The 144,179-nt window shown below is 44.3% G+C and overlaps 1 protein-coding gene across 4 annotated transcripts; it reads left to right on the forward strand.

Annotated features, from left to right (window-relative positions):
• The first annotated feature begins 7,747 nt into the window (after nucleotides 1-7,747).
• On the forward strand, nucleotides 7,748-69,963 carry LOC120997169. Of its 4 annotated transcripts, none has more exons than XM_040427141.1 (7): nucleotides 7,748-7,991; nucleotides 26,765-26,919; nucleotides 42,382-42,451; nucleotides 48,214-48,277; nucleotides 58,270-58,518; nucleotides 59,446-59,870; nucleotides 69,496-69,963. In XM_040427141.1, exons 2-7 carry the CDS (start codon nucleotides 26,786-26,788, stop codon nucleotides 69,532-69,534), a joined length of 981 nt encoding a protein of 326 aa, XP_040283075.1. In that variant the 5' UTR covers nucleotides 7,748-7,991; nucleotides 26,765-26,785; the 3' UTR covers nucleotides 69,535-69,963. The 4 variants fall into 4 exon arrangements, with proteins under 4 accessions (XP_040283075.1, XP_040283073.1, XP_040283074.1 ...); XM_040427139.1 differs by having other exon boundaries at nucleotides 7,749-7,991; nucleotides 59,353-59,870; XM_040427140.1 differs by having other exon boundaries at nucleotides 7,758-7,874; nucleotides 59,353-59,870.
• Nucleotides 69,964-144,179: the final 74,216 nt, after the last annotated feature.

Consider the following 144,179-nt stretch of genomic DNA (forward strand, 5'->3'; position numbering starts at 1 on the left):
GGAAAAATAGCAATACTGCCACTGCGTTTTTACATTATACATTTTTTGGCGTTCATTTTTCGGTACAAATAACATAATATCTTTATTCTCTGGGTCAGTACGATTACAGTGATACTAAATACTTATAATTTTGTTTACATTTTACTACTTTTTTTGCAATAAAACACCTTTTATTAACCCAAAAAATTATTTTGCATTGCCACTTCACAAGACCCATAACTTTTTTTTATTTTTTTATATGGAATTGTGTGAGGGCTTGATTTTTGAAAGACGACTTGTATTTTTCATGGGTATGATTTTGGAGTAAATGCCGCTTTTTGATCGCTTGTTATTACGTTTTTTTTCGGTGGAAACTAAGAATAAATTCGAAATGCTGTCTTTTTCTATTTTTTATGGCGTTCACCATAGGGGATAATTTATGTAATATTTATGTAGTCCCGGTCGTTACGGATGCGGCAATACCAAACATATGGGGGATATTTTCTTTTTGCAATTTTTTTCATTGAAAAGCGTATTTTCAATGGAAAAAAAGGCATATTTTTTTATTTTATGGAATTTTTTTTATTTAATAAATGTGTATTTTTTTCTATTTTTTTTACTACTTAATAGTCCCACAAGGGGACTATAATATACAGTATTTTGATTGCTTTTAAAATGTAATGCATTATCTCTATAATGCATTGCATTTCAATAGCAATGCTATTCGAACATTGACCAGCAGGCTGCGCCAGAGAGGCACAGCCTGCTGGAAGTAACTGAAGACAGGCTCGGGCCCTCATCGGAAGCAAGGTAAGCTTCCCAGCACATCAGCACCCCGCGATCGTATTTTCGGGGTGCTGATGGGAGACAGAGGGAGTCCGCTCCCTCTGTCACCACTTTACATGCAGCGGGCGCCATTGCGCCCGGCATGTAAAGGGTTAAACAGCCCGGATCGGCACTCCTGCCGTTCCGGGCTGTTAGAGCAGGGACCCGGCTCTCATGTGAGAGCCAGGTCCGCGCTCCCCGCTGCACGGGGGAGCCGCGCGGCGCTTAAACTGGGCCGCCGTAAAAACGCGGCGGCACAGCCTAAGGCCCCTTAGTGACCGCCGTAAAAACACGTATGGGTGGTCACTAAGGGGTTAATGGAGATGCGCAGTCATGGGCTTTTTCTCTGCCGACCGGAACGCAGTCTCTCCGGTTGGCAGATGAATTTTTTGAAACTTTGGGTCTTATCTATGATGATCCGGAACAGACCTCTCTAGCCTAAACCAAACTGCGCGACCTTCGTCAGGGTGATTGTTCCACTGATATTTATTGCCCTGAGTTTAGGAGGTGGGCTATGGCTACAGAGTGGAACGATCCTGCCCTCCGTAGCCAGTTTTGTCAAGGGTTATCAGAGCGGCTGAAGGACGCCTTGGCCTTTCATGGAACCCCAGTATTTTTGGAAGCTGCTATGTCTCTGGCTATACGCATGGATAGACGCCTGAGAGAGAGATCTAGGGGCCCCCACTCTCAGCACCTACTATCACATGATGTATCGTCCTCCTCTGATACTTTGGGTGAAGCTACTCCTGGATTTATGTCTGGGGACGAACCCATGCAATAAGTGGGAGCTACTCCTGGATCCGCTTCTAAGCATACTGGTAATAGGAAGGGAGTGTGTTTTTTCTGCGGACAGAAGGGACATTTTATCAGAGTATGTCCATGCATTCAACGGCAAAAAGAAAAAAGAGGGACATTAATTCCCATCAGACTCTTGGAGGGGTGAGAGGAGAGTCAGAAAATGTGCATTTGTCTTTGACTGGTAGTACCCGATTTCTCCTGGCTGCTGAGGTGGCGCTAGAGTCAACAACTGTGGGGATTGAGGTGTTTATCGACAGCGGGGCCGGGGTGAACCTGATTGATGCTCAGTTTGTCCGTATGCACAGGACGTCACTGAGTGCATTAGAAAAAAAAACATTTCCGTTTTTGCTACTGATGCTGCACCTCTAGCTCAGAAGTGTTTATCTCAAGTGGTGCATGATATCAGATTAAGAGTGGGTGACTTTCCTCAGGAATTTATCTTGTGTTTTGTGTTGGAGGGTCTCCCCGCTCCGCTGGTTCTGGGTTTACCGTGGTTAAGCAAGCACAATCCAACCATCGATTGGCAAGCTAGACAGATTCTGGATTGGGGTGATTACTGCATTGACAATTGTCTGAATACATATTTTTCGGTTTTAGCTACTGTGGCAGTCCGTTATTTAGCTCACCTTTCCAGAGGTGAAAAGGTAGGGGGATTAGTCAGATTATTTCGCAGAAGGAGACCTCAGGAGACAGAAGTGCATTTCAACTGGCGTCCTGCCAGCTTTATTTCATAGGTTGCATTAAAACACAAAAACATAAACGGAACACCTGGCCTTGTCCAGGCTCTAACTAAACAATAGGTCCCTCTCTAGGACGTGGATGAGCTATCCTCAGTCCACCCAAAATAAGCACGCTGTCTGAACAGCAACCTGTGATACTTGCAGTTTGCAGGCTCTGGACCTTCAGGGTCCCTCAGTGAGATGTGGCTTCTCTCACTCCCAGGAAGTTCTGAGCAAGTGTGTTGACAGCCCAGTTATCTAGCAACTCCCCAGGTGCAGCTCATCAGGACCCAGGCTTAGTTTTTTTTTAACCCTTTCCTAAATAACTTTCTTCAGCATATGCTAAGAACCTGGGAGACACATATATACCCTCAATTACTTCACCCTGTGAGACACCACACTACTAAGACATTACCCTCTTTTATATCTGATTTTGCCGACGTGTTTTCTGAGAGTGGATGCCAGGATTTACCTCCGCATCGGGAATATGATTGTCCTGTCAATCTTATTCCCGGAGCTAAATTGCCAAAATCTAGGTTGTATAACCTTTCTGAACCTGAAAGACTGGCCATGAGAGAGTATATTACCGAGAGTTTGGCTAAAGGACACATACGACCTTCCAAGTCTCCAGTGGCAGCCAGCGGGGCTCTTTTTTGTTAAAAAAAAGGACGAAGGTCTTCGGCCATGTCTGGATTTCTGTGAACTCAATCTGAATTCTGTGCGTGATCCTTACCCATGGGCATCCGCAGGGGGGGGCAAGGGGGTCAAGTGCCCCCCCCCCCCGGGGCCCTGGAAATCTGTGACTGAGTTCTGCCCCTGCTCTGCAGCACTGCAATTGCCCTCCGAGCTGCTCAGAAGTGTGTGTGGGGGGGGGGGGCGGCGAGGGGCACAGGTAGATGAGCGCTTCCATTGCGGAAGCGTTCATCTCCATAGTCATCTGTATCGCCGTCCTCGGGACAGCGATACAGATGACTGTGCTGAGGCAGGGGAGGGAGAGGCGTGTCCCTTTCCCTTCCTCTTATAGGCTGCAGGCACTAGGCCGGCAGCCTATCAGAGGCCGGCGCAGGCGGCGCGTTGACGTCATCGCGCCGCCTGAGCCGTACAGCGCGGGACACAGGCCGGAAGAGGCCTGCATCGCATCACTGCCAAGGAGGTAAGTATAAGTGTTTATTTTTTTTTGTGTACAATACTGGTGGCTACTGGCACATAATAGGGGTCTCTGGCTACTGGCACATAATGGGGGTTTCTGGCTACTGGCACATAATGGGGGTCTCTGGCTACTGGCACATAATGGGGGTCTCTCGCTACTGGCACATAATGGGGGTCTCTGGCTACTGGCACATAATGGGGGTCTCTGGTTACTGGCACATAATAGGGGGGCTGTCATTACTGGCACATAATGGGAGGGCTGTCATTACTGGCACATAATGGTGGGCTGTCATTATTGGCACATAATGGGGGGCTGTCATTACTGGCACATAATGGGGGGCTGTAATTACTGGCACATAATGAGGGCTGTCATTACTGGCACATGAAGGGGGGCTGTCATTACTGGCACATGAAGGGGGGCTGTCATTACTGGCACATGAAGGGGGTCTGTCATTACTGGCACATGATGGGGGGGCTGTTATTACTGGCACATGATGGGGGGGCTGTTATTACTGGCACATGATGGGGGGCTGTTATTACTGGCACATTAATGGGGGCACTATAGGGGCATCTACTGAGGCCACAAAGAAGAGGTGTTTTATATGGGGGGCTCTGTACAGTAGAATTTTATACTGGGACACATTATGGTGGGTACTATGAGGAAGGAGGGAGAGGAGTACTATGGGGTCATCTACGGGGGGCACTAAGAAGGGGTATTTTATACTTGCAAATTATGGGGGACACTGAGGGCATCTACTGGGGCATTTTATACTGGTACATTATGGGGGCACTAGGAGGAAGGGGGGAAAGGAGCACTATGGAGGCATTTACTGGGGGCACTATATAGGGGTATTTTATACTGGCACATTATGGGGGCACTATGGGGACATTAGCTCAACTGGGGGCATTACAAGGGGGTATTTTTTGCACTGTCACAATATAAGGAGAATTATTTATACTGGGGGGCATTATGGTGGGCTTTATTACTCCCCCATGGTATGACCCTCTAGTAGCAGCACCATCCTCTCCCTGCTCTGCTATTCCTCTGCCCCTTCTCCAAATCTTTCTCATTAGGATAAAGCACAACATCAGCTCCGCCGAGCCCCCGGCCAAAGTGTTGAAGTGGCGTCCGAGATCCCCAAGGGCCAAGCCAAGTAATTGTAACTTTTCATGTGAAATATGTTTATGTTATGCACATATAGCCTACACTGTGCCACACAATATACAGTATACCTCTACACAGTGTGGTCTGTTCTATAAGCACTATTGTTTTGTGGCGGCGGACAGAAAATAATCTGGAAGTGCCCCTCCCGAGACCAGGCTCTGGATCCGCCACTGCACAGCTCATGCGTTATTATACTTTGTGATAATGAATATGCCCCTCCCCTTCATTACATTCTCAGAAACAAGCAGAGAATGGATGTCAATAAAATTATGCCCCCCCTGGAAAAACTTCTGCGGACGCCCATGTCCTTACCCTCTTCCTTTGATTCCCGATTTGTTTAACCAGATTATTGTGCCAAGTTGGATTTAAGGGTGGCATATGGTTAGGATCAAGGAAGGGGATGACTGGAAGACGGCTTTTAATACTCCTGAGGGGCACTTTGAGAACCTAGGCATACCTTTTGGGTTGACCAATGCTCCTGAAGTTTTTCAGCATTTTGTGAATGACATTTTTCATCACCTTGTGGGGAGGTTTGTAGTCGTGTATTTGGATGACATTCTAATTTATTCTCCAGACGTGAAGACGCATCAGGATCACATTAGACAGGTGTTGCAGATCCTAAGAGATAATAAGTTGTATGCAAAATTAGTGAAGTGTGTTTTTGCTGTACACAAGGTGCAGTTTTTGGGCTACCTGCTGTCATCTTCAAGTTTTCGAATGGATCCAGAGAAAGTCTGTGCTGTATTGGACTGGGATCGGCCCGAAAATCTGAAGGCTCTTATGCGGTTTTTGGGGTTCACCAACTATTACCAAAAATGTATTCAGAATTATTCGACAATAGTATTATCACAACCTTTCATTGTTGAAGTGGACGCGTCCGAGGTGGGGGTAGGAGCAGTCTTATCGCAGGGCCCGTCACCTGGTAAATGGCGTCAATTTTCTCTAAAAAACTCTCTTCCGCAGAGAGAAATTATGATGTGGGTAACAGAGAGTTACTGGCAATTAAGTTGGCTTTTGAGGAATGGCGCCATTGGTTGGAAGGGGCGATTCATCCGATTACGGTGTTCACAAATCACAAAAACCTGGCTTACCTGGAGTCGGCTAAACGACTGACCCCGAGGCAGACCAGATGGTCGTTGTTTTTCACCAGATTTAATTTCAATGTCACCTATCATCCTGGGGTTAAGAACGTCAAGTAGTTTTGCCTTGTCACGTAGTTTTCCTGGAGGTGGGGATTTTGAAAATCTGAGTCCTATACTGTCGGAAGGGGTGGTGATACCCGCTCTTTATGCTGACCTAGAGGTGAAGGTGTTAGAGGCCCAGGGAGACGCACCGGATTCTTGCCCCTCTGGGAAACTGTTTGTGCCATCAGAATTGCGTCACAAGGTGTTCGAGGAACATCACTGTACGTTTCTTACCGGACACCCTGGTAGCAGATCCACTGCCGACCTCATCTCTCGTAGATTTTGGTGGCCGGGGTTGCATAAGTGTATTGAGGACTATGTGTCAGCCTGTAGTACCTGTGCACGCCTAAGGTGACACATACTCGGCCTTCCGGATCTCTACTTCCTTTGCCCATCCTGTCCAGACCATGGACTCACTTCTCCATGGATTTTATCACTGATGTACCTAATTCTTCAGGAAAGACAGTTATTCTGGTGGTAGTTGATCGCTTTAGTAAAATGGTGCACTTTATAGCATTGCCGGGCCTGCCTAATGCTAAAACACTTGCACAAGTGTTTGTTGACAACATTGTGAAACTCCACGGTATTCCCTCTGACGTGGTCTCGGATCGTGGGACTCAGTTTGTTTCCAGATTCTGGAAGGCTTTCTGTACTCGACTGGGGGTACAACTGTCCTTTTCTTCGGCTTTTCATCCTTAGTCGAACGGACAGACGGAAAGCACTAATCAAAGTCTGGAGACTTACTTGAGATGGCGGAAAATTCAAAATAACTTGATGAATATGGATAAAAAGTATAAACGTGTGTCTGACAGGAAACGTATGAATGGTCCGGACCTAAGAGTGGGTGATTCTGTGTGGCTGTCCACAAGAAACATTAAGTTGAAGGTTCCTTCTTGGAAGTTGGGTCCAAGATTTATTGGTCCATATAAGATCACTGCTTTTCGTCTTGAACGTCCTCAGGCCCTGAAAATTCATAATGCGTTTCACAAATTTTTGTTGAAGAGATATGTTGAACCTTTGGAGCCGTCTTCCTTGCCACCCGCTCCTGTCATGGTGGACGGTAGTTTGGAATTTCAGATCGCCAAGATAATTGACTCTCGAGTTCTCCGTAGATCTCTTCAGTATCTTGTTCATTGGAAGGGTTATGGACCAGAGGAGATGATGTGGGTACCGGCATCTGACGTGAATGCCAGTTGTTTGGTGAAAGCCTTTCACAGGTCTCACCCGGATAAGGTTGGTCCTGGGTGCCCGGAGGTCACCCGTAGAAGGGGGGGTACTGTCGCGGACGTTCACAGGTGGAAGGAGATCGGTGAGACTGGCAACACCTGGTTTGATCTCACAGGATTTCCAGGTGTTGCTAATGTGGTCATTTAACCTTCCTTATTTATTGTTGCTTCTCCCACGATGCTGTGCGGTTTATAGCTTCAGTTTCAGTTGTGGATAGCTAGTGTGTGGATCTCGGCGGAGTTTCTGGTGCTAACATAGCCCCTTTGAAGTTAAGTCTTTCCTTTCCCTTTTTGTATTTTGTTTGGGTTCTGTGTGTTGCATTTCTCTATTGTTTGTATTAGGCCTGAAGGAGACTCCTGTTCGTCCTTCCTTTTAGAGGAACAGGTAGTCTCGTCCCTGCCATTAGTACCAGGGTCCTATAGGGCTAGATAGGATAGGTATTCCTGCATGTGAACACACCTACCTCTGGGGCCCGTACATACTGGTAGTCAGTCAGGATTTTGGTTAGGGTTTTACTAGGAGGTGTCCATCTTACTTCCCTAGTTCTCAGGCCTGTTCCCCCCTTCCCTCTTATGCTCGGTGTGGTGTATCCCTCCTACACCGAAGCGTGACAGGTATTACGAGACTCAGGGGTGCATAGCCTTAAATGCCTCCATGATAACAGTGCCTGCCTTCTAAACAGTAATCCTCTGTACACAGAGCGCATTTCCTGTTGGCTCGGCCCTGTCCAGTGTGAGGCCCGGGTGTACAATAGTGCGGTAGGTGTTTATCTGTGACACGGAATGAGGAAGAAAAGGGAAAATCACGAGCAAAGGTTACCTGACACTGGTGAGCGTGGCAGCAGGAAGATGAGCTGACAACCCCAGGGATGTATGTGTGAGCCCTGCAGCCGCAGCCACCACCTGCCCGGACCGGGGCGCAGCTCCAGGCACCCCACCATTTCACGTGAGTGTTGGCCCTTTAAATTTGTTCACAACGATTTCTCCCTGCAATGTCCTGACCTGCAGCTTCTCCGGTGAAAGGTGCAGTCGATATCTGTACATCAGGGAGACGTCACTGGGGAATCCATGGGAGATGATTACAATAGGACGATCAAATGGGGAACGTTGCGAATCGGAGGTAATTATGTGAAAGGCTGTCAGGGAAGGGCAGAGATGGGCCGATAATAGGACCACAGCTATCTGCTTCATGAATAGAATACCAAAACTGCAGTGAAGTCTGACACACAGGCATAGCAGAAAGGAGACTGGCACTGGGGAGGATATGAAGAGGACTTTGGAGATTTCCAAAAACGCCAGTAAAAACCTACGTGGTAACCCGTCCCAAACCCTGCAGGTTTGTCCCAGTTGGTAAGATGACTGCTTGATGTCAGTGAATGGAAACATTCAGGAGGGACTTTATCATGAAGGGAATATTTGAAATTGTTTTTTCTTGAGTCCTTTTGATATGTCACAGATGGGACCCCCACTGATCTCTAGAACGAGGGGGGACAGGCCCGTGCGTATTGCGCTCTCTCTAAGCGCCCAGTCCCCCACCCATCTAAACTTTGGAAATGCATCTGTGACATATGAAAAGTTTTTTTGAAAAGCTAGTGACTGTTTAAAGGAGTATTCCGGATGTTACAAGTTATATGCTATCCACAGGATAGGGGATAACTACAGGTGGGACCCCCACCGATCACGAGAATAGAGACCCCTTACCCCTTGGAGCCCCTGAAATGAACAGAACAGCGGGTCCATTCATCTCTATGGGAGCTCCGGATTAGCCGAGTACAACGCTCCACTGTTTCCAGAATTCCCATAGAGATGAATGGAGCGGTGGGCATGCTTGACCCGCTACTCTGTTTATTACAGGGGGCTCTCTTGAATTATAGGGGTCCCACCTGTAGGACCCCTAATGATCTAATATTTTTCCACTATACTAATAACTCGGAGCATCCGGAATACCCCTTTAAACCTAACACGTTTACCTAGAAAGACTGCTCCAGTTTTTTGTTTTTTTTAATATTTTTTTATGCTGCCCCCTACTGGAGCGAGTTTGCAGATCTTTTTGGCGACTTAAAAAAAAAAAAGTCAGAGTCATGTCAAACTAATTCAATCAGTTTCTATGAGGAGGTAAGTTCTAGACTTGACAGCGGCGAATCAATGGAAGTCGTGTATCTGGACTTCTCCAAAGCATTTGACACTGTACCACATAAAAGGTTAGTATATAAAATGAGAATGCTCGGACTGGGAGAAAACATCTGTATGTGGGTAAGTAACTGGCTGAGGGATAGAAAACAGAGGGTGGTTATTAACGGTACACACTCAGATTGGGTCACTGTCACTAGTGGAGTACCTCAGGGGTCAGTATTGGGCCCTATTCTCTTCAATATATTTATTAATGATCTTGTAGAAGGCTTGCATAGTAAAGTATACATTTTCGCAGATGACACTAAACTGTGTAAAGTAATTAACACTGAAGCGGACAGTATACTACTACAGAGGGATCTGCATAGATTGGAGGCTTGGGCAGAGAAGTGGCAGATGAGGTTTAACACTGACAAATGTAAAGTTATGCACATGGGAAGGAATAATGCAAGTCACCCGTACATACTAAATGGTAAAACACTTGGTAACACTGACATGGAAAAGGATCTAGGAATTTTAATAAACAGCAAACTAAGCTGTAGAAACCAGTGTCAGGCAGCTGCTGCCAAGGCCAATAAGATAATGGGTTGCATCAGAAGGGGCATAGATGCCCGTGATAAGAACATAGTCCTACCACTTTACAAATCACTAGTGTTGAGCGCAAATATTCGAATCGCGAATTTTTATCGCGAAGATCGCCACTTTGAGAATTTGTGAATATTTAGAATATAGTGCTATATATTTGTATTCACGAATATTCTAATCGCGAATTTATTGCGAATTTATTGCGAATATCGGCACTTAGCAACATCCCTAGCAACCAACAGGAAAGTTGCCTATAGGAGAAGTGTTGATCGCAAATTTTCGTATCGCAAATTTTCCAATTGCCGATTTTCGCAATCAAGAAAATAATGACGAGATCGCGAATTCTCGAATTCGCGAATATATGACGAATATTCGCCCAAATATTCGCGAAATATCGCGAATTCGAATATTGCCCCTGCCTCTCATCACTGCAAATCACTAGTCAGACCACACATGGAGTACTGTGTACAGTTCTGGGCTCCTGTGAACAAGGCAGACATAGCAGAGCTGGAGAGGGTCCAGAGGAGGGCAACTAAAGTAATAACTGGATGGGGCAACTACAGTACCCTGAAAGATTATCAAAATTAGGGTTATTCACGTTAGAAAAAAGACGACTCAGGGGAGATCTAATTAATATGTATAAATATATCAGGGGTCAGTACAGAGATCTCTCCAATCATCTATTTATCCCCAGGACTGTGACTGAGACGAGGGGACATCCTCTGCGTCTGGAGGAAAGAAGGTTTGTACACAAACATAGAAGAGGATTCTTTATGGTAAGAGCAGTGAGACTATGGAGCTCTCTGCCTGAGGAGGTGGTGATGGTGAGTACAATAAAGGAATTCAAGAGGGGCCTGGATGTATTTCTGGAGCTTAATAATATTACAGGCTATAGCTACTAGAGAGGGGTCGTTGATCCAGGGAGTTATTCTGATGCCTGATTAGAGTCGGGAAGGAAGTTTATTCCCCTAAAGTGGGGAAAATTGGCTTCTACATCACAGTTTTTTTTTGCCTTCCTCTGGATCAGGCTGAGCTGGATGGACAGATGTCTTTTTTGGCCTTATAAACTATGTTACAGAGTCGTAAATCTGGAGCGAAACGTATTAACCTCTAGTGGTGTCAAGGCCACAGGAATTTTTTTGTTTTTGCACGGCCGCATTCTTAGACCCATAGATTTTTTAATTTTTCTCTTCACGTAGCCGTATGAGGGCTTGTTTTGTGCGGGAGGACGTGCAGTTCTGAAAGGCGCTATTTTTTGGGGGTAAATATAAGTTATTAATTAACGAATGTTTATTATAGTTGAATTCCAGCTCACCTGGTAATAATCATTAACCCCCAGTGCACGGAGCAAGTCAGGAAAGACCATAGGAAAAATAACCGTAGTTCCGTCACAAGTTGCCTTCTTCTTTATTATGGTGACCAACTTACAACTTGTAGAAAAATCCAAACACTCCAACACCAGTTAACGCGTTTCGGACAAACTGTCCTTAGTCATAACTGATAAAAATGCTTAAGGGCTCATGCACACGAACGTATTTTCTTTCTGTGTCCGTTCCGTTTTTTGTTTTTTTTGCGGACTGTATACGGAACCATTCATTTCAATGGGTCCGCAATAAAAACGGAAAGTACTCTTTGTGCATTCTGTTTCCGTGTGTCCGTATTTCCGCATATAATAAATTGCATTCAGTACATTCGATAGGAGTAATCTATTTGTCCGAAACGCGTTAACTGGTGTTACAGTGTTTGGATTTTTCTACACGTTGTAAATTGGTCACCATAATAAAGAAGAAGGCAACACAACGAAATGGAAGTGCTGGAACTACGTTTATTTTTCGAACTTATTAATGTTGTGCCGTTCATTGTGCGGTACTTTTAGTCTATGGGTCGGCACGATCACAGCGATGCCATGTATGTATACTTTTTTTTTATGCTTTACTACTTTTGTACCAGTGTAACACATCATGCCGTAGGACAGTATTTTATTTTTTGTGGGACGAATCAGAATTTTTAATAACTCCATGTAACTTATCAATTAACTTTTCTTAATTTTTTTGAAAAAACAAACAAACAGTCCTGCGATTGTTTTATGCAAGGGAGTCTGTCACCTCAAAAACCGGTTTCAAAGTAAGCATACCGCCACGCGGGGTATGTGCCCCCAAAACATAGCCGTACCATTCTTGTGAAAATCCAATCCACTAATCCTGAGAAATGCTTCTTTTTTTTTTTATGCAAAAAAAAAAAAAGGTTTTGGTGCACATTGGGCGGGGCCGGTCCATTGGGTGCACCATTGTGGCGCCACAACGCCACCCAGTATTTCCCTCCCCCTTAATTGATTGACAGTCCCTGAGATTGAATAGCTGGTAGCAATGACGTAGGGGAAGTCAGGTGCACCAAATGGACACGGTCTGGCCCCTAGTGCACCGAAAACCATAAACATGACTGTTTTAGGGCATCTACACTGTATGGCGGTATGCAAACATTCAAAAGCGCGGAAAAGTTGCATATTCATCTGCAAATCCTCTTTGCGATGGAATGTGCAACAGATATACGCCAAAAAATGGCGTCGATCTGATAATAAATGACCCCCATTATGTCTTACTATGGGTTTATTCTCCCCTGAGGCGCTGCCTCAAATAGACACCAAATAATGGCGTGTAGGATGCCTCCTATTTAAGATACAATACCGCTAAGCAGACAAGTGCTGATCGGCGAGACGCCGCCCCCCACCAATCTGATAGCGATGCCTGTACTGAGGACAGGTCAGAAAAGCCCTTTAATTATCTTACAACGAAAAGTTATGCAACTTTCTAATATATTTTACTTAAACCCTATAGTATTTTTAAGACCTCTGTGTTCTGTCAGTGAATAGAAATATCAGTGTTGGACTGTATATTTCCCACAGCTGACGGTTTGCAACAATTGTATCCGGTCCAGACAGTGAGGTAAACCGTCTCCACACTAGATCGATACATTGTAGCAAACTATTTGGACAGGAGGGAGGCCTGTGCTGCTCAGGGGTGTCTAGACTGGATACAATTGTAGCAAACCCTCAGCCGTGGGGAAATATTCAGTATTAAGGCTACGTTCACACTTGCGTTGTTAATTCCAGTATTGCGGTCGGGCAGAGGATCTCAATACCGGAATTAAACGCATCCGTTTTGATTTTGCACATCAGGAAGCATCCGTTCCGTTAGGATGCAGTTGTGTGAAATCAAAACGGAAAAAAAACGGATCTGTCACCATTGACATATATTGTTTTCAGTGCCGGATGCGTTTTTTTTCCCCGTTTTTATGACCGGACACAAAATCGCAGCTTGCAGTGTGAAAGTGGCCTAAGTAAGTATTAGTTCAGTACATGTTTTCAGCCATTCACTGACAGAAAGCAGAGATTGAGTAAAGAGATCCTACAATGATTACATTGACTCATCTTATGGGGACATTTTCTGGAGTGGTATAGTAGCGTTATTTATGTGGGTGCACAGTGTAGCAGAGTTATGTGAATGCACAGTGTAGCAGAGTTATGTGGATGCACAGTGTAGCAGAGTTATGTGAGTGCACAGTGTAGCAGAGTTATGTGAGTGCACAGTGTAGCAGAGTTATGTGGATGCACAGTGTAGCAGAGTTATGTGAGTGCACAGTGTAGCAGGGTTATGTGAGTGCACAGTGTAGCAGAGTTATGTGAGTGCACAGTGTAGCAGAGTTATGTGGATGCACAGTGTAGCAGAGTTATGTGAGTGCACAGTGTAGCAGAGTTATGTGAGTGCACAGTGTAGCAGAGTTATGTGAGTGCACAGTGTAACAGAGTTAAGTGAGTGCACAGTGTAGCAGAGTTATGTGAATGCACAGTGTAGCAGAGTTATGTGAATGCACAGTGTAGCAGAGTTATGTGAGTGCACAGTGTAGCAGAGTTATGTGGATGCACAGTGTAGCAGAGTTATGTGAATGCACAGTGTAGCAGAGTTATGTGGATGCACAGTGTAGCAGAGTTATGTGAGTGCACAGTGTAGCAGAGTTATGTGAGTGCACAGTGTAGCAGAGTTATGTGGATGCACAGTGTAGCAGAGTTATGTGAGTGCACAGTGTAGCAGGGTTATGTGAGTGCACAGTGTAGCAGAGTTATGTGAGTGCACAGTGTAGCAGAGTTATGTGGATGCACAGTGTAGCAGAGTTATGTGAGTGCACAGTGTAGCAGAGTTATGTGGATGCACAGTGTAGCAGAGTTATGTGAGTGCACAGTGTAGAAGAGTTATGTGAGTGCACAGTGTAGCAGAGTTATGTGGATGCACAGTGTAGCAGAGTTATGTGAGTGCACAGTGTAGCAGAGTTATGTGAGTGCACAGTGTAGCAGTGTTAAGTGAGTGCACAGTGTAGCAGAGTTATGTGAGTGCACAGTGTAGCAGAGTTATGTGAGTGCACAGTGTAGCAGTGTTAAGTGAGTGCACAGTGTAGCAGAGTTATGTGAGTGCACAGTGTAGCAGAGTTAAGTGAGTGCACAGTGTAGCAGAGTTGTTTGTGTGAGGGCATAGAGGAACAGATATTGAAAATGTTGACTGTTCCTCTGTAAGTTTCACATGGTAAGCATAGCACGTATCCCCCTGGATAGACCAGTAATACATACCAAATAACAGGACGGACTGGATTACAGAACATTCCTCAGACTCACTACTGGCAGAACTAATGGAGGAAAGACAAAGCATCTGGGCCCCTATGTATACTCTGTAACAGGGCCCTCAACTACTATGAGCTATTCATAATACAGTGTCTGCTTATGTGACCTGTGGCAACCTCATGTTTATAAAGAAGTTCCACTGCAAAGTCTGTGGATGACACTGTTATGGGGGGATCTGTGGATGACACACTGTTATGGGGGGATCTGTGGATGACACACTGTTATGGGGGGATCTGTAGAGGACACACTGTTATGGAGGATCTGTGGATGACACACTGTTATGGAGGATCTGTGGATGACACTGTTATGGGGGATCTGTGGATGACACTGTTATGGGGGATCTGTGGATGACACTGTTATGGGGGATCTGTGGATGACACTGTTATGGAGGATCTGTGGATGACACTGTTATGGAGGGGATCTGTGGATGACACTGTTATGGGGGATCTGTGGATGACACTGTTATGGGGGATCTGTGGATGACACTGTTATGGGGGATCTGTGGATGACACTCTTATGGGGGATCTGTGGATCAGTGGCGTTGCTCGGGCTGGTGTCACCCGGTGCGGTAGAAAATGGTGTCACCCCTTCCCCCCCCCTCCCCGAAGCAAATTTTTTAGCCATATATGGGGGCTATGGTGGTGCTACTGCCATAGGGGGGATCCGTTAGCTCAGCAGACCCCCCCTAGCAGTCAGAGCCTGGACTCGGTAGGGGCACTTCCAGATTATTTTCTGTCCGCCACCACAAAACAATGGTGCTTATAGAACAGACTCCACAGTGTAGCGGTATACTGTATATTGTGGAGCACAGTGTAGCGGTATACTGTATGTAGTGTGGCACAGTGTAGAGGTATACTGTATATTGTGGGGCACAGTGTAGAGGTATACTGTATATTGTGTGGCACAGTGTAGCGGTATACTGTATATTGTGGAGCACAGTGTAGCGGTATACTGTATATGGTGGGGCACAGTGTAGAGGTATACTGTATATTGTGTGGCACAGTGTAGAGGTATACTGTATATTGTGTGGCACAGTGTAGCGGTATACTGTATATTGTGGAGCACAGTGTAGCGGTATACTGTATATGGTGGGGCACAGTGTAGAGGTATGCTGTATATTGTGTGGCACAGTGTAGAGGTATACTGTATATTGTGTGGCACAGTGTAGAGGTATACTGTATATTGTGTGGCACAGTGTAGAGGTATACTGTATATTGTGTGGCACAGTGTAGAGGTATACTGTATATTGTGTGGCACAGTGTAGCGGTATACTGTATATTGTGTGGCACAGTGTAGAGGTATACTGTATATTGTGTGGCACAGTGTAGAGGTATACTGTATATTGTTGGGCACAGTGTAGAGGTATACTGTATATTGTGGGGCACAGTGTAGAGGTATACTGTATATTGTGTGGAACAGTGTAGCGGTATACTGTATATTGTGTGGCACAGTGTAGAGGTATACTGTATATTGTGTGGCACAGTGTAGAGGTATACTGTATATTGTGTGGCACAGTGTATAGGTATACTGTATATTGTGGGGCACAGTGTAGAGGTATACTGTATATTGTGTGGCACAGTGTAGAGGTATACTGTATATTGTGTGGCACAGTGTAGAGGTATACTGTATATTGTGGGGCACAGTGTAGAGTTATACTGTATATTGTGTGGCACAGTGTAGAGGTATACTGTAAATTGCGGGGCACAGTGTAGAGGTATACTGTATATTGTGTGGCACAGTGTAGAGGTATACTGTATATTGTGGGGCACAGTGTAGAGGTATACTGTATATTGTGGGGCACAGTGTAGAGGTATACTGTATATTGTGGGGCACAGTGTAGAGTTATACTGTATATTGTGTGGCACAGTGTAGAGGTATACTGTATATTGTGTGGCACAGTGTAGAGGTATACTGTATATTGTGGGGCACAGTGTAGAGTTATACTGTATATTGTGTGGCACAGTGTAGAGGTATACTGTATATCGTGGGGCACAGTGTAGAGGTATACTGTATATCGTGTGGTACAGTGTAGAGGTATACTGTATATTGTGTGGCACAGTGTAGAGGTATACTGTATATTGTGTGGCACAGTGTAGAGGTATACTGTATATTGTGTGGCACAGTGTAGAGGTATACTGTATATTGTGTGGCACAGTGTAGAGGTATACTGTATATTGTGTGGCACAGTGTAGAGGTATACTGTATATCGTGTGGTACAGTGTAGAGGTATACTGTATATTGTGTGGCACAGTGTAGAGGTATACTGTATATTGTGTGGCAGTGTAGAGGTATACTGTATATTGTGTGGCACAGTGTAGAGGTATACTGTATATTGTGGGGCACAGTGTAGAGGTATACTGTATATTGTGGGGCACAGTGTAGAGGTATACTGTATGTAGTGTGGCACAGTGTAGCGGTATACTGTATATTGTGTGGCACAGTGTAGAGGTATACTGTATATTGTGTGGCACAGTGTAGAGGTATACTGTATATTGTGTGGCACAGTGTAGAGGTATACTGTATATTGTGGGGCACAGTGTAGAGGTATACTGTATATTGTGGGGCACAGTGTAGAGGTATACTGTATGTAGTGTGGCACAGTGTAGCGGTATACTGTATATTGTGGGGCACAGTGTAGAGGTATACTGTATATTGTGTGGCACAGTGTAGCGGTATACTGTATATTGTGTGGCACAGTGTAGAAGTATACTGTATATTGTGTGGCACACTGTAGCGGTATACTGTATGTAGTGTGGCACAGTGTACAGGTATACTGTACATTGTGTGGCACACTGTAGCGGTATACTGTATGTAGTGTGACACAGTGTAGAGGTATACTGTATATTGTGTGGCACAGTGTAGAGTATACTGTATATTGTGTGGCACACTGTAGCGTTATACTGTATGTAGTGTGGCACAGTGTAGAGGTATACTGTATATTGTGTGGCACAGTGTAGAGGTATACTGTATATTGTGTGGCACAGTGTAGCGGTATACTGTATATTGTGGAGCACAGTGTAGCGGTATACTGTATATGGTGGGGCACAGTGTAGAGGTATACTGTATATTGTGTGGCACAGTGTAGAGGTATACTGTATATTGTGTGGCACAGTGTAGCGGTATACTGTATATTGTGTGGCACAGTGTAGAGGTATACTGTATATTGTGGGGCACAGTGTAGAGGTATACTGTATGTAGTGTGACACAGTGTAGAGGTATACTGTATATTGTGTGGCACAGTGTAGAGGTATACTGTATATTGTGTGGCACAGTGTAGAGGTATACTGTATATTGTGGGGCACAGTGTAGAGGTATACTGTATATTGTGTGGCACAGTGTAGAGGTATACTGTATATTGTGTGGCACAGTGTAGAGGTATACTGTATATTGTGTGGCACAGTGTAGAGGTATACTGTATATTGTGGGGCACAGTGTAGAGGTATACTGTATATTGTGTGGCACAGTGTAGAGTATACTGTATATTGTGTGGCACAGTGTAGAGGTATACTGTATATTGTGTGGCACAGTGTAGAGGTATACTGTATATTGTGTGGCACAGTGTAGAGGTATACTGTATATTGTGTGGCACAGTGTAGAGGTATACTGTATATTGTGTGGCACAGTGTAGAGGTATACTGTATATTGTGTGGCACAGTGTAGAGGTATACTGTATATTGTGTGGCACAGTGTAGAGGTATACTGTATATTGTGTGGCACAGTGTAGAGGTATACTGTATATTGTGTGGCACAGTGTAGAGGTATACTGTATGTAGTGTGACACAGTGTAGAGGTATACTGTATATTGTGTGGCACAGTATAGAGGTATACTGTATGTAGTGTGACACAGTGTAGAGGTATACTGTATATTGTGTGGCACACAGTATAGAGGTATGCTGTATATTGTGTGGCACAGTGTAGAGGTATACTGTATATTGTGGGGCACAGTGTAGAGGTATACTGTATATTGTGTGGCACAGTGTAGAGGTATACTGTATATTGTGTGGCACAGTGTAGAGGTATACTGTATGTAGTGTGACACAGTGTAGAGGTATACTGTATATTGTGTGGCACAGTGTAGAGGTATACTGTATATTGTGTGGCACAGTGTAGAGGTATACTGTATATTGTGTGGCACAGTGTAGAGGTATACTGTATATTGTGTGGCACAGTGTAGAGGTATACTGTATATTGTTGGGCACAGTGTAGAGGTATACTGTATATTGTGGGGCACAGTGTAGAGGTATACTGTATATTGTGGGGCACAGTGTAGCGGTATACTGTATATTGTGTGGCACAGTGTAGAGGTATACTGTATATTGTGTGGCACAGTGTAGAGGTATACTGTATATCGTGTGGTACAGTGTAGAGGTATACTGTATATTGCGGGGCACAGTGTAGAGGTATACTGTATATTGCGTGGCACAGTGTAGAGGTATACTGTGTATTGTGTGGCACAGTGTAGAGGTATACTGTATATTGTGTGGCACAGTGTAGAGGTATACTGTGTATTGTGTGGCACAGTGTAGAGGTATACTGTATATTGTGTGGTACAGTGTAGAGGTATACTATATATTGTGTGGCACAGTGTAGCGGTGTACTGTATATTGTGTGGCACAGTGTAGAGGTATACTGTATATTGTGTGGCACAGTGTAGAGGTATACTGTATATTGTGTGGCACAGTGTAGAGGTATACTGTATATTGTGTGGCACAGTGTAGAGGTATACTGTATATTGTTGGGCACAGTGTAGAGGTATACTGTATATTGTGGGGCACAGTGTAGAGGTATACTGTATATTGTGGGGCACAGTGTAGAGGTATACTGTATATTGTGGGGCACAGTGTAGCGGTATACTGTATATTGTGTGGCACAGTGTAGAGGTATACTGTATATTGTGTGGCACAGTGTAGAGGTATACTGTATATCGTGTGGTACAGTGTAGAGGTATACTGTATATTGCGGGGCACAGTGTAGAGGTATACTGTATATTGCGTGGCACAGTGTATAGGTATACTGTGTATTGTGTGGCACAGTGTAGAGGTATACTGTATATTGTGTGGCACAGTGTAGAGGTATACTGTGTATTGTGTGGCACAGTGTAGAGGTATACTGTATATTGTGTGGTACAGTGTAGAGGTATACTATATATTGTGTGGCACAGTGTAGCGGTGTACTGTATATTGTGTGGCACAGTGTAGAGGTATACTGTATATTGTGTGGCACAGTGTAGCGGTATACTGTATATTGTGTGGCACAGTGTAGCGGTGTACTGTATATTGTGTGGCACAGTGTAGAGGTATACTGTATATTGTGTGGAACAGTGTAGAGGTATACTGTATATTGCGGGGCACAGTGTAGAGATATACTGTATATTGTGTGGCACAGTGTAGCGGTATACTGTGTATTGTGTGGCACAGTGTAGAGGTATACTGTATATTGTGTGGCACACTGTAGCGGTATACTGTATATTGTGTGGCACACTGTAGAGGTATACTGTGTATTGTGTGGCACAGTGTAGAGGTATACTGTATATTGTGTGGCACAGTGTAGAGGTATACTGTATATTGTGTGGCACAGTGTAGCGGTATACTGTATATTGTGGGGCACAGTGTAGGCTATATGTGTATAACATAAACATATTTCACATAAAAACTTACAGTTACTTGGCTTGGCCCTTGGGGATCTCGGACGCCACTACTTTGGCCGGGGGCTCGGCGGAGCTGATGTGTTTTATCCTAATGAGAAAGATTTCATAATAAGGATTTGGAGAAAGGGCAGAGGGATAGCAGAGCAGGGAGAGGCTGGTGCTGCTACTAGGGGGTCATACCATGGGGGAGTAATAAAGCCCACCATAATGCCCCCTCCCCCCCTAGTAGAAATAATTCTCCTTTTAATGTGACAGTGCAAAAAATACCCCCTTGTAATGCCCCCAGTTGAGCTAATGTCCCTCATAGCGCCCCCATAATGTCCCAGTATAAAATACCCCTATATAGTGCCCCCAGTAAATGCCTCCATAGTGCTCCTCTCCCCCCTTCCTGCTAGTGCCCCCCATAATGTCCCAGTATAAAATACCCCTATATAGTGCCCCCCCAGTGAATTCCCCCATAGTGCTCCTCTCCCCCTTCCTGCTAGTGCCCCCCATAATGTACCAGTATAAAATGCCCCATATATAGTGCCCCTGTAGATGCCCCTGTAGATGCCCCTCAGTGTCCGGCCTCTGATAGGCTGCCGGCCTAGTGTCCCCATAGATGCCCCCCCATCATGTGCCAGTATCAAATGCCTCTCTCCTCCCCCCCACATGTCCCAGTATCCTAGTGCCATCTCCCATCCCCCCAATGTGCCAGTATGAAGTGCCTCTCTCCTCCCCCCCACATGTCCCAGTATCATAGTGCCATCTACCCCCCAATGTGCCAGTATGAAATGCCTCTCTCCTCCCCCCCACATGTCCCAGTATCATACTGCCATCTACCCCCCAATGTGCCAGTATGAAGTGCCTCTCTCCTCCCCCCCACATGTCCCAGTATCATACTGCCATCTACCCCCCAATGTGCCAGTATGAAGTGCCTCTCTCCCCCCCCCCACATGTCCCAGTATCATAGTGCCATCTACCCCCCAATGTGCCAGTATGAAGTGCCTCTCTCCTCCCCCCCACATGTCCCAGTATCCTAGTGCCATGCCATCTCCCCCCCCAAAAGTGCCAGTATCAAGTGCCTCCCCCCCCATGTCCCAGTATCATAGTGCCATTCCATCCACCCCCCCAAAAGTGCCAGTATCAAGTGCCTCTCTCCCCCCCCCCCCCATGTGTCAGTATCATAGTGCCATGCCATCTCCCCCCCCCCATGTGCCAGTATCAGGTGCCAACCCCCCTCCCCCCATGTGCCAGAATCAAGTGCCTCCTGCTCCCCCCATGGCAGTAACAGTCGGGTATTAAAAAAAAAAAAAAAAAAACATTTCTACTTACCTCCATGTCAGCGATGCAATGCAGCCTCTTCCTGTGTCCCGCCCTGTATGTCCATATAGGGAGTTAGTGCTTGTGTATTTCAGAAAAGCTTCTGCTGGGATTCAAACCCACAACCCTCTGTATCAGAGGTAAAGCATTTAACCTCAAGACCATAAGAGGTGCCTTGCTACTGACTGAAAAAATGTGAGACTTAGCTGGCTAAGTGTACATCTATACATATGACAGTTGCCCTAACACATCCAGCACTGCTATATCTCTATATGACAGCTGTCCCAGCACACTCAGCTTTGCTATATCTCTATAAATGATAGCTGCCCCAGCACACCCAGCTCTGCTACATCTTATACACATGACAGCTTCACACTCAGCTCTACTATATCTCTATATATGACAGCTGCTCCAGCAAACCCAGCTCTGCTACATCTATACACATGACAGCTGCACACTCAGCTCTACTATATCTCTATATATGACAGCTGCTCCAACAAACCCAGCTCTGCTACATCTATACACATGACAGCTGCCCAAACACACCCAGCTCTGCTACATCTATACACATGACAGCTGCATCAGCACACTCAGCTCTACTATATCTCTATATATGTCAGCTGCTCCAGCAAACCCAGCTCTGCTACATCTATACACCTGACAGCTGCCCAAACACACCCAGCACTGCTACAACTAATACACATGACAGCTGGAGCAGCTGTCATATATAGAGATATAGTAGAGCTGAGTGTGCTGGTGCAGCTGTCATGTGTATCATATGTAGCAGAGCTGGGTGTGCTGGGGCAGCTATCATTCATAGAGATATAGCAGAGCTGAGTATGCTGGGACAGCTGTCATATAGAGATATAGTAGTGCTGGGTGTGTTAGGGCAGCTGTCATGTGTATAGATGTATAGCTATAATTTTTCAATCAGTAGCAAGGCTGTTCTTATGGTCTTGAGGTTAAATGCATTGCCTCTGATACAGAAGGTTGTGGGTTTGAATCCCAGCAGAAGCTTTTCTGAAATACAGCCTGACTCCATATATGGACATACAGGGCGGGACACAGGAAGAGGCTGCATCGCAGTGCTTTGCCTCTGATACAGAAGGTCGTGGGTTCGAATCCCAGACACATCTTTCCCTCTCCTGAGGCAATACAAATGATTCGTAAATCGGCCCTGCTGGTGTCACCCCCATCAATGGTGTCACACGGTGTGGTCCGTACCCCCCTTGCAACGCCACTGCTGTGGATGACACTGTTATGGGGGATCCGTGGATGACACACTGTTATGGGGATCGGTGAATGACACTGTTATGAGGATTTGTGTATGACAGATCCAAATAACATCATACAGTGCAAGAAAGTTAATAGCAAAGTCATTGGTGGTCTAGGTCAGTAAGGGGACTAATGATAGGAGCTCTAGGTCAGTACTGGACTTAATTGTATAGTCTTTGGTGGTCTAGGTCAGCAAGGGAGCTGATGGTAAAGTACTTAGTTATTCAGGGCAGTAAGGGGGTTAATAGTAAAGAAGTTTATGGTAAAATCCTTGGTGGTCCAGGTCAGTAAAGGAGCTAATGATAAAGTAAGATAGGTCCTGGAGGTGCAGTAATTATATGAACCCTGGGACACAAGAGCCGAGGACAACTTCCCAGACATATAAGGAAAACTAACCATGAGAACAACTTCACACCAGGAAGAAAAACAATGAGATCTAAGAGGAAACACAGATTATTTTGGTTTGTCATCAATGCTGATGTGGGGTGGGACAACCTCAAGGTCAAAAGAATGACCTTCAAATAAGTCACATTCCACCCCAAGAGCTTACAGACCCTGAATAGGACATACATCTTCACTGAAAAGTAGAACATAATGCTCTGTTATCTGCCTTTAACATATTTACTTATTTGTATTCGTGTCAGTCTTCACTTGAATTCTGGCATTCTATTCATGCACCAGGAAGAATAGCATGACAAATATCTATCTATCTATCTATCTATCTATCTATCTATTATCTATCTATCTATCATCTATTATCTATCTATCTCTCTATTATCTATCTATCTGTCTACTATCTATCTATCTATCTATCTATCATTCATCTTTTATCTATCTATCTATCTATCTATCTATCTATCTATCTATCTATCTATCTAATCTCATTTCTATCTACCTACAGTATATGTTATCTATCTCATATATATCACTATATAATTGGTACATAACAAAGCTATAAATCAGTCAGACTAAATGAATAAACGACATAATAAGTCAGATGAAAAACTTGAGATGATGAATGAGATGAATCCTCCTGCAGATATATGGACTTTCCTTGGAGTGATACAGAGATATACTGGTAAAGGTTATTAGACGGGCGATATACAGTGGGGGAAATAATTATTTGACCCCTCACTGATTTTGTAAGTTTGTCCAATGACAAAGAAATGAAAAGTCTCAGAACAGTATCATTTCAATGGTAGGTTTATTGTAACAGTGGCAGATAGCACATCAAAAGGAAAATCGAAAAAATAACTTTAAATAAAAGATAGCAACTGATTTGCATTTCATTGAGTGAAATAAGTATTTGAACCCCTACCAACCATTAAGAGTTCTGGCTCCCACAGAGTGGTTAGACACTTCTACTCAATTAGTCACCCTCATTAAGGACACCTGTCTTAACTAGTCACCTGTATAAAAGACACCTGTCCACAGAATCAATCAATCAAGCAGACTCCAAACTCTCCAACATGGGAAAGACCAAAGAGCTGTCCAAGGATGTCAGAGACAAAATTGTAGACCTGCACAAGGCTGGAATGGGCTACAAAACCATTAGCAAGAAGCTGGGAGAGAAGGTGACAACTGTTGGTGCGATTGTTCGAAAATGGAAGGAGCACAAAATGACCATCAATCGACCTCGCTCTGGGGCTCCACGCAAGATCTCACCTCGTGGGGTGTCAATGGTTCTGAGAAAGGTGAAAAAGCATCCTAGAACTACACGGGAGGAGTTAGTTAATGACCTCAAATTAGCAGGGACCACAGTCACCAAGAAAACCATTGGAAACACATTACACCGCAATGGATTAAAATCCTGCAGGGCTCGCAAGGTCCCCCTGCTCAGGAAGGCACATGTGCAGGCCCGTCTGAAGTTTGCCAATGAACACCTGAATGATTCAGAGAGTGACTGGGAGAAGGTGCTGTGGTCTGATGAGACCAAAATAGAGCTCTTTGGCATTAACTCAACTCGCTGTGTTTGGAGGAAGAAAAATGCTGCCTATGACCCCCAAAACACCGTCCCCACCGTCAAGCATGGGGGTGGAAACATTTTGCTTTGGGGGTGTTTTTCTGCTAAGGGCACAGGACAACTTATTCGCATAAACGGGAAAATGGACGGAGCCATGTATCGTGAAATCCTGAGCGACAACCTCCTTCCCTCTGCCAGGAAACTGAAAATGGGTCGTGGATGGGTGTTCCAGCACGACAATGACCCAAAACATACAGCAAAGGCAACAAAGGAGTGGCTCAAGAAGAAGCACATTAAGGTCATGGAGTGGCCTAGTCAGTCTCCGGACCTTAATCCAATCGAAAACCTATGGAGGGAGCTCAAGCTCAGAGTTGCACAGAGACAGCCTCGAAACCTTAGGGATTTAGAGATGATCTGCAAAGAGGAGTGGACCAACATTCCTCCTAAAATGTGCGCAAACTTGGTCATCAATTACAAGAAACGTTTGACCTCTGTGCTTGCAAACAAGGGTTTTTCCACCAAGTATTAAGTCTTTTTTTGTTAGAGGGTTCAAATACTTATTTCACTCAATGAAATGCAAATCAGTTGCTATCTTTTATTTAAAGTTATTTTTTCGATTTTCCTTTTGATGTGCTATCTGCCACTGTTACAATAAACCTACCATTGAAATGATACTGTTCTGAGACTTTTCATTTCTTTGTCATTGGACAAACTTACAAAATCAGTGAGGGGTCAAATAATTATTTCCCCCACTGTAACGCGCTGTGACCCTCAGACCCCAGCAGGAATTTATAGGGGAGCTTAATATAATGTTTCTGAGACATTCTTTCCAGGATGTTATCCTGAGGTCAGATTAGAGAAGAAGCTGGAAAATGTGACAGCTTTGTGGTGGTCGAACTGGCGACCCCATATCTGTCGAAATCTGAGCGCAGATCATATCTACTGTCACATTGTCTGGGACTGTAGGGATGGGCCACACCTGGAGGAGCATGGTGGGACTGGGGTCCAAGTTTGGTGTCTCTGACCTGCTAATATTTGCTTGTCTTGTGACTGGAGAAGTGAAAGATGACCCCCGGTCTTTTGGAGTCTGTCACCAACATGAGATTACCAGATTTAGAGATATAATTACCGGAATTAGAGATGTAACTCTCAGACACATAAAGATGGCAGTACATTGGACCTGGTCTTCTACTGGCTCTGCTTGGTTTCTGACTTCATTAACGCTCTTCTCCCGCTCTCTGACCACAACCTTCTTTCCTTCACTGTCACCAGTCCTCATCCATCTCAGCACACTCCTACTAGTCACACATTCAGAAATCTACCTGCCATTGACACTAAGAAACTTACAGACTCTCTACAGTCATTGCTGTCCCCAATCTCCACCCTCTCCTGTCCAAAACTGGCTACAAAACACTACAATGTCACAAGCCTGGATGAAGCAGAGCCTTCTATACCCAGAACCTCCAAACAGAGACAAAATCACCCTGGCTTACACCTCAAACTCGCTTCACCGTGATACCCCAGGTGTGCTGAATATCTAGGGTAAAAAAAACTTGTTCACCTCAAGACTTCCTTCAATATACATTTATACTAAGGACCTATAACTCTGCTGTCTCCATCTCGACAAACAGACCTACTTCACCTCTCTCATCTCTTCACTATCCAATAATCCCTAAAAACTCTGGCTCTTTTCACTCCCTTCTTTTCTAAAGTGCAGACACCTATTACTGTCCTCTGTGCTGAAGATCTGGCCACCTACTTCAAAGGGAAAATTGAAAACATCCGTCATGAAATTCTCTCCTAGATTCCAAGCATCGTCTTTTCCCTTCCCCACGGAACCTCCTGACTTTCTGTCTATATTCAACCCAGTGTACTTTATCATTCAGTGCGCTGCCTGTGCCGTTCATAGTGCGCCCTGAGCTGAAGAATGGCAGGAAAAGTCTAAGGCATATTGGTACACCATAGACTTTTTCCAGGGTGTGGGTGCCCACAGAGAGGGCTTTGAGTGCCACCTCTGGCACCCGTGCCATAGGTTCCCCACCACTGTTCTAGATCCATCCCTGGTATGATGCTGGTATGCTCAGGGACACGTCTTCTGTGCTGACAGAGCTCTCAGTATTAGCCTGACTCATGTTCTTGTATCTGCAGAAACCTCTGGACTGTGGTTCCATGGCTCCCTCTACAGACCAAACATTGCATTACATCTATGGACAGGACGGAGCGGTGGCGGCTCTGGTGCTCATCCTGGTGAATGCAGTGATTGCCTCAGCTCTGCTCCTGGGGGCCTGCGCCTTCTGTAAGATGTAGGTGACATATTATCTATAGAACTGTCTGTGTGATCTATCGCTAATATCTGTCTGTATGTTTTATCTATATATTATCCATCTCTCATATCTATCCATCTAATATCTATCTATCTATTTATGATCATCTATCTATCTATCATCTATCTATCTATCTATCATCTATCTATTATCTATCTATTATCTGTCTATTATCTATCTATTATCTTTCTATCTATCTATTATCTATCTATCTATCTATAATATCTATCTATCTATTATCTATCTATCTATCTATCTATCTATCTATCTATCATCTATCTATTATCTATCTATTATCTGTCTATTATCTATCTATTATCTTTCTATCTATCTATTATCTATCTATCTATAATATCTATCTATCTATTATCTATCTATCTATCTATCTATCTATCTATCTATCTATTATCTATCTATTATCTATCTATTATCTGTCTATTATCTATCTATTATCTATCTATCTATCTATTATCTATCTATCTATAATATCTATCTATCTATTATCTATCTATCTATCTATCTATCTATCTATCTATCTATTATCTATCTATTATATATCTATCTATTTCTTTATCTATCTAATATCTATCTATCTCCTGTATATATTATCTATCTATTATCTATCTATCTATCTATCTATCTATCTATCTATCTATCTATCTATTATCTATCTATTATCTATCTATTATCTATCTATTATCTATCTATTATCTATCTATTATCTATCTATCTATCTATCTATCTATCTATCTATTATCTATCTATTATTTATCTATCTATTATCTATCTAATATCTATCTATTATCTATTATCTATCTATCTATTATCTATCTATTATCTATCTATTATCTATTATCTATCTATTATCTATCTATCTATTATCTATCTATCTATTATCTATCTATCTATTATCTATCTATTATCTATCTATCTATTATCTATCTATCTATTATCTATCTATCTATTATCTATCTATCTAATATCTATCTATTATCTATCTATCTATTATCTATCTATTATCTATCTATTATCTATCTATTATCTATCTATTATCTATCTATTATCTATCAATCTATTATCTATTATCTATCTATCTATCATCTATCTATTATCTATATATTATCTATCTATTATCTATCTATTATCTATCTATCTATCTATTATCTATCTATTATCTATCTATTATCTATCTATTATCTATCTATCTATTATCTATTATCTATCTATCTATCTATCTATCTATTATCTATCTATCTATCATCTATCTATTATCTATCTATCTATTATCTATATATTATCTATCTATTATCTATCTAATATCTATCTATTATCTATCTATCTATTATCTATCTATCTATCTATCTATTATCTATCTATCTATCTATTATCTATCTATTATCTATCTATTATCTATCTATCTATTATCTATTATCTATCTATCTATCTATCTATCTATTATCTATCTATCTATCATCTATCTATTATCTATCTATCTATTATCTATATATTATCTATCTATTATCTATCTAATATCTATCTATTATCTATCTATCTATTATCTATCTATCTATCTATCTATTATCTATCTATCTATCTATTATCTATCTATCTACAGTATCTATCTATTATCTATTATCTATCTATCTATCTATTATCTATCTATCTATTATCTATATATTATCTATCTATTATCTATCTATCTATCTATTATCTATCTCTATCTTTCTATCTAATATCTATCTATCTATCTATTTATCTATCTAATATCTATCTATCTATCTATTTATCTATCTATTATCTATCTATCTATCTATCTATCTATCTATCTATCTATCTCAGCCTGTGTGGCGCTGTATTGGATGTCACCTGCTCTGTATTAGCCGCTGTTCTCACTAGTAGTCGGTGGGCGTCCTGTGGAATTTCCCGCCTGCCTACATTGTGAATTCCGCTGTCCAGGCTTCAGGTCCAGGAAATTGACCGCATCTGGTGAGAATTAGCAGTGAGGACCTGACGGGACTTCTGTGTAGAAAGAGGTGGAAATAAACTCACTCCTCATGTTCATGGCTGTAGAGGATTCGGGGGTCTGCACGGGAGGTCCCCAAAGATTTACTCATGTATCTTATGGAATTACTGCATTGACGTGCGACATAGCTACACTGCATGTCTGATCACCAGCTTACTGACTGTGTCCAATCCAAACCAGAACTGTAAATGACTGTGTAATATCAATACAGCAATATCCGCTGAACAAGTAGGGAATGCTACTTGATTTTATCTTTGAAGCCTGCAGAATAGTGAGTGCAGCTCTGGAGTATAATACAGGATGTAACTCAGGATCAGTACAGGATAAGTAATGTATGTACACAGTGACTGCACCAGCAGAATAGTGAGTGCAGCTCTGGAGTATAACACAAGATGTAACTCAGGATCAGTACATGATAAGTAATGTAAGGTATGTACACAGTAACTCCTCCAGCAGAATAGTGAGTGCAGCTCTGGAGTATAATACAGGATGTAACTCAGGATCAGTACAGGATAAGTAATGTAATGTATGTACACAGTGACTGCACCAGCAGAATAGTGAGGGCAGCTCTGGAGTATAATACAGGATGTAACTCAGAGTCAGTACAGGATAAGTAATGTAATGTATGTACACAGTGACTCCACCAGCAGAATAGTGAGTGCAGCTCTGGAGTATAATACAGGATGTAACTCAGGATCAGTACAGGATAAGTAATGTATGTACACAGTGACTGCACCAGCAGAATAGTGAGTGCGGCTCTGGAGTGTAATACAGGATGTAACTCAGGATCAGTACAGGATAAGTAATGTAATGTATGTACACAGTGACTCCACCAGCAGAATAGTGAGTGCAGCTCTGGAGTATAATACAGGATGTAACTCAGGATCAGTACAGGATAAGTAATGTATGTACACAGTGACTGCACCAGCAGAATAGTGAGTGCAGCTCTGGAGTATAACACAAGATGTAACTCAGGATCAGTACATGATAAGTAATGTAAGGTATGTACACAGTAACTCCTCCAGCAGAATAGTGAGTGCAGCTCTGGAGTATAATACAGGATGTAACTCAGGATCAGTACAGGATAAGTAATGTAATGTATGTACACAGTGACTGCACCAGCAGAATAGTGAGGGCAGCTCTGGAGTATAATACAGGATGTAACTCAGAGTCAGTACAGGATAAGTAATGTAATGTATGTACACAGTGACTCCACCAGCAGAATAGTGAGTGCAGCTCTGGAGTATAATACAGGATGTAACTCAGGATCAGTACAGGATAAGTAATGTATGTACACAGTGACTGCACCAGCAGAATAGTGAGTGCGGCTCTGGAGTGTAATACAGGATGTAACTCAGGATCAGTACAGGATAAGTAATGTAATGTATGTACACAGTGACTGCACCAGCAGAATAGTGAGTGCAGCTCTGGAGTATAATACAGGATGTAACTCAGGATCAGTACAGGATAAGTAATGTATGTACACAGTGACTGCACCAGCAGAATAGTGAGTGCAGCTCTGGGGTATAATACAGGATGTAACTAAATGATTTTCCTATTTCATGACGTAAAGTCATAGTTTTATTAAAGACACGGAGGCTTCGTATTGCTTTCTCCTTCTTTACTGAACCACCAATAGCAGCAAAGAGAAAAAATTTACATACAAGGAACCATGGCAACCAAGGTCCCTCCCCCCTGGCCCCTATAATAGGCCGCTCTTCCTCTGTAACTTCCTCTTTCTTTGAAAACTGATGCTGACATCCCGAACATCCCAACGATAACTCCGAACTTTAAACTGAAACAGAAAATCCAACGCCCATGTAGCGCAATCAACTAGCCAACCTGGCTAAACTGCAGAAGACATCATCCGGTAACACGGCATCCCATAACGGAAATAATTTCATCCTGGAAAATAAAACAGACCATAGGCCTAGGTGAAACAAACATGTCAGGACAGCATGTACGGAAGCCATCTACGCAACTGACTCAACAGGTGTAACATGACAGAAGACAAAATAAATCACATGCAAACAATGGCAATGAAACAAACAATAGGACAATAAACACCTAAAACAAATTAACTTAAAAGGTTAATAATACATAGAGGTAATGATGCATGACCCCTGTAACAAAAAACCGCGAGAAAAAACCCCAAGGGAGGGAATAGGGCGGGCAATACTCGCCTCCGTGTCTTTAATAAAACGATGACTTTACGTCATGAAATAGGAAAATCATTTAGTTTTACAGCAAGACACGGAGGCTTCGTATTGCAAGTTCAAAGCCTGTCTATGATTGCAGTGAACAATTCAGATGGAGGCCGAAAATAGAACTCCCTGAACTTGGTAACCTCGGACCCATCAGGCAGACGTATAACATCCCCCAATCCTGCCCCCAAAACCGCCTAGACGGTGGCAGAGGCCCCATACGCAGAAGGGGCCCTGAAGATAGACGTGTCGACACCGGCCAAGACCTGACATATAAAGACCAGCGTGCTAACGTAGGGCAAACAACCCAACCAAAAAGATGACAAATAGGAATAAATAAATGAAAGCTGGCCGGAGACCGATGTGCCAGGGTCCTGGACTCGTATTCCCAAAGGAACGCCCTGGAACAAAAGACCAGGGAGGAATTAGACCTGGGTAGGACATAAAACAATGCTAGTCATGATGTGACGCGAGATGTTGCAAGTGACTCCCTGCGGAGTAACAGAACGTGCGTCGTAATCAAGAGTCCTCACCTCGAGAACCCAATGCACGCAATAAGGCAAAATAACGCTAGCAATTAGCTGACAACTGCCTAAGTGTGAGTCAGCCACAGCAGGGATCCGTCGAGGATAAGGGGATGGCGCAGACCCAGAGGGTTGCGTAGGAGATCCAACCGGCTCGAAAGAAGGACAGGGATCTTCTACCGAATTTACAAAAAATGAAGGGAAACAAACCAGGGACCCGCAGAACGGAATCACCAGAACCCGGTCCACCCAATGGCGGAGAACCTATGTGATTGTCCTCGGGGTCAACGAGGATGGAGGAAACCTGTATAGGCGGGACACAGACCAGTCCTGGAGGGATGCCTCCACCGCCATAGCCTTCGGGTCCAGACGTCCGCTGAAGAACCGGGTGAGATGACTGTAGAGCCGAAAAGCGAAGAGAGCGACGGACATCGGACCCCATAAACCTGAGATCGTCGCGAGCACCCCGCCAGGAGTTCCAACGCATTGATGTGTAGGCGGGATTCGTCCGCCGACCAGGGACCCCAGTGGAGAGCCCGTTGCCATGGGCACCCCAGCCCTGGAGGCTCGCATCCGATTAGATAGCCAACTCCGGTAGAGATCCAAAGATCGCTGTCACGTTCCACGCCTCTAGGTTGACTATCCACCAACTCAACTCCTCCCGGGCTCCCGAACCCAGAACCACGGCGTCCGCAAAGGAGGCACCGTACCGAAGATGGGCGATCTTTGGTCGCAGGAGCGCCCGGTAATGCAGTGGGGCATGGGAACACCGCCTGAAATGATGAGACCAACAGGACCGAAAATGCGGGCCAGGTGACGTAACGAGAGATGGGGAGTGAAGAGCGCATGTCTCAACTCCTAGCGGAACGTCCGCCACATCGCCGCCGGCAGACTGAGGGACCCTGAGAGTGAATCCACCGTGAATCCTAAGGATTCCAACCTCTGGGCCGGAGTAAGGCAGAACCTCTCCCAGTTGAGGGGGCAACCGAGATCCGACAATAGGTCCGCCCTGGATGTTTCAGCGACCTCGCTATGGACCCGTGCGTAAGAAGGGTGTCGTCCAGGTAGATGAAGAGGCGCAGGCCCCAAGTCCGCAACCATGACACGACCGGACGCAGCAACTTGGTAAAACCAGGGAGCTGAAGACAGGCCGAACGGCAGACAGGTGAACCTCTAGACCTCTCCTTCCCACCTGAAAAGAAGCAGGTCCCTGGAATGAGTGGCTACTGGGACCGTCAGGCATCCTTGAGGTCCAGTTTCACCACCCAGCCCCAAGGAACTAACAAGTCCCGTAGGAAATGGATCCCTTATTTTGAAGAAATGGTAAAAAATTACCGTCTTCAAAAAGCGAAGGTTGATGCCCTGTCTCATCCGCCCATCTTTCTTCTGCCCGAGGAAGAAAAATGCTGATCACACCCGCCAATGCCGGGGGCGCCGGCTCAAGGGCCAACCTCTGTCCGATGGACTGCAAATCCGCGTCCACCAACGCACGATCCGTGCGTACTGGGGGAACAAGCGGAGGGGAAGGAATTAGATAAGGGGACCTCCTGAGCTCTATGTGAAATCCCCTGACCTTGGTAAGTACCCATGGATCCGTGGAAATGAGGCTTCCAGCGTGGGAAAAAATCAGAAGTCAGCTCCCTGCACAAGGTAGCATAGAAATGTAAGAGGCTGAAAGGGGTTTTGAACACAGAAACACTGGATATGAGTCAATTGCTTTACCACTGAGCTATTAGCTATGCACTAGCCTAGAATTCCTAAACCGGGGAGCACTTACCCAATGGTCTGCGAATGTTCGGGTTGCCCCGGAAGGAGCGAGAACGCCATTGATGTCCTCTTGTGGCGAAGAACGGAGCTGCGTTGCCTTGGTCCTGGAACTGAGGACGATGTCCACCTGGACCTCTGTATGCTCCACGGGCCTGGAAATTTGCACGGCCGGACATGCGGCCCCTACCACTGCCGGCCCGATGAGAGGCCCGTCCCTGGAAGACCCTACGCATAGATGCTTGGGCCTTGTCCAGTGCCGTAAAAGTGCCCACGAACCGGCCCATGTCCTTGATGAAGGACTCGCCGAAGAGGAGGCCCTGGGCGTCCTTCCCTGCCTCAGTGAGCGCCAAATTGGCCAATTTGGGGTCTATCTTAAACAAGATAGCCTTGCGCCTCTCAATTGCAATGGCCGTGTTAGCGTTGCCAGTAAGGCATATGGCCCTCTGGGCCCAGCCCCTCAATTCCATAGGGTCAATCAGGGTACCCTCCAGCCTAGCCGCCTCGGCCATCTCCAAAATCCTGGTCAATGGACCAAAAACGTCTAAAATCTTGTCCTGGCAGCTGCGGAGCGCTGAATCCAGGCCCTTCTTTGGGTTCCAACCCGTTTTGGCTAGAAACTGCGACATCTTGGGGTCCACCAACGGGGTGTCACACACCTTATTGGGGACCACTGGCCGGGGACACTCGGACCTAAGTTTATTGCGTGACTCGCGGCTAAGCGAGTGACGCACCCAGTGCTCCAAATACGCTCCCACATGAGGGGAGGGGAGCCATTCCGCCGAACGAGGGTGATGAAGCGACTCGGGGTCGAACATCGGTTTGCCCGAATCATCCAACACGACCTCAGAACGGGTAGCGGCGGAAGTCGACGCCACTTCCTTGGCAGTGGAGGCCGCCGCAGCGGAGGTCAAGGGGCCCTGGCCTGGGGGGGCGAGATCCTCTGTGCCGTAATCAAAATCCGCTAACTCCTCCTCGTCTGAAGCTCGATCCGAGTCAGACAGGTCCGGTGATTGCGCTCTAGCGCATTTCCATGTCCGCGCCCGTTCTGCCTGGCGGGAAGAGGCCCTTTTCCGTGAGCTAAGCACGGCTTCTGGGGTGGCAAGGTGCGCACCAGTCAAAGTCCCCTGTAATACAGGAGGTTCAATAGAGGTAGGCTGCGGAACGGCAATGGGGTCTAGCAAGGGAGCACTAGCAGGACGTGCGGACATAGCCTGAGCAATAGTCTGTGACAAAACTGACGACATGGAGCCCATGGCTGCCACAATCGCGTCAGAAACTGCTCGCTGCAGGGCAAGTGCCTGCGCATCAGACTCAGTGGGGTGAAGTCCTACCGGGGAGGATGGGGGGCGACTGGCAGTAGGAGGTGGAGTAGGAGCAGACATGTCTGAAATGTTGCCTAAATAAGCTTGCCTAGATGCCTAAATGGGGGCAGCGCTGGGACAGCGATTAACCCAGGGGACAAGTCCGAGATCACCTGAAGCGATAGGAGCCGAGGAGCAGGAGAGCAGGAGCCGCCGACCGTGCAGGGAGCCGGAATGAGTGACCGGAAGCAGGAACTGTAGGATCGCAGAGGGCTTCCAAGATGGCCGCCGAGATCTCGCGAGATCTCGCGGCCGGCCGGATAGGAGAAACGCCGGGAATAGCGCCGCCGAAATAGCGAGGGAGGACCCCACCCCCAACCTCCTGGCAGTGCAGACGCAAGAGAAAGGTAGGAATGCTACTGGGGGGTGGGGAACCAGTGAAGCGCACAGCCATATTAAGTGCAAGCGCAGAATGAACTATGAAACCGGTGGGGGGGGAGGGAAAGAGGGAGAGCCCTAATGAGGCCGAATGAATATCCCCAAAGCGCGAGGATAAGCGCAGCGATACACAAACCCCCCACCTGCAAAGTAAGACGCAAACGCAAGCGGAGCGCTGAGCAGCAAACAGGGTTAGTCACCCTATGTACGCAGCTCAAAACTACAAGAGACAACAACACAGTAGCTAAAAACAGAAGAAACTAAATGATGTACTTAGCTTGGCAGCAGCAAAGAAAGAGGAAGTTACAGAGGAAGAGCGGCCTATTATAGGGGCCAGTGGGGAGGGACCTTGGTTGCTATGGTTCCTTGTATGTAAATTTTTTCTCTTTGCTGCTATTGGTGGTTCAGTAAAGAAGGAGAAAGCAATACGAAGCCTCCGTGTCTTGATGTAAAACTCAGGATCAGTACAGGATGAGTAATGTATGTACACAGTGACTCCACCAGCAGAATAGCGAGTGCAGCTCTGGAGTATAATACAGGATGTAATTCAGGATCAGTACAGGATAAGGAATGTAATGTATGTACACAGTGACTCCACCAGCAGAATAGTGAGTGCAGCTCTGGAGTATAATACAGGATGTAACTCAGGATCAGTACAGGATAAGTAATGTAATGTATGTACACAGTGACTGCACCAGCAGAATAGTGAGTGCAGCTCTGGAGTATAATACAGGATGTAACTCAGGATCAGTACAGGATAAGTAATGTAATGTATGTACACAGTGACTGCACCAGCAAAATAGTGAGTGCAGCTCTGGAGTATAATACAGGATGTAACTCAGGATCAGTACAGGATAAGTAATGTAATGTATGTACACAGTGACTGCACCAGCAAAATAGTGAGTACAGCTCTGCAGTATAATACAGGATGTAACTCAGGATCAGTACGGGATAAGTAATGTATGTACACAGTGACTCCACCAGCAGAATAGTGAGTGCAGCTCTGGAGTATAATACTGGATGTAACTCAGGATCAGTACAGGATAAGTAATGTAATGTATATACACAGTGACTCCACCAGCAGAATAGTGAGTGCAGCTCTGGAGTATAATACAGGATGTAACTCAGGATCAGTACAGGATAAGTAATGAAATGTATGTACACAGTGACTGCACCAGCAGAATAGTGAGTGCAGCTCTGGAGTATAATAGAGGATGTAACTCAGGATCAGTACAGGATAAGTAATGTAATGTATGTACACAGTGACTGCACCAGCAGAATAGTGAGTGCAGCTCTGGAGTATAATACAGGATGTAACTCAGGATCAGAACAGGATAAGTAATGTAATGTATGTACACAGTGACTGCACCAGCAAAATAGTGAGTACAGCTCTGCAGTATAATACAGGATGTAACTCAGGATCAGTACAGGATAAGTAATGTATGTACACAGTGACTGCATCAGCAGAATAGTGAGTGCAGCTCTGGAGTATAATACAGGATGTAACTCAGGATCGGTACAGGATAAGTAATGTAATGTATATACACAGTGACTCCACCAGCAGAATAGTGAGTGCAGCTCTGGAGCATAATACAGGATGTAACTCAGGATCAGTACAGGATAAGTAATGTAATGTATGTACACAGTGACTCCACCAGCAGAATAGTGAGTGCAGCTCTGGAGTATAATACAGGATGTAACTCAGGATCAGTACAGGATAAGTAATGTAATGTATGTACACAGTGACTGCACCATCAGAATAGTGAGTGCTGCTCTGGAGTATAATACAGGATGTAACTCAGGATCAGTACAGGATAAGTAATGTAATGTATGTACACAGTGACTGCACCATCAGAATAGTGAGTGCTGCTCTGGAGTATAATACAGGATGTAACCAGGATCAGTACATGATAAGTAATGTAGTGTATGTACACAGTGACTGCACCAGCAGAATAGTGAGTGCAGCTCTGGAGTATAATACAGGATGTAACTGAGGATCAGTACAGGATAAGTAATGTATGTACACAGTGACTCCACCAGCAGAATAGTGAGTGCAGCTCTGGAGCATAATACAGGATGTAACTCAGGATCAGTACAGGATAAGTAATGTAATGTATGTACACAGTGACTCCACCAGCAGAATAGTGAGTGCAGCTCTGGAGTATAATACAGGATGTAACTCAGGATCAGTACAGGATAAGTAATGTAATGTATGTACACAGTGACTGCACCATCAGAATAGTGAGTGCTGCTCTGGAGTATAATACAGGATGTAACCAGGATCAGTACAGGATAAATAATGTAGTGTATGCACACAGTGACTCCTCTATCAGAATAGTGAGTGCTGCTCTGGAGTATAATACAGGATGTAACCAGGATCAGTACAGGATAAATAATGTAGTGTATGCACACAGTGACTCCTCTATCAGAATAGTGAGTGCAGCTCTGGAGTAGATTAAAAGGATGTAACTTAATGATTTTCCTATTTCATGACGTAAAGTCATAGTTTTATTAAAGACACGGAGGCGAGTATTGCTTTCTCCTTCTTTACTGAACCACCAATAGCAGCAAAGAGAAAAAATTTACATACAAGGAACCATAGCAACCAAGGTCCCTCCCCCCTGGCCCCTATAATAGGCCGCTCTTCCTCTGTAACTTCCTCTTTCTTTGAAAACTGATGCTGACATCCCGAACATCCATACGAAAACGCCGAACTTTAAACTGGAACGGAACATCCAACGCCCATTTAGCGCAACCAACTAGCCAACCTGGCTAAACTGCAGAATACCTCAACCGATAATACGGCAACCGATAGCGGAAATAGCTTCATCCTGAAAAATAAAGCAGACCATAGGTCTAGGTGAAACAAACATGTCAGGACAGCATGTACGGAAGCCATCTACGCAACTGACTCAACAAGTGTAAAATGTCAGAAGACAATATAAATGGCTAAATAACATGCAAACAATGGCAATGAAACAAACATTAGGACAATAAATACCTAAAACAAAATAACTTAAGGTTAATAATACATAGAGGTAATGATACATGACCCCTGTAACAAAAACCGCGAGAAAAAACCCCAAGGGAGGGAATAGGGTGGGCAATACTCGCCTCCGTGTCTTTAATAAAACTAACGACGGACCTCGGACCCATAAACCTGAAGTTGTCGTGAACACCCCGTCAGGAGCTCCAACACAAGATGTGTAGGAGGGTTACATCCGCCGACCAGGGACCCCAGTGGAGAGCCCGTAGCCCTGGGTACCCCCGCCCTGGAGGTTCGCATCCGATTAGATAGCCAACTCCGGTAGAGATCCACAGACCACAGTCACGTTCCATGTCTCTAGGCTGACTATCCCCCAACTCAACTCCTCCCGGGGTCCCGAACCCGGAACACCGCGTCCGCAAGGAGGCACCGTACCAAAGAAGGGCGATCTTCGGTCGCAGGAGCGCCCGATAATGCAGTGGGGCATGGGAAAACAACCTGCCATGATGAGACCAACCGGACCGAAATGCGGGCTAGGTGGCGAAACGGGATATGGGGAGCGAGGAGCGCATGTTGCAACTCCTAGCGGAAAACTCTGCCACTTCGCCGCCGGCAGACTGAGGGACCCTGAGAGTGAACCCACCGTGAATCCAAAGGATTCCAACCTTTGGGTCGGAGTAAGGCAGAACCTATCCCAGTTGAGGGGCAAATGAGATCAGACAATAGGTACGCCCTGGACGTTTCAGCGACCCCGCTGGATCCCTTCATTTCGAAGAGATGGTAAGAAATTACCGCCTTCAAAATGTGAAGGTTGATGCCCTGTCACCTCCGCCCATCTTTCTTCTGCACGAGGGAGAAAAGGCTGATCCCCCCCCCATGCCGGGTGTGCCGGCTCTAGGGACAACCTCTGTCAGATGGACTGCAATTCCGCGTCCACCGATGCACGAACCGTGCTACCGGGTGAACTAGCGGAGGGGAAGGAATTAGATAAGGGGACCTCCTGAGCTCTATGTGAAATCCCCTCCCTGGTAAGTACCCATGGGACCGTGGCAATACGGCTTCAAGCGTGGGAACAAATCAGGAGTCCGCTCCCTGGCCAAGGTAACATAGAAATGTAAGAGGCTGAAAAGGGGGTAAGAACACAGAAATACTGGATATGAGTCAATTGCTATAACACTGAATTATTAGCTTAAGCGCTAGCATAGAAATCCCCAAACCGGGGAGCACTTACCCAATGGTCTGCGAATGTTCGGGTTGCCCCGGAAGGAGCGAGAACGCCATTGATGTCCTCTTGTGGCGAAGAACGGAGCTGCGTTGCCTTGGTCCTGAAACTGAGGACGATGTCCACCTGGACCTCTGTATGTTCCACGGGCCTGGAAATTTGCACAGCCGGATATGCGGCCCCTACCACTGCCGGCCCGATGAGAGGCCCTTCCCTGGAAGACCCTACGCATGGATGCTTGGGCCTTGTCTAGCGCTGTAAAAGTGCCCACGAACCGGCTCATGTCCTTGATGAAGGACTCGCCGAAGAGGAGGCCCTGGGCGTCCTTCCCTGCCTCAGTGAGCGCCAAATTGGCCAAATTGGGGTCTATCTTGAACAAGATAGCCTTGCGCCTCTCAATTGCAACGGCCGTATTAGCGTTGCCAGTAAGGCATATGGCCCTCTGGGCCCAACCCCTCAATTCCATAGGGTCAATCGGGGTACCCTCAAGCCTAGCCGCCTCAGCCATCTCCAAAATCCTGGTCAATGGACCAAAGACGTCTAAAATCTTGTCCTGGCAGCTGCGGAGCGCTGAATCCAGGCCCTTCTTTGGGTTCCAACCCGTTTTGGCTAGAAACTGCGACATCTTGGGGTCCACCAACGGGGTGTCATACACCTTATTGGGGACCACTGGCCGGGGACACTCGGACCTAAGCTTATTGCGTGACTCGCGGCTGAGCGAGTGACGCACCCAATGCTCCAAATACGCTCCCACATGAGGGGAGGGGAGCCATTCCGCCGAACGAGGGTGATGAAGCGACTCGGGGTCGAACATCGGTTCGCCCAAATCATCCAACACAACCTCAGAACGGGTAGCAGCGGGAGTCGACGCCACCTCCTTGGCAGAGGAGGCCGCCGCAGCGGAGGCCGAAGGTCCCTGACCTGGGGGGGTGAGATCCTCTTCTGTGCCGTAATCCAAATCCGCTAACTCCTCCTCGTCTGAAGCTCGTTCCGAGTCATACAGGTCAGGTGATTGCGCTCTAGCGCATTTCCATGTCGCGCCCGTTCTGCCTGGCGGGAAGAGGCCCTTTTCCGTGATCTAAGCACGGCTTCTGGGGTGGCAAGGTGCGCACCAGTCAAATTCCCCTGTAATACAGGGGGTTCAATAGAGGTAGGCTGCGGAACGGCAATGGGGTCTAGCAAGGGAGCACTAGCAGGACGTGCGGACATAGCCTGAACAATAGTCTGTGACAACACCGACGACATGGAGCCCATGGCTGCCACAATCGCGTCAGAAACTGATCGTTGTAGGGCAAGAGCCTGCGCATCAGACTCAGTGGGGTGAAGTCCCACCGGGGAGGATGGGGGCGGCTGGCAGTAGGAGGTGGGGTAGGGGCAGACATGTCTGAGGTGAATGCCTAACTAAGCTAGCCTTGATGCCTAACTGGGGCAGCGTTGGGGCAAGATTAACCCAGGGGACCAGGTCTGATGTCACCTGAAGCGTTAGGAGCCGATGAGCCGAGGAGCAGGAGCGCAGGAGCCGCCGACCGTGCAGGGAGTCGGAACGAGTGACCGGAAGCCGGAACTGTGGAAGGACCGCCCCCGGAAGCCCGCGAAATGTGATCGACCTCACCAAGATGGCCGCCGAGATCTCGCGGCCGGCCGATCGCAGAGGGCTTCCAAGATGGCCGCCGAGATCTCGCGAGATCTCGCGAGATCTCGCGGCCGGCGATCACAGAGGGCCATCAAGATGGGAGGGAACGCCGGGAATGGCGCCGCCGAAATAGAGGGTGTGGCGCCAGCGCAGGTAGGAATGCATCTGGGGGGTGGGGAACCAATGAGGCGAACGGCCATACTAAAAAACCTCCAGCAGAGTAATATGAGGAATGAGCTAGGGGAAGTTCTGGACACAAGTGAAGTACAAGGCTGGTTGTCAGGACTTGAACCTAGGGACGCCTGTGTCCTAGGCTGTAACTCATCAAGCTGGGCATTCAGACTTCTGGACAAATGCAAGCCCAGAATGAACAGAACCTGGGTGGGGGGTGGGGAGGAGGGAAGGAGGGAGAGCCTTAATGCGGCCGCATGAATATCCCCAAAGCGTGAGGATAAGCGCAGAGGTACATAAACCCCCCACCTGCAAAGCAAGATGCAAACGCAAGCGGAGCGCTGAGCAGCAAACAGGGTTAGTCACCCTATGTACGCAGCTCAAAACTACAAGAGACAACAATACAGTAGCTAAAAACAGCAGAGAATAAATGATGTACTTAGCTTGGCAGCAGCAAAGAAAGAGGAAGTTACAGAGGAAGTGCGGCCTATTATAGGGGCCAGTGGGGAGGGACCTTGGTTGCTATGGTTCCTTGTATGTAAATTTTTTCTCTTTGCTGCTATTGGTGGTTCAGTAAAGAAGGAGATAGCAATACGAAGCCTCCGTGTCTTGATGTAAAACTCAGGATCAGTACAGGATAAGTAATGTAATGTATGTACACAGTGACTGCACCAGCAGAATAGTGAGTGCAGCTCTGGAGTATAATACAGGATGTAACTCAGGATCAGTACAGGATGAGTAATGTAATGTATGTACACAGTGACTCCACCAGCAGAATAGTGAGTGCAGCTCTGGAGTATAATACAGGATGTAACTGAGGATCAGTACAGGATAAGTAATGTATGTACAGAGTGACTCCACCAGCAGAATAATACTCATGATCAGACAGTGTCCACTGAAGTCTATGAGTGTTATTCGAGTCTTGCTGAGCTTTGATGCTTATACACAATAGGCAGTCTGAGCAGGATGAGCTGCAATGTAAAGCATGAAGGATGGACATAGCATCAGACGAGGAGTGAAACTAAAATGAATTTTGCAGACGTATTGGTATCACCTTCACAGAAACTGAACTGCTTTGAGACAAATCCTTATTTCCGCTTCCATTGTCTTTCATTGATTCTGTCTTCCATGCTTTACACTGCAGCTCACTGTCATGTTTTTTTTTTTTACAGATTTAAAACAAAAAAATTTAATATTATGAACAGTCGAGAACAAAGGCCGAAATCTGAGCTCACGAAAATGGTAAGTTATGAGGGTCACTGCTACAGTCATCTGCTCTTCATACCTGATACTATCATGGGCACGGATAGAAGTCCATCCACCCTGTAAGATGGGAGGACATGCATGAGCAGAATACTCACCTGGAGGCAGAGAAATGTTCTACCTTAGATTTTTAGCTTTTTGTAAGGTATTGATCATGGTCGTACCGAAAAGAAGAGAAATCCTTATAAAAGTCCACAGTGCAAATAATATATGGAATCCTTTGCAGTTAAATTAGAAAAATCTGGCTGCCTGCACCCACCACTAGGGGGAGCACAAGAGCCTACTGGTTTATTATTAACTGGTGGTGCTGGCATGATGTATGCTGGTCAGGATAAGTGGGGGGATGATTTACGACATTTCTGTGAGAACCTTATGCACGCCTAGGATGTCCTACTAGACTTGCTAGCACTTTTTGCTCAAACAGTGGGACCGGACTAATGTAGGGCAGTACATGTGGCATTGGCCAGTGAATCTCCAGTATTCAATAAAATTGGGCACCCCCCTCCAAAGAAAAGTTGAGCTCAGCAGACATTTAATAGATGACCTGTCCCCTTATTAGTTGAGCAGTCCTAATTGAACAGTCCCTTAAGTGGTTGAATAGCTCCCTCAGTGCCTGAGCAGTCGCCTTAATAGTTGTGCAGTCCCCTAGTAGTTAAGCAGTTCCCTAGTTCCCTTAGTAGATGAGCATTCTTTTCACTAGTTAAGCAGTCCACTCACTAGTTAAGCAGTCCCCTCAGTAGTTAAGCAGTCCAATCACTAGTTAAGCAGTCCCCTCAGTAGTTAAGCAGTCCACTCACTAGTTAAGCAGTCCCCTCAGTAGTTAAGCAGTCCACTCACTAGTTAAGCAGTGTCCTCAGTAGTTAAGCAGTCCACTCACTAGTTAAGCAGTCCCCTCAGTAGTTAAGCAGTCCACTCACTAGTTAAGCAGTCCCCTCAGTAGTTAAGCAGTCCACTCATTAGTTAAGCAGTCTCCTCAGTAGTTAAGCAGTCCACTCACTAGTTAAGCAGTCCCCTCAGTAGTTAAGCAGTCCACTCACTAGTTAAGCAGTCTCCTCAGTAGTTAAGCAGTCCCCTAGTAGTTAGGCAGTCCACTCACTAGTTAAGCAGTCCCCTAGTAGTTAGGCAGTCCACTCACTAGTTAAGCAGTCCCCTCAGTAGTTAAGCAGTCCACTCACTAGTTAAGCAGTCCCCTCAGTAGTTAAGCAGTCCACTCACTAGTTAAGCAGTCCCCTCACTAGTTAAGCAGTCCACTCACTAGTTAAGCAGTCCCCTCAGTAGTTAAGCAGTCCCCTAGTAGTTAGGCAGTCCACTCACTAGTTAAGCAGTCCCCTCAGTAGTTAAGCAGTCCACTCACTATTTAAGCAGTCCCCTCAGTAGTTAAGCAGTCCACTCACTAGTTAAGCAGTCCCCTCAGTAGTTAAGCAGTCCACTCACTAGTTAAGCAGTCCCCTCAGTAGTTAAGCAGTCCCCTAGTAGTTAGGCAGTACCCTAGTTCTCTTATTAGATGGGCATTCCTTTCACTAGTTAAGCAGTCCACTCACTAGTTAAGCAGTCCACTCACTAGTTAAGCAGTCCACTCAGTAGTTAAACAGTCCAATCACTAGTTAAGCAGTCCCCTCAGTAGTTAAGCATTCCACTCACTAGTTAAGCAGTCCCCTTTGTAGTTAAATTGTGCCCTTAGTAATTAAGCAGTTTCCTCAGTAGTTAAGCAGTCCCCTTAGTAGTTAAACAGTCCACTCACTGGTTAAGCAGTCCCCTCAGTAGTTAAGCAGTCCACTCACTAGTTAAGCAGTCCCCTCAGTAGTTAAGTAGTCCACTCACTAGTTAAGCAGTCCCCTTTGTAGTGAAGCAGTCCACTCACTAGTTAAGCAGTCCCCTCAGTAGTTAAACAGTCCACTCACTAGTTAAGCAGTCCCCTTTGTAGTTAAATTGTGCCCTTAGTAATTAAGCAGTCTCTTCAGTAGTTAAGAAATTCCCTCAGTAATTGAGAAGTCCTCTCCCTTGTTAAGTTGTCCCTTTAGTAGTTAAGCAGTCTCCTCAGTAGTCAAACCGTCCTCTCAATAGTTCAGCAGTCCCCGTAGTAACTGAGCATTCCTCTTAATTTTACCCTCACTAGTTAAGCAGTTCCATCAGTAGTAAAGCAGTCCCCTTAGTAGTGAAGCAGTCCCCTCACTAGTTAAGCAGTCTCCTCAATAGTTAAGCAGCCCCCCTTAGTAGATAAGCAATCCCCTTAGTAACTGAGCAATCATCTCACTTGTTAAGTTGTACCCTCCCTCAGTAGTTAAGCAGTCCCCTCACTAGTTAAGCAGTCTCCTCACTAGTTAAGCAGTCTCCTCAGCAAATAAGCAGTCCCCTCACTAGTTAAGCAGTCCCCTCACTAGTTAAGCAGTCTCCTCAGCAGTTAAGCAGTCCCCTCACTAGTTAAGCAGTCCCCTCACTAGTTAAGCAGTCTCCTCAGCAGTTAAGCAGTCCCCTCACTAGTTAAGCAGTCTCCTCAGCAGTTAAGCAGTCCCCTCACTAGTTAAGCAGTCTCCTCAGCAGTTAAGCAGTCTCCTTAGTAGTGAAGCAGTCCTCTCAAGGGTTAAGTTGTATCTTCAGTAGTTAAGGAGCCCCCTTAGTAGTTTGGCAATCCTCTTAGTAGTTGAGCAGTCCTCTCACTTGTTATGTTGTTCCCTCAGTAGTTAATCGATCTCCTCGGCAGTCTCAACAGTAGTTAATGGAATCACTGATTGATTATGTAGTCACCTCACTAACTTAGCAGTCCCCCTAGCAGATGAGCATAGTGTTTTATAAGTCCCATCAGTAGGTGGGCAGTCTCATCAGGAGTTTAGTAGTTTAGCAGTCCCTAATCAGTCCCCATAGTGCTTAATCAGCCCCCTTGGTGGTTATGCAGCCCATTCAGTAGTTTAGCAGTCCCTGTGGTGTATGATCAGTCCCCTGAGTGGTTAATCAGTCCCACCAGTAGTTGAGTACTTGATCAGTTCCCTCAATAGTTGAGCAGTCCCCATAGTGCATAATCAGTCCCATCAGTGGTTAAGCAATCTGCTCAGTACCTTAGCAGCCCCATCACTTGAATTGACCATCTGGGTTCTAGATATTGATGAACTATCTTCAGGATAAGTCTTCAATATCAGATTTCTGAGGGTCCGACTTCCTCAACCCCCACCGATCAGCTATTCTCAGCAGCCACCAGTGATGGAAATAACACAGTGGATGGAGCTGGAAGCAGAACGCTCCATCCATTGTGTGGTGGCCATTACCGGTTACCACAACTCACCTCCTGTTGACTTAAATGGGAGCTGAACTTCAGTAACCAGACACCCTGGAGGTGTCAGTTGTCATACCCCCACCGATCTGATATTGATGACCTATTCTGAGGATGGGTTATCAATATCCAGAACCCAGACCACCTCTTAAATAGATGATGGATTTCCTAATGCTTCAGACACATAGAGAGCAAATAATTCATACAGCAAATATCCCTGGAATCAACATGGCTTCCCTCACTTCAAAGTCACTGCTCCTCAACTAAACGAATCCCTAAGTCCGCACTGATTAGACTTCTTCAGGCTTCTCATTTCCACATGTAGTTTGGCAGGAACCTTCATGCCTTGGAAATCACAAATCGTTGCAATGTTCCCTGGAGTTGACAGGGCTTCAGAAGACCAGAACAAGCTCCTGCCGGATGGGTTTCCCGAAAGTCAATTTAGAAGCTGCGATTTATCATGTTGGATTTCTGTAAGTTAATGCACATGTACATCGTGAAAACAATGAGAACTGCAGAGATGGGATGGATACATTACAGCCTTTGGCTACTGCATTTTAATCTAATATCACCTTATCAAGCTCCTTGGGAGGAATTTATGATGAAGACTGAAATTACCTCTTCCAGCCCAGGCAAGCTAAATGTGTTCTACAACAATGCAGATGACTCTGGCCTTAAAGACAAATGATTCCTGGTAACGTCCTATATGGACCAGCCCCATAAGTCGTGTTATTCTGTAGTCTGAACCTCGGCCCCTATGGCAGTCATTGATTTTATTGTCAAAGATCTGAGTAGACCATATTCTGTTTGCTAAACATGACCTGGGTTGGCACGTAACAAGGAGTTGTCCACCGATCATTTTTATCTAGTACCAAAGAGAATTGACCCTTAAGCTGGCCATGGATACAAAATAATGGAGAATTTTGGACTTTCCCGTCAGAGCACCAGAGGATCCTCCTGTGGGTTCACGTTTTGACATGGTGTTGAGCCTCAGAAGAACGTATAGATGGACAGTGGCCCCTCAGATTAATTTCCTCCTGTTGGCCTCAGGCAACATCTGTAACAGGTTCCCCACCATTTATAATACTGGTGTCTTCTGTGGCAGAGGAACATTTGGGCTGCTTCAGTTAATAGGGTCTTAGTGTCACTTCCAACACCCTGTAACACATAGATAGGCCCCTCGAACATCTAACTCCACCAGAAGGTGCTAAATCCTTGGTTGGGATGTACAGGGAAGGAGTTTAATAGACCGGAAAGAAAATGGATGGGGGTACTGCTTCAGTATGTGCACATGTGTGGAGACACCATGTGTGCAGCTCATTCAGAACCAGAGCCCAGAAACCACAGTAGACAGAGGAGAAAATGTTAAAGCATTGACGTCCTGGTGCAGAGTATCGACAGCAGAATGTAAGAACCAACCGGATACCGGAGCAGTGGGCAGCAAAAGGAGCTTAAAGGAGCCCAGGAGGGTACAAGCTACAGCGTTGCTGGAGAACACAAGCAAGTCGCATCCCCAGAACAGACGTCCACATAAAGGGTACCTGGTGCATGAAGACAATGAGTACCATATTTTTCTGAAGATATCCTCAGCTCATCCACTGCTACGGCAGTGAGTGTAGAACAGCTGTGTCAACCAACAGATTTGGCACTTCCCCCAACAGATTTGGACTTTGCTGCAGGGAAATCACCAAGGTGCTACCTCCAGCAGTAGTATCTAAGTGGTTGACAGCTGACTCAGGGGTCAGAAACACCAGTGTGGGGTACTGAGAAGTCAGGCAGAATCATAGTCCTACACAGTCTGAGGTGAGGACTGGTGGAGTACGTGCAATACGGTAAACAGTCCAAGGTCAGGGCAGGCAGCTTACAGTCAATGTGAAGGTCAGGCACAGGTCAGGCAGAATCCAGGAATCAGGCAGAAGTTGGTACAAAGGCAGTCAAACAGATAAAGCACACCTTTGCAGGATCTAGCAAGCTACTAAAAATATTGCTCAGACACCTTCCCACTGGGGAAGGTGCCTGAAGTACCCCAAGGTTGCCAGCCAAAGGGTGGTAAAAATTAGTGTTGGCTCTTTAAACGTCAGGGATAGAGTGGCTCTCGGAGCAGAAAGGAGAGGCATAGCCGGCAAGAGCAGAACACAGCCTGCAAAGGAAGAGAGAGAAGAGGAATCTGTTGACTGGATTGTCCTGTTTCGTGAGTGCCTTTAGGTTCCTCAATGATATCTTCGGGATTGCACTGATTGTCCCCATCCATACTGTTAACTGGTTCCTTCTTTTTGTTGGAGAAATGAATTATTGACTGTTGTGGTGTCTATGATTGGAGTGAAATATGGTCTCCTAGGTGGTGGACCTCCCATAGAAAAGGTAGTAAGAGATCATAGACAAATGTGCTCTAGATAAGGGGGTGATATTCTCAAGGTGGTCACCCACTTTCCTTCTGTCGATGATGTGTCTCATTGTATCATTTTTTTTCCTCCAGACAAAACAAACAGAAGACAAGACACAAGAAACCAATGGAACAAAGAATGGCGCCATTGTTACAGGTGCGTGCATGCTCCATTCTCAGTGCATTAAAGTTGTAAGCAGGACCTGGACAAGGAGCAGGCAGAACGTCTGGGGCGTCATGGGGGGCAAGGGGAGCACAATTTCTAGATTTGAAAAACACGAAGAATGTTGTATAAAGAATACTAGAGACGTGTGGGAATGGAGGGCAGGGCCATGACTGATTGTTCAGCAGCCCCATGCAAAACTTCATGGACTCTTGGTGGGGAGGTGGGCATTCGGAGACCCCGACAGACACCCAGAAAGCTATTTCCTAGTTGATATCAATATTAGAAACAAAGACTTCTCAGAATATACATCCTTCTCTGACTGCAAAGGGGAGCATTAGCTACAGATAATGTGGGTACAGCAGGGGGCGCTATGTATAACGTATTAAACCCATGGCAGATGCCTTTTCGGCAGAGATCCGAGTTCAGACGAGATTTATAACCCACATTACAGAGGTGTTTTCTGCCATATCAGCGCCTCTTCCCGTTTCAGGAATATTCAATATATTGGCAGATGGCTTACTAATAGGGAATCTGTCAGCAGTTCCATCAGTACATAACTGCTGACAGATACAGGTAGGGGTGGGGAACACCTCTGTTCATGGCTTTAGTGGATGTAGTGCTGAGTGGGAGCTCCAACAAGTGCACACAAAGTGTTAACGGGGGCCAGCCTACGGGTCCAAACCTGTACACTTCCAGTGCACTTGCCGGAGCAGCTCCCGCAGGATTCTGTGTTTTTTTTGTGGGGGTTTGGGGGCGGGGGGAGGTTTAGCACTAGGTCCACTAAAACCGTCATGTGTCATCTCCTGTCGCCGACCTATGTCTGTCAGCAGTTTTGCATCAACAAAACTGCTGACAGATTCCCTTTAACTATTGACTAGTTCAGGTAGCCGGACATTTATCATTTCATTCTTTTGCTGCTTGATTTGAGCATTATGTTGGCATTATTTATAAGACGGCACTATTCTGGCACTGTTTATGGGGGCAGTATCCTGGTTCTGTTTATGGGGAACTGTTCTGCTACTGTTCATAGGGAAACTATTGTGGCACTGTTTATGGGGTCACTATCCTGACACCAATGGCGTACCTCTAATAGAGGCAGAACAAGCAGCTACTATGGGGCCCATAGGAGAAGGGGGCCCGGCTGTGGAGGAAAGGCCCCGCCCCCTTATTACAATTAGTACAGCAGCTCTGGTCTAGAGCAGTGTTCCTCAACTCCAGTCCTCAGGTCCCACCTCTCAGTCGTGATTTGAGAATATCCCACAGAATGAATACCTGTGGTAAGTCCTGGTGCATTGACACTAATTATATCACCTGCTCAATACTAAGGAAATCCTGAAAACATGACTGGTAGGTGGGTCCTGAGGACTGGAGTTGAGGAACCCTGGTTTAGAGTACTTGCCAGGACCTCTGGCTCCTCCTCCTAGCTCCCCTCACTGCTTCTCCTCAGCAGGCTGTGCACTGGCTTCCCCCCTCCTCCCAGAAAGGCCCCGATCCTACCATGAGGAGATGCCTCTAGCAGCAGCCTGCACATGTCCTCAGGGGCTGCACAGCTGAGGAGAGGTCCTTTTTTCAGATGATACAGCAGGATGTGCTGCTGCCATCAGAAGCTTTTCCCAGTGCTCCCATCCCCCACTCTGCTCCTCTTCCCTGTCCTGGCACAGAGTCCTCCTCTGCTGTTATGTAATCCATGTGCAGCAGTCGGGACAGAGGAAGGAGGGAAGAGAGCCTGCTGCACTGCCTGCTGAGGAAAAGATGTCCTCCCATCAATCCTAACTGTTTACCCTGGAGACCTTCTCAGAAGGTAAGTGTGTGGCAGTGTAATATGTGTGTGTTTACATATATGTACTTACAGTATGTAGTGTACTGTACTCTGTACATATGTATGTGCTATATGTGTGTGTAATTGTTTAATGTACCTGTATATATGTGAATGAGTAAATGTATATATGTGTGTACTATATGTACAGTATACGGTATGTGTGTGTACTATATGTACAGTATACGGTATGTGTGTGTACTATATGTACAGTATACGGTATGTGTGTGTACTATATGTACAGTATATATTATGTGTACTATATGTACAGTATATATGATGTGTACTATATGTACAGTATATATGATGTGTACTATATGTACAGTATATATGATGTGTACTATATGTACAGTATATATGATGTGTACTATATGTACAGTATATATGATGTGTACTATATGTACAGTATATATGATGTGTACTATATGTACAGTATATATGATGTGTACTATATGTACAGTATATATGATGTGTGTGTGTATATATATATATATATATATACACACATACACACAGATGTAGCAGAGTTAACACACACTTGATGAGTTTTCACATTTAGTTAATGCGTTATGAGTAGTGTTGAGTGAACTTGTATTTTCAAGTTCGGCATACAAGGTTTGGGTTTTCTAAGAATCCCGTTATGGATTCCGGTACCATGGACCATACGGAATTCTATGACGGCATCCACCCCGGAAGCCTATAAGAGGCATTACGTATTGCATTCCGTCATAACAGAAGTCTATGCTGACCATGCTATGCCGTCATAGAATTCTTTTATGGTCCGTGGTAGCAGAATCCATAACGGAATTCTTAGATAACCGGAACCTTGTACGCCGGACTTAAAAATACCACTTCACTCAATACTAGTTATGACTGTGACTGTTAAAGGGGTTGTCATATTCCCTTCTTCCCCCACTCAGCTCATGCTCCAATGCTCTCAGGGCAAGGACTTTTTCTGCAGATCCGGTGACGTCACTGAATCTCCAGAAAAATTCTCCAGATTTAGCACCAATGTACCTACATAAGGCACTGTTCATGGGTGAGCGAGGGGAGAGGCTGAGGTAGAAGGTGCGAGGGACCAGGATGGGTAGTCAGAGGGGCCTGGAAAGGACCATGGGGGCCCAATTCAGATTCCTGCTATGGGGCCCAATGAATTCTATGTACTGGTTATGGGGGCACTATTCTGGTTCTGTTTATGGGGACACTGTGCTGCTACTGTACATATGGGAACTATTGTGGCACTGTTTATGGGGACACTATTTATGGGTGCACTATTCTGGCTCTGTTTATGGGGACACTTTTCTGATACTGTTTATGGGGACACGATTCTGTTATTGTTTATGGGGGCACTAGTCTGACACTGTTTATGGGGGCACTATACTGGCACTGTTTATGGGGCACTATCCTGACACCGTTTATGGGGGCACAGTTGTAGCACTGGTTGTGGGGGCACTATCCTGGCACTGGTTATGGGGGCACTCTGATGTAACCAATAATGGAGACATTGTGGGGTGTTACATATCTGTGCGCACTATGGTGGAGATTTATCATGAGGGGGATTTTTAATGTCAGTTTTGCTTGGTTCTGTGTAAATCTGTCTAGAGAAGTTACCCCTGTATTTACACCGCCCCCTAGTGGAGTGAAACAGTGAAATTTTTATGACTTTTTTTTTTAAATAAGTTGCATTTCTTAGGTATGGTGTAAACTCTAGCTCACTTTCCCACCGCTTTTAAAAACTAGAGAGAGTGGCATAGAATGACTAAAGTAACTGGGGGGAGTATTATAAATGGCACCTGGTAGGTCGTGTCCTCCGCATGACATTGTCTATAACGCAGCTGAGGTCATTGGTGTCTCCTTTTTTCCCGATAGATGGGGCAAATGGTAAATCTGTCAGCTGGACCCACACACTGCAGGAGCATCATCTGATATTTCCACACCGGCCACCGCTCTGGGGTGACATCACCTGATTGCTCCCTCTGGTGGCAGGTTTATTTCATTACAGGTTAATGTGGTCTGCACAATGGACGGTCACATATCATTGCATTAGTCCCTATGTCTTGAGACATGCTCTCTGCCGTGGGTGTGATGAGAACCTGGAAAGCTTCAGGAAGACAGAAGCTTTGTCTCTGATGGCTTCTTGCTGAGCAAGCAGAGACAAGGAGCGCCGGAGGCGAGAGGCGCCTGTGCTTACTGGTAGCGAGCCCTTTATACAGGCTGTGATAGTCTGCAGTGAATAACCTGGTGAGGACCAACAGCGAGGAAGAGGCTATTGTGGGGACCAGTATGGTCACTGCCAGTGCCAGATTACCAAATATTCTGGATTATCGGACAGTCCTAGAAAAGTATATAAAAGAGATCTGTAAGGATGGAGAACCTCCAGGAAGACCTAAGACAAGGAGACCACAGAATCAGAGGAGTCTCCTCACTCTTTTGCTTCTGTGTCAATGTTATGGGGGCACTGTGAATGTCACAGTTATGGGGGCGCTGTGAATGTCACAGTTATGGGGGCGCTGTGGATGTCACTGTTATGGGGGCACTGTGGATATCACTGTTATGGGGGCACTGTGAATGTCACAGTTATGGGGGCACTGTGGATGTCACTGTTATGGGGGCACTGTGAATGTCACTGTTATGGGGGCACTGTGGATGTCACTGTTATGGGGCACTGTGAATGTCACTGTTATGGGGGCACTGTGGATGTCACTGTTATGGGGCACTGTGAATGTCACTGTTATGGGGGCACTGTGAATGTCACTGTTATGGGGGCACTGTGGATGTCACTGTTATGGGATGCACTGTGGATGTCACTGTTATGGGGGCGCTGTGGATGTCACTGTTATGGGGACACTGGATGTCACAGTTATGGGGGACACTTGATGTCACTGTTATGGGGGCACTGTGGATGTCACTGTTATGGAGCACTGTGGATGTCACTGTTATGGGGGCACTGTGGATGTCACTGTTATGGGGGCGCTGTGGATGTCACTGTTATGGGGGCGCTGTGGATGTCACTGTTATGGGGGCACTGTGGATGTCACTGTTATGGGGGACACTGGATGCCACTGTTATGGGATGCACTGTGGATGTCACTGTTATGGGGGCACTGTGGATGTCACTGTTATGGGGGCACTGTGGATGTCACTGTTATGGGGGCGCTGTGGATGTCACTGTTATGGGGGCGCTGTGGATGTCACTGTTATGGGGGCACTGTGGATGTCACTGTTATGGGGGACACTGGATGTCACTGTTATGGGATGCACTGTGGATGTCACTGTTATGGGGGCGCTGTGGATGTCACTGTTATGGGGGCACTGTGGATGTCACTGTTATGGGAGCACTGTGGATGTCACTGTTATGGGGGACACTAGATGTCACTGTTATGGGGGACACTAGATGTCACTGTTATGGGGGCACTGTGGATGTCACTGTTATGGGGGCACTGTGGATGTCACTGTTATGGGGGCACTGTGGATGTCACTGTTATGGGAGCACTGTGGATGTCACTGTTATGGGAGCGCTGTGGATGCCACTGTTATGGGGGCGCTGTGGGTGTCACTGTTATGGGGCACTGTGGATGTCAGTGTTATGGGGCACTGTGGTTGTCAGTGTTATGGGGGCACTGTGGATGTCAGTGTTATGGGGCACTGTGGTTGTCACTGTTATGGGGCACTGTGGTTGTCAGTGTTATGGGGGCACTGTGGATGTCAGTGTTATGGGGGACTGTGGTTGTCACTGTTATGGGGGTACTTCGGTGCCGTGCAGTGCATACACAAGGTGTAACTGAGTGTAGTCAGGATTGGTGAAGGGCAGCGGCCTAAAGGCCACAATCGTAGAGGTGCAGTTCCACAAGTTACAATTGGCAGCGCAGGCTGGGGCAATGAGTGGCCCACCAGAGACCCACAATGGCACAGAAGGATGGACGAGAGCCAGAAAGTCACTTTAGTGCAACCCACCTTTGGTGTAACCTCAGATGTTCTGCAAGAATTGTTAAAAAAAACTCTTTTGTTCAATCACAAAAGATCTACATCATTCCACAGGGGTGTCCCCTCTCAAGAACTTTCTCCGAGGAGCACTTTTTCCATGTATCTGTCCTCCCATGAAGCACTTTCTCTATGAAGCACTTTCTCCGTTGAACATTTCTCTGAGGAACACTTTGTCTGAGGAGCACTTTCTCCATGTATCTGTCCTTCCATGAAGCAGTTTATCTGAGGAGCACTTTCACTATGGAGTACTTTCTGTACATATCTATCTATCTTTGAAATACCATCTCTGTGGAGCACTTTACCTGTGGAGCACTTTCACAATGAAGCAATTTGTCTGTGGAGCACCATCTTTGTGGAACCCCTTTCCTATGGACACTTTCCCTGTGGAGTACTTTCCCTGTGGAGCACTTTCCCTGTGGAGCACTTTCCGTGTGGAGCACTTTCCCTGTGGGGCACTTTCCCTGTGGGGCACTTTCCCTGTGGAGCACTTTACCTGTGGAGCACTTTCCCTGTGGAGCACTTTCCGTGTGGAGCACTTTCCCTGTGGGGCACTTTCCCTGTGGGGCACTTTCCCTGTGGAGCACTTTACCTGTAGAGCACTTTCCCTGTGGGGCACTTTCCCTGTGGAGCACTTTCCCTGTGGAGCACTTTACCTGTGGAGTACTTTCCCTGTGGAGCACTTTACCTGTGGAGTACTTTCTCTGTGGAGCACTTTCCCTGTGGAGCACTTTACCCGTGGAGCACTTTACCCGTGGAGCACTTTCCCCGTGGAGCACTTTCTTTTGGAGCACTTTCCCTGTGGAGCACTTTACCTGTGGAGCACTTTACCTGTGGAGTACTTTCCCTGTGGAGCACTTTACCTGTGGAGTACTTTCTCTGTGGAGCACTTTCCCTGTGGAGCACTTTACCTGTGGAGTACTTTCCCTGTGGAGCACTTTACCCGTGGAGTACTTTCTCTGTGGAGCACTTTCCCTGTGGAGCACTTTACCTGTGGAGCACTTTCCCCGTGGAGCACTTTCCCCGTGGAGCACTTTCCCCGTGGAGCACTTTCCCCGTGGAGCACTTTACCTGTGGAGTACTTTCCCCGTGGAGCACTTTCCCTGTGGAGCACTTCCCCTGTGGAGCACTTTCCCTGTGGAGCACTTTCCCTGTTGAGCACTTTCCCTGTGGAGCACTTTCCCTGTGGAGCACTTTCCCTGTGGAGCACTTTCCCTGTGGAGCACTTTCCCTGGGGGCACTTTCCCTGTGGAGCACTTTCCCTGTGGAGCACTTTACCTGTGGAGCACTTTCCCTGTGGAGCACTTCCCCTGTGGAGCACTTTCCCTGTGGAGCACTTTCCCTGTGGAGCACTTTACCCGTGGAGCACTTTACCCGTGGAGCACTTTCCCCGTGGAGCACTTTCTTTTGGAGCACTTTCCCTGTGGAGCACTTTACCTGTGGAGCACTTTACCTGTGGAGTACTTTCCCTGTGGAGCACTTTACCTGTGGAGTACTTTCTCTGTGGAGCACTTTCCCTGTGGAGCACTTTACCTGTGGAGTACTTTCCCTGTGGAGCACTTTACCCGTGGAGTACTTTCTCTGTGGAGCACTTTCCCTGTGGAGCACTTTACCTGTGGAGCACTTTCCCCGTGGAGCACTTTCCCCGTGGAGCACTTTCCCCGTGGAGCACTTTCCCCGTGGAGCACTTTACCTGTGGAGTACTTTCCCCGTGGAGCACTTTCCCTGTGGAGCACTTCCCCTGTGGAGCACTTTCCCTGTGGAGCACTTTCCCTGTTGAGCACTTTCCCTGTGGAGCACTTTCCCTGTGGAGCACTTTCCCTGTGGAGCACTTTCCCTGTGGAGCACTTTCCCTGGGGGCACTTTCCCTGTGGAGCACTTTCCCTGTGGAGCACTTTACCTGTGGAGCACTTTCCCTGTGGAGCACTTCCCCTGTGGAGCACTTTCCCTGTGGAGCACTTTCCCTGTGGAGCACTTTCCCTGTGGAGCACTTCTCCTGTATACGGAGAAGGTAGCTGTATGTAGAGGATGTGTGATATCAGCAGGCCGGCGCGGCGTGTCCCAGCACATCAGGGGAGGCTCCAGGTTTTGGCAGATATGAGACACCGTGATGATGAATGAGCGGCAGGAGCTATACATCATCCGCCACACAGCGGGACAACTGCTCCCATCCTGCCGTGTTTAACCTGTGTCAGAAATGCACAGCCATTTCTGTAAATATTATTTACATACCTTCTGTATATGGTTTCCAAGATCTCTGCTTTCTGTCATTCGATAGTAACCTCCATGATTGTATCCCAGGGGATACCAATCTGTCCTGAGCACATGAAGCACACACGTGTGAGCCACACATTACATGTCACAGCCCTGATAACTATACTGTAATGAGCCATGCACCTGTGGTGGCCAGAATCTGATAAAACCGGAATACCCCTTTGCTTTTAGTTCCCCACAATATGCAACTTCTCTGCTTGTTGTCAGTGAATGTGACCATTTACTGTATGTTTATATTCAAAGGTTGTAATCCCAGTCCTACTCCCACAGCTGATGGTTTCCACATTGTATCAGGGCAATCAACAGTGGACTAAGAACAGCAGCAACACAGGTCCTTCTTCCCGCCGGACTTAGGGTACCACCCCATGGTGTGGCTGCCCACATGCAACTGCCGCAAGCCCCTGAGGAGCCGGGGTGGAGGATGGGAGTGTTTTTGGCTCAGGTTGCAAAAGCCTATCACAGTGGCAATCTTAACAACGATGCTCTCAAGGGCCAGGCCAGTGACAAGAGGGCGCACCCTTTCTTCCCTCAAGGCACACCTTGATGTTAGGGCTCCTGCCCGATGGGAGTTGGATTGCCCATGGTTGTCTGACTGTTGAACGGGTGCAACGACAGGAGGTGTAGGTGCTGTAGTCGGCGAATGGTGCTGGAGTCAGTAACCAGGCCAGATGTAGAAAACAAACATGTCTCTTTACTGAAATGCAGAATGGGAGTTGTAGAACATCCAACAGTAGCAAAACATAGTTCTAAACAATCGACCCAATGTATGGATTTGAGTAAGTATGGGGGTTGTAGTACTCTTTCCTCTCTAGCTTCCCAAGGTGTCTCTCTGTAAGATCTATAGCTGCCAATTTTACTTTTGAGATAGTAGTTGTAATTCGCAACTGAGGCGTACAGGTTTGACATATGACTTGCCCGATCGTTTCCAAGTGTGAAGGGTGTCTTCTCAGTATTCCCCTCACTGCAGTAAAGTCTAATAGATTTGATCAGCAAATACCTTTCTGACTGACTCCTATGGTCAGCCATGTAGATTTATGGACCTTCTTGTCTCTTTTTCTCGAGCACTGTATAAATGGTGAGATCTTTCAGTAGATAATCTTCAGAGAAGACGAGCCTTTGTGGCTTTGAGTATTGTAGCACATAGAGTTCCTTCCTCATTGAGCTATCTCCAGAGTAGAACTCTCTAGACTGAGAGACAGTAATGTGGCATCTTGTGTCAGAGTTGGTTAACCCCGTCACTTCCCTCCATAACCATACTGGGAATATACATGGCATTAAATCTTATTTGCGAGTACCTCCAGCTCTGGGGTACTGTCCAACCAGGGCCACGCTGACCTACGGCAGCCAATGGCTGCAAGTTTTTACGGCAACATTGTGTAGCCATTGGTTGCCGCGGGTGGCTGTTGCCTCACCGCATGTGGTCATACCCTTAGTTTGCAGGCTGATTGCACTTGAAGGGATTGTCTCATCTCATACATTGATGGGATATTGCTAGAATATGCCATCAATGTCAGATAGCTGCTGGTCCCACCTCTAGGACCCGTTCCCATCACCAGAATGGGCCTCTTCCCACCAAAGTGAAGTTGAGGGCACCGTACATACACGGAGTGCTCTCCTTTCCCCTCTATGGGACTGATGGAAATAGCCGATCCGGTGGTCGTGCTCACCATTCACATCGGGGGCACCATTCTAGAGATAGTAGCAGGTCCAAGAGGTGGAACCCGCAGCTTTCTGACATTGATGGTATATCCTAGTGATATTCCATCAATGTATGAGATAAGACAACCCCTTGAATATCACTGATACATTGTAACAATCTGCAGCTGTGTGAGCAGGAGTGTTTTAAGACAGGTTTTCACCATCTAGATGTGAAAGACAGGTTGGCTTATGGTGGCCCCTTCTTTCTTCTGCAGGCACTGGAGGAGAGTCAGAAGAAAAAGGGGAGGGGAGTACGATGTCACCCAGGCCGAGAAATGGTATGGTCCATGGCTCTGTAAACAATGAACATGATACAACACCTCCCAATCTACCGCACAGAGTCCTCCCGCCGCCTCCAGAGAACCTACAGGCCGCTCCACCTGCATCAGAGGAGCAAGACCCTCTCTATGATACTGTGAAAGACATAAAGGAGGTGGAAACGCGCCAGGCCAGTGCGCGGAGCAGTAAGTATTATTATATCAATAAGCAAAGATCATTGTAAGATAAAAAGTTCTGCAACCTTCTAATATACCGGTATGTCTTGTTTCAAGATCTCTGCTTGTTGTCAGTAAATGGAACCCTTATTAGTCACATAACAATACTATATAGGCCCTAGTAGAGACCCGCGGGAGGCAAACCTTATTAGTCACACAACAAGGCTGAAAAGCTATAATTTTGCCATGTATGCAACGTTACAAAGTATCAATGCAGATAAAATGTATCAGTCCAGCCTGTTTAGCTCACAGAACATTACCTGGACAGGATGCAACTGTAACAAAGCTTTAGCTGTGAGAAGTATTTAGTTCTGTCCAGTCCATCAACTTTTGTCAGATTTGTATGAAATTGGAGGCATACATACAGCAGAAACGGACCTCTATGGAAGCACTAATTAGTCTCCATACATAATATGGAAATGTTCTCATTCCCTGGAAACAAGCAGAGATCTCTTTAATAGTGTGAAAGTTGCAGAACTTTTCATTACAGAATAATTAAGGGGGTTGTCTCATCTGGATAATCCTTCTCCATATGCTCCTTTACGGTAGATAGACATCATTGAGGGGTTATCTTCTGCTAGAGACTACCTCAATGAGCCAGGGTGAAGACCTTCTAGAGAAAAATGGAAGACGTATGATATGAATGGGCACCGAGCATAGTACATTATTGCTGCAGGCAAAAACCGGGCCAATCATACAGTCAATGAGACATTTGCCCATCTTCTGGTCTCGAAGCATGCTCTTGGCCACGAAAACGGGCACTATGTACTTGACCGCTGCTGACCTCTTTCTTTGCAAATTCAGATAAAGAAGACACGAGGAACATCTCTAAGAACCCACCAGAAAACCAGGGATCCCCGAAAGTAGAAAGGACAAACCCTTTATACGTATCTGCAGATGAGGTGCCACATCCTCCATCATACCAGGAGACTACATCTCCTCTTCCAAGTCATGAAGCCGATGAGAAGAAAGACGATGGGAAGACCCAGGTTGTTGATGAACCTTTGTATGCTGTCATTCATAAAGGACATTCAGTGAAGAAGACACCACCAGCACAAGATCCAGCAGGGGAGAAAAGCACACCCTTGCAAAACGTCAACTGCGATCATCAAAGAATGGAGGTCAATGTATCCATGGAGCAGAAGACACCAGAGCCTTCCAAAATAGTAGATTCAATGTTAAGCAAATGTAGGAAGAAGAGTATAAAGACTGCACAGCTGAAAATACATGACACAGCGGTAAATGTTGGCCAAGAGGATCCACCGGCGATTCCAGAGAGGCATTTCGACATCGAAAGTGAATTCAAGGAATTTACAATTGAGATAAAGTAGTGATCTGTCCCAAACAGAAATTCCTTATAGTTGTGGTAGGTTCTGTACTTATACCAGAGGATATGTATGTAGAAAATGGTATCTTCCATTCTTTTTATAGTCATAGTAAGTGGCGTGCCTAGGGGGGGGGGGGGGGGGGGGGGGGGGTCCTTTCTCTGGCACCCCCCAATACTTTTAAAAAAATTGTACCCCCTCACAGTAGTATTGCCCTCATTGTACAACCTTCACAGTAGTTTTGTACAGATGTGTGCCCCCTCACAGTAGTTATGCCCTCTCTGTGCCCCTTTCACAGTTGTAATGCCCTCTTTGTGCCCCCTTCGCAGTAATAATCCCCATTGTGCCCCCTTCACAGTAATAACCCCCATTGTGTCCCCTCCATAGTAATAATCCCAGCTGTGCCCCCTTCATAGTAATAATGCCCATTTTGCCCCCTTCACAGTAATAATGCCCATTGTGCCCCCTTAATAGTAGTAATGCCCACTGTGCTAGTAATGCCCTCTGTACCCCCTCCATAGTAGAAATCCCCATTGTGCCCCCTTCACAGTAATAATGCCCACTGTGCCCCTTCCATAGTAGAAACCCCCATTGTGCCCCCTTCACAGTAATAATGCCCACTGTGCCCCCTCCATAGTAGAAATCCCCATTGTGCCCCCTTCACAGTAATAATGCCCACTGTGCCCCCTCCATAGTAGAAACCCCCATTGTGCCCCTTCACAGTAATAATGCCCACTGTGCCCCCTCCATAGTAGAAATCCCCATTGTGCCCCCTTCACAGTAATAATGCCCACTGTGCCCCCTCCATAGTAGAAATCTCCATTGTGCCCCCTTCACAGTAATAATGCCCACTGTGCCCCCTCCATAGTAGAAATCCCCATTGTGCCCCCTTCACAGTAATAATGCCCACTGTGCCCCCTTCATTGTAGTAATGCCCTATGGCTCTGTGCACCCTCTATAGTAGAAATGCCCATTATGCCCCCTTCACGTTAGTAATGCCCTCTGTGCCCCCTCCATAGTAGTAATGCCCTCTGTGCCACCAGCTGTTTGAAGAGAGGGCAGCGCTCATATGAGAGCTGCTTTCTCTGCTCTGTTCACCTGCTCGCCATAGCATTTGTAGTGATGAGCAGGTAAACAGAGCAGAGAAGGCAGCGCTCATACAAAAAAAAAAGCGGACAACCCCTTTAAAGACATACTTGGAAAACATTACATACAGCGCTACAGAACATACAGGATAATACAGCGCCACATATGTACCTCTTATATCCAGTGACTTCTCTTCTCTGATGTAGATATTCCCTTTCCTCTTCTTCTCCTGTCAGACCAGACCGCCATGGTGACTTCTTTCAGCCGCGCCTCGTCTCTGCAGAGTTTAACAAACAGACATCTTACTTTCCTACTTTTCCATCCTCCTCCTCACCTTCTCAACACCCCATCCTGCCACCCCCAATACTGTGCCTACTGTGCCCACTGTGCTCCCCAAAACTTTCCTGCAGCAACAGGTCAGGGTGCGCTCTGTACGTCCTGACGCTGCAGGCAGCCAGGACACAGCAGCGCGGGCCCTGAGAAGAGCGAGCAGGAAGCGCTCACTAGTATTCCCTTTATAAGATGCACTGCATCTTATAAATGGAAAAGCAATGAGCACTTCCATCTGTATTGATGGAAGCGCTCCTTGCTTCTGTTCTGCCCCCCCCCGGGCACCCCACTGGTCATAGTGAATATTGTGCATTCAGAAAGTATTCACACCCCTTAACTTTTTCCAACTTTTGGTATGTAACAAGTATTTAGACACTCAAAGTAGAGCTCAAGTGCTTCCTGTATCCATCGATAGTGCTCGAGATGTTTCCTCAACCTGATTGAAGTGCTAATTATTTGGAAAGTACCTGTATATGTAAGGTTTAGCAGTTGATCGTGAAGTGTAAGGAGTTGTCTGTAGACCTCAAGACAAGATTGTGAGGAGGCATTCAGGCATTAAAAGTCTCGAAGAACACGGTGGCCTACATGATTCTTAAATGGAAGAAGTTCAAAACCACCAGGACTTTTTCTAGAGCTGGTTACCCTTAAACAGAGCAGTCAGAGGAGAAAGGTCTTGGTCATGGAGGTGACCACGAGTCCAATGGTAACTTTGACAGAGATCTGCTGTGGAGATAGGATATCCGCCCATCGTTTTATCCCTCTACCCATCAGGTCTCTAAGGCTGAGTGGCTTAAAGCAAGTCGCTCCTCAACACAGCCAACTTGGAGCTTGTCATAAAGTGCCTAAAAGACTCTCAGACCATGAAAAAACAGACTCTCTGGTCTAATCAAATAAATAATTAATTAATTTAAGGGGTTGTGGGCGCGGCATTGCTTTAACTACTGCGCATGCACCGGCGAACGCCCCAGTAGTTAAAGCGATGCCGTGCCCACAATGGGCATCGCAGTGGGCATGCCCCGGCGAGGCAGTGCGCAGGCACGGGATCTCAGCCGGACCGAAAGATGACACAAGGGAATAGGAGGGCGGGCATAGGCAGAGGCTGGGGTGGGGAAACAATGAAAGAAGGCAGAGCAGCCTGGGCTCCTACACTGGGCACTCACGAGTGATCATTTGCATATGAATTAAACTTCGTTTTTCCAGCTTCTGCAAGTGTAAAGAAAATAACAAAGGTACTATTACATTCATGTATAGGTGTGCGACAAGACAATGTAAGCACAGTATATGGCCATATGGAGGTGACAGACTCCATTTAAAGAGTGTCTGGACCCACGGTGGTGATCATACTTACTTGGTCCCCGATGCTGGGTTTCGGCTTCATTGCTCCATGGCTGCCTCCCAGATTCCGGGTCTCTCTGGAATCAACATCCTGTTGACGAAGGTTACATAAATGCTGCAGCCAATCACTGGGCGCAGCAGTGACCCCGTCACCCATGCAGTACGTCACTGGGTCACGTGCCGCATGGGTGACAGGTCTCCACTGCTGACAGTGGTTGGCTGCATCGGTCACGTGACCTCCGTCAACAGGATGTTGATTCCAGAGATTGGAGTGGAGTGATGGAATTGGAACCCAGCAGCGGGGAGCAGGTAAGTATGGTCACCACCATGGCTCCAGCCACTCTGAGGTCTGCTAAAAAAAAGTTTAAAGTTGCACAACCCCTTTAATAAGAAATGTCATGTATAGGATAAACCAGGCACCACCCATCACCTAGACAATACCATCCTTAAGGGCGGTGGAAGTGTCATGCATGTTATTCAATTGCAGGAACTGAGCAAATAGTTGTAAGTCAAGAGAAAGATGAAAGGAGCAGAAGAAAGACAAACCTGCTGCAGAGCGCTGTCAGTGAAGATTTGCCTTAGATCAGGGATGCTCAACCTGCGGCCCACCAGCTGTTGCAAAACTACAACTCCCAGCATGCCCTATAATAGTAGTAGGCTGTCCATGCATGCTGGGAGTTGTAGTTTTGCAACAGCTGGAGGGCCGCAGATTGGGCATCCCTGCCTTAGATCAATTCCCCCAAGCGTGCAGCCAAGATTATGAAAGAGTGACTTTCAGAACCCAGGAGGAGACCACAAAGTAGATGTGCATTAACCATCCAACCTGAAAAGGCTTGAGAGGGTCTCCAGAGAAGAATGGGAGAAAATACAGATGTTTAGGGGTTTGAATACTTTCTGAATGCACTTCCTCAACCAACAAACCTTCAAGTTTCATTTCATTCAGCCAGGGCTTCCATATTCCTGTGAGAACAAAGGTGTGATGTCGGCGGTCTGTGTCCATTGATATTTCCGTGCTCCCAGTAGACACAGCTGCAGGAACGATTTCTCTATCTACTGCTCCAGTGCTCTAGCACTCTGTGCCGGTGTCTCCATGTTACTTCTCAGAGAACATGGCGCTTTTCTGTCCATTTTATGCGGACTGCGACCTACTGCTCTTGCCTGCAGTGCCTCTGTCTGCCCGTAGGGCGCATGTGCTTTCTCTATCCAATACCTGCACACCCTGATCTGTCCATCCAAAGTCAATCCTCCCTTGGGTATTTAAGGCACCGTTCCTTGTGGGAGGGTGCCTGAGCAATAGGTTCTCTAGCTTGCTAGTGCCTGCAAAGGTACACTATTCGGTTCTGACTTCCCATGCTTGACCTCTGCCTGTTTACTGCATTCGAGCTTCATCTGCCTGACCTGACTTCTGACCTGATCCCTTGATGCTCCGCACCAGTGTCTTTTGATCCCCACTGGGTCAGCAGTCATTAAACAGACACTACTTCAAGCGGCTCTGTGGTTCCCCTGCAGATCCCTGTCAATGGTGAAGATCAGGGGGTCACTTAGGTAACGCCCTTTGAAGTAGCCCAAAGCCAAATCTGTTTGGTGGTCCACACCTGCTTCATGATAAATGGTTTAGACATGTTGAAATTCAACATGGATTTCATGCATTTTCCTCGACATCTGCCATCGGAGGAGAGTTGGGGAAACTGGTTGACCTGTCCTGCTGAAATTCATCTAATGTGTATGGGCATCTTAAGTGGCCCTTCTATGGATGACCCAGTTAGAGTAGAAATGTCCTAATTATAAAGTATGAAGGCCCCTCCCCACAACCCCCAGAGGTTTTTATTGTCACTTCATAGGGGACATTAAAAAAATAAACCAACATAGGTTACAAAATAATATAAAATAACGGAAAAGTGACTATAAACAATAAAAATGATCTGATTTAAAAAAAATATACAGTGCTGCCCATAATTATTCAGGGCAAATTTTGACGGTAAGTAATTTTTTGACGGGAAATGACATAGGTGTCTCCCAAAATATAATAAGACGATGTACAAGAGGCATTATTGTGGGGGAAAAACATTTCTCAGCTTTTATTTACATTTGAGCAAAAAGTGTCCAGTCCAAAATTATTCATACCCTTCACAAACTGTCACAGTCTGTGGGAAAATCAAAAGTTCTATACCATTCCAAATAGTCCAAGCTGTTCTAAAGCATCCTAATTAGCCTGATTAATTGGGAACAGCTGTTTTAATCAACTCATCAGGTGAAAAACAGCAGCTCACTGCAGTTGGTTTGTGGACAGTCATGGCTAAGACAAAGGAGCTCAGTGAGGACTTGCAACTACGCATTGTGGCTGCTCACAAGTCAGGAAAGGGCTACAAGGCCATTCCTAAATGTTTTCAAGTTCAAATGGCTACAGTGCAAAGTATTATTAAAAAATACAAGATGTTCCGCACTGTGGAAAGGACGTGGTAGGAAGCCAAAAGTGACACCTGTGCTGGCCAGGAGGATAGTTAGAGAGGTGAAAAAGAATCCAAGGATCACCACCAAGGCCATCCTGGTGAATCTGGGCTCTACTGGTGGCAATGTCTCAAGGCAGACAATCCAATGGACACTGCACACTGCTGGGTTCCACGGATGCAGACCAAGGAGGACACCACTTCTTCAGATAAGGCCCACAAAAGCTCGCTTGGCCTTTGCAAAAGCTCATCTGGACAAAGAAGAAGACTTCTGGTCTTCTGTGTTATGGTCAGATGAAACAAAAATTGAATTGTTTGGTAACAATGATGATTCCTCCATTTGGCGTAAAAAAGGAGAAGCCTTCAACCCAAAGAACACCATCCCCACTGTCAAACATGGTGGTGGGAACCTAATGCTTTGGAGGTGTTTTTCAGCCAATGGACCAGGGAACCTAATCACAGTAAACGGCACCATGAAAATAGAGCAATACATGAGGATTCTCAACGACAACATCAGGCAGTCTGCAGAGAAATTTGGCCTTGGGCACCAGTGGACATTTCAGCATGACAATGACCCAAAACACACAGCAAAAGTGGTGAAGAAATGGTTAGCAGACAACAACATTAACGTTTTGGAGAGGCCCAGCCAGAGTCCAGACTTGAATCCAATTGAGAATCTGTGGAGGGAGCTAAAGATCAGGGTGATGGCAAGAAGACCCTCCAACCGGAAAGATTTGGAGCTCATTGCTAAAGATGAATGGGCAAAAATACCTGTGGAGACATGCAAAAAGCTGGTCTGCAATTATAGGAAGTGTTTGAGTGCTGTAATAGCCAATAAAGGCTTTTCTATTGATTATTGAGAAGGGTATGAATAATTTTGGACTGGACACTTTTTGCTCAAATGTAAATAAAAGCTGAGAATTTTTTTCCCCCACAATAATGCCTCTTGTACATCGTCTTATTATCTTTTGGGAGACACCTATGTCATTTCCCGTCAAAAAATTACTTGTTGGTTGAATAAAAGTAACTTTAAGTCAAAATTTGCCAGGGGTATGAATAATTATGGGCAGCACTGTATATATATTTTTAACGCTAATAAAACAAAAACATTACTATAAAAAAGTTATGAATAGTCCAAACTAGGAGCAAGTTTGGGGTTGATTAACCACCATTTGCCTGACCATCTAAAGCTAAAGCATGTTAAAGGGTAAGGCTATATTCACACGATATCTGTGTGACAGACATTTTCAAAGTCTATGGCGCTATTCACATGGCCGTTTTTAGTTTTTTTTACATTTTCACAATCAGACAGACCCTCCTGAAATCAAAGGATCCATTTTTAATTGCGGTGTAGAAAGCAGTGCACCCGTCTTATGGCTTGAAAAAATTAAAGTGCCTTTCAGGGGTTAAAAAAATAAATAAAAATTCTCACCTCATCCACTTGAACGTGCTGACACTACACAGGAGGGAACGAAAGCGTCGTCGTCATGATGCTGGGAGCGTAAGGTCCTTCCAGTTCTCTTCAGCGTGTTCAAGTGGATGAGGTGAGAATTTTATTTTTCATACCCAGAAAAATTTGGTGCTGCTATGGGGTTGTGGGGGTCCTTATTTATACTGGGGACATTATTGGGGGCCTTATTTAAACTAAAGGCATTATTGGGGGCCTTTTTATACTGGGGGAATCTATTGGGGGCATTTTAATATACAGTGGGCACTGTGGGGGGCCTTATATATACTGGAGCTACTATGGGGCCATTATAAAAACTGGTGGCACTAGAGGAGGGCCATTATAGATACTTGGAGCACTGTGGGGGTTTACTGAGGGCACTGCAAAGGTTGGGGTCCTAAAGAAACTAATTGAAATTTGTCAGTTTTTCATGGGCAAAAACGGCCATGCAAAGCGGTCATTAAAAACAGAAAAACGTCCGGAAAATGGATACACACATGGATGCAGAATGGCCATGAAAAAATGACAGTGAGTCCGTTTTTTATTTGCAGTTTTTTTTTCACTGTTGTGTGAATGTAGCCTAAAGGTGAAGCTGAGGGCAGGGAAAATTGCTTGACATTGGGACTCTATACTGTGGTACATTAAAGGAAATTTAGGGCCAAGTTCCATATGATTGGTAGAGCGGTGGCACCTGCCCTTGGTGAGGGGGGCACGTAGAGCTGCAGGAGACGGTAAACAGTTTTGCAACACACCACGCCACACCCGTGCTTGGCACTGTCAGATTTCCGATAACTAACCGTGCATCTCGTGTAGAAATCTCTCTGTGCCGTTTACGTAGTTCTGAATCATTTCCTTTCTGTAAGACCTTTCGAGTTTTATAGATTGCATCGCCGCAATCCCTTTGTATGACAATTAGTCACGACGGTGGAAGACAGGCCAGAGGAAATGGCATGAGAAGAACGTGGAGACATCTCTGAGGCATATAACCTGTGTAAGCTCCAGGAGATTTGGGCTACACAGGGGGCTCGGGCAGGTTCTCCTGCCAGTAATCAAGATCTTGGTTCAACTAAGACTTAAGACCATCCGATTCTGCAGGTGATTGTCGGGAAGGAAGCAATCACCTGCTCGCTAGCAGAGGAGACTGTTGCTATTACATGCAGTGATCTCCTCCACAGCATAGGGAGGAGCTATCGTTATACCATCGCTCGTCCCCATACTGTCTAGTTGTTTGCTGGCAGCAGATCGTGATTAGACAGCACGATCTTCTACTGGCAAATGATAATTTTTAAGCTCGTTCATCGGGTAATCGGAGGCAGTATTACACTTCCAGCAGGGATGCATCTTTAATGAGGCGAGGTGAGGCGGCACTATCTAGAGGAAAGCAGTATTCCGTTGATCTAATAAAATATAGTGACATCACAGTACTGAATGCGCTAGTGAAAGACTTGCCTCACCATCAGGACATGCCGCGCACACAGGCACTGCTCTGATGACGGGCACTGCTATATCTTGTATGTTTTGTAGCGCTCTATGTAATATCCATAAATGTAGGGCTAAGGAGAGGCATTAGAATGAGAAGTGGTCCCATGGAAGGATCGGAGGGGGAAGGGGGGGGGGGGGGCATTTCAATTTTCAACTCAGGCAGCAAAAAAGCTAGGTGCACCTCTGACTACTTACTACGAACGCTCGTTAACGCTAAACTGACGGACAATTGGCCAATCTAATACAGGCTTTAGAGAAGGAATTTCCTCTCTCCTTCACATATGGATAAGCTATAGACCAACTCATAAGTTCACATAAGGTGGGAGGTACCCCAGAACCAAGGAGAACAAGTCTTAGGCTTAAAACTAGACCATAAGATGCTCCAAATTTACCACCATGGCCCACACGGTGTGATAGATTTGGTGCACCTTGCTAGACATCCTAGTTACTGTTCCCTTCCTTACGCCATCTCTTGGTTGACTAACTGTAGACCAATATTCTGCACCAAAATGTTGGCGCCATTTGGTGTGGTTAAGCCACACCTCATTTCTAAGCTCCACCCCTTTCTAGACACTTTTCAAAACAGTCCAGTGAGGTGTAAAAAGTATCTAGAAATTAAGTCAGAATTCTGACTCTCCCTAAATGTCCACATTAAAATTTTATCTTCTCAAAAAAATACTTTAAGTAGAAATATTTTTCATTCACTACTTTATTTTTTATTTTTTTTGTGCGCTATAGATTGGGCTTACCTGTAGTACCAAAACTGAACCCTTATCTTTTAAAGGGGTTGTCCCACAAAAAATATTCTGCTGGTTTCAAACGTGCTCATGGATCTGCATCATTTTTGTAATTGCATACAATAAAAAATTTAGTATTTCTCTGTCCACTTAGCTGAGGTGGACGCACATGTTCAGTTCCTTCATTCAACTGCCCCTCTGAGCTGTAATAGGGGCGTGTACTTTCTTATATCCCCTGAGAAAAGACACACCCCCTGATCTGCCAGCCTTAAGTATATCTATCAGAGCAATTGGAGTAATGAATGTGGAGATCTCTGGATCGATGTGAGGCACAGGGCTGGTCCTAGCTTTATTAGAAAGTTATTGTCACATAATGTATGATGTCTGATTTTAATTTTTTACATTAATCATGGGATAGTCCCTTTAATTTACCATATAGTACCAGCAGTAGTACAGAGGACCTCATTTTTAGATGTGATGGAGTAGAAAAGTTCTACATTGGAGACAGCCTGGCAATCTGCTTCAGAAACTCGTGCTATGGCTGCCCCTTAATTTCCCCTAAGTTGCATAAATCCATAATTTTGTCCCTTGTCCCATATTGCTCATACCTATGTGGAAATACATGGTAAAATCTTTTTCCTAGATTTTAAATTTACGGCCAGCTATTGTGTAGATTCTAATAGAACAGCCAGTTTCACCCATGGGTGTATATATACAGGATATATACTTATATGCATCATTTTTCTTTTTATTTGCAGGATACAGAAGTAGCTGGAGAACCACCAGCTTCTACTTGAAATCTCTACCTGGACTTATAAAACTCATTATAAAGTTATCCGAGGGACATCTAGCTGTACTTACGTGCTGATAGACTACATCTGTGGTTCAGTATGAGGGACCACAAAAGCTAAAGGGATGTAAATATAATGAAGCATAAGGACATATCCATAAAGTCATATAATACTTATGATACTAGAGCTCAGTTGTATTCAGTTTTGTTTGTAGTTTTTGAAAATATCGGACCCTACAAAAAATACCCTGGATCCCTATCCCTGAAATGTGCTTTAATATAATGTGGCATAACAAAAACAGCATAAAAAAGTCATACCTTTCTTGAATATGAACCCAGGTATCATGGCAGATGTATCACCACATTGTCCTCATAGCTGTTACAAAATCCTATTAACAGAGCCCAAATTAAAAAAACAGCCTGGTTACGGTACCCATAGCGGTCCCTCTCTGTGTTATAATAGCCATATCCCTGTATTATGGGGGCCATACACATTAAACAGATGTTGCCAATTTGAAGGGACAAGCCAACCATCTACTGTGTATTAGATGTTCAATCCACTTTTATGGGATCTGGTATGCTGGATATGAACATGCCTGATTCTTTGTCTACAAGGGAGATACGCCACAGCCAGAGAGGTCTGCCAACAGGTTAGTCGCCTCTCCTCACTGAGAACACATGCACCCTCAGCCAAACTGAGTATGCATGTGTATGAGGAGGTTGTTTATTGGCCAAATAAGCATTCGGCATAACAATGCGGTTATCAATAAGTAGTTACTTACTGTTAGTAATTAGTTAGTAATAACTTACTGTAAGTAATTAAGAGATACAGCTCTGTAGTTCTACTTCACATGTGGTTTGATTTGTATATGTTGCTGCAATCAATTTAATATTACTTTTTTAGTCATAGCCTTGTCCATTCCAAACCCAGGAACCAAGGTATTGGATGGGATCCTAGGAATATGCTTTCTTTGCTATCATACAAACCTTTCATGCCTTTTACTGACTCCTCTTAAACTAACATTAGTCATTGGGAAAATCTTAACCTATAAATGGTACCCATGGCGGTCACCCTCTGTATTGTAATACACATATCCTCTGTATTAGAGTGGCACAGTGGCTAGCAATATGGAGTCATTTAATGTAAATAAAATCATTAATGGATATAATTTCTCTTTTTATTGTGTTTGATTTGCATATTAGTACATTCAATACTGTAAAGATGTTGCTGTTTTTAGTCATACCCTTGTCAGTTCCAGGTCTAGGAACCAATACAGCAGAAGCAATCATGGGGTGATGTTTCCTGAAACACAATGCTAACGTTTTATGCATGTTATTGATTCCTGTTAAACTAACACTAGTGATTGGAAAAATTGGAGACTATAAATGGTACCCATGATGGTCACCCCCTGTATTATAATACACACATTCTCTGTATTAGAGTGCCACAATAGCTAGCAATATGGAGTAACTTAATGTAAATAAAGTCATAAATAGATACAATTTCTCAGTATCTCAGCTTCATATTTGGTTTGATTTGTACTTCATTCAGTCCTATTGTCACAGTCGTTACCTCTGGCTGTGACCTTCCGTCCTTGCTCGTTCGGCGCTCCTCGCTGAAGTTCCGTTCCTGTGTGTCTTTTGTGGTTCTGTATGGGTTAACTCTCCTGTGTTCCTATTAGGAGTTAATCCTCTGTCTGCTCCATGGGTGTGGCCTCTCTGCTGCACCCATGGAACCTGTATATAAGGCTGAGGTTTCCTCAGTTCTGTGTCAGCTCTCCTGGTGTGTGTTGTCTTGTCCTGCTCCTGTTTGTACGCACTCTCCCATGCTGCTGACCCATGGGATCCGTGTCTGTCTGTCTGTGCTCTGTGAGTTTCCCTACTTGTTCATTGATGTCCTCTTTCCTGTGTTTCTGTTATCTGTTCTGTCAGTTATGTTTTAGTTACTTTGTGTTTATTCATATGTCTGTGTTCAGCAAGCCTTTACAGCAGAGTGGCATGCGCAAGGCCATGCAGTTTACTACTGGTGGAGCAAGTCCTTCTCTGCTCATTGCCACTCCTGCTCCCTTGCGTGAACTCCTGCTTGTATTATTAGTTGCCCTGTTTTGTATTTGCCTGTCTGTTATGTTTGCCTATGTGCCGTCGGTACCTTCTGGTACCTGTTGTCCATTCATTCCTGCTGTCACTGTCTAGTTCACGCTCCAGAGTGGACCCTGGCAACTTTCTGCGGCAAAGCCTAACCCTATCTTCTGGGGCCCTAGTGAATACCAGGAGTTGCTTAGTCACGCCCCTCTGGAGTATTACTAGACAGTGGCGCAGTGGGGGTTTTCTCCCACTGTGCTGACGGTACATAGAGCTTATGTTTTGTCTGTGCAATAAACTCTTGTGTGTCTGTAACTGATTTCTGTTTGTTTATTGCTTGACGACGCGGTGGTCTCTCCTGGGACCTCCAACTCGTGACAGAATGAACAAGTGAACTTTCACAGAGTTTTTTTTGTTCTGTTTTCTGCTTATTTGTGGTGTGTGTGCATTCTGTATTTCCCTCTTTATGCTGCCTTTAGGTATCGGATTTGGTTGCCTTGGTGTACTGGCTGCGGTGTTCTCCGTGTATGCTGGTTGCCAGGGGTGATGTCCGGTGTAGCCTTCTAGCTTGCAGTTCTGCCTACGGCCGTGTTTTCCTTTATCGGCGCAGGTACCTGCTTCTGGTCCTGGCCTCCAGAAGGGGGTGTCAGCATGTCTGACCAATCAGTTCTTGGCAGACATGCCATTGTCCGGAGGGAGAGTGGAGGGGGAGGTGTTAGCACACTGCAGTTCACCATGACTTTTGTGGCCGTGTAGGCTGGCTGCATTCCTCTTGGCGTACTGGCTGCGTTTATCCTGTAGGCTGGTTGCTAGGGGCTCTGTGCTGGCTGCGGTCATCTTATGTGTTCTGCTTGTGTACCTCTGTACCCCTTTGATTCAGATTTTCTTTGTATTCCTGTCTGGTTCCTGTTCCTGGTCCCAATCCTCCGGAAGGGGGTGTCTGCATGTCTGGCCAATCAGTTCTTGGCAGACATGTCATTCTCCGGAGGGAGAGTGGAGGGGGAGGAAACTGCATGGTGCGGTTCACTTGACGTGTATGCCGTGTTGGCTGGCTATCTTCCCCTGGCATACTGGCTGCAGACCCTCCGTGTAGGCTGGTTTTCAGGGGTTGGGCTGGTTGCGGTCGTCGTGTGTGTACCTGCCCTTGTACCTCGTCACCCCTTTGATTTCTGTCCCCTTGCCTGGTTCTGTTTGGGTTGTTGCCCCACTTCTTCCCCTTTCTGTTTGGGAGGAGAGGGGGGGCTTTGAGGGGTGGGAGTGTCACAGTCGTTACCTCTGGCTGTGACCTTCCATCCTTGCTCGTTCAGCGCTCCTCGCTGAAGTTCCGTTCCTGTGTGTCTTTTGTGGTTCTGTATGGGTTAACTCCCCTGTGTTCCTATGGGTGTGGCCTCTCTGCTGCACCCATGGAACCTGTATATAAGGCTGAGGTTTCCTCAGTTCTGTGTCAGCTCTCCTGGTGTGTGTTGTCTTGTCCTGCTCCTGTTTGTACGCACTCTCCCATGCTGCTGACCCATGGGATCCGTGTCTGTCTGTCTGTGCTCTGTGAGTTTCCCTACTTGTTCATTGATGTCCTCTTTCCTGTGTTTCTGTTATCTGTTCTGTCAGTTATGTTTTAGTTACTTTGTGTTTATTCATATGTCTGTGTTCAGCAAGCCTTTGCAGCAGAGTGGCATGCGCAAGGCCATGCAGTTTACTACTGGTGGAGCAAGTCCTTCTCTGCTCATTGCCATTCCTGCTCCCTTGCGTGAACTCCTGCTTGTATTATTAGTTGCCCTGTTTTGTATTTGCCTGTCTGTTATGTTTGCCTATGTGCCGTCGGTACCTTCTGGTACCTGTTGTCCATTCGTTCCTGCTGTCACTGTCTAGTTCACGCTCCAGAGTGGACTCTGGAAACTTCCTGCTGCAAAGCCTAACCCTACCTTCTGGGGCCCTAGTGAATACCAGGAGTTGCTTAGTCACGCCCCTCTGGAGTATTACTAGACAGTGGCGCAGTGGGGGTTTTCTCCCACTGTGCTGACGGTACATAGAGCTTATGTTTTGTCTGTGCAATAAACTCTTGTGTGTCTGTAACTGATTTCTGTTTTTTATTGCTTGACGACGCTGTGGTCTCTCCTGGGACCTCCAACTCGTGACACCTATAATGATGATCCTGTTTTAGTCATTCCCTTGTCAATTCTAAACTAGGAACCAATACAGCAGGAGCAATGATAGTAATGTTTCCTCAGATACAACGCTAACCTTTCATGCATGTTCATTTATTCTGTGCATGACTCCCATGCCTATCACCTCAGTTACAATATCCACACAGCTCTCTCCTCCAACGCCCGTGCTTCATAAACTAAAGAGTTCCAAGATGGGTAAAATCGGAAGGGATAGATCCAGGGATGCCCCTGAAACCCCCAGACTGAAGAAAAGTCAGTAGGACTTGGATAGATTTCTAAATAAGAAAGCGGCACTCTCCCCGGTCCGCTCATCCAAGATGGCGTCCCAGATCTCAGAGCGGGAAACAGATGAGGGGGATGAAGGAGACGCTGAGTATATGGAAACTCCTGAGGAGGCGTCGCTTCAAGAAGACAGTCAAGCACTTACCAAAGCATTCTTTAAAGAGACACTGTCGCAAGCCTTGGCTCCCTTGCTGCAGGAGGTACGTGACCTAAGGCAGGACATGCGTGCCCTAGGGAGCCGGGTAAAGCAGCTTGAATCCGGGCAGGTTGTCGACCATAGCGCGGCCATGATGAGCCTAATGGACGCACAGATTTCCACCTTGAACAAAGCTCTCCTATTGATTGAGGACCAGGAAAACAGGAGCAGGCGCAAGAACATTAGATTTAAAGGGATTGATGAATCAGCACTAGCAGCCAAGACACTGTTTGCCGTTTTACTGGGCGAGGAAAAAGCTAGAATTGGGGAGCCCCCCAGAGATGCAACATGTGGTCTGTTGAGCTACAAAGATACGGCAGCTACATTGCAAGCATCCCACAAGAAACCGGATCTCCGGTATGGGGAGTCCGCAGTCTTGTTGTTTTAGGATATAGCCTCCTCTACCCTGGCTAAGCGCAGAGCTCTAAGACCTCTGACAGACCACTTGAGAAACCACAAACTACTATATAAGTGGTGTGGCAATGTGAATAGTGATGGGTGCAGTAAAGTCCCGGGAAGCATGAAAAAGGGGTGTTTGCACCTGGAACGTGTCACCAAGGTGGAGTAAAGGCCCTAGATATAGGTGGCCACTAAGCTAGTTGGTGGACACCAAGCTACTTGGCTTAGCTGGCTCCAGCTAGTCCGGGCCGGGCTTTTACTGGGAACAGGCAATGTGTTGGGTGGGTGCCTGTTCCCCATGCTCCAGTCCAGGATTTTGGAATATGCCCATGTCCAGGGATGGTATTCAATCCTGTTGCTGGACTTGGGTGTGGCTCCCAGTCTGGGGAAGGAGACAGAGTCTTTGGGAAACACAGTCCTGCTGGAGGCTCTGGAAGAGTGGTCTCAGCTGGGCTGGCTGAGAGGCCATGGGGCTAGGTGCTAGCCGGAGTCGGAAGGACTACTGGGCCATACTCCCCCATAAAGCCGCGTGTTATGACCGTGTGTGAACGGTCCTTTAGGTGAGTCAGGTTACTATATGTTTAGTTAGAGCCCAGCCGGGCAGGTGTTTATTTTGTATAATTTATGTTTGGTTTGCTGAGGTGCCAAATAAAGCGATGTTTGGACCTGAAACTTGGTGTCTGGCGACGATACTTGTGTGAATGACGCCCGGAGAAGAGCTAACCCTCCCACAGTGGATATACCCTTTTGGGATCACGTTTGCTAAAAATGGCCGCCGCTGTATAGTTCGCACGCCTCAAGATCTTCCTCGGCCTGGAAAATTCTGGAAATTTCACCAATTCCTGTGGACACCTGGTTGCCAGTGGACGTCACAGTCTTGGGATTACCACAGCTCCCCTCCCTGGATGCCTGGAGAGTTGCCACCAAGCAAAAATCCTCCACTATCAAGAAAGCGCCCGGAGTGAAAGACGACAGCTGAGCACATTCCAAATCAATATATACTGGGCTTCAAGTTAATACATCTTGAACTCATCTGAAGAGGTGACGCATTTCCCCCTCTCAAGGTTATATTAACCCTACTGCAATAGCCTGTTATAGGCAAATGTCTGCCTATAGGTGGTAAGCTAGTTGGGATCTGTTCACACTGGCGAATTCATCTGGTTTAATGCAGCAGTTCTAATTGAATGATGTGTCACACAACTTTCGTTAGCAGTTGTGCATTCTTTGTACTGTTCTAATTGCTGCCATATGTAGTCTGCTCTCTATCATCCTTTGCATTGGCAGCTATACTGTCAATGGAAGCATGGGTGTGTAGGGATCGGGTTGGGATGCAGCTCCGGTACCAAATACCCCGCCACACTACAACACAGTGGCTCATAGCCACTATTACTTTGATACATCACCTACTTTATGATGCTTATACTTGTTTTTATGTACTCAGCTTATTCAATTTTTATGTATTCAGCTCAAATGTTTCTTATGTATTCAGCTTAGTTGTTTGGATGTTGGTTTTACCACCTTGCATGGTTTTACAGAAGCTCTTGCATTACACTATATTGAGGTATTTATGACAGAATTGAACATAACCACATTAAATGTTAGAGGACTTAATACTCCCCCAAAAAAGGTCACAAATCTCCACACTTCTGAAAAAACTCAGAAGTGACATGTTTTTTTGCAAGAAACGCACTTTAAGACAGGAAAGACTCCGTCTCTACCCAAAACTTACTACGCACAGTGGTTTCATAGCACATATGGATCTGCCTCTAGAGGGGTCAGTATGGCGATTAGCAAAAATGTTCAGTTTGTACCAGTAGTAGTTCAACAAGACTCCGAAGGCAGATTCATATTTGTAAAGGGTAAGGTTGGTCACCCATTGGTTACACTTGCAGGTCTTTATGCCCCTAATACCTGCTGGCTTAAAATGACCCTGTCTAAATTTCAGGACTTTGCTGAAGGTGTAAAAATAATAGGGGGAGACCTGAATGGGTCCTTAGACCCCCGATTAGATACATCATTGGGTAGTTCCACCAAATCACAAAAAACGCTAGGAGGAATCCAGAAATTATTTAAGGAGTTGCGTTTAATAGGCTCATGGAGGACATTGAATATTTCGGAGAAAGTCTTCACATTTTATTCAGCGGTCCACCGATCCTACCAACGGTTAGACTACATTTTCTTGTCCAATCCTCGTATAGAAATGCTAAGAAAGTCTTCCATAGGACCCATCACAGTCTCTGACCGCGCCCCGGTAACAACTTCACTCGCTTTTGCAAACCTTCCTATAAGGGAATGGATGTGTCGCTTAAAGGAAACCCTGCGAGACTCAGACAAACATGTCTCGGATCTCACTCTCAAATTAACCCATTATTTCCATGACAACAGTCAGACAGATACCCCCCAGACTATTGTTTGGGAAGCGCACAAGGCCTTCATTCGTGGCGAATGTATTGCCCTAGGCACCAAGCTGAAAAAAGAGAGGCAGAAAAAACGAAATTCTCTGCTAGGCCAAATCGCTGCTACAGAGTCCATACAAAAACAGTCCAAATCATTTAATGCTCAGGAGGACCTTAAATCTTTAAGGAGAAAACTCAGAGAGCTGCTTAATATATAGTGTCCCAAAGCTTACCAATAGGCAAAATTTAGACAATATATGCATGGTGATAAAGGAAATAAGTAAATGTCCCACCAGATTAGGCAGAGGAAGGCGGCCTAATTTGTCTCCTCAGTTAAGACGCACAAGGGATCACTTGTCTCCTCCACAGAGGATATTGCAGAAAAGTTCTGCTCCTTTTACAAAAACCGATATAATCTGGAAAATACCCCGAAAAAGACGAATCTGGTGGGTCTGAGAGAGTGAGACAAATGGACCAATTTCTGAATGCCCTAAATCTCCCCAAGCTTAGTCCAGAAGACTGCTCCTCCATTTACTGAAGAGGAGATCCAAAAGATTATAAAAAGCATGCCCTTAGATAAGGCCCCAGGTCAAGACGGCCTGCCAATAGGATACTACAAGAAGCTCCAACCCATCTTGACCCCACATTTAACTAAGTGGTGTCATGCTCTTGCTAGTGGCGAAACTCCCCCGAAACAGACGCTTGAAGCCACAATCACTATAATCCATAAGGAGGGCAAGGATGCTAGAGACTGTGGTAACCTATAGGCCAATTTCTCTACTTAATCTAGATATAAAAATATGGGCCAAATTACTAGCGTCTAGACTTAATGCTATTACCCCAAAGATAGTCAACAAAAAACAAGCTGGCTTTGTTCTGGGAAGGGAAGGCAACTTCCAATCCTGTAGACTTATTAACGCTATCTCTTGGGCCAAAAGTAAATCATAGCCTCTCGTGCTCTTAAGTACAGAGGCAGAGAAGGCTTTTGACAGGGTCGACTGGCTCTATACACAGCGTACTCTCCACAGATTTGGAATTCCCGACTTGTTTATTCAGGCAATCATGTCCCTATATCATGCTCCTAGCGCTAGAGTGAGGGTCAATGGGACCTTATCTAGACCGTTCAATATCACCAACGGGACTCGGCAGGGGTGCCCTCTATCCCCGTCCCTGTTTATAATAGTGATGGAGACGTTCCTTCAGGTGTTCCGAGACAATCCACTGATCTGAGGCCTGTCGATCAATACAGTCGATTGTCGAACATAAGTGCGCAGCTTTTGCGGACGATTTAATGCTCATAATTACAAATCCCAAACAAGCCTTCCCACATGTCCTAGATCTCTTTGCCACTTTTGGATCCTTATCTAACTTTAAGATCAATTACTCTAAATCAGTAGCTATGGCTGTGGTGCTATCGTCCAGAATGACACATTTCCTTAAAACATCTTACCCCTTTAGATGGAGTGATGACTCACTCACATATCTGGGGATCGAACTCACTAATGATCCCTCCAAGCTGTATAGATCTAATTTCCTACCTCTCCTGAGGAAAATTCTCACAGTTTACCGCTGGCCTAGTGACTAGTATCAACTGGCCTGGGCGCGGCTAAGCTCTGTTCACTTACTGGCACATAAGGGGGGACTACTGGCTACTGGCACATAAGGGGGACTACTGGCACATAAGGGGGACTACTGGCACATAAGGGGGGCTACTGGCACATGATAGAAGGCTACTGGCACATAAGGGGGGCTACTGGCACATAAGGGGGGCTACTGGCACTTGATAGGGGGGCTACTGGCACATGATAGGGGGGGCGACTGGCACATAAGGGGCTACTGGCACATGATAGGGGGGGCACTCTGGCTACTGGCACATGATGGTGGGGGGGCTCTTATTACTGGCACATGATTGGGGCATCTATGGGGGCTCTTATTACTGGCACATGATTGGGGGCATTTATGGGGGCACATCTTACTGGCACATGATTGGGGGCATCTATGGGGGCACATCTTACTGGCACATTATTGGGTGGCACTATAGGGGCATCTACTGAGGCTAAAAAGAAGGGGTATTTTATATGGGGGGCTCTGTATAGGGGCATTTTATACTGGCACACATTATGGTGGGTACTATGGGGAAGGGGGAGAGGAGCACTATGGGGTCATCTACGGGGGCACTGAGAAGGGGTATTTTATATTGGCACATTATGGGAACATTAGCTCAACTGGGGGCATTACAAGGGGGTATGTTTTGCACATTATAAGGAGAATTATTTCTACTGGGGGGGCATTATGGTGGGCCTTATTACTCCCCCATGGTATGACCCCCTAGTAGCAGCACCAGCCTCTCCCTGCTCTGCTATCCCTCTGCCCCTTCTCCAAATCCTTATTATGAAATCTTTCTCATTAGGATAAAGCACAACATCAGCTCCGCCGAGCCTCCGGCCAAAGTGTTTAAGTGGTGTCCGAGATCCCCAAGGGTCAAGCCAAGCAATTGTAAGTTTTCATGTGGAATATGTTTTTTATACACATATAGCATACACTGTGCCACACAATATACAGTATACCTCTACACTGTGTAGGGGTTATACTGTTTATTGTACAGCATGGCACAGAGGTTATATTGTCCGGCATGGTGTAACCTCCATACATTTATGTACAGTATACAGTAATCCGCCTTGCCCTCTATGCTTTGAATCTGGTTTTATATGTTACTTGGTTTTTGTACATTTACTTGCGTGTGCTAGTTGAGACCTGCTGTGATTGGGTTTTAGATAGTTATTAAATGCTGACATGACAGTTTTTTGGTTTGGCACATTATTGATGATTGTATTTCATGACTACTAAGGGTATTGCCTTCCTTTATACTGCAGTTCTCCTCTACCACTCTGCCTGCCACTTTTAGCAGTTTAAGCAGTCATCTATGATTTTCTTTTGCTCTCAATAAATTTTGTGTTAAGCATAAAAAAAAAAATATATATATGTTGAGACGGTTGCAAGTACTCTTCTGATATGATTTCATCGAGCAGTTTTGATGGGGGGGGGGGGGGGGGGGGGGGGGGGGGTTTTGACACTCGCCCTGAGAGAAATTTTACCTAGAAACTGCACTGCTCTACCCCATAGCCCAGACATGAAGAACACGGGAGATTGTTGTCACATGTACCACACAGCCAGGACTTGTCAGATATTCCTGCAGCTCCTTTAATGTTGCTGTAGGCCTCTTGGCAGGCTCCCAGACCAGTTTTCTTCTCATCTTTTCATCAATTTTGGAGGGACGTCCAGTTCTTGGTAATGTCACTGTTGTGCCATATGTTCTCCACTTGATGATGACTGTCTTCACTGTGTTCCATGGTAGATCTAATGCCTTGGAAATTCTTTTGTCCCCTTCTCCTGACTGATACCTTCTAACAATGAGATCCCTCTGATGCTTTGGAAGCTCTCTGTGGACCATGGCTTCTGCTGTGGGATGTGACTAAGAAAATTTCAGGAAAGACCAACTAGAGCGGCTGAACTTTATTTGGGGTTAATCAGAGGCACTTTACATGATGGCCGGTGTATGCTGACTCCTATCTAACAGGATTGTGAATGTGATTGCTTAATTCTGAACACAGCTACAGCCCCAGTTATAAGAGGGTGCGCACACTTATGCAACCACATTATTTTATTTTTATATTTTTTCTTCCCTCCACCTAAAAGATTTCAGTTTGTTTTCTAATTGAGTTGTACAGTTTATAGGTCACATTAAAGGTGGAAAAAGTTCTGAAATGATTTATGTTTGTCTTATTTTTTTACAGCACAGAAACCTGACATTTTAACAGGGGTGTGTAGACTTTTTATATCCACTGTATGTTTACCCAAATATCGAACATTAGGCGTTGATATAGAGCTAGGTCAATTGTCTGAGAAACAATATGCAGGACTTTGGGGCATCGTTACCCCAGGTAGCGCCCACGGGAATATCAAAGGGTCTATATTTAAATATCCACAACATTAAAACGCTTTTTTCAGACCCACCAAGCAATTTTCCAGCAGAAGCCATCCCTCTCCTGTTGAAGCCTGATATACCCCATATTCCACCATTTTGGAGTCGTTTAGCAGACATCCCAATGTCTTCTCTTCTTTCAGACCTGAAGTCCTTGAATATACCCCTTTGGTCTAGATTCCTCAAGGATGGAAATTTCCTGGAAAAACAGGAGCTACATGGTATGTGTCTGATATTGTCCACCAAATACACTAAGGTCCCTACGCCAACATGATTTGAACAACTAGCATCTTATGATACCTTGTCGAGGCATAGTATTTTGCTCCTGTACAAGTGGCTGCTCTCCAAAAAGGAGGGAGTAACTCCGGCTTTTATACGTGCATGGGAAGTAGATCTCGACAGGTCCTTCACCCCACAGGAGGTAGCTCAGATCTTTTTAAGATCCCATGGTTTTTCCCGATGTATAAAGACGCAGGAGCATTCTTTTAAAACCATGACAAGATGGTATGATGATCCATCTAAACTCTTCAAAATGGGTCTCGCAAATAATGATCTGTGTTGGAGATGTAATTCACAGAGAGGCACCTTGGGTCACATCATATGGTATTGTCCAGTAATTCGTCCTTTTTGGGACCAAGTAGAGCTTAAAATAAACAAGACCTGCAAATCTACGGTGGAGCTATCTCCTCAATCAGTACTCCTATGGCTTCCCTCAAGAAAGTGGCAGCCGTCATGGTCTGACTTGCCGACCCTTTTAGTTCAGGCGGCCGGATTATTAATTTCTCTAAACTGGTTAAGCACCGCTCCTCCATCACTGGAGAATTTGTATGATAAGATCGATCAGATATATTTGATGGAGGAGTTGGCAAGCTGGGCTACCAGATCTCATTCCAGATTTGTAAGGTTGTGGAAACCGTGGATAATGTTTCGGGAGTCATGGAAAAAGAATTAGGGAATGTCCTTTATAACACAATCTGCCTCAGAGAGATAACCTCTAACTCTTGAATTACTTCTGACACTTAGATTAGTCTAAGGCTTCTCATATTTGGTACCTTCGTAATGCAATCTTTTCTCATGCAAGGTTTTATAGTTTCAGTGTTTTTAAGTTTTCTGTACTTATGACATAATGTGCTAATTATCAGTTTTTTATACTCTGTGAAGGTTATCCATTCTGTGTACTGACTTACTTTCGGTAACACCACAGAGAATTGTGCTATATATTGTCATTAATGCACTATTGGTTTTCTTCTCCTACTCCCCCCCCCTTTACCCCCCAATTTTCTCTTTCTTTTACCCCCCCTCCCCCCACAATCCCCCCCCCCCCTTATTTCATATGGTTCATTTATACCAGAGCATTAAGCAATGTGATATGCAAATTGTAAAGAATACTTTATGTCATTTCTTTATTCTGAAAATTCTCTGTTGGAAATAATGTATGTAGCACATTATCTCATATTATGTCACCTCATCAATAAAAAGAGATTTGTTAATTAAAAAACAATATCCACATTCTCTTTATCACAATTAACAAAGATATACAGTACCTATAGTCAAAATATAATTAATGGGTATATCTTAATAGTCATTCTTTACCTTTGCTTTCATATTTCCCTGTATATGCCTACATTAATGGGTAGAGTATATGTCACTGGTTTGTTGTTTAGTTATACCCTTGTCAAATTCAAACCCAAGAGCACACACATATTTATGGCACCATGCCTACTATACCACCAGGGGCGTTGCGTTGCTTAATATTCAGTTCCGTGTAAATAACATCACTCTCTCCCCCAGACACCTTCAACATACAGTCCCATGTAAATAAAATCACCCCCTCCCCAGCCACCTTTAACATGCAGTCCCATGTAAATAGCAATACCCCTCAACATTCAGTCCCATGTAAATAATATCACTCCCTCCCACAGCCGCCTTCAACATATAGTCCCATGTAAATAACATCACTCCCTCAACTTTCAGTCCCATGTAAATAGCATCACTCCCCCCCACTGTCCCATGTAAATAATTTTCCTCACTTCAGCCCTAACATACAGTCCCAGTTAATTAACTACAACTCCCAGCATTGCTCTGCCTCTCCCTTCACTTACCTCTCCTCATGTAGCAGACATCACCACAGCTTCTTCCCAGGACTTCTCTTCACTGCTGAACCGTCCTCTCCTGCACTGGTCACATGACGGTGACATCATTGCAGGTCCTTTTCAGCTACTGCATTTAGAACCGATCACATGGACTGTGATGTCATCACAGGTCTTTTAGCTCTTGCAGGGAATTAGATTCAGTTGTATTGCCATCCTGAGGATGGCAATGCAGTTGGATCTATCTGGCAGGCAGGACATTCGGGGCCTGGGACAAAACATCAGGAGCCCAGGCCCCGAATGTTTTAACCCAGCAACTCCCCTGTATGCCACATTGCTAAACTTTTATTAAAGCTCTATTAGACAGGCTACATTTGTGAGGTACATATTGGCCTATACGAGGTACCCATAGCGGTACCCTTTGTTTTGCAATATCCATAACCTCTGTATGGTGCAGCGACTAGCAACAGGGAGTTAAATTATTGTTCACATTTCACACATAGAATATTTCCACATCTTGATATTCAGTTGCGCAATATTTGGCTACATGACTGATAAGGGAACATGGATTAAACTTTGGCAGCTCTTTAACATAACAGAAATCCATTTTTTTCTGATCTACAATGGAGGGAGCTATCACAACACAGTTCATAACCCATGGCTGTAAGATTGTTATTCCAGCTTGTGTTTACACGGGTGGCAGGGGTGTAACTGCTGAAACCGATCAAAGATCAAACAATCACTATTCTTTCCTTGGTTCCCAGTTTGGCGTTAGGCCAAAAGTATAGTAAATGATTATATTGCTGCAAAGGTCATTAAATCGACTAATATAAAGTGGTAAATTACCTAACATTGCAATACAGCCTGCATTCCTGAGCCTCCATCTGTGCTTTATGAAGGCTGTAAATGTTTGATCTGCTGATTACCAAATTAGCTATTCAACACTATTAAGACGAGAGCAAAAACCCATTCATGAAGTATTGGTCTTCAGAGCTACAAGTCACAAATTCCACCAAGTCCTTCAAAAACTTCTATAAATGGCTTTCTAATGTCTTGCTCTTGACCATTTCTATCTCGATAGTTCCCCCCCATGTTGATGCCTTCCAAAAAAGGTCATAGTTTGGCCATGCCCTGACTCTGTTCTCACAGATGTGATGAGTAAGGACACTTCACTGTCATGGAACTAATCTGAATGTGCAGCAAGTGATTCCAGATAATGGGGTGATAAGTAATTGAGATGGAGTTTACTAATTTGGAGTATTCATTTCTACAGGAATCTATCTCAATGTTTCTAAACAAAGTGCCCCCTACTTATATAAGGGTACTGCAAATCGGCCCAAACAACTGAGGTGCAGTGAGCTGCCGTGCCAGGGGTCTGCAATACTGATCTGATATTGATCCCAGTCCTTCAGAACTGCATGGGCTGTGCAAGATGGCAACGCCCCCGCAGAGCAGCTAACTCCCCTGCACAGCAGCTAATCATAGTAGAGTGAAACCAGGGCTCATTTGGGTTTCTCTATAACATCTCATGACCCCAGTGCATGGTCCAACTATCAACTAAAGGCCATAGCAGTGTTGAATAACATCTCTGTATCTTCTACCTGATATTATGTGTTTGTGCACTTTTTCTGTAGATACCACATTGACGGCTACCTGTAAAAACTTGTTTTTGAACCTCCGAAGTGCACAATGCTGAGCTTGCCTTTTTAAAAGTCAAACATTACTCTTGTTGCACACTGCAGCAGTGAGCTGTCCTATTGGCTTGGTAAACCTGCCAAGTTTGTGCTTATTGCATAACTGTTGTTTTCTCACTGGGGTTAGAGCCAGCCGCGATTACATTACATCTCATTAGTCTAAGATTAAACGTTTCATAGACAAGGGAAGGAAAACAGGCTGCAAACAATAATGTGCAAACATGAGAGAGGGGTTTAGGAACTGGAAAAACGGAGGAGGAATGAAGGGCGGGCAAAACAGGCAAATGCTCCACGGCCTCCACTACCGTCAGATATCGTGTTACTGGGGAAATGGTAAGATGCAGTAATGCAAAATGTTCCATTGGAACCAAATAAACCAAACCATGCATGACCTTGTTGGAATCCCGTTCCAAAACCATGGGAATTAAAAGTTAGTTGGGGCTACTTTCTAGCTATAATTTTCTACAGCCATCTTTGAAGTTTTTCCACAAGATTTTGGTGGGTGTCTATGAGAATCTGTGCCCATTCAGCCAAATAGGTAGTAGGCCGATGTTGGATGAGAAGGTCTGGATCACGATCAGCTTCCATTTCATCGCAAAGGTGTAGGATAAGGTTGAGGTCTGTGCAGACGCTCGAGTTCCTTCACAACTAACTGGACCTTACCTCTTTATGGAGAATGCTGGTTGTCCAGGGATGTAGTCATGATGGAACAGAAGTTACCCATTACTGGAAATAAGTGGCCGAATACGAAAAACAGCCCAAGACCATTACCCCATTACCCCTCCTCCACCAGGCAATATGCATTCTGGTAGGAAGTGTTCTCCAAGCATCCACCAAATTCAGATTCCATCAGAATGGATGATAGTAAGAAGTGAGCCATCACTCCAAAAAGCATGTTTTCACTTTACACCATCCCAGCCGCCATCTGGCATTGTGCTCGATAATCTTGTGCGCAGCTTCTCCAGCATGGAAAGCCATTTCATGAAGCTCCTGGTGCACAGTTCCTGTGCTGCTGTCACTTCCAGAGGCAGTATGGGATCTGTAGTGGGTGATACAACAGGAGACAGGTGACTTTTACACAACACACACTTCAGCACTTGGTGCCACTAGTGTTGATTGAGCATTAAAGTACTCTGGTGCTCTGGTGCTCGAGTAGAACACTTTGGGATGCTCGGGTGCTCTACAGAGCACCGGAGCACAATGGAAGTCAAAGGGAGAACCCGAGCATTAAACCAGGCACCCCCTGCTCTGAAGAGGGGAGGATGTCTGGATGCATCTTGGACTCCCAGGTCGCTGCTGGGAACAATATTGTCCGAATAGTACGCCACTTTTACAGACTGACAATAATACGCACAAAACCAAAGATAAAATCGTTTTTAGAGGAAAAATTGTTATTTACTTGTATATAAAGTGCAAGTGCTGCCAAAAATTACAAGGAAGAGGCACTCCGATACAACCTGTAGATCACATACAGGAGGGCATCATTCACATTGTGGTACAATTGTTCAGGTAGTGGGACTCCTACACTCATAAAGCCTCTGCACTATGGAAAAGGGCTGCCAAAAATTACAAGGAAGCTGGCACTCCAATACACCCTTTATTACACATAAAGGAGGGCATCATACACAGCCTTGAAAAATTATGATTGATGGCCTGCTGGTGACCCTCAAAAACATTAGGAGCAAGGGCCTGCTGGTGACCATCTAAAACATTAGGGGCGAGGGCCTGCTGCTGATCTGACCATCTAAAACATTAGGGGTGAGGGTCTGTTGCAGAGCTGACCATCTAAAACATTAGGGGTGAGGGTCTGCTGCTGAGCTGACCATCTAAAACATTAGGGGTGAGGGTCTGCTGCTGAGCTGACCCTCTAAAACGTTAGGAGCGAGGACAGCCTAATAAGCATGTTGATATGATGGAGTAGGAGGAGGAGGATGAGAAAATAAATATTGAACCATATACCCTTGTTTGTGGTGGAAGGGGTGCATGGGAATACAGTATATTCAATACACCATAAAAGCCACATTTAGAGTGCCTTTATGTTCCGCCGCTTTCCTCTGGTGGAGTAGAGAAGTCAGGGGCAATCCAGGCCTTGTTCATTTTGATAAGCGTCAACCTGTCAGCATTTTCAGTTGACAGTCGGATACGATTATCTGTTATAATGCCACCAGCAGCACTAAATACCTGTTCTAACAAAACGCTGGTGGCAGGGCAGGCCAGCACCTCCAAGGCGTAGAGCGCCAGTTTGTGCCACGTGTCCAGCTTGGACACCCAATAGTTGTAAGGCACAGAGGGATCATTGAGGACGCTGACACGGTCTGCTATGTACTCCTTCACCATGTTCCAAAACTTTCCCTCCTTATGACACTAGGCCGCGCATCAGGTTGAGGGTGCAGGCGGGGTGTCATGAAACTGTCCCAGGCCTTGGAGAGTGTTGCCCTGCCTCTGTTGGAACTGCTGTGTGTTCCCCTCGTCTCCCCTCCTCAGTTGCCCAAGGAACTACGTACTCTGCTGCCAGCGTTGTCAGCTAGAAATTTTGGGAGCAATTTTTCCACAAGGACCTTCTGGTATTGCACGGTTTTGCTAGTCCTCTCCACCACAGAAATGAGAGATGAGAAGTTCTCTTTGTAGCGGGGGTCGAGAAGGGTGAACAACCAGTAATCGGTGTTGGCCAAAATGCGTATAACGCGCAGGTCGTGGGAAAGGCAGCCTAACATAAAGTCAGCCATGTGTTCCAGAGTCCCAACAGACAAGACTTCGTTGTCCTCATCAGGAGGATGACTCTCAATCTCCTCATCCTCTTCCTCCTCTTCAGCCCATCCACGCTGAACAGATGGAATAAACCTGCTATGGGTATTACCCTCAGTAGCGGAGGCAACCGTCTCCTGCTCCTCCTCCTCATCATCCAATTCAATTGTCTTCCCCCATTTCTACCTCTTCGACATGCAAAGCGTCCGCCTTCATTGTGAGCAGCGAGAATTTCAGTAGACACAGAAATGGGATGGTTACGCTGATAATAGCGGCATCGCCGCTCACCATCTGTGTTGATTCATCAAAGTTGCGTAAAACCTTACAGAGGTCAGACATCCATGCCCACTCCTCGCTTTTGAAGAGTGGAAGCTGACTGGAAAGGTGACGACCATGTTGTAGCTGGTATTCCACTACTGCCCTCTGCTGCTCACAAAGCCTGGCCAACATGTGGAACGTGGAGTTCCAGCACGTACTCATGTCGCACAACAGTCGGTGAGATGGCAATTGTAATCGCTGCCGCAGCGTTGCCAGACCGGCGGCAGCTGTAGCCGACTTTGGGAAATGGCACACCTTCACCAGTAGCTCAGGCAAATTAGGGTAGGTTTTCAGAAACTGCTGAACCACTAAGTTGAACACGTGGGCTAGGCATGGTATGTGTGTGAGCTTGCCACTAACGTAGGTGAACCCTGATGGAAGTAGGGCCCGCAATGCTTGGCGTCGGTAGCACCTGTGCCATCCCAGGGTAGCTTCTACTGACTCCATCTTGTCTCCAATTTCAATCTTTTTGGAAAAAATACTCACCCCTCTAGTGAAACAAACACGGTCCTTTCTACTAGACACAAGCCATTTCCTGTCAATTATCTCTAATCTGGTTGATGTCACTCCCGAGTCCCTTTTAGTTACCCTTGATGTCAACAGCCTGTACACCTCTATCTCTCATGATAGGGGTGTCCAGGCGGTTGCATCACTTCTAACCACATCCAACTATTCTCTGAAAGCACAATGCTTTTGTGTGACGTTACTGAAGTTTATATTACAAAACAACTATTTCATGTTTGGGGACACCTACTATATTCAGAAACGGGGTACCGCTATGGGGCAAATGTAGTGCCACCGTATGCGAATACCTTCATGGCCAAATTCGAAGAGGATTTTGTCTATCCACTTTTTCAAACACACGTCATGATTTGGTACCGTTATATAGATGACATTTTTTGTATTTGGAAAGGGGACACCGCATCATTCTCAGATTTTTTTGACCATATCAATAGACAGGACCCAGATTTGACCTTTACCTCTCACTTTGATTTACAATCTATCAGTTTCCTGGACACGGTAGTCATTAAAACAGAGAAGGGCAAACTGACAACGGACTTATATAGAAAACCGACAGATCGCAACACTTTACTCCATTATTCCAGTTGTCACCCAAAAAATACTAAACATTCACTTCCACGTTCCCAGTTCAAACGAGTAGCAAGAATTGTTGAAGACCCTGTGCTCGAAAAAAATTTCATGAGAGAGGATACCCTAACACGCTTCTACAACAGGAACTTTCCCAGGTCCAATCCGGCTCCCTTACTCCACCCAAATCGCCAACCTCGCCACGTGTACCTTTGGTATTGACTTACCATCCATTTGCACCAAAAATTCAGTCAATAGTCAAAAAACATTGGCCCATTCTACATCAATCATATCCAACCGTTACCGAATTCCAACATCCCGTTCGTATGTGTTACAAGAGACCGGCCAACTTAAAAGATAAATTAGTACGTGCCGATATAGGTCCACTTACAACGAGACTGCGACAAACCACCTTAGCCCCCAAAAAAACTGGTACATATCCCTGCCTTAGTTGTGCCCAATGCACTAATGTAATAAGGGGCAACAGAATCATACACCCACACTCCGGCAAGGTGTACCATTCTAGGGACTTCTTTACTTGCAGCTCTTCGTATGTTGTCTATCTCATTAAGTGTCCATGTGGACTAGCTTATGTGGGTGAGACCACCCAGAATGTCCGGGACCGTATTTCAAAACATAAATCTGACATTCGATGCCATAAAACTGAACTTCCAATTCCGTATCACTTCATTTCTGCGAAACATCATATCAACCAATTGCAATATCAAGTTCTGGAACATGTACCATTGGCAAGGAGAGGAGGGAATCGGATTGCGCGTTTGAAACAACGCGAATCCTTCTGGATTTTCGAACTAAATACTCTGTCGCCACACGGGCTGAACAGGGACTTAGATTTTTGTGTTCTCTGAATGTGACCCGGATTTCTTTCTTTTTCTCTTTTTTCCTCAAATGAAAAAATTGTCTAATTGATGCCTCTCTGTATATCTTATAGGTACAGACCTTGAATGGGTCACCGTGGTTGTTGTGGATCTATTGTTAAAGTGCTTCATTAACACGTGTTCATCATTAATAACGCTATACGTAGTTTTAACTAAGTGATATTCAATAATATTAATTTTTCTTTTCTCCTTCACTTTTTTTCAGACAAAATGATCCCCACAGCACATCTTCGGGTGGTATGTGTTTCCATATAGATTTAGAATCCTCAAGTGTCTATATGTTCTTACATATCTAAATAGTTTGGCATAGATATACCCATATTCACTTTAGTCTATATATTGCCTTACATTCCCAATAGTAATCTTCGTTTTAATAGTGCCTACTAGTCCCCCTACCGCTTATTTTTAAGTGGTACAGCATTTTATACATTTTCTGACATTGTTCCTGCTGTTGCCTCCATTCTACTATTAGCTCCGCTTGCCCATGCCCTTAATCGCCTCATTGGCGCTACTGCGCATCCGCGATGACGCGACACGTCCTGTGACGTCACGCGCATTGCCGCGATGACGTCTGGCAGACGCCGATCAACGCCGAGCGCTGCTTTATTATCCCACATGCTGCAGCCCAGTCAACACAGGCCATCCACGGCACCAGATGTGTCTAACACTCAGGTAAGCTAATATATGGACCTACCTTTTACTGAGGACCCTTTTCTTTGATTTTCTTATAAGACACAGGACACTGTCGTTCTGCCAAGGTGGTCTCAGGTCAGGAGGGTCCTAAGCTAAACTTAGGCTACTTTCACACTAGCGTTGTTTTAATCCGGCGTTCAATTCCGACACCGGAACTGCCCGCCGGATCCGGAAAAACGTGTAAAAACGGATTACATTTGAATCCTGATCAGGATTTTGATCACAATGAAAAAATGCATTGGAAAAAACGGATCCGCCATTTATGGACTTTAACTTTTTTTTCACATTTTTCGGGTTTAACATGCAAAAGCCTGATCCGTTTTGACTGAACACACAGCGCCGGATCCGGCGTTAATGCAAGTCAATGGGAAAAAGGCCTGATCCGGCGTTCAGTCAAAGTGTTCAGGCTTTTTGGCCGGAGGTAAAAATACTGCATGCTACGTTTTTCTGAAAAGCCTGATCAGTCAAAAAGACTGAACTGAAGACATCCTGATGCATCCTGAAGGACTGACTCTCCATTCAGAATGCATGGGGATAAAACTGATCAGTTCTTTTCCGGATTTGAGCCCCTAGAACGGAACTCAACGCCGGAAAAGAAAAACGCTAGTGTGAAAGTACCCTAACCTAAGCCATTGGGCTTCTATGTTCAGGAGTGCAGACCCCGCACATAAGGTTTCTGTGATGTAAAAAAATTAGACAAAGATAAATCATTTCAGAACTTTTTCCACCTTTAATGTGACCTATAAACTGTACAACTCAAGTGAAAAACAAACTGAAATCTTTTAGGTGGAGGGAAGAAAAAATATAAAAATAAAATAATATGGTTGCATAAGTGTGCACACCCTTAAACTAATACTTTGTTGAAGCACCTTTTGATTTTATGACTTGGCAAGATTTGCCCACTTTTCTTTGCAAAAACACTCCAAATCTGTCAGATTCCGAGGGCATCTCCTGGGCACAGCCCTCTTCAGATCACTCCACAGATTTTTAATCGGATTCAGGTCTGGGCTCTGGCTGGGCCATTCCAAAACTTTAATCTTCTTCTGGTGAAGCCATTCCTTTGTTGATTTGGATGTATGCTTTGGGTCGTTGTCATGCTGAAAGATGAAGTTCCTTTTCATGTTCAGCTTTCTAGCAGAAGCCTGAAGGTTTGGTGCCAATATTGACTGGTATTTGGAACTGTTCATAATTCCCTCTAGCTTAACTAAGGCCCCAGTTCCAGCTAAAGAAAAACAGCCCCTTGGCATGATGCTGCCACCACCATGCTTCACTGTGGGGATGGTGTACTTTTGGTGATGTGCAGTGTTTTTTACGCCAGACATATCTTTTGAAATTATGGCCAAAAAGTTCAACCTTGGTTTCATCAGACCATAACACCTTTTCCCACATGCTTTTTGGATGTTTTTCTTCGTAAGAAAAGGCTTTCGTCTTGCCACTCTACCCCATAGCCCAGACATATGAAGAACACGGGAGATTGTTGTCACATGTACCACACAGCCAGTACTTGCCAGATATTCCTGCAGCTCCTTTAATGTTGCTGTAGGCCTCTTGGCAGGCTCCCAGACCAGATTTCTTCTCGTCTTTTCATCAGTTTTGGAGGGACGTCCAGTTCTTGGTAATGTCACTGTTGTGCCATATTTCTCCACTTGATGATGACTGTCTTCACTGTGTTCCATGGTATATCTAATGCCTTGGAAATTCTTTTGTCCCCCTCTCCTGACTGATACCTTCTAACAATGAGATCCCTCTGATGCTTTGGAAGTTCTCTGTGGACCATGGCTTTTGCTGTGGGATCCGACTAAGAAAATGTCACTGTAATATCACTGTAATGCCAGTAACCAACATGGTTACGGCATTACAGTGAGTGCCAGTACTACCCGGCACGTTTATTGGCTGCGGCACATTGCGGTGTTCGACCGAGCATGCTCGCCCAACACTAGGTGCCACTTCTCTGTGAGTTTCCATGGTCTACTGCTTCATGGCTGGGCTGTTGTTCTCCTAGACTGTTCCACTTCACAATGTTATCACTTACCAGGGCATAAACTGGCTTGCAACAAAAGGAGGCATCTAATGATAGTACTACGTCTAGTCACCAAGCTCTTCAGCATGACCCACGCCACTACCTTTGGTTGTCTACGGAGATTGCACGGCTGTGTGGTGGATTTTATGAACCTGTTTGCGGAGTGTCCCACTTGATGTGTGTAGGGGTCACTGCAAAGTTGTCATGCTCCATGTTATGTCATTTGCATATTCCTATGATGTAGCTGATAAATTATTATTATTATATTATTATATAGCTGTTAACAGGCTGTTAGGTGCACTACACAGATTCTGCAATAGAGCCGGATACGTGGTACGGTTACACTGACACCAAACTATGCAGTGAGTCAGGATATGGGTATAATAGTCTATAGTTTGTTTGTGACGCCAATTGCAGTGTGCGCAGGGTACTGTCACCGGGCCCTCTAAGATGTTGTAACTCACGCCCCAGGTTAGGAATGCCAGAGTGGTGTAATGTCTCTGTATGGTAGTGATAATGGTGTCAACGGTGTCTCCTACCTGGGTACGGCTGGACTCCTGGCTCACTTGCAATAAATTTAGTGGAGTGATAGTGGGAGTAATAGAGGAATTTGCAGCAGAAATTGAAATCCAGACATTTAGGTGGAGTTCAAACTTGTCTTTACTGATTGTAACTTTCATCCAAGCAAGATACAGCTTTAGTCTTAGGTCCCAGCAGGTTTTTAGCAATGTTTGGCAGGAATGTATCTTCTGCTTTATCAACCTGGAGCTTGCAGGAAAGGACATCTGCTTTGGGGACTGACTAGCTGAGCAGGAATATGGCTTCTCCTGGGTCTCTGGACTTTACTCACAGTTATCTTCACAGGGTATGCTTCCTTCCTGGAACTGGCGTTTTGTCTGCTTGCTTCATCCAGCTGAAGCTGCAGGGCTCAGGCTGGGGATAGGGACCAATGTCTCAGCCGAGACAAGATCCAGGCTTTCCTCTCTATCTCAGGGAGCTCCTAACACATACAGCCTTCCCCAACAGGGGTGGCTGGCACACTGCCTCTAACTTCCTTCCCTCCCCATGCTGCAGGATGTGGGCGCAGCCCACTCTGCTCACAGAGGGGGAGCTAAGCTGGAACAAACTATTCCAACTTAGATGTACTAAACTAAACCTAAGTCCTTTCTAACACATTGCTGCCACCTTCTGGTCAACATGGAAATTACAGCAATATACACTTAACATGGTTAATAATGCACAGTTGTGAGGATATAATGTAAAATTACATCATATGACAAGGTAAAGGCTCTTAAGAGATATTAACGGGGTAGAAGAGTTTCGTAACACAACTCTAGATGGGGATAGCACCATAGTCTATATATAACTTAGCTCAGGCTCAGTTTGGGGAGAAGTAGTTGGTGAGTAGTGTTGATCATGAATATTCGAATTGCGAATATCGTCACTTTGAGAATTCGCGAATATTTCGAATATAGTGATATATATTCGTAATTTCGAATATTCGAGATTTTTTTTAAAATCAGTACACTTGATAGTTTGGGGAGAAGTAGTTGGTGAGATGTAGTAGAAGGAGGAGAGAGGAGCAGGGGGAAGGAGAGGACTCCCTCCTCTCAGCTCTCTGAAGCTCCACAGCCCAGAGTAGCCCAGACCTATCTCAGTTATCAAAGCCAAGGAATAGGCAAAAGGTGGAACCTTGTTTCTCCGGTACACCCTTCCGGGGTGCCCAGTGAAAGATTATTTTCTATATAAAGACAAAGGAGGACAATAGCCATTTTATTAGGCTTCAGGCACCTTTGTACCAAGGTGAAGAATTCATGTGTCCCACTTGATAGGTGTAGGGGTCACTGCAAAGTTGTCATGTTCCATGTTATGTCATTTGCATATTCCTATGATGTAGCTGATAAATTCCTGTTAACCCCTTAAGGACTCGGCCCTATTTCACCTTAAGGACTTGGCCATTTTTTGCAAATCTGACCACTGTCACTTTAAGTGCTGATAACTTTAAAACGCTTTGACTTACCCAGGCCGTTCTGAGATTTTTTTTGTCACATATTGTACTTCATGACACTGCTAAAATTGGGTCAAAAAAGTTAATTTTTTTGCATAAAAAAATACAATTTTTACCAAAAATTTTGAAAAATTAGCAAATTTCAAACTTTCAGTTTCTCTACTTCTGTAATACATAGTAATACCCCCAAAAATTGTGATGATTTTACATTCCCCATATGTCTACTTCATGTTTGTAGCATTTTGGGAATGATATTTAATTTTTTGGGGATGTTACAAGGCTTAGAAGTTTAGAAGCAAATTTTGAAATTTTCAGAAATCTTCAAAATCCCACTTTTTATGGACCAGTTCAGGTTTGAAGTCATATTGTGAGGCTTAGATAATAGAAACCTCCCATTCTAGAAACTACACCCCTCAAGGTATTCAAAACTGTTTTTTCAAACTTTATTAACCCTTTAGGTCTTCCACAAGAGTTAATGGCAGATGGAGAAACAATTCTGAAATTTATATTTTTTGGAAAATTTTCCAATATAATCAATTTTTTCCAGTAGTAAAACAAGGGTTAACTGCCTAACAAAACTCAAAATGGGTTGCCCCGATTCTGTAGTTTGCAGAAACACCCCATATGTGGTCGTAAACTACTGTTTGGCCGAACGGTAGCACATAGAAGGAGGGGAACGCCATATGGGTTTTGAAAGGCAGATTTTGCAGGACTGGTTTTGTTTATACCATGTCCCATTTGAAGCCCCCTGTTGCACCCCTAGAATAGAAATTTCAAAAAAGTGACTCCATCTAAGAAAGTACACCCCTCAAGGTATTCAAAACTGGGTTTACAAACTTTGTTAACCCTTTAGGTGTTCCACAAGAGTTGATGGCAGAAGGAGAAACAATTTTGAAATTTCTATTTTTTGGAAAATTTTCCAATATAATCAATTTTTTCCAGGAGTAAAACAAGGGTTAACTGCCAAACAAAACTCAAAATGGGTTGCCCCGATTCTGTAGTTTGCAGAAACACCCCATATGTGGTCGTAAACTACTGTTTGGCTAAACGGCAGGACATAGAAGAAGGGGAACGTCATATGGTTTTTGGAAGGCAGATTTTGCTGGACTGGTTTATTTACACCATGTACCATTTCAAGCCCCCTGATGCACCCCTAGAGTAGAAACTCCATAAAAGTGACCCCATCTAGGAAACTACGGGATAAGGTGGTTGTTGTTTTGGGACTATTTTAGGGGTAAATATGATTTTTGGTTGCTCTATATTACTCTTTTTTGAGGCAATGTAACAAAAAAAAAATTCTAAAATTGTTTCTACATTCGCTATTTAGTTTTGTGGAACACCTAAAGGGTTAACATAGTTTGTAAAGTAACTTTTGAATACCTTGAGGGGTGTAGTTTCTTAGATGGGGTCACTTTTTTGGAGTTTCTAGTCTAGGCTACATCAGGGGGGGCTTCTAATAGGACATGGTGTCAAAAAAAAAACTGTCCATCAAAATCTGCCTTCCAGAAACCATATGGAGTTCCCTTCGTTCTATGCCCTGCCGTGCGGCTATATAGCCATTTACGACCACATATGGGGTGTTTCTGCAAACTACAGAATCAGGGCCATAAATATTGAGTTTTGTTTGGCGGTTAACCCTTGCTTTATTACCGGCAAAAAGGATTCAAATGGAAATTTTGCCCAAAAATGGGTGTTTTGGCACCGTTTTTATTTTAGATTTTTAACACCGTTCATCCGAGGCGTTTGGGCAAAAGTTATTTTTATAGCGACGACTTTTACGTACGCGACGATGCCCAATATGTATGGCTCTCAGACTTTGGAAACACTAAGCAGGCATCCTAAAACTGCGGCCCTCCAGATGTTGTAAAACTACAATTCCCACCATGCCCTGCTGATGGCTGTAGGTTGTCTGGGCATGCTGGGAGTTATAGTTTTACAACATCTGGAGGGCCGCAGTTTGAGGATGCCTGCACTAAAACTAATATTTTTTTGGGGAAAAAAAAATGTTTCCGTGTCTCCAAAGTCTGAGAGCCATAGTTTTTTATGTTCTCTAGTGGACTGTTGGGGATTATAAAAATTTAGTACTCCATGGAAGTGTGATACTCCCTGAAGCAATCGATAACGCAGAGGCCCGGATGATCGGGGCAAGTGTCACATTGAGTAGTGGTGTCCTTCCGTATCCCCCTCCTGCGACACACTCTGCACTTTTTTTGGGTTCGTCCCTTCTTTCCAGTATGGGGGACCACACCTGGAAAGTGTTGGCCAGGGACGATCCGGGCGCCTCCAATTCCCGAGGTACTCCGGCCTGCTCTTTCCCGGTCCGTAAAGATCAGGTCTTTGAGGACTGCCTCATAGAATTGGAGGAATGTCCCTGTGCTGCCAGCGCTTCGGGATAGTACAAAAGAGTTGTACATGGCAACCTGCACCAAGTAGACCGCAACTTTTTTGTACCATGCCCGGGTTTTGCGCATGGCGTTATATGGCTTGAGGACTTGATCCGAGAGATCAACTCCTCCCATATACCGATTGTAGGCGACGATACAATCGGGCTTGAGGACCGTTGCCGCGGTACCTCGCACAGGGACTGGGGTGATGCCGTTACCGTGGATTGTGGACAGCATAAGGACATCCCTCTTGTCCTTATACCTGACCAGCAACAGGTTTCCACTGGTAAGTGCACGGGTCTCACCCCTGGGGATAGGTACCTGGAGGGGGTAGGCAGGGAGGCCGCGTTGATTTTTCCGCACGGTCCCACAAGCGAACGTGGATCTGGCGGCAAGGGACCTGAACAAGGGAATGCTGGTATAAAAGTTGTCCACGTACAAGTGGTAACCCTTATCCAGCAGTGGGTACATAAGGTCCCACACGAGTTTCCCGGTAACACCCAGAGTGGGGGGACATTCTGGGGGTTGAATACGGGAATCTCGCCCCTCGTACACACGAAATTTGTAAGTGTACCCTGAGGTACTCTCACAAATTTTGTATAGCTTCACGCCATACCTCGCCCGCTTTGTGGGAATATATTGGCGGAAACTGAGTCTCCCCTTGAACGCAACGAGAGACTCATCAACCGCGACCTCCCTTCCAGGTACGTAGGCCTGCTGAAATGTGGCCCCAAAGTGATCGATGACCGGCCGTATCTTGTACAGCCGGTCATAGGCAGGATCACTTCGGGGGGGACATGCTGCATTATCGGAATAATGCAGACATTTCCGGATGGCCTCAAACCGGGGACGTGTCATGACCATACTGTACAGTGGGGTCTGGTATAGGACGTCCCCACTCCAGTATTGCCTGACACTGGGTTTTTGGACTAGACCCATATGCAGCACGAGGCCCCAAAATGTCCTCATCTCGGCTGCACTGACCGGCGTCCAGCCACCGGGTCTAGCCAAAAATGAGCCTGGGTTTTGAGCGACGAACTGTTGGGCGTACAGATTCGTCTGCTCCACCATCAGATTCACCAGTGGGTTACTGAAAAAAAAACTAAAATAGTCTATTTCAGTAAACCCCACTGTGGGAATCTGGATTCCAGGATTGCCAGCAAAATCCGGAATCTCAGGCTCAAAGTCCACTGGGGGACACCAGCTAAGTTCATCGGCAGGGGGCTCCGGTGGACTTATTTGGTGGGCCGGGAAACCAGTACGAACCCCAGGGCGGCTCGTACTAGGGTGGGCCAGAGGATCCCTAGCGTGTGGGGTCCCTGGCTCTGCCTGGCGGCGTCTCCGCCGCCTTGGTGGCTCATCGTCATCAGATGATGATGAGGAGGATGCGGATGATAAAAGGAACGTGGGGTCATCCTCATCCTCACTGGGGCTCTCAGAGTCTGAGGCAATCTGGGCGTATGCCTCCTCGGCCGAGAACATCCGGCGGGCCATGGGTGTGTGTGCGTGTATGTGTGCGTGTGTGGAAACCTTTATTATATGTGCGTGTGTGTGGGGGCAACGGGTGTTCGCGTACTAAAAAAGGCAAAAAAAGAAAGGGCAAGTGTTAGGAAAAAAAAAGTTCAAACTTGCTGATCAGCGGTACAACGCTGATCAGCGGTCGGTGGGGTGGTGGGGCGGGCGATGCGCTAACAGTGGACGGACGCTAAAAAGTGCCGGCCAGTCAGCGCACGCAGAAAAAAAAAAAGTGGTGGTAAGGGGGCTGGTGGTCAGGGGAGGGGGGGGGGCTGGTGGTGGGGGGCTGGTGGTGGGGAAGGGGGGTGGGGTGGGGTGGGGGTCTGGTGGTGGGGGGGTCTGGTGGGGGGGGCAAGTGGCAGGGGGGGATCTGGGGTCTGATGGATGGATCAAAGAAAGTTTGGAAATAAAAGTTTTTGTTTTTTTTTCTAACTAACTTTTCCCTTCTTTCCCTGCCTAACGGTGCCTCTCCCTCACTGACCCTAACCTACCTGGGTGGCGATGGGTGCAGGAGGGTGATGGATGCCGATTGTGGGGACACAGGAGCTCGTTCTGGACGGTGCTGCACGGTCAGGGTGCTGGACAGGAAGAGGAGGGGAGAGAGGAGCGCAGGAAGTTTGAATCTCGCGCCTCTCTCCCCTGCTCCAATCAGCACCCTGGACAGCGGCGTTCAGCACCAGGGCCAGCATCGCCTCTCCAAATCCTCGGACTGCGATAGGTGGTGTAAAATTACGCCACCGATCGCAGTCTTTTTCCGGTTCATCGGGTCACAGGACACCCGAATGGACCGGAAACGCAGAAAACCGCAGGTCTGAATTGACCTGCGGTTTTCTGCGATCGTCGATGCGGGGGGGTCAAATGACCCCCCCCCCTGCATTGTTACGGGATGCCGGCTGAATGATTTCAGCCGAAATCCCGTTCCGATTAACCCCTGGGGCGCCGGAATGCCGATTTCAAGGTAGGACGTACCGGTACGCCCTGAGTCCTTAAGGACTCGGGAAATAGGGCGTACCGATACGCCCTGCGTCCTTAAGGGGTTAACAGGCTGTTAGGTGCACTACACAGATTTCACCACTAGGTGGGGATAGCACCATAGTCTAGTTTGGGGAGAAGTAGTTGGTGAGTAGTGTTGATCGCGAATATTCGAATTGCGAATATTGTCACTTTGAGAATTTGCGAATATTTAGAATATAGTGATATATATTCGTAATTTTGAATATTCGAGATTTTGTTTTAATCAGTACACATGATCCCTTCCTGCTTCTAGCTTGTGGCCAATGAGAAGGTTGCAATATCTTTGACTTTAGGAGTAGTGTTGATTGCGAATTTTCGTAATGCAAATTTTTATCGCAAATTTTTCAATTGCCGATTTCCCGAATCAAGAAAATAATGACTGGAGATAACGAATTCTCGAATATATGGCGAATATTTACCCAAATATTTGCGAAATATCACGAATTCGAATATTGCCCCTTTAGCTCATCACTATTGGTGAGATGTAGTAGAAGGAGGAGTGAGGAGCAGACGGCCCAGAGTAGCCCAGACCTATCTAAGTTACCAAAGCCAAGGAATAGGCAAAAGGTGGAACCTTGCTTCTACGGTACACCCTTCTGGGGTGCCCAGTGAAAGATTATTTTCTATATAAAGACAAAGGAGGACAATAGCCATTTTATTAGGCTTCAGGCACCTTTGTACCAAGGTGAAGGATTCATTAGCTTCTGGCAGCCTCACCGTTTAGTATTACAAGTACAGAAAGGCCATCTGTACCAACACTGAAGTAGAAGATTAGGATCCTAAAACCACCATCACTGAGACCAGGACCAGATTCAGGACTAAATACCAGTGAGTACACAGCCTCCTGCCCTAGCCTGAGATATAACCATAGAGAAAGCCTGTTATAAGGGATTTACAGTATTCAACCTCCATATACATGAGAGACTGTTTATATCTGGATGTAAATTGCTGTCAAGACCCTGCTTACAGTAAAGTTCTTAGTTGGATTCGAACCCTGTCTCATTCTTCCATCTCCATACTACAACCACTCTCATCATTTTGCACCACCAAGGTGCTGGTGTCACGATATTACCTAATTCAAGGGCCCAGCCGCACAAGCACCCAGAAAATCTAATCACCATCAAGGGCACCTCGATCACCACCTGGCCGGTGTCCCCTGTAGAAGAGTGTGCCCCGGAGAATTTGGTGCTGTTCTCCCCTTCACTGCAGCCCGGCCCAGGGAGCGTCAAAACTGTGAGTAAAGAACTAACTGTTATTATTCCTCGGTCCACCGTCACCTCACAAGTTGTACCCCTGTGGCCGGTGCGCTGCATTTGCAAAAGGTATGGTTGAAACACCAAAACTCAATAATCCAGAGGAAAGTCCGTGTACTTAAAACCATATCATGTATGACCATGGACATCATCTCTTCTCTTGGTGTTTGCTTGGGTTTTTCCCCAGGTTATCTGCAAAAACGAACTGCTAATTTAATTCACCTCCTAACAAACTGAGCTTAGTGTGTCCCTCAGATAGGCAATGACATTACGAGCCCCAATGAGGGACACTTCAGATTGTCTTCTGCTGGACTTCAAGCCCCTGTTGTGCAGTGCTCCATTACGTAGTACAATGCCGTACAGTCCAAAACATACACATGAATGAAGGACCAAAAATAAGAGGCCATTGAGCAGAAGGTATGTGAGAAATGCTCCTGGTGACATGTGTATCCTGACCTGAGGCTGAACTGAAAAAATTAACCCATAAAACACGCTGTTTGCTTCAGGAACACGCCTATCTTGTCTGTCCTAGTATATATATTTGTATATATCATGCATAACATATGTGATAATAGCAATATTTGATAATGTGAAATTGCTGGAGAAAAGGGAAACTAAATTCACTTCAAAAATGTATTATGGAAAAAATTCACAAATTCTGGTATTTTTGGACTACTGCAAGGGTCTATTCACACAGTGCTATAGAGGTGGGATCCTCTGCCTTAAGGCAACACCGGCATATCAACACCCTTAATGACTCAGGAACCATGCCGTACCGATACGTCATGGGTCCCTAAGGGGTTAAAGGGGTTGTCCCACGAAAAATATTCTACATTTTGCAAACCAGCACCTGGATCTGAGTACTTTTGTAATTGCATGTAATAAAAAATTTAGCACAGTCACTGAAATCTATCTGTATGGCGCCACCTGCTGTTTGCTCTTTTTCTAATTTCTCTGTCCTGCTCACTGAGATGGAAGCACATGCTCAGTCCTATCCTTTAACTGTCACCAGCTGCAGAAGTTGGAGCAATGAATGTGGAGATCTCTGGATCCGTGTGAGGTCCAGGGCTGGGTCTAAGCTTGTTAGAAAGAGATTGTCATGTCCCGTATGATGTCTGGTTTTCATTTTTTACATCACTTATGGGATAAAGCCTTAAAGGAGCTGTCCCACCTCAACATTTATGGCACAAATAGACAGGTGCTGGTTCCACTTCTGGGACCTGCTCCTATCTCCAGAACGGGCCAAAGTGAAGAAGAGCACACTGATCTGGAGGCTGGAGCTGATCTCAGAGGTGGAACCAGCACCTCTCTGACATTTATGGCATATTCCGGCAATTTGCATTAAATGTTAAGATGGGACAACCCCTTTAAGACCCTAAAATTAGAATCAGGTATAAATGTTGAGAACATGATAAGACAGGATCTTGGAGGAATACAATATATATGGTGGCTTATGCCGCAATTTTCACAAAAATGCAATGTTTTGCCTCAATTTCATTTACCGTAAGTTTCATTAACTCTTGCTACCAGTGGTCATGAGATACAGGTCTAGACATTTTATCATATTCTCCCATTGGCATTAGAGATGAGCGAATCAAAGTTGACGAAGTGGAATTCGATCCGAATTTCAGGAAAAATTTGATTTGCACCGTATCCGAATTTCCTCATGCTTTTTGGTAACGAATCACGTGTTAGGACATGGAGCAAGGAACTCTGTGAACGAGGGATCACCCACAATGCCATGCATGGAGCCAATCAGCAGCCAGCCAGCCCTGTGATGTCACAGCCCTATAAATAGCCTCAGACATTTTCCAGTGTACTTAGTGCAGGGAGAGACGTCAGCAGGCGCTAGGGACAGTGCTAGGAAAGACTTCATTGTGCGGAAAAAACGATTTACAAGTGCAGGGAAAGATTATTTAGGGTCCATTCACACGTCTGCAAGTGTTTTGCGGTCCGCAAAATTGCGGATCCGCAAAACACGGACACTGGCCATGTGCGTTCCAGATTTTGCGGACCGCACATGGCCGGCAATTTAAATAGAAATGCCTTTTGTTGTCCGTGTCTGCCGACAAGAATAGGACATGTTCTATTTTTTGGCGGAACGGAAGTGCGGATGCGGACAGGGTCTGTAGACTTCTATGTGGAATCAGCTGACGACGGTGTAAAAGGAGTGAGCTTCTTCTTGGTGCTAACATCGACCTGTAAGGCTGAGTTCATACTTGGGTTATTTGGTCAGTTTTGGCCCCGTGACTGCCCAAAGAAGTGAAGTGTGCAGTGATTCTAAGAGCGACGCCTGTCATCTGCATGTCATACGGACTCACAGTATTATTTCACCACCACAGCAGACTCCCTATGTGTGTTACTGCAAGGGACAGTGTTCTACACCACTATACAGGCTCTCTGCAGCCAGGAAATAGCCATGTTTTAACGCGATTTACCACAAATAAATTCGGATCGAATCAAATCTTTTCGGAAGATTCAACAAACCGACCGAATCGAATTTTTGAGAAATTCGCTCATCTCTAATTGGCATATTCATCTCTTGTGGTCAGGCTTACTGCTTTTACTGTAAGGAATCCTTTCCTACACTCCGGAAAGTTTCTCCACAGTCATTGATGTCCTCTGCACAGTTATTGACCAGGATTTAGCTATGAGAGGTGCAGAAGTAGCGGCCTAGTGCTTAAAGTAAAGGCCCCTCTGCTACTTAAGACACCAGTATTATAAAACCCACGTGGTAGGTGAGGGACTGTAACATATTTGACTTTAAAGAGCACCTGTAAGCAGGGTCAACCCTATTAAACCATAAGTAAGGGTGGTAGGGTGGATCCTGCTGATTAAAATGATAGCTGTCTTGTGAAAATCGGTTGTAGCGTTCCCGAGAAAAAATTATTTTATTCTGCATGCAAGTGAGGGGTTCAGAGCACCGAGGGGCGTGGCCAGCACTGGAAAACTGAGGTAGACTGAGGGGCTAGGCCCCGCCCTTTTGTGCACTGAGGCCCTCACTTTCATAAAGGATAAAAGTATTTTTTCTCGGGAGTGCCGCAACCGATTTTCACAAGTCAGGTATCATTTTAATCCGCAGAATCAACCCTACCAGGCAGTATGACCAATTTGGTAGGGTTGTTACTGCTGACAGGTGCCCTTTAAATAAGATTTGTTTAGCCTTACGTTATAAAAGAGACCTCCCATCCCGTACTAATTTAATTGTTGCCTTTCAATCCTCTCCTTCTCTTCTATATTCCATCGACTGCCTCCATATTTGTGATAAGGATCTAAAAAGGAGAAGTCAAGGTTTTATCTTTCTTTTTGTAAACTTTTTGAAAATGTTTTGTCTTTTTTTTTGTAATTTATTATGGAGTAAAACAGAAAAGTTCACCCTGGATCTTGTTTCGATGTCAGACTCCTGACTGATGTTTTGTTTTTTGTGGTATGAGCTGGAATCTGAGGAGGACGTGAGACGCCTGTACGACCACTGAATTAGGGAGGGCCTTCGGTGTACCCACAATAAGGTCTTCTTGTTTTGGGTAGTTTACTAGAAATGGAGATTTTTTATCTAATTACGTCAGTTAAGGAAAACAAACGCAATGAAACATAATCTCTGAGTGACCCGGTGTGAAGTCCCCCATTCATCTACTCTACAGTGGACAAAAATGTCTACAATCCTCATGAGGCTAATCACATGGATGCTTTATGATCACAACATCTGGACCCCTACTACTAATGGACCAAACAGAGGTGATCTAACTAAGAGGGGGGGGGGGGGGTTATTATGGCTGACTGAGACTTATCTAAGGCTTCACCTAGCGGCTAGTGCGCGGAGTCCTAAGATTCAAGAGTTGACTCGCAGAAAATATTTATCCTCTATCCACAGATAAGGAAAAAAATATATGATCACCAGGAGGCCAATGTAACGCCCCGCAAGGGGACATTACCACTCTTTCTACCCCTCCACTATCCTTTATGGTGTACCTTGTGTATTTATCGTAGGTCCTGCACACTGTGTAAAGGTATTTGTGATTTTGCAACTGTTTGACATGTAATGTGCCTGGTTCACCAGCAGATGGCGGCACTTCTTGCAGAGCTGTGTTAGGTAGAACTAGACCCTTCTTCTATTCTACTCCCCTCTCCAGAGAGGGAGGAGTTTAGTTAGAAAAAGTCTAGTCTAGTCTACCCCTTCGGAGGGGAAGGCTGTGTGTTGGCCAGCAGAGCACTGTCTGCTCTGCTGGGCCCACTGGCCCTGACTGTGAGGTCTTTATGGTTGCATGTCCCCTCCTGGGCTTGGATTGCCTAAAGCCAAGCTAAGTTAGCTTGAAGCCAGGAAGAAGTTCAGAGGATTACAGAAGAGACAGACTAAAGACAGCTAAGTTACAGCAGAAGAGAAGGGTTCCTGTTTAACCCAGCTAACATAGCAGAGCTGAGAAAGCTACAGTATAGCAGAGCTAAGATTGTTGCAGAAGTGTTTGTCTGCCAGAAGTTAAGCCAAAACCTGCTGATGACCAAGATAAAGTTTGGAAGATTGTTTTCCGACACAAGTTCATGCCAAGTAAAGCTGTGTTCAACATTAATACAAGTCTGGATTCAATTTGTTCTACAAATCCAAACTGTTAACTCTTTTTGCACTGCTTCGTCCGACCACATCTGGGATCCAAGGATATCCAGGTAGGAGCACTGTGACACGTGTATACAACACCTTCAGGGAGATTGTAGGTCACTCTACACCACTATGGCAATCCTACACCTGGGTACCAACACCACTATACTCAAGGGGACTCCATGTCCCTGTTGCTGAAATGCAACTGGCGTCACAACAACTTGCTCTGTCAGAGGGACATATTTCATAAAAACCTCTTAAAGGGTAAGGGATACCCCCAGATTCTGGGTACTACGCCCGTCCGCTTTCACCTTCAGGGACCCCTGGTAGTACCTCGGGCATTGCACCAACCACTATCATCCCCACAGATGACGAGAACTAGGGTCCTCTGTTTCAATGGAGTGGCGCTTGCGCATGCGCACTACCACTGCATTCAATATGTATGCAACTGATGGAGAGAGTCAGGGACTACATAAACTTCATCAGTTTCCTAGAGAAGGAGCACCAACGATCACATGAACTAGGGTCCCACATCCCTTGTTTGAAAGGGGTGGTGCTCGCGCATGAGCATTACCACTTCATTTAATGTCTATGGGACTGATGGAGAATCAAGGACTATATTGGATATCTTCATCAGTCCTACACAGAAAGAATGGAGCAGTAGGGAGCATTCTTGAGCACTGACGATCACAAGAACTAGGGTGCTATGTCCCACTGCCGATCACAAGAACTGGGGTCCTATGTCCCTCTGCCGATCACAAGAACTGGGGTCCTATGTCCCACTGCCAATCACGAGAACTGGGGTCCTATGTCCCACTGCCGATCACAAGAACTAGGGTGCTATGTCCCACTGCCAATAACAAGAACTGGGGTCCTATTTTCCGCTGCCCATTAAAAGAACTGGGGTCCTATGTCGCACTACCAATCACAATTACTAGGGTGCTATGTCCCACTGCCAATCACGAGAAATGGGGTCCTGAATCCCTGTTTGAATGAAGTGGTGCTTGCAAAGGCACACTAATACTCCTTTCAGTGTCTATGGGACTGACAGAGATGGAGCCAAGGACTAAACTTGGCTATCTTCATAATTTCTCGTGATCGGCAGTGGGACATGGGACCCCAGTTCTCGTGATCAGCAGTGGGATGTGGTACCCCAGTTCTTGTGATCGGCAGTGGGACATGGATGGGACACCAGTTCTCGTGATCGGCAGTGGGACATGGCACCCAAGCAGGGGCGGAACTACCATAGTGGCAGACCATGCGACTGCTATGGGGCCCAGGGCAAGAGGGGGCCCAGTTGGGATCATCTCCTCTTCTACTGGGGGTTAAAACTAGGTCAGGACTCTACCCGGTAAAGCAGGGCTTCTCAACTCCGGTCCTCGGGACCCACCTACCGGTCAGGATTTGAGAATATCCCACAGAACAAATACCTGAGGTAAGTCCTGATGCATGGACACTAATTATATCACCTGCTCAATACTAAGGAAATCCTGAAAACATGACTGGTAGGTGGGTCCCGAGGACCGGAGTTGAGAATAACCCTGATCTAAAGGAACAACTTTTAGCAAATGAGTCAGTGGAAAAAATGGCGCAAGTGTCATTGAAAAGGGTTTAGGCAGAAACCCTTCTGTCCTGTGTGGGGGGCCTGGTTTGATCTTTGCTATGGGGCCCTTGCTTCTCTATGTACGCCACTGTGTAGCAGTATACGGTATATACACATGACTTGGTCCTGTAGCAGTATACGGTATATACACATGACTTGGTCGTGTAGCAGTATACGGTATATACACATGACTTGGTTCTGTAGTATACAGTATATACACATGACTTGATCCTGTAGCAGTATACGGTATATACACATGACTTGGTTCTGTAGTATACGGTATATACACATGACTTGGTTCTGTAGTATACGGTATATACACATGATTTGGTTCTGTAGTATACGGTATATACACATGACTTGGTTCTGTAGTATACGGTATATACACATGACTTGGTTCTGTAGTATACAGCATATACACATGACTTGATCCTGTAGCAGTATACGGTATATACACATGACTTGGTCGTGTAGCAGTATACGGTATATACACATGACTTGGTTCTGTAGTATACAGTATATACACATGACTTGGTTCTGCAGCAGTATACGGTATATACACATGACTTGGTTCTGTAGTATACGGTATATACACATGACTTGGTTCTGTAGTATACGGTATATACACATGACTTGGTCCTGTAGCAGTATACGGTATATACACATTACTTGGTTCTGTAGTATACGGTATATACACATGACTTGGTTCTGTAGTATACGGTATATACACATGACTTGGTCCTTTAGCAGTATACGGTATATACACATGACTTGGTCCTGTAGTATACAGTATATACATATGACTTGATCCTGTAGCAGTATACGGTATATACACATGACTTGGTCGTGTAGCAGTATACGGTATATACACATGACTTGGTTCTGTAGTATACAGTATATACACATGACTTGGTTCTGCAGCAGTATACAGTATATACACATGACTTGGTTCTGCAGCAGTATACGGTATATACACATGACTTGGTCGTGTAGCAGTATACGGTATATACACATGATTTGGTTCTGTAGTATACGGTATATACACATGACTTGGTCCTGTAGCAGTATACGGTATATACACATGACTTGGTTCTGTAGTATACAGTATATACACATGACTTGGCCCTGTAGCAGTATACGGTATATACACATGACTTGGTTCTGTAGTATACAGTATATACACATGACTTGATCCTGTAGCAGTATACGGTATATACACATGACTTGGTTCTGTAGTATACGGTATATACACATGACTTGGTCCTGTAGCAGTATACGGTATATACACATGACTTGGTCCTGTAGCAGTATACGGTATATACACATGACTTGGTTCTGTAGTATACAGTATATACACATGACTTGATCCTGTAGCAGTATACGGTATATAAACATGACTTGGTCCTGTAGCAGTATACGGTATATACACATGACTTGGTCGTGTAGCAGTATACGGTATATACACATGACTTGGTTCTGTAGCAGTATACGGTATATACACATGACTTGGTCCTGTAGCAGTATACGGTATATACACATGACTTGGTTCTGTAGTATACAGTATATACACATGACTTGATCCTGTAGCAGTATACGGTATATACACATGACTTGGTCCTGTAGCAGTATACGGTATATACACATGACTTGGTCGTGTAGCAGTATACGGTATATACACATGACTTGGTTCTGTAGTATACGGTATATACACATGACTTGGTTCTGCAGCAGTATACGGTATATACACATGACTTGGTTCTGTAGTATACAGTATATACACATGACTTGGTTCTGTAGTATACGGTATATAAACATGACTTGGTTCTTTAGCAGTATACAGTATATACACATGACTTGGTTCTGTAGTATACAGTATATACACATGACTTGGTCCTGTAGCAGTATACAGTATATACACATGACTTGGTTCTGTAGTATACAGTATATACACATGACTTGGTCCTGTAGCAGTATACGGTATATACACATGACTTGGTCCTGTAGCAGTATACGGTATATACACATGACTTGGTTCTGTACCAGTATACGGTATATACACGTGACTTGGTCGTGTAGCAGTATACGGTATATACACATGACTTGGTTCTTTAGCAGTATACGGTATATACACATGACTTGGTTCTGCAGCAGTATACGGTATATACACATGACTTGGTTCTGTAGTATACGGTATATACACATGACGGTTCTGTAGCAGTATACGGTATATACACATGACTTGGTTCTGTAGTATACGGTATATACACATGACTTGGTCCTGTAGCAGTATACGGTATATACACATGACTTGGTCCTGTAGCAGTATACGGTATATACACATGACTTGGTTCTGTAGTATACAGTATATACACATGACTTGGTTCTTTAGCAGTATACAGTATATACACATGACTTGGTTCTTTAGCAGTATACAGTATATACACATGACTTGGTTCTGTAGTATACAGTATATACACATGACTTGATCCTGTAGCAGTATACGGTATATACACATGACTTGGTTCTGTAGTATACAGTATATACACATGACTTGATCCTGTAGCAGTATACGGTATATACACATGACTTGGTTCTGTACCAGTATACGGTATATACACGTGACTTGGTCGTGTAGCAGTATACGGTATATACACATGACTTGGTTCTTTAGCAGTATACGGTATATACACATGACTTGGTTCTGCAGCAGTATACGGTATATACACATGACTTGGTTCTGTAGTATACGGTATATACACATGACGGTTCTGTAGCAGTATACGGTATATACACATGACTTGGTTCTGTAGTATACGGTATATACACATGACTTGGTCCTGTAGCAGTATACGGTATATACACATGACTTGGTCCTGTAGCAGTATACGGTATATACACATGACTTGGTTCTGTAGTATACAGTATATACACATGACTTGGTTCTTTAGCAGTATACAGTATATACACATGACTTGGTTCTTTAGCAGTATACAGTATATACACATGACTTGGTTCTGTAGTATACAGTATATACACATGACTTGGTTCTGTAGTATACGGTATATACACATGACTTGGTCCTGTAGCAGTATACGGTATATACACATGACTTGGTCCTGTAGCAGTATACGGTATATACACATGACTTAGTTCTGTAGTATACAGTATATACACATGACTTGATCCTGTAGCAGTATACGGTATATACACATGACTTGGTTCTGTAGTATACGGTATATACACATGACTTGGTTCTGTAGTATACAGTATATACACATGACTTGATCCTGTAGCAGTATACGGTATATACACATGACTTGGTCGTGTAGCAGTATACGGTATATACACATGACTTGGTTCTGTAGTATACAGTATATACACATGACTTGATCCTGTAGCAGTATACGGTATATACACATGACTTGGTCGTGTAGCAGTATACGGTATATACACATGACTTAGTTCTGTAGTATACAGTATATACACATGACTTGATCCTGTAGCAGTATACGGTATATACACATGACTTGGTTCTGTAGTATACGGTATATACACATGACTTGGTTCTGTAGCAGTATACGGTATATACACATGACTTGGTCCTGTAGTATACAGTATATACACATGACTTGGTTCTGTAGTATACGGTATATACACATGACTTGGTTCTGTAGTATACGGTATATACACATGACTTGGTTCTGTAGTATACAGTATATACACATGACTTGGTTCTGTAGTATATGGTATATACACATGACTTGGTCCTGTAGCAGTATACGGTATATACACATGACTTGGTTCTGTAGTATACAGTATATACACATGACTTGATTCTGCAGCAGTATACGGTATATACACATGACTTGGTTCTGTAGTATACGAAATATACACATGACTTGGTCCTGTAGCAGTATACGGTATATACACATGACTTGGTTCTGTAGTATACGGTATATACACATGACTTGGTTCTGCAGCAGTATACGGTATATACACATGACTTGGTCCTGTAGCAGTATACGGTATATACACATGACTTGGTTCTGTAGTATACGGTATATACACATGACTTGGTTCTGTAGTATACAGTATATACACATGACTTGGTTCTGTAGTATACAGTATATACACATGACTTGGTTCTGTAGTATACAGTATATACATATGACTTGGTTCTGTAGTATACGGTATATACACATGACTTGGATCTGTAGTATACGGTATATACACATGACTTGGTTCTGTAGTATACGATATATACACATGACTTGGTCCTGTAGCAGTATACAGTATATACACATGACTTGATCCTGTAGCAGTATACGGTATATACACATGACTTGGTCCTGTAGCAGTATACAGTATATACACATGACTTGATCCTGTAGCAGTATACGGTATATACACATGACTTGGTCCTGTAGCAGTATACGGTATATACACATGACTTGGTTCTGTAGTATACGGTATATACACATGACTTGGTCCTGTAGCAGTATACGGTATATACACATGACTTGGTTCTGTACCAGTATACGGTATATACACATGACTTGGTCGTGTAGCAGTATACGGTATATACACATGATTTGGTTCTGTAGTATACGGTATATACACATGACTTGGTTCTGTAGTATACAGTATATACACATGACTTGGTCCTGTAGCAGTATACGGTATATACACATGACTTGGTTCTGTAGTATACAGTATATACACATGACTTGGTCCTGTAGCAGTATACGGTATATACACATGACTTGGTTCTGCAGCAGTATACGGTATATACACATGACTTGGTTCTGTAGTATACGGTATATACACATGACTTGGTTCTGTAGTATACGGTATATACACATGACTTGGTCGTGTAGCAGTATACGGTATATACACATGACTTGGTCGTGTAGCAGTATACGGTATATACACATGACTTGGTTCTGCAGCAGTATACGGTATATACACATGACTTGGTTCTGTAGTATACGGTATATACACATGACTTGGTCCTGTAGCAGTATACGGTATATACACATGACTTGGTCCTGTAGCAGTATACGGTATATACACATGACTTGGTCCTGTAGCAGTATACGGTATATACACATGACTTGGTTCTGTAGTATACGGTATATACACATGACTTGGTCCTGTAGCAGTATACGGTATATACACATGACTTGGTCCTGTAGCAGTATACGGTATATACACATGACTTGGTCCTGTAGCAGTATACGGTATATACACATGACTTGGTTCTGTAGTATACGGTATATACACATGACTTGGTTCTGTAGTATACGGTATATACACATGACTTGGTTCTGTAGTATACAGTATATACACATGACTTGATTCTGCAGCAGTATACGGTATATACACATGACTTGGTTCTGTAGTATACAGTATATACACATGACTTGGTCCTGTAGAAGTATACGGTATATACACATGACTTGGTTCTGTAGTATACGGTATATACACATGACTTGGTTCTGTAGTATACAGTATATACACATGACTTGGTTCTGTAGTATACGGTATATACACATGACTTGGTTCTGTAGTATACGATATATACACATGACTTGGTCCTGTAGCAGTATACAGTATATACACATGACTTGATCCTGTAGCAGTATACGGTATATACACATGACTTGGTTCTGTAGTATACAGTATATACACATGACTTGGTTCTGTAGTATACGGTATATACACATGACTTGGTTCTGTAGTATACGGTATATACACATGACTTAGTTCTGTAGTATACAGTATATACACATGACTTGATCCTGTAGCAGTATACGGAATATACACATGACTTGGTTCTGTAGTATACGGTATATACACATGACTTGGTTCTGTAGTATACAGTATATACACATGACTTGGTTCTGTAGTATACGGTATATACACATGACTTGGTTCTGTAGTATACGATATATACACATGACTTGGTCCTGTAGCAGTATACAGTATATACACATGACTTGATCCTGTAGCAGTATACGGTATATACACATGACTTGGTTCTGTAGTATACAGTATATACACATGACTTGGTTCTGTAGTATACGGTATATACACATGACTTGGTTCTGTAGTATACGGTATATACACATGACTTGGTTCTGTAGTATACAGTATATACACATGACTTGGTCCTGTAGCAGTATACGGTATATACACATGACTTGGTTCTGTAGTATACGGTATATACACATGACTTGGTTCTGTAGCAGTATACGGTATATACACATGACTTGGTCCTGTAGCAGTATACGGTATATACACATGACTTGGTTCTGTAGTATACGGTATATACACATGACTTGGTTCTGTAGTATACAGTATATACACATGACTTGGTCCTGTAGCAGTATACGGTATATACACATGACTTGGTTCTGTAGTATACGGTATATACACATGACTTGGTCCTGTAGCAGTATACGGTATATACACATGACTTGGTTCTGTAGTATACAGTATATACACATGACTTGATTCTGCAGCAGTATACGGTATATACACATGACTTGGTTCTGTAGTATACGGTATATACACATGACTTGGTCCTGTAGCAGTATACGGTATATACACATGACTTGGTTCTGTAGTATACGGTATATACACATGACTTGGTTCTGCAGCAGTATACGGTATATACACATGACTTGGTCCTGTAGCAGTATATGGTATATACACATGACTTGGTTCTGTAGTATACGGTATATACACATGACTTGGTTCTGTAGTATACAGTATATGCACATGACTTGGTTCTGTAGTATACAGTATATACACATGACTTGGTTCTGTAGTATACGGTATATACACATGACTTGGTTCTGTAGTATACGGTATATACACATGACTTGGTTCTGTAGTATACGATATATACACATGACTTGGTCCTGTAGCAGTATACAGTATATACACATGACTTGATCCTGTAGCAGTATACGGTATATACACATGACTTGGTCCTGTAGCAGTATACAGTATATACACATGACTTGATCCTGTAGCAGTATACGGTATATACACATGACTTGGTCCTGTAGCAGTATACGGTATATACACATGACTTGGTTCTGTAGTATACAGTATATACACATGACTTGGTCCTGTAGCAGTATACGGTATATACACATGACTTGGTTCTGTAGTATACGGTATATACACATGACTTGATCCTGTAGCAGTATACGGTATATACACATGACTTGGTTCTGTAGTATACAGTATATACACATGACTTGGTCCTGTAGCAGTATACGGTATATACACATGACTTGGTTCTGTAGTATACAGTATATACACATGACTTGGTCCTGTAGCAGTATACGGTATATACACATGACTTGGTTCTGCAGCAGTATACGGTATATACACATGACTTGGTTCTGTAGTATACGGTATATACACATGACTTGGTTCTGTAGTATACAGTATATACACATGACTTGGTCGTGTAGCAGTATACGGTATATACACATGACTTGGTCGTGTAGCAGTATACGGTATATACACATGACTTGGTTCTGCAGCAGTATACGGTATATACACATGACTTGGTTCTGTAGTATACAGTATATACACATGACTTGGTTCTGTAGTATACGGTATATACACATGACTTGGTCCTGTAGCAGTATACGGTATATACACATGACTTGGTCCTGTAGCAGTATACGGTATATACACATGACTTGGTTCTGTAGTATACGGTATATACACATGACTTGGTTCTGTAGTATACAGTATATACACATGACTTGGTTCTGTAGTATACGGTATATACACATGACTTGGTCCTGTAGCAGTATACGGTATATACACATGACTTGGTTCTGTAGTATATGGTATATACACATGACTTGGTCCTGTAGCAGTACACGGTATATACACATGACTTGGTCCTGTAGCAGTATACGGTATATACACATGACTTGGTTCTGTAGTATACGGTATATACACATGACTTGGTTCTGTAGTATACAGTATATACACATGACTTGGTTCTGTAGTATACGGTATATACACATGACTTGGTCCTGTAGCAGTATACGGTATATACACATGACTTGGTTCTGTAGTATACGGTATATACACATGACTTGGTTCTGTAGTATACGGTATATACACATGACTTGGTTCTGTAGTATACAGTATATACACATGACTTGATTCTGCAGCAGTATACGGTATATACACATGACTTGGTCCTGTAGTATACAGTATATACACATGACTTGATCCTGTAGCAGTATACGGTATATACACATGACTTGGTCCTGTAGCAGTATACGGTATATACACATGACTTGGTTCTGTAGTATACGGTATATACAAATGACTTGGTTCTGTAGTATACAGTATATACACATGACTTGGTTCTGTAGTATACGGTATATACACATGACTTGGTTCTGTAGTATACGATATATACACATGACTTGGTCCTGTAGCAGTATACAGTATATACACATGACTTGATCCTGTAGCAGTATACGGTATATACACATGACTTGGTCCTGTAGCAGTATACAGTATATACACATGACTTGATCCTGTAGCAGTATACGGTATATACACATGACTTGGTCGTGTAGCAGTACACGGTATATACACATGACTTGGTTCTGTAGTATACGGTATATACACATGACTTGGTTCTGTAGTATACGGTATATACACATGACTTAGTTCTGTAGTATACAGTATATACACATGACTTGATCCTGTAGCAGTATACGGTATATACACATGACTTGGTCGTGTAGCAGTATACGGTATATACACATGACTTGGTTCTGTAGTATACGGTATATACACATGACTTGGTCCTGTAGCAGTATACGGTATATACACATGACTTGGTTCTGTAGTATACGGTATATACACATGACTTGGTTCTGTAGTATACAGTATATACACATGACTTGGTCCTGTAGCAGTATACGGTATATACACATGACTTGGTTCTGTAGTATACAGTATATACACATGACTTGATTCTGCAGCAGTATACGGTATATACACATGACTTGGTCCTGTAGCAGTATACAGTATATACACATGACTTGGTTCTGTAGCAGTATACGGTATATACACATGACTTGGTTCTGTAGTATACAGTATATACACATGACTTGGTTCTGTAGTATACGGTATATACACATGACTTGGCCCTGTAGCAGTATACAGTATATACACATGACTTGATCCTGTAGCAGTATACGGTATATACACATGACTTGGTCCTGTAGCAGTATACGGTATATACACATGACTTGGTTCTGTAGTATACAGTATATACACATGACTTGATTCTGCAGCAGTATACGGTATATACACATGACTTGGTTCTGTAGTATACGGTATATACACATGACTTGGTCCTGTAGCAGTATACGGTATATACACATGACTTGGTCCTGTAGCAGTATACGGTATATACACATGACTTGGTTCTGTAGTATACGGTATATACACATGACTTGGTTCTGCAGCAGTATACGGTATATACACATGACTTGGTCCTGTAGCAGTATACGGTATATACACATGACTTGGTTCTGTAGTATACGGTATATACACATGACTTGGTTCTGTAGTATACAGTATATACACATGACTTGGTTCTGTAGTATACAGTATATACACATGACTTGGTTCTGTAGTATACGGTATATACACATGACTTGGTTCTGTAGTATACGGTATATACACATGACTTGGTTCTGTAGTATACGATATATACACATGACTTGGTCCTGTAGCAGTATACAGTATATACACATGACTTGATCCTGTAGCAGTATACGATATATACACATGACTTGGTCCTGTAGCAGTATACAGTATATACACATGACTTGATCCTGTAGCAGTATACGGTATATACACATGACTTGGTTCTGTAGTATACAGTATATACACATGACTTGGTCCTGTAGCAGTATACGGTATATACACATGACTTGGTTCTGTAGTATACGGTATATACACATGACTTGGTCCTGTAGCAGTATACGGTATATACACATGACTTGGTTCTGTACCAGTATACGGTATATACACATGACTTGGTCGTGTAGCAGTATACGGTATATACACATGACTTGGTTCTGTAGTATACGGTATATACACATGACTTGGTCCTGTAGCAGTATACGGTATATACACATGACTTGGTCCTGTAGCAGTATACGGTATATACACATGACTTGGTTCTGTAGTATACAGTATATACACTTGACTTGGTCCTGTAGCAGTATACGGTATATACACATGACTTGGTTCTGCAGCAGTATACGGTATATACACATGACTTGGTTCTGTAGTATACGGTATATACACATGACTTGGTTCTGTAGTATACGGTATATACACATGACTTGGTCGTGTAGCAGTATACGGTATATACACATGACTTGGTCGTGTAGCAGTATACGGTATATACACATGACTTGGTTCTGCAGCAGTATACGGTATATACACATGACTTGGTTCTGTAGTATACAGTATATACACATGACTTGGTTCTGTAGTATACGGTATATACACATGACTTGGTCCTGTAGCAGTATACGGTATATACACATGACTTGGTCCTGTAGCAGTATACGGTATATACACATGACTTGGTTCTGTAGTATACGGTATATACACATGACTTGGTTCTGTAGTATACAGTATATGCACATGACTTGGTTCTGTAGTATACGGTATATACACATGACTTGGTCCTGTAGAAGTATACGGTATATACACATGACTTGGTTCTGTAGTATACAGTATATACACATGACTTGGTCCTGTAGCAGTATACGGTATATACACATGACTTGGTTCTGTAGTATACAGTATATACACATGACTTGGTTCTGTAGTATACGGTATATACACATGACTTGGTCCTGTAGCAGTATACGGTATATACACATGACTTGATTCTGCAGCAGTATACGGTATATACACATGACTTGGTTCTGTAGTATACAGTATATACACATGACTTGGTCCTGTAGCAGTATACGGTATATACACATGACTTGGTTCTGTAGTATACGGTATATACACATGACTTGGTTCTGTAGTATACGGTATATACACATGACTTGGTTCTGTAGTATACAGTATATACACATGACTTGGTTCTGTAGTATACGGTATATACACATGACTTGGTCGTGTAGCAGTATACGGTATATACACATGACTTGGTTCTGTAGTATACGGTATATACACATGACTTGGTTCTGTAGTATACGGTATATACACATGACTTGGTCCTGTAGCAGTATACGGTATATACACATGACTTGATTCTGCAGCAGTATACGGTATATACACATGACTTGGTTTTGTAGTATACAGTATATACACATGACTTGGTTCTGTAGTATACAGTATATACACATGACTTGGTTCTGTAGTATACGGTATATACACATGACTTGGTCGTGTAGCAGTATATGGTATATACACATGACTTGGTTCTGTAGTATACGATATATACACATGACTTGGTCCTGTAGCAGTATACGGTATATACACATGACTTGTTCGTGTAGCAGTACACGGTATATACACATGACTTGGTTCTGTAGTATACAGTATATACACATGACTTGATCCTGTAGCAGTATACGGTATATACACATGACTTGGTCGTGTAGCAGTACACGGTATATACACATGACTTGGTTCTGTAGTATACAGTATATACACATGACTTGGTTCTGTAGTATACAGTATATACACATGACTTGGTCCTGTAGCAGTATACGGTATATACACATGACTTGGTTCTGTACCAGTATACGGTATATACACATGACTTGGTCGTGTAGCAGTATACGGTATATACACATGACTTGGTTCTGTAGTATACGGTATATACACATGACTTGGTCCTGTAGCAGTACACGGTATATACACATGACTTGGTTCTGCAGCAGTATACGGTATATACACATGACTTGGTTCTGTAGTATACGGTATATACACATGACTTGGTTCTGTAGTATACGGTATATACACATGACTTGGTCCTGTAGCAGTATACGGTATATACACATGACTTGGTTCTGTAGTATACGGTATATACACATGACTTGATCCTGTAGCAGTATACGGTATATACACATGACTTGGTTCTGTAGTATACGGTATATACACATGACTTGGTCGTGTAGCAGTATACGGTATATACACATGACTTGGTTCTGTAGTATACGGTATATACACATGACTTGGTCCTGTAGCAGTATACGGTATATACACATGACTTGGTCGTGTAGCAGTATACGGTATATACACATGACTTGGTTCTGCAGCAGTATACGGTATATACACATGACTTGGTTCTGTAGTATACAGTATATACACATGACTTGGTTCTGTAGTATACGGTATATACACATGACTTGGTCCTGTAGCAGTACACGGTATATACACATGACTTGGTTCTGTAGTATACGGTATATACACATGACTTGGTTCTGTAGTATACGGTATATACACATGACTTGGTCGTGTAGCAGTATACGGTATATAAACATGACTTGGTCCTGTAGCAGTACACGGTATATACACATGACTTGGTTCTGTAGTATACGGTATATACACATGACTTGGTTCTGTAGTACACGGTATATACACATGACTTGGTTCTGTAGTATACGGTATATACACATGACTTGGTCCTGTAGCAGTATACGGTATATACACATGACTTTGTCCTGTAGCAGTACACGGTATATACACATGACTTGGTCCTGTAGTACACGGTATATACACATGACTTGGTTCTGTAGTATACGGTATATACACATGACTTGGTCCTGTAGCAGTATACGGTATATACACATGACTTGGTCCTGTAGCAGTACACGGTATATACACATGACTTGGTCCTGTAGCAGTACACGGTATATACACATGACTTGGTTCTGTAGTATACGGTATATACACATGACTTGGTTCTGTAGTATACGGTATATACACATGACTTGGTCCTGTAGCAGTATACGGTATATACACATGACTTGGTCCTGTAGCAGTATACGGTATATACACATGACTTGGTTCTGTAGTATACGGTATATAAACATGACTTGGTTCTGTAGTACACGGTATATACACATGACTTGGTCCTGTAGCAGTATACGGTATATACACATGACTTGGTCCTGTAGCAGTATACGGTATATACACATGACTTGGTCCTGTAGCAGTATACGGTATATACACATGACTTGGTTCTGTAGCAGTATACGGTATATACACATGACTTAGTTCTGTAGTATACAGTATATACACATGACTTGGTTCTGTAGTATACAGTATATACACATGACTTGATCCTGTAGCAGTATACGGTATATACACATGACTTGGTTCTGTAGTATACGGTATATACACATGACTTGGTTCTGTAGTATACGGTATATACACATGACTTGGTTCTGTAGTATACGGTATATACACATGACTTGGTCCTGTAGTATACAGTATATACACATGACTTGATCCTGTAGCAGTATACGGTATATACACATGACTTGGTCGTGTAGCAGTATACGGTATATACACATGACTTGGTTCTGTAGTATACGGTATATACACATGACTTGATTCTGCAGCAGTATACGGTATATACACATGACTTGGTCCTGTAGCAGTATACGGTATATACACATAACTTGGTCCTGTAGCAGTATACGGTATATACACATGACTTGGTTCTGTAGTATACAGTATATACACATGACTTGGTCGTGTAGCAGTATACGGTATATACACATGACTTGGTTCTGTAGTATACGGTATATACACATGACTTGGTTCTGTAGTATACGGTATATACACATGACTTGGTCCTGTAGCAGTATACGGTATATACACATGACTTGGTCCTGTAGTATACGGTATATACACATGACTTGGTTCTGTAGTATACGGTATATACACATGACTTGGTTCTGTAGTATACAGTATATACACATGACTTGATCCTGTAGCAGTATACGGTATATACACATGACTTAGTCCTGTAGCAGTATACAGTATATACACATGACTTGATCCTGTAGCAGTATACGGTATATACACATGACTTGGTTCTGTAGTATACGGTATATACACATGACTTGGTCCTGTAACAGTATACGGTATATACACATGACTTGGTCGTGTAGCAGTACACGGTATATACACATGACTTGGTTCTGTAGTATACAGTATATACACATGACTTGGTTCTGTAGCAGTATACGGTATATACACATGACTTGGTTCTTTAGCAGTATACGGTATATACACATGACTTGGTCGTGTAGCAGTACACGGTATATACACATGACTTGGTTCTGTAGTATACAGTATATACACATGACTTGGTCCTGTAGCAGTATACGGTATATACACATGACTTGGTTCTGTAGTATACTGTATATACACATGACTTGGTTCTGTAGTATACAGTATATACACATGACTTGGTTCTGTAGTATACGGTATATACACATGACTTGGTCCTGTAGCAGTATACGGTATATACACATGACTTGGTTCTGTAGTATACGGTATATACACATGACTTGGTTCTGTAGTATACGGTATATACACATGACTTGGTCCTGTAGCAGTATACGGTATATACACATGACTTGGTTCTGTAGTATACAGTATATACACATGACTTGGTCGTGTAGCAGTATACGGTATATACACATGACTTGGTTCTGTAGTATACGGTATATACACATGACTTGGTTCTGTAGTATACGGTATATACACATGACTTGGTCCTGTAGCAGTATACGGTATATACACATGACTTGGTCCTGTAGCAGTATACAGTATATACACATGACTTGATCCTGTAGCAGTATACGGTATATACACATGACTTGGTTCTGTAGTATACAGTATATACACATGACTTAATCCTGTAGCAGTATACGGTATATACACATGACTTGGTTCTGTAGTATACAGTATATACACATGACTTGGTCCTGTAGCAGTATACGGTATATACACATGACTTGGTCCTGTAACAGTATACGGTATATACACATGACTTGGTCGTGTAGCAGTACACGGTATATACACATGACTTGGTTCTGTAGTATACGGTATATACACATGACTTGGTCGTGTAGCAGTACACGGTATATACACATGACTTGGTTCTGTAGTATACGGTATATACACATGACTTGGTCGTGTAGCAGTATACGGTATATACACATGACTTGGTTCTGTAGTATACGGTATATACACATGACTTGGTCCTGTAGCAGTATACGGTATATACACATGACTTAATCCTGTAGCAGTATACGGTATATACACATGACTTGGTTCTGTAGTATACAGTATATACACATGACTTGGTCCTGTAGCAGTATACGGTATATACACATGACTTGGTTCTGCAGCAGTATACGGTATATACACATGACTTGGTTCTGTAGTATACGGTATATACACATGACTTGGTTCTGTAGCAGTATACGGTATATACACATGACTTGGTCCTGTAACAGTATACGGTATATACACATGACTTGGTCGTGTAGCAGTACACGGTATATACACATGACTTGGTTCTGTAGTATACGGTATATACACATGACTTGGTCGTGTAGCAGTACACGGTATATACACATGACTTGGTTCTGTAGTATACGGTATATACACATGACTTGGTCGTGTAGCAGTATACGGTATATACACATGACTTGGTTCTGTAGTATACGGTATATACACATGACTTGGTCGTGTAGCAGTATACGGTATATACACATGACTTGGTTCTGTAGTATACGGTATATACACATGACTTGGTCCTGTAGCAGTATACGGTATATACACATGACTTGGTCCTGTAGCAGTATACAGTATATACACATGACTTGGTTCTGTAGTATACGGTATATACACATGACTTGGCCCTGTAGCAGTATACGGTATATACACATGACTTGGTCCTGTAGCAGTATACAGTATATACACATGACTTGGTTCTGTAGTATACGGTATATACACATGACTTGGTTCTGTAGCAGTATACGGTATATACACATGACTTGGTCCTGTAGCAGTATACGGTATGTCTGATATTGGAGACTGTATATACTGCCTGTTATTTATTCACCGTTGTGAGTATAATAAGTTGTATCCAGTCCGTTCTATGTGACGGTGCGTCACTATTGCTGCTGTCCTTTGGTCTCTGACAGAGGCGAATGAGTGGAGGATTTTGTGGCTTTCTGTGGCCTGATTGCTTCCCTATATCCACGGACTATTGGAATGAGTGGAGAATTTTCTGTCTTCTCGAGCAGCGCGGTCCAACTGGAAAAGGATTCATACACTACCAGCTTGTCATTACACTGATTTGGTCGTGGGACCTGTGGTACGGCCATTTCTCCATTGAGTCATAGGAGCCATTTTTGAACAGGACAACGCCAGTCTGCATGTGGCCTAAACGTGTGACCACGTCCTCCAGCATCTCCAGGCTTGTCTCCCATGAAGCACATCTGGAACGTTATTGGTCAGCAACTGCATAAGGAGCTGCCAGCAGCGGATCTTGATGATTTGTGTGCCCAAAAGTATATTCAGCATTGCAGAACATTCCTCCGACATAAAAGCAAGTATTTCTGCTTGTGGGGCTCATATTCGATATTGAATAAATCAAGATGCTAGATCCCTAGTTCTCATAATGGGTGCGGGGGGTCCCAGCAATCATCCATTCATGTCCCCTTTGATCCGACCCATACACAGCGGATGAAAGTCAGGTAAACCAATGGATTTCGGTAAGACTGGAGACTAACGTGTATGGGGATGTCCTGATCCCCCCGACAGGAGACGTTGGGGGGAAATAAGAATTGGCCATGTTGGATTTCAAGGCGATCCCATGGTCAGAGACTTCCTACCCTCTCCTTGTTACGGTGAAGCCAGGAGGAGTAGCTTTCGGCTGAACAAACCTCCACCTGACAGCTAACCATAGTACATGGCGGGTTTTGAATTTAGAAAATCCAAGAGAGATTATTCACTTGGTCAAATGTCGGTCAGTAATGTCCATCAATGATAGGTTAGCCCATTGTTGGGAACTCCAGTTATCGGCTGTGGAACCTGACATCAAATTTCCAGCTTCCCTACAGCGCCACCTCAGGATAAATGATGTATTACACAGCAGGTTCCTCCAGAGCTCTCCGGTCCGGCCGCCTATAATAGATTCCCACAGTCATCACTTTCTCGTAGACACGTGGCCTCCTAAAGAAAAGAACATCTGCTCTCCCAGAACCCCCCCAGCTGCTGCTCCATCTCTCGGAAAGGTCACAGATCTCTTGGCGTTGCCATCTGGACCCAGATCTCTTAACTAAGTGACAATGTCATCTCAGCCGCCGGTCAGGCTATTACCCAAACTACGGACATGAGCTTTAAAGGGCCAGTCCCATCTTGTGTCATAATCTGCAACTTTCCAAGATCCTTTTGTATTTCTATTCCTTGCCATTTTCAGCAGCACAGAGTATTTTAGGAGGAGAGTGAACCGACCTTGTCACAGCTCATTGACTGAAAGCTATATAGTGAAGGAGCAGGTCTCCAAGCAGCACAGAGTATTTTAGGAGGGGAGTGAGATGATCTTGTCGCAACACATTAACTGAAAGATAAATAGTGGAGGAGCAGGGCCCCCAGCAGCACAGAGTATTTTAGGAGGCAAGTGATCTTATTGCAGCTCATTGACTGAAAGCTATATAGTGAAGGAGCAGGACCCCAGCAGCACAGAGTATTTTAGGAGGGGATTGATCTTATTGCAGCTCATTAACTGAAAACTATATAGTGGAGGAGCTGCAGGACCCCAGCAGCACAGAGTATTTTAGGAGGGGATTGATCTTATTGCAGCTCATTGACTGAAAACTATATAGTGGAGGAGCAGGGGCCCCAGCAGCACAGAGTATTTTAGGAGGGGAGTGTGCCAATCTTGTCACAGGCCATTAGCTAAAAGTTATATAGAGGAAGGAGCTGGGTCCCTAGCAGCAGCACAGAGTATTTCAGTAGATGATATTCTGCTTCTGGTAATTACCAGGACTGCCATCATTGACATTACACTGAGACTCAGGCGTTGCTAGGTTAAAACAATTGGGGCCTGATGTTTTGTCCCAGGCCCCGAATGTCCTGCCTGTCAGATACAACTGTATTGTCGTCCTCAGGACCGCAACACAACTGAATGTAATGCACTGCAAGAGCTGAAGGACCTGTGATGACATCACAGTCCATGTGACCAGTTCTAACTGCGGTAGCTGAAAAGGACCTGTGATGATGTCACCGTCATGTGACCAGTGCAGGAAGAGGACGGCTCAGCAGTGAAGAGGCTGAGGTGAGGTCTGCTACATGAGGAGAGGTAAGTGAAGATTACTCAGTGTGAGAGGCAGAGCAATGCTGGGAGTTGTAGTTATTTAACTGGGACTGTATGTTAGGGCTGAAGGGAGTGATGTTATTTACATGGAACAGTGAGGTGGAGTGATGTTATTTACATGGGACTATATGTTGAAGGTGGCTGGGGAGGGGGAGTTGTTATTTACGTGGGACTGTATTTTGGAGGGGGTTGAGCCTGTAGATAGAGAGGGATGTTATTTACATGGGACTGTATGGTGGAGGGGCTGAGGAATTATAATTTCTGAGGACAGTAAACGGAGGAATATAACTACAGGGGGCGATATAAATACTGGGGCACTTCAGGGTGAGCATTATAACAGTAGGGGGCAGTATAAATACTGGGGGCACTGTAGGGGTATTATAAATCCAGGAGACATTAGGCGTTCTTATTACTACTGGGGGCTATAGGAGGGTCTTATAGATCCGCATTATTTCTACTAAGAGCACTATGGGGGCCTTATTACTACTGAGGAGTCTGTAGAGAGCATTATTACCACTGGGGGAACAATAGGGGGTCTTATTTCTACTAGGGGCTCTGTAAGGGCATTACTAATACTGGAGGGCTCTTCTACTAATGGGGGCACTCTTGGGGAGAGTTATCACAGTTGGGGGAACTGTATGGGGCAGTATTACTTATGGGGGCATTCTAGAAGGGAATTACTATTGGTGGGACTATGAGGAGTACTGTTACTATGGGGGGCACTCATTTTTCTTCAGGATAGTATTTGGATAGTATTTTGGGGTACAGAAAAGTGAGGAAGCTAAGATGTCTGTGTGTCACACTCTGCAGAGACGAGGCGGTTGAGAGAAGTTGTCCGCACCGAATGGAGAAGATGATGACAAAGAAGATCTACATCGGAGGAGACGTCACCTGGAGGCCCTGGATGTGACAGGTATGTGCTGCTGTATGGCAAGTATAGCAAAATGTCTTCAGTGCTGGTGTTTGCTGGGTTGGGGCGATTGGTTGACTTCAAGAATCGGGCAATATTCATTGGGGCTTGGGCCCTGCATCTTTTGAGACCCTAACAACACCCCTGTGTGACTGAGTTGAGAACTCTGGTCACATCCAAAGCAAATTCAAAATTCTAGCGGTTTTCTGTTACCAGGGGGAAAAAAGTGTTGGAACAGCAATGACAGCGAGACAATCAGGGAAGATGACTGGCGGCTGCAGGGGGACCACAAACACATTCACAGTAGATACCAGCACCAGTTTTACCGTTGCTTTGGATGTGAGCGGAGGAGCAGATATTTTATGTATAGGACCAATATCGGAATAGACATTTATTATCTGGTGACCTATGGGGGTCGCAGCGTGAGACCCCCAGCAGTCAAAAATGTCAATCCTGAAGATACTCCTTTAGGGCTCATGCACACAAACCTATTTTCTTTCCGAGTCCGCTCCTTTATTTTTGCGGACCGTATGCGGAACCATTCATTTCAATGGGTCCGCAAATAAAACGGAAATTACTCCGTGTGCATTCCGTTTCCGTATGTCCGTATTTTCGTTCCGCAAAGAAATAGAACATGTCCAATTATTGTCCGCATTACAGACAAGGATAGGACTGTTCTATCAGGGGCCAGCTGTTCCGTTCAGCAAAATACGGAATGCACACGGACGTCATCCGTATATTTTGTGGATCCGTGTTTTTTTGGCGTGAATGAGCCCTTACATTTATACGGTGCCCAATGAAATCAGAAAACTACAGCAACTGCCATTAACCCTTGGTTTACCCAAAGTCGTGTAAAACCATAAGCCCAGATTTTTTAAAGTGGGTTGTCCTCTGCTTGCTTTCAGTGAATGGCAACACTTGTTTACATCTGGAAGCAGAAACTCCTCCAGACAGGATACATCTCACAGCTGGGAGTTTGCCACAGTTGTATCCAGCCGAGACAGTTCTGTGTAGGCTGAGCGATCTGGATTTAGACATTGTAACAAACATGACAGAGAGTTTTTGGAAGATTTAAAGGGGTTTTCTATAATTTTAATATTAACTCCTTAAGGACACAGCCATATTTCACCTTAAGGACTTGGCCATTTTTTGCAAATCTGACCAGTGTCACTTTAAGTGCTGATAACTTTAAAACGCTTTGACTTATCCAGGCCGTTCTGATATTGTTTTTTCGTCACATATTTTACTTCATGACACTGGTAAAATGAAGTAAAAAAAAAATCATTTTTATTTATAAAAAATAGCAAATTTACCAAAAATTTGGAAAAAATTGCAAATTTCCAAGTTTCAATTTCTCTACTTCTATAATACATAGTAATACCTCCAAAAATAGTTATTACTTTACATTCCTTATATGTCTACTTCATGTTTGGGTCATTTTGGGAATGACATTTTATTTTTGGGGGATGTTACAAGGCTTAGAAGTTTAGAAGCAAATCTTGAAATTTTTCTGAAATTTTCAAAAACCCACTTTTTAGGGACCAGTTCAGGTCTGAAGTCACTTTGTGAGGCTTACATAATAGAAACCACCCAAAAATGATCCCATTTTAGAAACTACACCCCTCAAGGTATTCAAAACTGATCTTACAAACGTCGTTAACCCTTTAGGTGTTCCACAAGAGTTAATGGCAAATGGAGATAAAATTTCTGAATTTAGATTTTTGGGCAAATTTTCCATTTTAATCCATTTTTTCCAGTAACAAAGCAAAAGTTAACAGCCAAACAAAATGCTATATTCATTGCCCTGATTCTGTAGTTTGCAGAAACACCCAAAATGTGGCCGTAAACTACTGTACGGCCACACAGCGGGGCGTAGAGGGAAAGGTCGCGCCGTATGGTTTTTGGAAGGCAGATTTTGCTGGACTGTTTTTTTTGACACCATGTCCCATTTGAAGCCCCCCTGATGCACCCCTAGAGTAGAAACTCCATAAATGTGACACCATCTAAGAAACTACACCCCTCAAGGTATTCAAAACTGATTTTAAAAACTTTGTTAACCCTTTAGGTGTTGCACAAGAGTTATTGGCAAATGGAGATGAAATTTAAGAATTTCAATTTTTGGGCAAATTTTCCATTTTAATCCATTTTTCCCAGTAACAAAGCAAGGGTTAACAGCCAAACAAAATGCTATATTTATTTCCCCGATTCTGTAGTTTTCAGAAACACCCCATATGTGGCTGTAAACTACTGTACGGGCACACAGTAGGGCGTAGAGGGAAAGGTGCGCCGTATGGTTTTTGGAAGGCTGATTTTGCTTGACCGGTTTATTTACACCATGTCCCATTTGAAGCCCCCCTGATGCACCCCTAGAGTAGAAACTCCATAAAAGTGACCCCATTTTGGAAACTACGGGATAAGGTGGCAGTTTTGTTGTGACTATTTTTAGGGTACATATGATTTTTGGTTTATCTATATTAAATTTTTGTGAGGCAAGGTTACCAAAAATAGAATTTCTGAAATTTCATCTCCATTTGCCATATACTGTTGAGGAACACCTAAAGGGTTAATAAAATTAGTAAAATCAGTTTTGAATACCTTGAGGGGTGTAGTTTCTTAGATGGGGTCGCTTTTATGGAGTTTCTACTTTAGGGGTGCATCAGGGGGGCTTCAAATGGGACATGGTGTAAAAAAAAAAAGCCATCATAATCTGCCTTCCAAAAACCATACGGCGTTCCTTTCCTTCTGCGCCCTGCCGTTTGGTCATACAGCAGTTTACGACCACATATGGGGTGCTTCTGTAAACTGCAGAATCAGGGTAATAAATATTAAGTTTTGTTTGGCTGTTAACCCTTGCTTTGTTATTGGAAAAAAACGGATTAAAATGGAAAATTTGCCAAAAAATTGCTGTTTTGGCACCGTTTTTATTTTATTTTTTGGACCGTGTTCGTTTGAGGGGATAGATCATGGGGTATTTTTATAGAGCAGATTCTTATGGACGCAGCGATACCAAATATGTCTTTATTTATGTTTTACACTATATTATCTTTTTGTAAACAAAAAATAATAATTTTTGTATCTCCATATTCTGAGTCATTTCTTTTTTAAAGTTTTTAGACGATTATCTTAGGTAGGGGCTCATTTTTTGCCGGATGAGAGGACAGTTTTATTGGCACTATTTTGGGGGATACCTAATATGTCAACTTTTTTTTATTTATTTTAGTTTTTCAAAATAATATTTTTGAATTTTTTTTTGTTTTTGTTTTAGTGTCTCAAGTCTGAGAACCCAGTTTTTTTATCCGATTGTCAGTGGCTAAATTGGGATATAAATTTTGTACTCCCTGAAGCAACCGTCAATGCAGAGGCCCGGATGATCGGGGCACGTGTCGCACTGAGTAGTCGTGTCCTTCCGTATCCCCCTCCTGCGACACACTCTGCACTTTTTTTGGGTTCGTCCCTTCTTTCCAGTATGGGGGACCACACCTGGAAAGTGTTTGGCCAGGGACGATCCGGGCGCCTCCAGTTCCCGAGGTACTCCGGCCTGCTCTTTCCCGATCAGAAAAGACCAGGGCCTTGAGGACTGCCTCATAGAACTGGAGGAATGTCCCTGTGCTGCCAGCGCTTCGGGATAGTACAAAAGAGTTGTACAAGGCAACCTGCACCAAGTAGACCGCAACTTTTTTGTACCATGTCCGCGTTTTGCGCATGGCGTTATATGGCTTGAGGACTTGATCAGAGAGATCAACTCCTCCCGTATGCCGATTGTAGTCGACGATACAATCGGGCTTGAGGACCGTTGCCGCGGTACCTCGCACAGGGACAGGGGTGATGCCGTTACCGTGAATTGTGGACAGTACAAGGACAACCCTCTTGTCCTTATATCTGACCAGCAACAGGTTTCCACTGGTAAGGGCACGGGTCGCTCCCCTAGGGATGGGTACCTGGAGGGGGTGGGTAGGGAGGCCGCGTTGATTTTTCCGCACGGTCCCACAAGCGGACGTGGATCTGGCCGCGAGGGACTGGAACAAGGGTATACTAGTATAAAAGTTATCCATGTACAGATGGTAACTCTTATCTAGCAGTGGGTACATAAGGTCCCACACAAGTTTCCCGCTAACACCCAGAGTGGGGGGAGATTCTGGGGGTTCAATACCGGAATCTCGCCCCTCGTACACACAAAACTTGTAAGTGTACCCTGAGGTACTCTCACAAAGTTTGTACAGCTTCACGCCATACCTCGCCCGCTTAGAGGGAACATACTAGCGGAAAAGGAGTCTCCCTTTGAACGCAATGAGAGACTCATCAACCGCGACCTCCCTTCCAGGTACATAGGCCTGTGCAAATTTGGCCCCAAAGTGTTCGATGACCGGCCTGATTTTGTAACAGGCGGTCATAGGCAGGATCACCTTGGGGGGGACATGCTGCATTATCTGAATAATGCAGGCATTTCTGGAGGGCCTCAAACCGGGGACATGTCATGGCCATACTGTAAAGTGGGGTCTGGTAGAGGACGTCCCCACTCCAGTATTGCCTGACACTCGGTTTTTGCACTAGGCCCATGTGCAGCACGAGGCCCCAAAACTTCCTCATCTCGTCTGCACTGACCGGAGTCCAGCCACCGGGCCTGGCCAAAAAGGAGCCCGGGTGTTGAGCAACGAACTGTTGGGCGTAAAGGTTTGTTTGCTCCACCAATAGATTCACAAAGTGGTCACTGAAAAAAAAAAAAAAGTAGTCGTATTCAGTGAAGCCCACTGTGGAAATCTGGATTCCTGGTTGGCCTACAAAATCAGGAATCACAGGCTCAAAACGCTCTGGGGTATACCAGACAAGTTCACCGGCAGGGGGCTCGGGTGGACTTAACTGGTGGGCCGGAAAACTAGAGCTACTCGTACTAGTGTGGGCCACAGGGTCCCTAGCATGGCGGTCCCCTTGCTCCGCCTGGCGGCGTTTCCGCCGCCTTGAGGGCTCATCATCATCGCTAGATGATGAGGAGGACGCGGATGACAAAAGGAAAGTGGGGTCATCCTCGTCCTCACTGGGGCTCTCGGACTCGGAAGCAAGCTGGGCGTATGCCTCCTCGGCCGAGAACCTCTGGTGGGCCATAGGGGAGTGTGCGTGTGTGATAAACTTTATTTGGTGTGCGTGTGTGTGGGGGCACGGGTGTTCGCGAACTTATCCTAAACCTAACAGAGAAAAAAAATAAAAAATAACAAAAAAAAAGGGCAAAAAAATTGAAAATAAAAAAATTAAAAAATTCAAATCGCTGATCAACCGTCAGAAGTTGATCAGCGGTGGGGTGTGCAATGCGCTAACAGTGGCCGGACGCTAAGAGTGCCGGCCACAGTCAGCATACGCACAAAAAAATAATAATAACTGCTTGGGCCTAAAAAAAAGTTGTGGGGGGGGGGGGCAGGGGGGCAAGCTGCAGCACCCCTGGGGGGTCTAGGGTCACACAGCTGTGCTGTGGACCCCAGACACCCGATTTAGGGTGATGCAATCACAAACGTTTATTTTTTTCTTCCACTAACTTTCCCTGAATATCCCTGCCTATCCTAACCTTTCCCTAACCTTTCCCTAAATACCTGGGTGCACAGATTGGGGGTGCTGGGGCACAGATGGGGTGCTGGATGATGCTCTGGATCCTGATCTCTGAACAGATGGGGGTGCTGGCTAGAGATCCGATGCGCAGCGCTCCTCTCTCCTCGGCTCCCGGACTGAAAAGGAGGAGGAGAGGAGCGCTGCAGTCATTTTAACTGCCCGCCCAGCCGACCAATGAGAGGCGATCCTGAGAGGTGATGTCACATCACCTCTCAGGATCGCAGGATGGTTATTGGCGGTGTATTATCACACCACCGATCGCCATCCTGTTCCGGGTTATCGGGTCCCCAGAGACCCGAATAACCCGGAAACGCAGCAAACCGCAGGTCTGAATTGACCTGCGGTTTGCTGCGATCGCCTACACGGGGGGGTCACAGGACCCCCTGGCGCATTGTCCCCAGGTGCCTGCTCAATGATTTGAGCAGGCACGGGGTTCCGATCACCGGCGGTGATCGGAAATACATAGGACGTACAGGTACGCCCTGTGTCCTTAAGTACCGGGACATCAGGGCGTACCTGTACGCCCTATGTCCGGAACAGGTTAATAGCTTATGCCCAGGATAGGTCATCAATATGAGATCAGCGGTGGTCTGACTCCTGGCACCCCAGCCAATCAGCTGTTTGAAGGATGAACTCTGCTGAGCACCGAGGCCTTCTCCCTGCACACCAAGTACAGCGCCATCCATTGTATAGTGGCAGTGCCTGGTATCGCAGCTAAACTTCACTTGAATGGGACTGAGCTGCGTCTAGGTCATGTGACTTATGAACGTGACATCGCATGGAAGAGGCCTAACTGCCCCCAGAGTGACATGGATTTTTCATACAGCTGATCGGCGGGGGTCCATCCGGGCCATCAATATGAAGATCCTACAAAACCCCTTTAAATAGCTAGTGACAACCAATCTGAGTCCTTTTCTACATTAAGGGTAGAGTCCTCCTATCCTCACCTTTCGACTGATGCGTAAAATACAGGATCCACTCTGCTACATCAGTATCTATGGATGCTGATAGTAGTCTTGTATAATATACCCTTATCCAACGGCAACCTTTGGTATTGATGCATCTGAAAATTAAAAAAACAAAAACAAAAACAAAGCAGCTTTGCTTAAGGATCTACCATTTTGTGTACACAGCTCCTATGCAGATCTATGAGTTTCCATGTTTCCAGACTACAAACTGGTGCTGCAAAAATGTGTCACTCTCCTTCACCTACTCCCTATATCTGCTGCTGTTTGTAGCCTGTAACCATGGACATACGTACGTCTGCATAGCATCTGTAGACACAAAACGGTAGGACATTTTTTATCAAGACTGTTTGAAAGTGGCTTACAGGTATTGTAAAAGATGGCTCCCGCTCCACTCACAGCTGCCGGGTGTCTGCTGTTTTAAACAGCAGAAATGTCTGTGATTGGCAATAACGCCGATCGCAGATATTTAAACCCTCAGATGCTGTTGTCAATTATGACTGCAGCATCTGAGGTGACTTTCCCCGGGTGCGCTGCGCTCACAAGGCCTGAATGGCTCCCCCGTGTGGCGATCAGAGGAGCTGTTTATTGTCTGTAATAGCCTGGGGTCTCTCTGAAGAAACCCATGCTATTACAGCTGTAGTTCCTATGGAGCCCTGCAGTATTGGAAAAGCAATCTAATAATTGTTTCTTATAGTCAACTAGGGTAAGATAAAAAGTAAATGAAAAAAAAGTCTATAAAAATTAAAAAATTTAATTCACTTCCTTTCAATTCAATTCAAATAAAAAAAATCAACAGCATAGGCATCGCTACTTCCTAAACTATTAAAATATAAATGTATTTATCCCATACAGTGAAAAAAAAGGTAAAAATAAAATAAAAATTTAAATGGCTGATTTGTCATTTTTTCATCACTTCAGCTCCCTCAAAAAATTTAATAAAAAAGTGATCAAAAAGTCATACACATGCCAAAATTGTATCAATAAAAACTACAGATTACCCCGCAAAAAAATAAGTCCTCACACAGCTCCTTAGACGTAACTATATATAAGGTATGGGGGTCAGAATATGGCGATGAAAAAAAAAAGAAATTCTAAAGTTTTTCTTTTTTTCAGTATTAAGCACAAGTAATACTACAGTCCTGCTCAAAAGTTTAAGACCACTTGAAAAATGGCAAAAAATCCTATTTTACATTGTTGGATCTTAACAAGGTTCCAAGTAGAGCTTCAACATGCAACAAGAAGAAATGGGAGTGAGACAAAACATTTTTTGAGCATTCAATTTAATGAAAATAACGAATAAACTGAAACAGGCTGTTTTTCAGCTGATCAAAATTTTAGGACCACATGCCTTTAAAAGGCCAAATCTGTGCAGAGATGTGGATTCATTGTTTCAGTTTATTCGTTGTTTTCATTAAATTGAATGCTCAAAAAATGTTTTGTCTCACTCCCATTTCTTCTTGTTGTATGTTGAAGCTCTACTTGGAACCTTGTTAAGATCCAACAATGTAAAATAGGATTTTTTGCCATTTTTCAAGTGGTCTTAAACTTTTGAGCAGGACTGTATATAAGGCCTCCTGCACACAAAGTTATTTTTTTCCATTTACGGGCCGTTTTTTGCGTTCCGTATACGGGCCGTATACGGAACCATTCATTTCAATGGTTCCGCAAAAAAAACAAAATGTACTCCATATGCATTCCGTTTCCGTATTTCCGTTTTTCCGTTCCGTTGAAAGATAGAACATGTCCTATTATTGCCCGCAAATCACGTTCCGTGGCTCCATTCAAGTCAATGGGTCCGCAAAAAAAAAACTGAACACATACGGAATGTACTCCGTATGTCTTCCGTATCAGTTCCGTTTTTTGCGTTATGCCCAGCCCAATTTCTTCTATGTAATTACTGTATACTGTATATGCCATACGGAAAAACGGAACGGAAACGGAAACAAAAAACAGAACAACAGATCCGTAAAAAACTGACTGCAAAACACTGAAAAAGCCATACGGTCATGTGCAGGAGGCCTAAGGGTCCATTCACACGTCCGCAAAATGGGTCCACATCCGTTCCGCAATTTTGCGGAACGGGTGCAGATCCATTTATTTTCAATGAGGCCGGAATGTGCTGTCCGCATCCGCATTTGCGGATCCGCACATCCGCATCCGTGCTTCCGTTTCCGCAAAAAAATAGAAATGTCCTATTCTTGTCCGCAATTGCGGACAAGATTAGGGATTTTCTATTACAGTGCCGGCGATGTGAGGTCCGCAAATTGCGGAATGCACATTGCCAGTGTCCATGTTTTGCGGATCCGCAAAACACTTACGGACGTGTGAATGGACCCTTAATGTGATATTGTTGTATTCGTACTGACCTAGAGAATGAAGGTAACAAACAGATCAGTTTTAACGCAAAGGGAACTTTGTAAAACTGTGGCGGAATTGCATTATTTTTTTGTCCAATTCAATCCCATTTGGATTTTTTTCCAGCTACGTTGTATACAACAGTGAATGGAGCCATTAGAAAGTACAACTTGCCCTGAAAAAAAAAACAAGCCTACATCTATGTGAATGGAAAAATAAAAACGTTATGGCTCTGGGAAGGCAGGGAGTGAAAATCAAAAATGCAAAAACGGAAAATCCTCAGAGGCTGAAAAAAACAGCGGGTGCCGATGTGTCTTTAACTGACACAGCTATTATCAGCTTTGATCCATACAGATGTAGCAGTACTGAGTTTGCCGTTAGGTTGTATTTTCTTCAGTAGGATAATTGTAACGATAATTGGGGTCATTTATCAAACCGGTGTAAAGTAGAACTGGCTTAGTTGCCCATAGCAACCAATCAGATTCCTCCTTTCATTTTCCAAAAGAGCTGTCCAAAATGAAAGGTGGAATCTGATTGGTTGCTATGGACAACTAAGCCAGTTCTACTTTACACAGGTTTGATAAATGACCCCCAATGCCTGGTAGAGTATTACAACTAAATGACCCCAGGAGGGGGGACACTGTGCCCCTCAAGAGAAGTGACCACTACTATGAGTCACAATGATACTACGGACGGTAATTGATCTGCAGATTGCTGATTAGACGAATACCAGAAGTAGAGAGGGAATCAGAGGCCCAGACACTGCCAGACCTAATGGATCCATAAGTGAGTTTACAAGAGGAGGCCGCCATTTGGTTATTATTGTGAGATTGGAGTGAAGGAAATGGCAGGAGGCTTCTGGAGGAGATTGATCTGTGAAGGATGAGAATTCTCCATGGTATTACCAACCAAGGGGTCATTTATCAAACTGGTGTAAAGTAGAACTGGCTGAGTTGCCCATAGCAACCAATCAGATTCCACCTTTCATTTTGGACAGCTCCTTTGGAAAATGAAAGGCGGAATCTGATTGGTTGCTATGGGCAACTAAGCCAGTTCTACTTTACACCAGTTTGATAAATCGTCCCCCAAGAGCTGCATATACACCATATACAGGACTGTGCCATAAGTGGCATCATGAGGACGGCACAGACAAATAGAGAAACATGCAAAACAGTGCCCCCATTATGAAGTGCACAAATATATCACCATATCATCTATACAGATAATGACTCCATACTGTACACATAAATAATGCTGTCATCCCGTACATATGCCGTAATGCCGCCGTACTGTAGACATAAATTACACTAGTACCATACTGTAAATGTAAATAATACCACCATGCAGGGCTTATTAATAATACTGCCATACTGCACACATAACTAATGTCACGTGTACACACACATAATGTTGTCATACTGTACACATAAATAATATTACCATACAGTACACATAAATAATGCTGCCATACTATAGAAATATACAGGGTGGGCCATTTATATGGATACACCTTAATAAAATGGGAATGGTTGGTGATATTAACTTCCTGTTTGTGGCACATTAGTATATGTGAGGGGGGAAACTTTTCAAGATGGGTGGTGACCATGGCGGCCATTTTGAAGTCGGCCATTTTCAACTTTTGTTTTTTCAATAGGAAGAGGGTCATGTGACACATCAAACTTATTGGGAATTTCGCAAGAAAAACAATGGTGTGCTTGGTTTTAATGTAACTTTATTCTTTCATGAGTTATTTACAAGTTTCTGACCACTTATAAAATGTGTTCAATGTGCTGCCCATTGTGTTGGATTGTCAATGCAACCCTCTTCTCCCACTCTTCACACACTGATAGCAACACTGCAGGAGAAATGCTAGCACAGGCTTCCAGTATCAGTAGTTTCAGGTGCTGCACATCTCGTATCTTCACAGCATAGACAATTGCCTTCAGATGACCCCAAAGATAAAAGTCTAAGGGGGTCAGATCGGGAGACCTTGGGGGCCATTCAACTGGCCCACGACGACCAATCCACTTTCCAGGAAACTGTTCATCTAGGAATGCTCGGACCTGACACCCATAATGTGGTGGTGCACCATCTTGCTGGAAAAACTCAGGGAACGTGGCAGCTTCAGTGCATAAAGAGGGAAACACATCATCATGTAGCAATTTTGCATATCCAGTGGCCTTGAGGTTTCCATTGATGAAGAATGGCCCCACTATCTTTGTACCCCATATACCACACCATACCATTAGTCTTGGAGGGATCTATCCAATGTGGGTTAGTGTCAGACCAATAACGGTGGTTTTGTTTGTTAACTTCACCATTCACATAAAAGTTTGCCTCATCACTGAACAAAATCTTCTGCGTAAACTGAGGGTCCTGTTCCAATTTTTGTTTTGCCCATTCTGCAAATTCAGTGCGCTGATCTGGGTCATCCTCGTTGAGATGCTGCAGTAGCTGGAGTTTGTAGGGGGCCATTTGTGAGTAGCTAATATCCGCCGAAGGGATGTTCGACTAATGCCACTCTCCAGTGACATGCGGCGAGTGCTACGCTGTGGGCTCTTGCTGAATGAAGCTAGGACAGCCACTGATGTTTCTTCATTAGAGACAGATTTCATGCGTCCACATTTTGGCAAATCCAAGACTGAACCAGTTTCACGAAACTTAGCAAGCAGTTTGCTAACTGTAGCATAGGAGATGGGTGGTCTCGTAGGGTGTCTTGCATTGAAATCTGCTGCAATGACCCGGTTACTGCGTTCACCAGACATCAACACAATTTCTATCCGCTCCTCACGTGTTAACCTCGGTGACATGTCAATGGCTGTAAACTAAGAGAAACTTGTAAATAACTCATGAAAGAATAAAGTTACGTTAAAACCAAGCACATCATTGTTTTTCGTGTGAAATTCCCAATAAGTTTGATGTGTCACATGACCCTCTTCCTTTTGAAAAAACAAAAGTTGGATTCAAAATGGCCGACTTCAAAATGGCCGCCATGGTCACCACCCATCTTGAAAAGTTTCCCCCCTCACATATATTAATGTGCCACAAACAGGAAGTTAATATCACCAACCATTCCCATTTTATTAAGGTGTATCCATACAAATGGCCCACCCTGTATAATGCAGCAATATAGTACAATAAATAATGTTACCCACCTGTACGAAACCCCCCCCCCAATAAATTACATATGAACAATGCTGCACTACTGTACACATAGCTAATACTGTAGTGTAGACATAACTAATCCCACCATACTATACCCATACATAATGCTGCCATACTGTACAAGTAAATATTTATAACATTGCCATGCTGCAAACATAACTAATACCACTATGCAGTACATATCAATATTGTGCCATACTGTGCACATGACATGCCACCATACTGGGCATAGAAATAATGCTGTCATACTGTAGAAATGAGGTCATAATGTACTAAGCATAAATAGTGCTGTAAAAATAAATGTCCCCATACAGTGCGTATAAATAACACTTCCATACTGTAAAACTGGAAAAACCCTACAATAAACCACAAAGAGTTATGTTGCCATTACACAATACATAACTAATGCCGCCAAACCTTACAGGAGTGTCATCCGGGACTTAGGATATGCTATCAAGGTAAAAGTGTTGTAGGTCCTATCTCCAGAATGGGACCCCAAAAGTAAAGGAGAGCACACCGCGCATGCGCAGCATGTTCTCATTCATTTCTTTTGGAGTTCCAAAAATAGCAGAGCGAGCGCACTCTGGCAGTTCCATAAAAAAAATCAATAGAGAGCGCACCACGTAAGCGCAGCCACCTCTCTATTCACTTCTATGGGACGCTCGGCAATGTTCTGCAGTCCCATAGAAAAGTGTGGAGGGTGGCCGCGCATGCACAGCTGCTCTCTGCTCACTTTGAGGATCTGGAGACCCGCACCGATCTGACATTGATGGCTTATCCTAGCAATATGCCCCCCTTTAATATTGTGCTGTACTGTAAACATAACTAATGTCACCATACTATATACAGTAACTAATGCTGCTATAATGTACATATAAATAACACTGTCATACTGTTCAACTACCCATTATATCCACTGTATAGCCACCCTTGCCATACAGTACGTATAAATAAAACCACAATAAAGCACAACTAAATACCGTTACCATACTACACAATACAGTACAGTCTAATAACGCTGCCACACTGTATTCATAGCTACTGCTACCAGACAGTAGACACAATGAAGAAACCCATACTGTACAGATAAATAACACTGCCATACTGTACAGATAAATAACACTGCCATACTGTACAGATAAATAACACTGCCATACCGTACAAATAAATAACACTGCCATACCGTACAAATAAATAACACTGCCATACTGTACAGATAAATAACACTGCCAAACTGTACAGATAAATAACACTGCCAGACCGTACAAATAAATAACACTGCCATACTGTACAGATAAATAACACTGCCAAACTGTACAGATAAATAACACTGCCATACCGTACAAATAAATAACACTGCCAAACTGTACAGATAAATAACACTGCCAAACTGTACAAATAAATAACACTGCCAAACTGTACAGATAAATAACACTGCCATACCGTACAAATAAATAACACTGCCAAACTGTACAAATAAATAACACTGCCAAACTGTACAGATAAATAACACTGCTATACTGTACATATAAATAAAATCACAATATAGTATGCATACATAATGATGCCATACTATACAGATAGACAATGCCACAATGCAGTATATACTGTATTAATAATACTGCCACACTGTATACATCTTAATGGTACCATGTTGAAGACATGACGCCATAACGTGCAAGTAAATAATTCCTATGTACGCTGCCATAACACTGTCACATTGTACCTAACCTAACAACCTATTAAAATGACCATCAGAGTGCCCTCTCTAAACACTGGTACAGCGTAGCGGTATTATTTATGGTGGTCTTGTGGTTGTTTCACCTCTTAGGCTCTGTTCACACAGGCAAACAGAAACCACAACATAGCACCAAATCATAGCACGATAGACACCAATGGTGTCTGATTGCTTCCAATATGATGTCCGCCATTTTGATGGACATGATGAAATCTACGACAGGGGGTCACTAGCACAGCCCCCATTGTGGCACTCCTACGTATGGCTGTTTTCATGGTCAGCGGCATTTTGGGGGGGGAGGGGGTAATACTTTTGTAGGCACCATCGAATGCTGAGATACGTTGTTCAGAACAAGTATAATGTGAATATAATGTGTTCTGTTCCTTTAAATGAAATATTTAACAAGGCGACCACGTGGCGGAGCTGAACTCTGCATGAACTCAAAAGCGCATAAAATATGAAACGACAACCGGCGTCAGCTCCTCTAATAATGACGATAAAATATACATAAAATGTGTCATAAATAAGAGATAGTGGGACTTCAGAAGCCATTCACCAGATCACTTAGACTCGCTGCGGTACCTTGTATGCCCCAGAGGGGCAGTATTGGCATGTGCAAAAGCCCACATCCATTTATTCGGCTGGGGGAGGGGGACATAATACTACGCTTCATTATTGATGGGCTCTGCCTATAGCATATGACAGGTGTCCATAACCCACAATATCTCACGGCATGAGGCTGCACATTTTACTAGTTTATTAGCTCCATGTGGCTATGTATCTAAGCCTATCTTGTATGATACTCTCAGCTTAGTGTATCTAAGCTTATCACATAGGCACACATTCTTTCTTTCTGACTTTACCACTAGAGGGAGATTCTTACAGACTTATATCAAGTTCAGCCAGACTTGTATAAATCCATATGTACAGAGCTCCCTCTAGTGGTGGCTAATTGCAGTCAGGTTATTCTCTTTTATCTCAATGTCTACACAGAGTACTTGGAGCTCTGTATCAGAAAAACATCCTCTGACCTCTAATAAATATTTAGCGTCACCTGTATCCTCTGTGGAAATCCAACAGCCTTGTAATTCAACTTTAAAAAAAACCTCTACATGTTACTCTCATGTGTGACATAACTGTGCTTATTATCCCTGTACTGTGACATCACTGTGTTTATTATCTCTGTACTGTGACATCACTGTGTTTATTATCTCTGTACTGTGACATCACTGTGTTTATTATCCCTGTACTGTGACATCACTGTGTTTATTATCTCTGTACTGTGACATCACTGTGTTTATTGTCCCTGTACTGTGACATCACTGTGTTTATTATCCCTGTACTGTGACATCACTGTGTTTATTATCTCTGTACTGTGACATCACTGTGTTTATTATCTCTGTACTGTGACATCACTGTGTTTATTATCCCTGTACTGTGACATCACTGTGTTTATTATCCCTGTACTGTGACATCACTGTGTTTATTATCTCTGTACTGTGACATCACTGTGTTTATTATCTCTGTACTGTGACATCACTGTGTTTATTATCTCTGTACTGTGACATCACTGTGTTTATTATCTCTGTACTGTGACATCACGTTGTTTATTATTCCTGTACTGTGACATCACTGTTTATTATCCCTGTACTGTGACATCACTGTGCTTATTATCCCTGTACTGTGACATCACTGTGTTTATTATCCTGTACTGTGACATCACTGTGTTTATTATCCCTGTACTGTGACATCACTGTGTTTATTATCCCTGTACTGTGACATAATTGTGTTTATTATCTCTGTACTGTGACATCACTGTGTTTACTATCCCTGTACTGTGACATCACTGTGTTTATTATCTCTGTACTGTGACATCACTGTGTTTATTATCTCTGTACTGTGACATCACTGTGTTTATTATCCCTGTACTGTGACATCACTGTGTTTATTATCTCTGTACTGTGACATCACTGTTTATTATTCCTGTACTGTGACATCACTGTGTTTATTATCTCTGTACTGTGACATCACTGTGTTTATTATCCCTGTACTGTGACATAATTGTGTTTATTATCTCTGTACTGTGACATCACTGTGTTTACTATCCCTGTACTGTGACATCACTGTGTTTATTATCTCTGTACTGTGACATCACTGTGTTTATTATCTCTGTACTGTGACATCACTGTGTTTATTATCCCTGTACTGTGACATCACTGTGTTTATTATCTCTGTACTGTGACATCACTGTTTATTATCCCTGTACTGTGACATCACTGTGTTTATTATCCCTGTACTGTGACATCACTGTGCTTATTATCTCTGTACTGTGACATCACTGTATTTATTATCTATGTACTGTGACATCACTGTGTTTATTATCCCTGTACTGTGACATCACTGTGTTTATTATCTCTGTACTGTGACATCACTGTGTTTATTATCTCTGTACTGTGACATCAATGCTTTTATTATCCCTGTACTGTGACATCACTGTGTTCATTATCTCTGTACTGTGACATCACTGTGTTTATTATCTCTGTACTGTGACATCACTGTGTTTATTATCTCTGTACTGTGACATCACTGTGTTTATTATACCTGTAGTGTGACGTCACTGTGTTTATTATCCCTGTACTGTGACATCACTGTGTTTATTACCTCTGTACTGTGACATCACTGTGTTTATTATCCCTGTACTGTGACATCACTGTGTTTATTTTCTCTGTACTGTGACATCACTGTGTTTATTATCTCTGTACTGTGACATCACTGTGTTTATTATCTCTGTACTGTGACATCACTGTGTTTATTACCTCTGTACTGTGACATCACTGTGTTTATTACCCCTGTACTGTGACATCACTGTGTTTATTATCCCTGTACTGTGACATCACTGTGTTTATTATCCCTGTACTGTGACATCACTATGTTTATTATCTCTGTACTGTGACATCACTGTGTTTATTATCTCTGTACTGTGACATCACTGTGTTTATTATCTCTGTACTGTGACATCACTGTGTTTATTAACTCTGTACTGTGACATCACTGTGTTTATTATCCCTGTACTGTGACATCACTGTGTTTATTATCCCTGTACTGTGACATCACTGTGTTTATTATCTCTGTACTGTGACATCACTGTGTTTATTATCCCTGTACTGTGACATCACTGTGTTTATTATCCCTGTACTGTGACATCACTGTGTTTATTATCCCTGTACTGTGACATTACTGTGTTTATTATCTCTGTACTGTGACATCACTGTGTTTATTATCTCTGTACTGTGACATCACTGTGTTTATTATCTCTGTACTATGACATCACTGTGTTTATTATCCCTGTACTGTGACATTACTGTGTTTATTATCTCTGTACTGTGACATCACTGTGTTTATTATCTCTGTACTGTGACATCACTGTGTTTATTATCTCTGTACTGTGACATCACTGTGTTTATTATCCCTGTACTGTGACATCACTGTGTTTATTATCCCTGTACTGTGACATCACTGTATTTATTATCCCTGTACTGTGACATCACTGTGTTTATTATGTCTGTACTGTGACATCACTGTGTTTATTATCTCTGTACTGTGACATCACTGTGTTTATTATCCCTGTACTGTGACATCACTGTGTTTATTATCTCTGTACTGTGACATCACTGTGTTTATTACCTCTGTACTGTGACATCTCTGTGTTTATTATCTCTGTACTGTGACATCACTGTTTATTATCTCTGTACTGTGACATCACTGTGTTTATTACCTCTGTACTGTGACGTCACTGTGTTTATTATCCCTGTACTGTGACATCACTGTGTTTATTATCTCTGTACTGTGACATCACTGTGTTTATTATCCCTGTACTGTGACATCACTGTGTTTATTATCCTGTACTGTGACATCACTGTGTTTATTATGCCTGTACTGTGACATCACTGTGTTTATTATCTCTGTACTGTGACGTCACTGTGTTTATTATCCCTGTACTGTGACATCACTGTGTTTATTATCCCTGTACTGTGATATCACTGTGTTTATTATCCCTG

Source organism: Bufo bufo, chromosome 4 (assembly GCF_905171765.1).
Source record: "Bufo bufo chromosome 4, aBufBuf1.1, whole genome shotgun sequence".
NCBI lineage: Eukaryota > Metazoa > Chordata > Amphibia > Anura > Bufonidae > Bufo > Bufo bufo.

Coding starts and splice junctions, on each gene's coding strand:
- LOC120997169 (XM_040427139.1), top strand. CDS start 26,786: ATGGCTCCCTCTACAGACCAAACATTGCATTACATCTATGGACAGGAC. Junction 48,278..58,269: donor GAATGGCGCCATTGTTACAG/GTGCGTGCATGC, acceptor TTTCTTCTGCAG/GCACTGGAGGAGAGTCAGAA. Junction 58,519..59,352: donor CCAGGCCAGTGCGCGGAGCA/GTAAGTATTATT, acceptor TTGCAAATTCAG/ATAAAGAAGACACGAGGAAC.